At 46.3% G+C, this 144179-nt stretch overlaps 4 protein-coding genes across 6 annotated transcripts; 2 read left to right on the forward strand and 2 right to left on the reverse strand.

Annotated features, from left to right (window-relative positions):
* The first annotated feature begins 3849 nt into the window (after positions 1 to 3849).
* Positions 3850 to 63910, forward strand: LOC146026670 (uncharacterized). Its single transcript, XM_083157510.1, has 5 exons — positions 3850 to 4277; positions 48397 to 48801; positions 49109 to 49399; positions 60580 to 60743; positions 62407 to 63910. The coding sequence occupies exons 1-5, from the start codon at positions 4214 to 4216 to the stop codon at positions 62449 to 62451; spliced, it is 969 nt and encodes a 322-aa protein (XP_083013636.1). The 5' UTR covers positions 3850 to 4213; the 3' UTR covers positions 62452 to 63910.
* An 852-nt stretch (positions 63911 to 64762) lies between these two features.
* Positions 64763 to 81044, reverse strand: CCDC159 (coiled-coil domain containing 159). Of its 2 annotated transcripts, none has more exons than XM_083157509.1 (12): positions 80877 to 81044; positions 80680 to 80783; positions 79578 to 79608; positions 78454 to 78614; positions 77913 to 77994; positions 76991 to 77183; positions 76531 to 76598; positions 76310 to 76386; positions 70504 to 70604; positions 69051 to 69133; positions 67684 to 67827; positions 64763 to 65367 (listed from the first exon to the last, which is right to left on the reverse strand). In XM_083157509.1, the coding sequence occupies exons 2-12, from the start codon at positions 80743 to 80745 to the stop codon at positions 65240 to 65242; spliced, it is 1134 nt and encodes a 377-aa protein (XP_083013635.1). In that variant the 5' UTR covers positions 80746 to 80783; positions 80877 to 81044; the 3' UTR covers positions 64763 to 65239. The 2 variants fall into 2 exon arrangements, with proteins under 2 accessions (XP_083013635.1, XP_083013634.1); XM_083157508.1 differs by having other exon boundaries at positions 80680 to 80804.
* Positions 80964 to 87181, forward strand: MMACHC (metabolism of cobalamin associated C). Its single transcript, XM_083157511.1, has 4 exons — positions 80964 to 81266; positions 82431 to 82625; positions 83038 to 83190; positions 86124 to 87181. The coding sequence occupies exons 1-4, from the start codon at positions 81189 to 81191 to the stop codon at positions 86433 to 86435; spliced, it is 738 nt and encodes a 245-aa protein (XP_083013637.1). The 5' UTR covers positions 80964 to 81188; the 3' UTR covers positions 86436 to 87181.
* A 9001-nt stretch (positions 87182 to 96182) lies between these two features.
* LOC146026672 (aldo-keto reductase family 1 member A1-like) lies at positions 96183 to 116198 on the reverse strand. 2 transcript variants are annotated; one of them, XM_083157512.1, is made up of 8 exons: positions 116059 to 116198; positions 114035 to 114154; positions 111442 to 111593; positions 104412 to 104607; positions 103797 to 103996; positions 102772 to 102844; positions 99009 to 99095; positions 96183 to 96405 (listed from the first exon to the last, which is right to left on the reverse strand). In XM_083157512.1, exons 1-8 carry the CDS (start codon positions 116149 to 116151, stop codon positions 96340 to 96342), a joined length of 987 nt encoding a protein of 328 aa, XP_083013638.1. In that variant the 5' UTR covers positions 116152 to 116198; the 3' UTR covers positions 96183 to 96339. The 2 variants fall into 2 exon arrangements, with proteins under 2 accessions (XP_083013638.1, XP_083013639.1); XM_083157513.1 differs by lacking the exons at positions 114035 to 114154; positions 116059 to 116198 and adding an exon at positions 113527 to 113734.
* Between the last annotated feature and the right edge of the window lie 27981 nt (positions 116199 to 144179).

A 144179-nucleotide genomic window follows, 5' to 3' on the forward strand; every position in this document is an offset into this window, starting at 1 on the left:
TGGGAGGTCGGGACGTTCGCGCGGCGAAGCAGCGCGCGCTCCCGAAAAGGGGGCGTGACCTCAAGAAAAGGGGGCGTGGCCTCACGGGGTGACGCAAACTCTGGCCACGCCCCGTTTTCGCCGCTCGTCGGCGCTGAATAGACGCTGTGCACATGCGCACAGCATCTATTCTCGGCAAGCTGGGGGGGCTCCCAACTGTCCCCCCCACCGCGGGACAATGGCGGCCCCGGGCGGGACGCGGGAACGTCCCCGAATATCGGGACGTTCCCGCGGAAAGCGTGACAGTTGGGAGGTATGCGTTTGGTACCAATTTTCCTATTCCCAATGCTTATTCTGTGACATCATCATGACATCACATGCACCTGGGATGCTGAGTGGGTACTTGTGTATTTTGGCGGCGCCCATCGCATCGCATACCATAACGCATGCGATGGTATGCGATGCAACGCGATTTCGGTGGTTAGTGTACGATGGCATACAATTTTCAAATTGTATGCCATTGTACATGGCATACAATGCCATACGATGCGATGCGGTTAAACATTGTATAAGCACCCTAATGGGTGCTTATACAATGTTAAGCACCCTAATGGGTGCTTACAATGTTAAATGCACCCCCACGCAACCCCCCCACTATAAACGTGAACCCGAAGCGTGGCGAGCGCAGCGAGCCCGCGAGGGGCAGCGGTACGCGTCCTACGACCTTTTCATACCCCCACTATCCACGTCGGCGTGGAGTTGAGAATAGATTAGTGTGGCGAGCGCAGGGAGCCACCGAGCCCGAAGTGTGGCGAGCGCAGCGGATACCTGTGAAGCCCGCAAAGGGACGCGTTTACCTGTGAAGGTATCCGGGTCCCCTCGCGGGGCTCGCTGCGCTCGCCACGCTTCAGGCTTGGTGGCTCGCTGCGCTCGCCAAACTAATCTATTCTCAACTCCACGCCGACGTGGATAGTGAGGGTATGAAAAGGTCGTAGGACGCGCACCGCCGCCCCTCGCGGGCTCGCTGCGATCGCCACACTTCGGGTTCACGTTTATAGTGGGGGGGTGGCGTGGGGGTGCATTTAACATTGTAAGCACCCATTAGGGTGCTCAAAAGCACCCTTTAGGGTGCTTATACGATTTTTCATCGTATAGGGGGTCCAAATCGCGTCGCATCGCATGCCATCGGGTACATGGCATGAGATACGATGCTATACGATCATCGTACGATGCACAAATCAGGCGCCGCCAAAATACACAAGTACCGCTGAGTGCTTTGTCAGGGGGAAGTATTTGTCTTAGGGATTTGGTGGGTCTTTCCAAGGATTGCAATGGGGGTGCCAAGGGGCAGCAACAGTGCTCAGACTAATAGAAAACCTGCCACCATTTTAGACCAGCGCTCGTGTGGAACCTTTGTGTCCCTACCGGGGCCTGGAGTCTGCTGGAGGGGCCTGGGTTCAGCTCCAATCTCCCCTGTTGCAGGATGTCGGGAAGTGGGGAGAGAGAGGATAGCAAAGCCTCTCTCTCCATCTCAGCACACGCTAGGGATGGCCATCGACCATTTATGATTTGAATTCATCAATGGTTTATGGCCGATGTCAAATACTTTTGCCATCAGTGGGGAGAACCAGATGGTTTCCCTACATCAGTGGTGGGGAACCTCAGGCCCGGGGGCCATATGTGGCCCTCGTAGCCGGTCTGAGTGGCCCTCCTACCCACCCAGCAGCTTTGCCGGGAGTAAAGTACAGGGGAATTCTCGCAAGAGGTTGTTAGTTCTCGCGAGATTCCTCTTAATCAATAGAAGCCAGAGACTGTCAGTCCTATTCAGCGGCAGCCGCCGGAGCGTGCAGGACAATTTGTAAGAGAAATTTTTACATATGGCCCCCGAAGGATTTTTTCCCCATACAAATGGCCCTTGGCACAAAAAAGGTTCCCCACCCCTGCCCTACATGGATGGCAAAGGAGAACCAATGTTTTATTTTTTACTCTCAAGGTGCCGGGACACAGAGCATAGCTCCGGCACCCGACACCCAGAAGTCCCGCCCCTGAGTTCTGATTGGCCCACGACCATTCAGTCAGATATAATGGATGACCATCGATAGCTAAAACTATCGATGGTTATCCATCAAATAGTTTACCACTATCGATGGCTGGGTGCAGAATCACCATTGATGACGTCTGCACAGATGGCCATCCCTAGCACATGCTGCTCAGTGCTGTGTGCTCTGCTGAGCTGGGGGGGAGAGAGACCTACAGAGGCAGCCTGTCACCTCTCTCCCTCTAGTTTAAATTTTTTTTCACAAGTGCATAGTCACGCCCCCTCTATTTACCGGGGCCCAGCCAACCTATCAGCACCCCAACCCTAACCAATCTCAGGAATGTATTGCATCATGGAGCTTGATACATACGAGAATGCGACCAACGTCAGAAAACTGAATGTTTTGAAGTGTTGGCCTCATTATCAGCTTTGGTACATCCCACCCAGTGGCGTAACTAGAGAGGGTGCAGGGGATGCAATTGCTACAGGGCCCGGGGCGCCCGGCCCCCAGCCCTGCAAGCAATCCCCTGCACCCCCTTAACTTTTTTCCTCTCTCACATCCCCTCTCTCTCGTGTTCCCTCTCCCACACCTCCTCTCTCTCCCGTGTCCCCTCTCTCACACCCCCTCTCTTTCGTGTTCCCTCTCCCACACCTCCTCTCTCTCCCGTGTCCCCTCTCTCACACCCCCTCTTGCTTTCCATATCCCCTCTCCCACACCCCCTCTCTCTCCCGTGTCCCCTCTCCCACACCCCCTCTCTCTTTCCCATGTCCCCTCTCCCACACCCCCTCTAACCCCACACCCCCTGCCTCTCCTGTGACCTCTCTTCAACACCTCTTCTCTCTCCCCTGCCATCTCTGCTCTTTGTCTCCCCCTGCCAACTCTTTCTACCTCCTGGACCCTTCTCTCAACACTTTCTCCCTTCCCCTCTGTCTCACCTCTTTCTCCTCCCTCACAGCCTCTCTCTTACTCTCTCGCTCTCTACCTGACAATTTCTCTCTCTTTGACTCCCTGTCTCTCACCCTTCTCTCCCTGACACCCTGTCTCAGAACAGAATGTAATGAAGTCCTATTCCGGTGGCCGTGCGGGGTGCCGGACGAAGTCGGACGTTTTTATTTAAAGGGGCAATCTCTTACAAGGCAAAACCATGCCTTGCAAGTGATTGATTGCCCCTTTAAAATAAAATGTCAGAGTTTGTCTGACATTGATACCGACTCTCACTACATTTCAGTCCCTGTTTCTCCCTGACATTGTTTCTCACTCTGTCTCTCCCTCATACCCTCTCTCACTCACACCATCTCTTTCTCGTGACAATGCTAGGGGGGCCCCGTTCAAAATGTTGCTATGGGGCCTGCCAAGTTCTAGTTACGCTCCTGATCCCACCCTTCCTAAGCTGGTTACTTTAGTGAGAGTTTGTACTTTTCTGTTTTCTGTCTGTTTCTAAGGGGTTTAGTATACTACTACCTAAGGAGAACCTTCCTAAAATCTATTAAAGAAAGCAAATGGAAGTGTTGCCTATAGCAACCAAATTCTAGGACAGTCTATTAAACGATAGCTAGAATCTGATTGGTTGCTATGGGCAACACCTCCACACTGGTCTTGGATGGTTGGATAGATCTCCCCTTAGTAACTAGTACTGGGATCAGGAAGATCCTGCTGCTCTGACTGAGTCCTTGGGGAACCTCCACAGGTTCTCTCCCCCTCAGAACCACCCTCTCTCATTCCCTAGAATAAAGCCACCAATCATCAGCCGGGATGATGGAAGGGGTGGGGTCAGATCCGCGGCTCAGCCTATCAGGGCGGATGTAGGCGCAGCCAGCCCGCGGTGTCTTCAGCCAGGCGCACGAGTGCAGCAACAAAAGAGTCCAAACCACTGAAGCTGCGAGTGCCGCCGTGACGTCACGCCCCCGGGAGATCTGCCTCAGCAGCGCGACGTCACCACCACCGGGAACTCTGCCTCAGCGTGACGTCGGGCACAGCAGCTACACTACTATACTGCGCCGGGGGGTTTACTAGTGCGGAGCTCTCATTCCGCGCCTGACATGCACGGTGCGGTTACACGTGACGTCATTGTACAGGAGCTGCCGTGACGTCACGCGGGGCACCCCACCCTGAGAAAAAGAGAAAAAAAAAGACCCCGCCCGCAGTCACACGTGGCAGCTCCGTTCCTGCTGCCCGGGGACCCTGAAGCTGCCGAGATGGTGGGACAGATCATCGCTGTGCTGGGACTCTTCTCCTTGGTGTCAGGGGCTCTGCTGCCAGGTACCGGGGGCAAAGGGGGTGGCACGGCTGCGGGTATGGCTGCTCAGGTGGGCACAGATAGGTAGCGCTGCACAGAGGGCATTGCACTTTATTGGGACACTCAGATGTATGGCAGTGACAATACTCCACCCCACTGAGGCACACAGGGGTTACCTCTGACAGTGACAGCTCTCCACTAGGGGTCATAGAGGGTTAATTCTGTATGGCAGTGACAATTCTCCACCCCAGTGAGGGACATAGAGTGTTAATTCTGTAAGACTGTGTCAATTCACCCCAGCTGGAGTCACAGATAGTTAATTCTGTATGACAGTGAAAATTCTCCACCCCTCCGAGGCACACAGAGGGTTAACCCTGACAGTGACAGCTCACCTCCCCACTGGGGGTCATAGAGGGTTAATTCTGTATGGTAGTGACAATTCTCCACCCCAGTGGGGGAATAGAGGCTTCTTTATGTAAGACAATGACTGCTTTCCACCCCACTGAGGCAAACAGAGGGTTAACTCTGTATGACAGTGACAGCTCACCTCCCAACTGTGGATCATGGAGGGTTAATTCTGTAGGACAGTGACTGATCTTCTCCCCACTGGGGGTCATACAGGGTTAATTATGTATAAAAGTGGCAATCATCCAGCGCACTGAGGCACACAGAGGGTTAACTCTGACAGTGACAGCTCTCAATCTGACTGAGGGTCATAGAGGGTTTATTCTGTACGACAAAGACAATTCTCCAACCCACTGAGGCACACAATGGGTTAACTCTGTATGACAGTGACAGCTGTCCAAAACTTTGGGATACAAATGGTTAATTATGAATGACAATGACATCTGTCCATAGAGAGTTAATATTGCAGGACAGTCAAAGCTCTGTGACCCAATAGGACACAGGGGCTTATTTTTGTTTAACAGTGACAGCTCTCCAGTACACATTCCACAGGGACATAAGGAGTTAACGCTGTAGGACAGTGGCTTCACTCTATCCCACTGGGGCACAGGGGTAAACCTGTATGTCAGCAATGTCTATCACATAAGGAAATAGAATTAGGCCAGTGGGATAGACAACAACAGTTCCCCACTTCATTGTGACACAGGGGGTTAACATTATAACTGGTAAAGCTTTTTCGCCTTGCTGGTACACAAGGGGTTAAATCTGTATGGTAGCGGCATGTCTCCACCCCTCTGGGACAGGAGGGGTCAGCTGTATTATTACTTTATATTATTACATAGGCGCTGATGGTGGATGATCAGACTCCTGTCACTTGTGAGGCTCTGTGTTATGGGGATACAGAATGATGTCCAGTGATCACCATTATATAATCTATAGTATTGATGTGTGAATGTATACGTCTGAGGATAATGGTGAGTTATTAGGATCCAGCGAGAGCTCTGAGGTCCACCACTGCTCCTTCCCAGTCCTGTCCCAACGCTCCCGTGTGGCCGAGCTCTCACTCCAGAATATCAGCCTCCGTAGATGTCCCAGGACTTGGTCCCTGTGAATGCTCTGGTGTTACCCCCTCTCTGGGAAACTTGGGTGCTGTCTCTGACACCCCAGCTGGATATATATAAGATCTGGCAGCAGGGAGGGGGCCACAAGCCATGGACCAAAGTGTCCAGTTAGTGTCCCCCCCATTTCCATGTCATCTGGTGTCCCCCCCCCCCCCTTTTCCATGTCGTCTCGGACCTCAGATTGCTCGGGGGTTAACGTATAGCTGCCACTGCAGTTAGGCTTTGTGGGCCTGATCCTCAGCTGGACACGGGTGGAAATTCAGATTGATCTTGTAAAAGGAAATGTAGGATAAGCCAAGTTCCACGCTCATTTGGAGAGTGCGTACGCAGGTAGGACGCCTGGTTCCTATATATCATGGGTGGCCACACCAGTCCTATGGATCTGCCAACAGTTCATGTTTTCCAGGCCACCTGTGGATCTGTAGAATGTGTTGGTTAGGAATGAATGCAGCACGTTTGAAAATGTGACAGTAATGACTGCACCTGTGCACCAGCTAGGGGGTCTGGGAAATGTGACAGTAATGACTGCACCTGTGCACGAGCTAGGTGGTGTGGAATACGTGACAGTTAGTAATGATTGCACCTGTGCACCAGCTAGGGGGTCTGGGAAATGTGACAGTTAGTAATGACTGCACCTGTGCACCAGCTAGGTAATCTGGAAAACCTGAACTGTAGGTAGATCTCGAGGACAGGCTTGGCCACCCCTGCTATTTTATCTTTTTGCCCTCCGCATGGGATTGGTGCGAATCTGCATACCAATGGTGTGGAGGTAAATACAGTGTGCAGGATGGACTTCCAGAGGCAGATGGCATAGCGACCATGGGTCCAAATCAGGATCTGTGTGTGTGTATGCCCTAAGTGAGTACCTGCCATAACCCCCATTGGCTCATGTTTAATATAAATACATATAAATCCATGTTAGTGCTGGGCCACGCTTGGATGACCTACAGCAGGGGTGTCAAACTCAAATTCATCGGGGGCTGCATCAGCAGTTTGGTTACCCTCAAAGAGCCGGTTGTATCTGTAGGACTATGTGTCCACTCTTTATTATCATAAATTATTGTCACTGCATTCAATTATTACTGTTTTTTTGTAATAATGTAAGTAATAACTAGCAGGGAGATTGGCTGGGGGCCTGGGACAGGGCACAGTGACGTGACGTCAGATCGCCCAGCAGGTGACCTGGGCCTCTGGGTTTGCAGGACTCTCGCTAGAGTTCTGGACTGGTGGTGACAGTGGGACAGATAATGATAATGACCCTGGACACAGGCAGCTGCACTGCAGATTTGTGAGCTCAGGCTGCGGCTGTGTGCTGCTGGCCTGGCTCTCTGCCTGCCCGGCCACGGACTCTGGACTGGACAGACTGGTCTGGACAACAAGAGACAACACAACTGTGCCCACCCCACTGCCGAACTTACAGTAAATATACTGAACCAACTGATGCCACTGCTGCGCAGCGCGGCACCACAGGCAGGAGGCAGCTCACCGCCGGGCCGGCGTCCAAGTCCGACAGGCAGCCGCAGCAGCATGCACGTCACGGTGTCACTGGCACTGCTGTCAGGCGGGCGTGTGTCACACATGGCAGTGCCGTAGCCGCTGCCCGAAGGAGGAGCCGGGGAGGAGTCGGGCATGTCACACAGTGACACTAACAAGTCTGTGTCCACTGTCCTGCCTCCCTCCTCCTCCCAGCGAGCGCCGCGGCGGAGTGACTGTGTCACCCGGCTTCCTCACGTTGTTAGGTATCTCTCTCAGTCTCGAGTCGTCATGTAAGTGTCACTGAATGTGATGTGACACTCACACTGTGATTCCCGCAGTAATGTAATCGGCGCCAGGCGGGGGTGGGTGGTGGTGGCTGCGCGGGCCACATGACGAGGTCTGGCGGGCCGGATTTGGCCCGCGGGCCTTGTGTTTGACACCCGTGACCTACAGTATATAGTAATAAAGATTTCCTCCATATGTGTCTTACCAAACCACTTGTATCCCCTAACTCTTCATGTTGGTCCACTTATCTCACTGCAGAAACTGGGGGGAACATGCTGAGACTTGTAGTTGTACAAACGGGGTGACCCCAGTATCTTGGATGAACGTTCATATTTATCTGTGATATTTCTGAGTGTTAGAGACGAGATGATCTTTGTACATCTACTATAGAGTTGGGTCTCTTCCACTTTCTGTTTCCATAAGATTTATATTGGTATTGTCTGGTCTCCATTGCGAAGGGTTGCAGTGAACAGCAGATTCTCAATGCATCTTGCAGGGTGAAACACCTAAGCTGGTCATACACTTATGTGACTTCTCGGAGGGAGAAGTCGCAGCCGAATCCTCTTGAACCGCCGTTAGCTTCCCTGGTGGCACAGCCCTTTTTCATGCAACATATTGCATGCGATTCCTACAAGTGCTGCCAGAGGCTGTCCGGTCCGACAGATCCTACGTGCAGCACCCTGCGATCTAGGGGCTCCTATCTGATATGGACGGGACTGCTCATCGGATCGGATCTAGAACACTTGCTATTTGCCGTATGCAGTCATTAAGTCAACAGTCAAAAGGTCTACCACAATTGGTCGACAGACAAAAGGTCGATATAGTCGAAAGGTTGGCACAAGCAAAAGGTAAACATGTGTATTTTCACACCAGACTTTTTACTGTCAACCTTTTTACTGAGGAGCTATTGACCCATGCCCGGGATTTGCACGATTTCCCCCTATTTCTTAGCCCGATCAGGGCCTCAGAATAGGGTAAAATCAGGCAAATTCATGTGTCTATGGCCAGCTTTACTGTAATAAGTGTGTAATTATTTCATATCTATAGTGCACTGCTCCCTGGTAATGGTTTTGATCAGTATCTGTTTGTTTATACAGCACCAATTATATAACGCAGCGCTGAGCATATTGATCCTCACTGTGATGAGCTTAGGATCATTAGTCCCTTCCCAGTGGAGCTGACAGTCACACTTTAACAGTAGCCAATTAGCCTCCCAGTCAGGGGTGACTTAAAAATGGAGGGGGGCTATTGTGGGTCAGCCCCTCCTCTATTGCGGCGTATTTGAAGGTAGACTCTGGTACTGTGGCAAAGTCTAGTGCACCTGTGCAGGTCTTCGGAAACATGGAGCCTTTACCGTGTACTCAGGGATTTCTCTCCTGTGCATGCATAAATCTCCAGGAAAATGGCCGCAGCATCATTTTCCGAGTGATCTGATGCAGGACTCCTGAGAGGTGAGTATACTATATGGGTGAAGGGTGTCTCTATGTGGGCTTCCCTGGACCCGCACCATCTGCACCCATTACAGATAGACCACTGCTCCCAGGGGGCGGGATGTACTAAACAGAAAATGCGGTAAATCCCCCGTTATTGGGTTTTTACTGCATTTTCAGATGCACTAAAGCCCCACTTCACCATAGCAGCCTATGAGCTTCTTTTCACGTCCCATCCTGCCCTGCACGGGCCCCCGCACTACCGCAGTGCCGCCCCCCTCACCTGGTGTCTGGGCAGCCGCCTGCTGAGCTGCCCGGACCAGTGACCTCCGCCTCCCTAGAACCGGAGTATACCCCTTCCGGTGCAGGGAGGAGGAGCCTGGGAGTCTTTGCAGCTGTCTGAGCAGAAGGCTGTCGGGCACAGCAGGAGGGGGAGAACTGTGGGGTCCTGCTCCCCGCCCTCCCCCGGCTGCTTAGCAAAGGGCGGCTCTTATCGCAAGAGCTGCCCTTTGCGATACTAATCTCATATGTTAGTACATATGCTATTAGAACCGATTTGAATTGCGGCGGCATGTACAGCAAATGCTTGGTGCATCCCGCCCAGGATGTTTACAGACTGTTGTTGGCGATATCTTTTACTTTCTCATCTAGTGTGTATGGGGATTAAGTTGTTTAAGATATGGGGCAAAATTTAATAGGGTGTGAGCATAAGAAAGTGAGAGTTTTCTAATTTTTTTAAACCAGCAAACAATTAAAAAATAAGCAATGTACCCTGGTAATAGAAGAAAAAGAGAAAGTGGAAATATTCAATTCATTTTTTGCTTCGGTATTTACAAGGGAAGAATCTTCAGAGGTTTTCCCACAGATTAAATGCTTGACTCTTGGTTGCTCCCAAACTGTAAGGAAATAGTAACAAATCTCCCAAAACGGATGAAATACACCCTAGGATACTAAAAGATTTGAGTTCTGACATAGCACTACCGTTATATCTGATATTCAGTGAATCAATAACCTTGGGGATGGTACCAAGGGACTGGCGCATAGGTAACGCGATGCCAATATGGAATAAAGGTAGCAAAACTAACCCTGAAAGTTATAGACAGGTCAGCCTTACATCCATTGTGGGGAAAATATTAAAAGGTGAAGAAGGTGAAAAGTAAGGCTCAGCATGGGTTCATCAAAAATAGATCATATTGATCTATGATCGTCTTGATTTTGCTAAAGGTTTTGAGACTGTGCCTCATAAAAGATTATTAATAAAACTAGGTAACTTAGGGATAGGAGATAAGATTTGTAATTGTAATAAAAAATGGTTACACAATCGGGGACAGAGAGTGGTGCTAAATGCATACATTCCAGCTGGGATAAGGTCCACAGTGGAGTCCCGCAAGGTTCATTATTGGTACTCACCTTGTTTAATTTATTTATTAATGATATAGGTAGTGACATAGGGTGGGATGCACTAATATCCGCAGCCTCTCTCTGCCGCACATCGCCGGCAACTGCATAGATAATAATCGCGTATGAACTAACAGGTCTAAACTTAGGACACGCGGTCATGTACTGCACCATAAGAGCCGCTAAATTCTGGAACTCATTACCGGTGGGGGTGGTTACAGCAACTACTGTTAATGAATTTAAATCAAACTGGACACATTTTTGGCCACTAAGGGAATCCTACAGATATGACTTGCACGAGTCAGTAGTTACAAGTCACATAGGTTGAGCTCGATGGACTAACATATTTTTTCAACCTTAATTACTGTGTTACATGGCAAATCCATGGTAAATGATTGCCACTTGGGAAAACTCTCCCAAAATCTCTCACTTTCTGATTCTCACACCCTATTACATGTGGATCTTGCTATGGTAATTATCCTGCCTCTAGCTGCAGGCCTGTATGGGTAAATTGACTCAGCAGAGGTTTTGTAGATCAATGTCGCTGGCCATCTGTTTTGTGGCGGTTTTGTAGCTGAAATGAAATACAAACAGCCCCCCAAGCCCTATGTTGTGGAAATCCTCTGAACATCAGTGTACTTCTGAAGAGTATCTTATGCTGCATGTACTCTCAGTACCTGTGTCGGAGAATCAGTCCTGGATCTGATAAACCTCAGCTTGCTTCCAGATACTGGTATGCGCTTTCATCCTGTGATCGCCTAAATAGCCATCAGTTCTCCAGCTGTTCTGCAGATAACCCCAGTGTGAGGAGCCAGTAACATGCAGATCCTGAGGGGGAGAGGGAATCCAAGTGCCATAGGAGGGTAAAAGTTAGTTTGCCCTCGGCCCTCACTAATGTTAAGATGGCCCTTTGACATTTGGATAAAAAAAATGGGTCATCCTACTTCAGTGGTTGACCCAATGCATGTAAACCTAAATTGGGTTAACCCAATGACCATACCCCCTTGGAGTGGGGAAATAAACCATTTCCAGTTGATTCAGCAAGAGTAGCCTCCTGGCCAACATTGTGATCACCCAATAGTCTATCTTAGGTCAGCCGGTCCTAGTACCTTGTTCAGAATTTAAGCTGTGACCCGAGCACTGTGTGATAGGTGATTCAGTGTTTTTTTCCCTGCGGCTATCATTAGGCATGCAGGACAGAGCAATTCAATTGTTTAGACATCTGTTAGCCACAGGATTTTTGAGAAGAGATGTGTGCAAGGACCCTGGTTTAGGCACCCCAATGGGAGTTCTGGCAACCCTAACCAGAACTTAACCAGCACCGTTTGTGGCTAAATCCCATTTATTTGGGCCTGTACAAAGCAGTGGTCGCCCGATCAGACCAACAATTGAATTGCAGTGATGGACGCAATCTCAAATGTCAATCTCTAGGATAACTTTTTCATCTATTCATAAAGCAGTTAAAAAAAAAGCAGAGAAGTGAGCCAGTAAAGAAATGACCCATAGCAACCAATCGGCATTGAGGAAACGTTTATCAAGTGCATTCTATGACATTATATGAAGCCACTGATTGATTAATAGAACCCAGAGACAACATTTATTATAATAGGTTAAAAAAAAACAAAGAAAACTAATGTAGGGTACACACCAGAATGATTTGGCCCAAAATGACCCAATTTAGATACATTCTTGACCAATTGTATGTAAATTGGGCATGTTTTGCTGGGCGGCATACAGTGTTTACCTGCTCGCTACGCTACAAATATACGCAGCTTAGCGAACAAGTCCGAATCAGGCCCTTAATGCGTTTTTGCCATCAGCCTGGTTATATTATGAAGAGGAATAATTAAACACCGACCACAAAGCATCTTATTTCACCTCGTGCTGCAGTTGGTAAGTTTCCGCCACGCACGTAACAGTCACTGTGTATTGTTATAAAGTGTAATCTGATTATCCGCTTCCTGCGGTCGCTGCACTAATTCTGCAGACAGACTCTACTGAGAGCATAAAATAGGAAATCAGGTGCTATATATCTAAATATATCAGCCCATCGATCGTTCTATCCGAGGGGGTCATCCACTCGCTTATTCTGCTCCTTTCAACAAGTTTTGAGTGGAGTAATGAAATGTTTGTCATTTTGTCAGTATTTACCCTGCGTGCGAACAATTGTCTGTGATTACACCCAATGCCGCATTGTTTGTCCTGGTGCACAGGTGCAGTGCTGCTTTGTTCTCCGCTCAGAATCAGGCCTGACGTGAGGAGCGGTAGGGGGCCGCTAGGAAACTTTTTTATATAGAAACACAAGGACAGCCGGATCCAGCCTGACGTGGCGGCTCAGATGTGTTATGTGATAAAATAACTGTATTTTCCATCTCTAACTGTCACTAACGTCACAGGGTCGAATTCTGAATTGGAAGCAAACAACAACAGCAGCGAGTGACTCGGCACAAACCATTCGGTCCGGGGTACTTAATTGTCTGCGCTAATACGTCAGAGCGTCTCCTTTCCTTAAATACAGTAGATGTCGCTGTTTATGGAATTTTCCACCTTCGCTTGGGATTTATTGGTTGTACATGTTCATATACCACATATAGGGGCCCATTTATCTAGAATTGCGTTTGCAATGCACTCTGGGTGCCATGTTGTTCCCTCTGCTAGTGCACTCCTCCTCTCCTGCCTACCTCCTATCACAATCACCTCCAAGATTTTGCACGTGCTGCTCCATTTCTCTGGAATTCTTCACCTCTCCAAAACTTTACACGGGCTCTCCTGACCTACTTCTTCAAAGCCAGCCTCAAACATTTCTGCACATGGGCCCACCCGACTGCTAACGGCCGCGGCCAACTACACATTTATGGGCCGTTCGCAGCAGGGAGAGAGGGTCGGGGGGGGGGGGGTGTGCCAGCGCTGGGCCATGGGAAGGCCGGATACCCTGCGAGGGGATGTGTCTTCCTAACCCTTCCCCTTGCATGGTTGTATACGACGGCAGGGGGTGGGGGGAGGATATTCACCAGGGCGGCATCACAGGGACTCTGTGATTTCCAAAATAAATTTATAGTAAAAAAGAAAAGAGCAGATACTTGTACAAATAGCACACAATAACATTCTACATGAGTAACCACCCCTATCCCCCTCCGCCCACCCTTCCCCCAGCAGGAATATTTTCAGGATGTCTCAAGTTATTGAACGAAGTAAATAGGTAGTGCCCGCAAAAATGTTGAAGACATTTGTCTTAGTATCAATGTCCAATGAGTCAATATAGACGCCCCATTTACTATGAAAACGTTTAACCCCATTCTCAATTTCAGGCAGAGTTGCGCGTCTGTCAATGTAAAGCAGTTTCATCAGTTCTACCTTAACCGAATTAAAAACGGCGGTGAAGGTGAGGTCCAAGACCACAATATGATTATCTTGGCCACCGTAACCACTATGGTCAAAAAAGGACAAGTTCTGTCTTACGGCCTCTCGGGTTCCAAGTAGGAAAATGAGCAAATAGCATACTGTAGCTATTGGAACTTTTGTCAAGTGCAAGTTCCGTATTCCATTGATAAATCCCATCACTTTATCGCAGAATTGTCTTAATTTACCACAATCCCACATGCCATGATAGAATGATGAGTGGACACGTCTACATGCGAAGTGGTGCGATTTAATGAAGACGTGGGACCCGAGAGCCCGTGTACGGAGGTGGAGAGTCTGATAGGGAGGGGTAGACATTAGCATCACCATCGAGATCAAAGACTAGATCATGACTTATAAGGTGACACAAAGACGCTGTCTGCAGAGCCGTACATGGTAATAATAGAAAACCTTTCACAGTATCCGAGTATAAATGCAGAACACAACCGTACTATAGCCGGGGCTGCCTGTACAGCATTGCCAGCCCTGAGAATGCACAAAAACACCCCTAAAATTGGAGATGCGGTCGTATGGCGTACAGTAAAAAGGTTGACCATTAGGTCGACCACTGTTGGTCAACAGGCCAAAAGTCAACACACCAAAAGAGGGGATATAATCGTGTGCCCGAAGCTTAGCGAGCGAAGACGATACACTTATACGGTGTCCGTGTCAACATTTGTCAACATACACACACACAAAAAAAACACAATAAACTCATGTCGACCTTGTCTCATGTTGACATTTTGCTTGTGTCAACCTTTTGTCTAGGTCAGCCTAATGCATGTTGATCTATGTTGGTGTGTCGACAACTGGCTTGTCGAACAATAGTGGTCAACATAAAGAGTGTCGACCTATTTATTGTTGACGTCAGCCCATACCTGTGGGGCACTAGGCAGCTGCTCAGTGTGCCTATACAGAGCAGACTTAGCATTTGCCCCCACTGACTGGGTCGGAGTGATAACTGAAGCATGGGAAGGTAACTCGCTGAAGGTTGCGGGAATCGTGGGCAGGAGTCGATTCCGCAAGCAGGCAGAGTCATTGAAGGAGAGAAGAGACAAGTGAGAGGAGCCTGGTGACAGGGATTGGGCTAGGGAAGAACAAGACTAAGGAGGGCCCTGCCTGCAAGAGCTTACATTCCATGGTGATGTCATTGGGTGATGTCATGACAGAGATGGGTGGGGCGGGGTTTGTGTGTTATTTCTGTAGGTGGTCTGTAGCGTTAGAGACCGGCATACAGTGTTTTCGTTGTGTCTATGACCTGTCAGTTGTCAGCAGCTTTCTTCCCCCCTGTGACGGGAGATTAGTGAGGGCAGACACCTCAGCGACAGATTACCTAGATGGAAGGTGCGGATCTTGCATCTCTTTTGTCACGGAGCTGTGCATTAAGCTTGGGAGACGGAAATATAAATGAACAATGATCTGAGGATTAGGCTGATTGTAAAGTAAAAAATGATAGCACTAAGCAAAGCTAGGATTCGGAAACCTTTTGCAATATAGCTACAATAAGAACTACAAGCCCCAGTATGTCCTGCCGGCTGAAACATGCAGGCGAGATGGTACTTGTATATTCTATATGGCCATAAGGGATGTACCTCGGCAGTGATGTCATTAACCAGTGACATCACGTTAGATATATTACACGCAATTTCCTATACTTGGTGGAATTATGGAAACAGCCACAAAAGTATCAAAACCCCTTTATAATAAGTTATTAACTTTTTTTTTCACTTTTTTTTGTTACAATTTCTCAATAGGACAGAAAATTAATTCTAAGTTGCCAAAATAAATGATATGTCATATAGGACCTTATTCCAGTCTGTTCATATGGGGCAGATGTTTTCTATTTGCGCATTCACATTTCTGCGCATATGCATTTGCTGGGTGCTTGTAGCCACGGCGAACGCACCCATCCTTGCGGGGTGGGGGGCGTTGGGGTATCCCATTAGCATGGGAGTTCCCATGAGAACGCTGGGTGTTCTCATGCTAATTATTTTGGTACTTGTTTCCTAGCACGGCCACAATCTTCTTGGTCGTGTGCCTTAACTTTAAGGCACACGATGCCCACGATGGACCCGATTTTCTTTCAAATCAGGTCCATTTTACCGGCAAATGGAAAATCGGGTCCATCGCGTCGGTCGTGTGCCTTTAATAAGGCACGCGATGGACCCGATTCTCCATAGGCTTCAATGTTAAAAATATTTTAACACTGAAGCCTATGGAGAAATCGCGTCCATCGGGTCCATCGCGTCGGTCGCGTCGTGTGCCTTAACATGGCACACGACGCGACCGACGCGATGGACCCGATTTTCCATAGGCTTCAATGTTAAAATATTTTTAACATTGAAATTGCGTCGGTCGTGTCGGTCTTGGGCCATTATAATGGCACAAGATAAGATGGACTTGATTAAGTCCATCTTCACATAGTAATCAATGGGAAAGGGGCCAATATGGGCCATTTCTCATTGTTTATGGCCCCGTCATGCCCCCACATTGTAAACGCCACCCCACTATTGACGCCAACCCGAAGCGTGGCGAGCGCAGCGAGCCCGCGAGGGGCGGCGGTGCGCGTCCTCCGACCTTTTCATACCCCTACTATCCACGTCGGCGTGGAGTTGAGAATAGAATAGTGTGGCGAGCGCAGCGAGCCACCGAGCCCGAAGCGTGGCGAGCGGACGTGGATACCTTCACAGGTATCCGCGTCCCCTCGCGGGCTTCACAGGTATCCGCGTCCCCTCGCGGGCTTCACAGGTATCCGCGTCCCCTCGCGGGCTTCACAGGTATCCGCGTCCCCTCGCGGGCTTCACAGGTATCCGCGTCCCCTCGCGGGATTCACAGGTAACCGCGTCCCCTCGCGGGCTTCACAGGTATCCGCGTCCCCTCGCGGGCTTCACAGGTATCCGCGTCCCCTCGCGGGCTTCACAGGTATCCGCGTCCCCTCGCGGGCTTCACAGGTATCCGCGTCCCCTCGCGGGGCTCGCTGCGCTCGCCACGCTTCGGGCTCGGTGGCTCGCTGCGCTCGCCACACTATTCTATTCTCAACTCCACGCCGACGTGGATAGTAGGGGTATGAAAAGGTCGGAGGACGCGCACCGCCGCCCCTCGCGGGCTCGCTGCGCTCGCCACGCTTCGGGTTAGCGTCAATCGTGGGGTGGCGTTACCAATGAGGGGCCATTTCAACCATCAGGGGTGCTGAAATTGGGGTCTGGGTGCTATTTTACATTGAATCCTATGTAAAATCGGGTCCCAGGGACCATTTTACATTGGATCCAATGTAAAAATCGGATCGCATCGGTCGCATCGCATGCGACCAAATCGCATGCGATGCGACCGACGCGATTTTTCCGACACGACCATCCCGATGCTAATCGGTGTGGCCGTGCTAGGAAACAAGTACCATTATTTTATTTATTTATTACCAGTTACTTAGCGCACATATTCCGCAGTGCTTTACAGAGTATATTTGAGAATATGGTTAGCATTACTACCTCACAACACTGAGGTCATAGGTTCGATTCCCACCACGGCCCTAACTCTGTGGAGTTTGTATATTCTCCCCGTGCTTGCGTGGGCTTCCTCCGGGTACTCCGGTTTCCTCCCACAATCCAAAAATATACTGGTAGGTTAATTGGCTCCCAACAAAATTAACCCTAGAATGTCTGTATGTGTGTGTGTACATGTGGTAGGGAATATAGATTGTAAGCTCCACTGGGGCAGGGACTGAAGTGAGTGTTCAAATAATCTCTGTAAAGCGCTGCGGAATATGTGTGCGCTATATAAGAAACATTACTAAATAAATAAATAAAACATCCATAAGTTACACGTCGTACGAATGGTGGGCCTGGCTGACTCGCAAGGATGCGAATTCGCATCCGAGCGAATGAACCAGAGTAACCCCCATAGAGTAATACAGTCGGTGCTGGCTGTCTGGGGGGCAGGGGTGTAGAGGGGAACGTATTCCCCCTAGTTGGGGACACAGCGCCCATCCATGTGATTTGGCCAGGCACTCTAGAAGATAACGGATCCTGATGATCTCTCGGCTGATCACCCTCGTCCGCTGCCATCTGTTCTGATCAATATTTTATAGATTCCTGTTCAAGATCAATCAGGATTAGATGTCATTTTGGGCAAAGGGCAGACTGTGTGGCAAAGCTAACCACATTGGCCGGGGTATGAGACATTGGTTTGACCTGTATTAGATTATTGGGCATTGTGTCGACCACTGAAGTTTGACATGTTTTAGGTTGACACATGAAATAGGTCGACATGGCTAAGGTCAACATGGACACCCTCAAAGGTTCCCACCATGCTGTATTGGATGAAATACCACTTGTCTGCAAATAATAAAACCTGTGAAAAACTCATGTCGACCTTTTTGACTGTCGACCTAATGCTTGTGTCGACCTTCCAACCCTGTTGATCTTAGCCATGTCGACCTTCAGTGGTCAACCAATGCATGTCAACCTAAATAGCGTCTATCTAATAACGGCTGCGTATACGGCACACGGACTCGCCGGAGTAATATGGATTTATATTAGACACAGGTTACGGCTGCAGGCAGAATCCGCTTCACTTTGATCCCATTATAAACCTGCTGACTGCAATGAATGCGCATTGTTATATGAAGACAATTCATAATTTAAGAATGTATTTCTGTGGTCATTGTCTGCACCCCCGGCTGTGTTCTTTGTTCTGTATTCTGTAGAGACATATGACCTAACATATGGGATAACAAGGCTATAGGATATCCGCTCTGTGTCACCCTAGATTGAGTTTTGTATTCCGCCCCCTGCAGGCCTGTTCTTTGTGGTTGATCAGTCAGAACTATCATTAGAAACAGTATGGTTGACTTGTGGTCCCAGAGCAGCTGAGGGTTGTTCAATTGAATTACTATTGTTTAGGACATTATGGGGGTGATTCATTGTGGATTGAACGGTCCGATGGTGGTGGTGGTGGTTGTGGTGGGGATTTGCGCATGTGCAGGCCCCCTGTGTGAACGCATTTGGTGAGTATCACAATCGCTGAGGCATACAGTTGAGTGAGTTAAAGAACCAGCCAATCGGCATCTAGCTGCCATGTGATAGGCTGTGTTTGAAAAATGACAGGAGATGGTGGGTACAGTACATAACGGTCTGTACACACTAAGATATGCGGCACCGTTATGAATAATGTCGGTGTCGTGAAAACTAATGACACGCGGGTAAACATTGAACGGTATCGTTAACCATATCCTTCAGTACCGTCACCAGGACACCGCCGAACATTCAGTAACTGATGATATCGTCAGATTGGACGTTCATGATCCTCGGGATCGTGCAGCATTAACGATACAGTGGGTACACACTAAACAATATGCATGATGATTTAGTTATCGTGCATATCGTTCATTAACATTGGATAGTGTGTACCCAGCTTTAGCGTCGTACACACTATGGGCGTCGGTACACCCTGAACGATATGCACGATAATATCGATAACAATATCGTTATCGTCCCTATCATCTGCCTTTGGTAAATATGCCACAATGTCACACCTTAACAATAGCAAATATTATAGGACAGCACCCCTAGTGGTTTCATGATGCAATAGCAGGATGCTGCGCTTAATTCCTTGGAGCTTATTATTATCATATTTATTTGCACAAAGACTCTGTTGAACGTGGGAAATCCATACAGGTAGATAAGCACAAGGCAGGAATTGTATTATAATATGGATATCTGAGATAATAGGCCAGAATACTGGGGTGAGTTACTTAGGGGGTGAGAAGAGGCCTGGGATCTGTGGCGAACAGAGATTTCCTGGCCTGTGCGATCAGTAGTTTGTGTGGCACCGTAGGTCCTATGGTTTGATCCAATGATGCATCCTATACTGCAGCGGGAGGCGTCTACGTGCAATAGACATCTCCTGCTGCATCACCGTACAGTGCTGTCACTGCTATCTCCATGGAAGTGCAGTGATAGCAAATCCAGCCGTCCCTGAATGACTCCCCCCCCCAGGTGTGTGGTTGGTTGTGGCCCTTATGTAACCCTCCTGTAATACTTTAGTGAATTCCAGGGGGTGTAGTATAAAAAGTTACCATTCCTATTGCTTGACATGGAAAATCTAGAAGCTGTATTTTGGAATAATTATTATAATCAATACTTCCGCAAATTGAAACATCGCTGCCAGAAAATAACCAAACTCCCCGTGTGGAACACGCCTGAGTTTCCCCTGATAATCCAACATTCCTCTAAAGTGTGAGTCCTGCTCCTCCGAGCCCCAACCTGCCGCAGTAATTGTCTCTTCCCAGCCGCCGGGCGTATATTGTACATGTCGCCACAAGGAAGCTTTTTCTGCCTCCACGCCCCATCTCTCTGGGACTCTGATCTCCTGCCACTACGGCTGTGTAGACTCAGCTCTCGGGAAAAAATGTGAAGTCTGGAACTGTTTGAAGTCTTAGGCGAAGATGTACTAAGCCCTGACGAGTGATAAACTGGAGAGAGATAAAGTAACAGCCAATCGTCTCTCAAATGCCATGTTACAGACTGTTTGAAAAGTGACAGTTAGGAGCCCACATGTCCTCTCGGGCTCAAGATCTAGGAATGGAATACCACTTTCCCTAGTAAGGGACTTTTTTTTTTTTTTTAAATAATCCCTACATTTAGTGCCTGATTCGCTTGGCTGCTAATTTTCGGACAGTTGACTGTGGAATATCCAACAATGATGAAACTTCATTAACCATCTTATTACAAGGGTGGCATCCTATCACCGTACCACACAATGGTGGCATCCTACCACAGTACCACACAATGGTGGCATCCTACCACAGTACCACACAATGGTGGCATCCTATCACCGTACCAAACAATGGTGGCATCCTATCACCGTACCACACAATGGTGGCATCCTATCACCGTACCACACAATGGTGGCATCCTATCACAGTACCACACAATGGTGGCATCCTATCACAGTACCACACATTGGTGGCATCCTATCACTGTACCACACAATGGTGGCATCCTAGCACAGTACCACACAATGGTGGCATCCTATCACCGTACCACACAATGGTGGCATCCTATCACCGTACCACACAATGGTGGCATCCTATCACAGTACCACACAATGGTGGCATCCTATCACAGTACCACACATTGGTGGCATCCTATCACTGTACCACACAATGGTGGCATCCTAGCACAGTACCACACAATGGTGGCATCCTATCACCGTACCACACAATGGTGGCATCCTATCACTGTACCACACAATGGTGGCATCCTATCACCGTACCACACAATGGTGGCATCCTAGCACAGTACCACACAATGGTGGCATCCTATCACCGTACCACACAATGGTGGCATCCTATCACCGTACCACACAATGGTGGCATCCTATCACCGTACCACACAAAGGTGGCATCCTATCACAGTACAACAACCGTGGCATCCTATCACCGTACCACACAAAGGTGGCATCCTATCACAGTACCACATAAAGGTGGCATCCTATCACAGTACCACACAATGGTGGCATCCTATCACAGTACCACACAATGGTGGCTTCCTATCACAGTACCACACAATGGTGGCTTCCTATCACAGTACCATACAGAGGTGGCATCCTATCACAGTACCACACAGAGGTGACATCCTATCACAGTACCACACAATGGTGGCTTCCTTTCACAGTACCACACAATGGTGGCATCCTATCACAGTACCACACAATGATGGCATCCTATCACAGTACCACACATAGGTGGCATCCTATCACAGTACCACACAATGGTGGCTTCCTATCACCGTACCACACAATGGTGGCATCCTATCACCGTACCACACAATGGTGGCATCCTATCACCGTACCACACAATGGTGGCATCCTATCCCAGTACCACACAATGGTGGCATCCTATCACCGTACCACACAATGGTGGCATCCTATCACCGTACCACACAATGGTGGCATCCTATCACCGTACCACACAATGGTGGCATCCTATCACCGTACCACACAATGGTGGCATCCTATCACAGTACCACACAATGGTGGCATCCTATCACCGTACCACACAATGGTGGCATCCTATCACAGTACCACACAATGTTGGCATCCTATCACAGTACCACACAATGGTGGCATCCTATCACAGTACCACACAATGGTGGCATCCTATCACAGTACCACACAATGATGGCATCCTATCACAGTACCACACAATGGTGGCATCCTATCACAGTACCACACAATGATGGCATCCTATCACAGTACCACACATAGGTGGCATCCTATCACAGTACCACACAATGTTGGCATCCTATCACAGTACCACACAATGGTGGCATCCTATCACAGTACCACACAATGATGGCATCCTATCACAGTACCACACATAGGTGGCATCCTATCACAGTACCACACAATGTTGGCATCCTATCACAGTACCACACAATGGTGGCATCCTATCACAGTACCACACAATGGTGGCATCCTATCACAGTACCACACAATGGTGGCATCCTATCACAGTACCACACATAGGTGGCATCCTATCACAGTACCACACAATGGTGGCATCCTATCACAGTACCACACAATGGTGGCATCCTATCACCGTACCACACAATGGTGGCATCCTATCACCGTACCACACAATGGTGGCATCCTATCACCGTACCACACAATGGTGGCATCCTATCACCGTACCACACAATGTTGGCATCCTATCACAGTACCACACAATGGTGGCATCCTATCACAGTACCACACAATGGTGGCATCCTATCACAGTACCACACAATGATGGCATCCTATCACAGTACCACACATAGGTGGCATCCTATCACAGTACCACACAATGTTGGCATCCTATCACAGTACCACACAATGGTGGCATCCTATCACAGTACCACACAATGGTGGCATCCTATCACAGTACAACACAATGGTGGCATCCTATCACAGTACCACACAATGATGGCATCCTATCACAGTACCACACATAGGTGGCATCCTATCACAGTACCACACAATGTTGGCATCCTATCACAGTACCACACAATGTTGGCATCCTATCACAGTACCACACAATGGTGGCATCCTAACACAGTACCACACATAGGTGGCATCCTATCACAGTACCACACAATGGTGGCATCCTATCACCGTATCACACAATGGTGGCATCCTATCACCGTACCACACAATGGTGGCATCCTATCACCGTACCACACAATGGTGGCATCCTATCACCGTACCACACAATGTTGGCATCCTATCACAGTACCACACAATGGTGGCATCCTATCACAGTACCACACAATGGTGGCATCCTATCACAGTACCACACAATGATGGCATCCTATCACAGTACCACACAATGATGGCATCCTATCACAGTACCACACATAGGTGGCATCCTATCACATTACCACACAATGGTGGCATCCTATCACCGTACCACACAATGGTGGCATCCTATCACCGTACCACACAATGGTGGCATCCTATCACCGTACCACACAATGGTGGCATCCTATCACCGTACCACACAATGGTGGCATCCTATCACAGTACCACACAATGTTGGCATCCTATCACAGTACCACACAATGGTGGCATCCTATCACAGTACCACACAATGTTGGCATCCTATCACAGTACCACACAATGTTGGTATCCTAGCACAGTACCACACAATGGTGGCATCCTATCACAGTACCACACAATGTCGGCATCCTATCACAGTACCACACAATGGTGGCATCCTATCACCGTACCACACAATGGTGGCATCCTATCACAGTACCACACAATGGTGGCATCCTATCACAGTACCACACAATGGTGGCATCCTATCACCGTACCACACAATGGTGGCATCCTATCACCGTACCACACAATGGTGGCATCCTATCACCGTACCACACAATGGTGGCATCCTATCGCCGTACCACACAATGGTGGCATCCTATCACCGTACCACACAATGGTGGCATCCTATCACCGTACCACACAATGGTGGCATCCTATCACCGTACCACACAATGGTGGCATCCTATCGCCGTACCACACAGTGGTGGCCTCCTGTCACAGTACCACGTAAAGATGGCATCCTATCACAGTACCACACAAAGGTGGCATCCTATCACAGTACCACACAATGGTGGCTTCCTATCACATGGTGATGGTCGCCGACCATAGAAAGATGTGGTGCGTGCACGCATATATACCTCTTTCAGGTCACATATATACATATGCATGCACATTCGGAAAGGAAATGGGCGGGCAGCTGACAGCGGATGATATTAGCTGCCTGCCCCCGGCGATATCCATGGGAACGCCCAGCGTGTACATGGGAACACCCATGAAATGCTGGGCGCGACTATCCACCACCACCCCCCACCCGCAGTCTTGGGTGCATGCTCCCGGCGACAGTCTGTTCGCCCTGGCCGCACGCACCCGGCGTATGCACATGACCAGAAATGCAGCTGCGCATACGCCAAACATCGGTCCCCGTGCAAACGAACGCTGGCTGCTAACGGATCAGAATAAGGTCCATAGTGTATATATACAAGTGTGCACCCAGCCTTGGTTATTACACAATAGACAGCTGTGACTTGATATAAAATAGCTGCAACAATAGTGAATAAGTAGAGTCAACTGACGTGATCAGTACGCAGTAAGCCAATCAGAGACAGGACGCTAGGTCTGCTGACCATCTATAGTGCACATAGTAACAGCTGAGGATAAATAGAATTAGGACTGGTGCCACACACTGCTTCCATAATAAAGCTCTATAGCAACAAGCCAGCCTGATGCGGGGTAATGATCTATCGGTGCAGCCGAGCGGAATACTGTAGGGATTCCCTGAAGCCTTCTCAGTCATATGAAAAGAAAGGAGAGAAAGCTTTGGGTGTGTTCTTACTCTAGTGAGCGGTTCCAAACTTTTCTATTCAGGATATCGGGACGGTATTGTGCTATTGTGAGTTATTGACAAAGAGGATTACTGCCAACATACAAGAGGCTTGGAGGAAAGCTCAAGAAAAATATATCTGGTTTTATCCTGTAACTGCAGCTAATATCTTATATATTTAGCCAGATCTGTCAATCATCACCTGTGTGTATAACGCTGGGCGGAGTTACAAGAGTGATTGACAGCGTTATATACACAAAGGCTAGCCAGATTCTGCATTGGGATACCGCCCCCTGCCCAGCGTTATACACAAACCCGCCCCCCCTAGGGAAAAGACCAACGTTATACGCAGCACCACCCCCTTGGAATACACCGCCCCCCACCCAGCCAGGACTACAGCACACGCCAAGCATTATACACTACAGCCAGCCAGGGCCGGTGCCACCACTAGCCCCCCCCAGCGTGTAAACCCGCCCCCCCCTGAGGGGTGGAGCAGCAGGTCTCCCTGCACCACCCCCCCTTCTAGAGCAGGGGGTCTGCCCGCACCCCCGGTGCAGTGGGTCTACCCGTAGCAGCAGGTCTATCGCCGCCCGCTACCCAGTGTGCGCACCCGCCCACCTCCTGTCCTCCCTGCTGTTCCTCCTCCCCCAGCAGCATGTTGCAGCTGGGGATGTCCTTCCGGCTGCAGGGGAGAGGAGGAGATGCCGGGGATGCCGCAGAGCCCAGGAGGTGATGGAGACCCCACACCACATTACAGGTACGATGCCAGCCGCATATGTTAGTACATATGCATGGGTAGGCGGCAATATATTTTAATACATCCCGCCCATAGACTTTAAGCACATCCTTCACCAAATAACAAAGATACGTCACACTCAAATCTATTTCTACTTATAATGGGGTGGAGTCCCTTACAACGGTGTGAAGAGTGCCCGGAGGGCGCGATGAATCACCTAGCCAGCTAATATCAGGTGAACTGTAAGAAACTATAGGAGAAATAACCAATAAGTCTGATAACAATAAGACCACAGTGCTGCAGAAATGTGTGTCCCAACGGTATCCTGGATTAAAGGGGCACGTAGCATTACTGCCTCACAGCACTGAGGTCCCACCATGGCCCTGACTGTGCAGTTTGTATATTCTCCTCATGCTTGCGTGGGTTTCCTCCGGGTACTCTGGGTTTCCTCTCACAATCCATAAATATATCCCTAGAATGCCTATTAGGGCATCACGGATGGTGTAATGGTTAGCATTACTGCCTCACAGCGCTGAGACCATGGGTACGATCCCCACCATGGCCCTAACTGTGCAGAGTTTGTATATTCTCCCCGTACTTGCGTGGGTTTCCTCCGGGTACTCCGGTTTCCTCCCACAATCCAAAAATATACAGTAGGTCAATTGGCTTCTAACAAAATTCACCCTAGAATGTCTGTGTGTGCATGTATATGTGGTAGGGAATATAGATTGTAAGCTCCACTGGGGCAGGGACTGATGTGAGTGTTCAACTATTCTCTGTACAGCGCTGCGGAATACGGGGGTTACTCTGGTTCACTCGCAAAAGAAAATTCCGCAAATGGACAAAACCATGTGCACTGAAGGTGGGGCAGATGTAACTTGTGCAGAGATAATTAGTGAGATCTATATTGCAGTGTAAAAATAAAGCAGTCAGTATTTTCTCTGTACAGAAACAGAATAACTCACCCAAATCTAATTCTCTCTGCACTTGTTACATCTGCCCCACCTGCAGTGCAGCATGGTTTTGTCCATTTGAGAAGGAATTTGCCCATGCGAGTGAACCAGAATAAGGGCCTATGTGCACGCTATATAAATAACTGATGATAATAATATTATGGCAGCCTTTAATAATGATCTCGGTCCTGAGTATCTGGCAGTAAATAAACTCTGATTACAGGAAGCTAATTAACACTTCCAACGTCATGGTAACCTGTCAGGGGTTGGAGGTGTCAGTAAGGTGCCAACGTGCAGGTTCTCCTTCTCCTGCACACCTTCTGGCACCTACCGTCAGTCTAATCTCTTACATGATTTATGATGGTGTCTTATAGCAAAGCCTGTAGCCTGGCAGCGCACCAGATCCTGGGATTATCCGAGGCACCTAGAAATCCCTGCAGCAAACACAGGATCACAAGGACTTCCTGTGCCCCAGCTGCTCCCAGACCAGTTACCAGCGACCAAGCATTACTGATGGCGGATCAATAACAGCATAGAGATGTATGCTGGCTGGCGGACAGAATGAATATCGGGTGTGGTGAATGCTTCTTGGCTAATATCATGTCATAAATGTAAATTTGTTTGCTGTACACGCGGGATCCGGGTGATAGTTTGACATCGTCTATGTCAGGCATCGGCAACCTGTTGTTCTCCAGCTGTTGTGACTACCTATCCCAGCATGCCTTGCGGCAGTTTTATTATTCCCTAATAGTAAAGCAGCAGCAAAGCAGGCTGGGACTTGTAGTTTCACAACAGCTGGAGAGCCACAGGTTGCCTATACCTGGTCTAGTTCAACAGTTAATTGGTCAACACCATACTGTCGACCCAGGCAAATGTCAACATGAAAATGGTTGACACATGAAAAGGTAAACAGGAGTTTTTCATGATTTTTTTGAACTTTTTCATACTTTACCATCCATGTCAACTACGATTGGGAACGGTAAATGGTGCCGAGCGCTGCGCGGTACCTGGATGAAGCATGGCGGTAGAAGCAAGGGTAAGCGGTACACTAATTGGGGGGTGCACATGCTCCAGTGTCGACTAAAATCTAAAGTGCAAGTTGACCTTTAGCGTGTCACCTTTTTCCAATGTAGACCTTTTAGTGTCAACCTATTGAATGACACTGCCGACACAATGATCCATACCAGCATGCTCTCCTGCAACTTTTAATAGCATTTTCCATCAGTCTTCATTCCTGTTGTGGACATGTATTTATAGAATCATGGAGTTCCTTGTTGCCCTGGGATACGACGCTGGATGCAACACAGAGCACAGCGGTGCATCTGCTTATGCGTGGCAGCAAGAGAGAAATGACTGATGCTATAAACACATCAAACAGAAAGATAACGCAGTGTATGAGGTAAATCAGCATTGCCAGAAATCTGAAGCTGGAACCCTGGCATTAAATGGCAGAAAATTAGGGGTTTAAGAAACTAAATATATTTCATAGATTTCTATAAATCTTTATACGTTTGGCTTTTATAATAAGGTAAATAACCAAAATTTGTGATATCTATTGCTAATATATATATATATATATATATATATATATATATATCACCTTTAGGAGATGAAGTACCACCAGTCACCACTAGAGGCCATTGGACTCTCCTTAACAGAAAGTGAAAGCAAAATGATCTGTTTCACGCTTCCTGGATATGGACAGAAGGAGCGGTGAAGACAGTAGGGATGGCCATCATTGCCTTTGCCATCATGGCAAAAGTGCAACTGGCCATCGATAGTGTAGTACTATTCAATGGATGACCATCAATGTTTTTATATATTGATAGTCATTAATTTTCTTTGATTGATTGGTCTGTGGGCCAATCAAAATACGGGGGCGGGGCTTCGCAGGTGTCTGGGGCGGAGCACCTTGGGGAAAAAGCAAAAACAAAACTATTTATTTAAGCTTGACATAGATGGTGGGAAACCGACATTGGCCATAAACCATCGACGATTTCTAATCCCTAGAAGACAGGAGATTGGAGGCAGGAGCAGATATGGACTAAATCGTCATTTTGACGGGCTTTTAACTTGTACCAAATAAGAGTGTACTTCTACTATTTTACTGTGTTATTTGGCCACTTGGTGGCGATGTTCCATTTGTGGTTAGAGCTTGTTCCTGTTTACATTAGCCAATCAATAGGTTTGGCAGCTTCCACTGATACCTATTGCAAATGCGGATAGAAATGTGTGTACAGTGAGCTTTATGTAATCTACCCCCCCCCCCCCACTAAATCCATATATAAATATGATCCAGCCTTATATAGGTCAGACATGCAGATCTCTCCCCCAGTGTTCATGGGATCTTTTATTTATTTGCTGAGGTGAGATGGACACGAGGACAAACATTGGATGTGACAGTCAGTGCAGCCGGTGTGTGGTTCTTGTATGGCCCCAGGGAGAGCAAACGCACCTGCCTGGCAGAACAGCACTTCCCCGAGTTGCCTGGAGACCCTGATCCGCTTCCATTATCTGTACAATCTGCTCCGAAAGCACCTGCCCATCCTCTACAACGGGCTGATAACACACAGAATCCCAGGGAAACACATAGAAATCCTCTTCATAGGAAACTACATTTCATACGTTGCCAGGAGATGGGACTAAATGAAAGGGATAATCAATGTGTATGTCATTTTGTACGGTTAACCACATGTAAGCCAAATTAGTGGAAAGGTGTTACCCCCAAATGTCGAAATGATGGCTTTTGCAATGTAATTTTACTTTGAGCTGTGACCGTTTTACTTTCAATTTGAGCTGTGACAACAGACAAATCTCTGTCTTCACAGCATCCTCTGTCCATATCCGGCAAGTTTGAAACAGATCAGTGTCCCTGTAAAAATTGCTTTTACTTTCTGTTATGACATCTTTTAGCACACAAAGGAGTAATTTAGGGGTATATGTATGAAGTAGTGATCAGGGAGGAGAAGTGGCCCATGGCAACCAATCAGCAGCTCTGTATATTTTTATGCAAATTATATATGTTACTTCAGTGCTGATTGGTTGCCATACATCTACTGAGTGGCCACTAGTGGTCACTGGTGGTACTTTACATCATAAAGGGGAGGATTCGCTAGCCATAGATAGATAGATAGATAGATAGATAGATAGATAGATAGATAGATATAGATAGGGATGAATTTGCAAGTGCACCAGTGGAAATCCCCAACACAGTTGCTCTTTGTGACGACAGGCACCTCCTTTAAGAAAATGCTTTCATGCAAATTCACATCTGGATATGAAGGTCAAAGCGACACCCTCTGCTCTTCCGGATGGAGGAATTGGGTGGATCTGGGTGGAATAATGACATTTTGTTACACAAGCGGAATTATTGAAATCACCTGGCAGAGGCAGAAATGGCAAATTTAAGCCGACATTCCCAGCTCTCGGGGACCTCACAGCAATTTCCTCCCTGCAGATGGAGACGGGTAAATACCAACGCTCATTGCACGCCAATGGATCATATACAAACCATATACTTTTTGCTTAGCATTCGCCGTTTTCTCTGCATTCACCGTCTGCTCTCCTGCACAGTACACATGTGCATCTGACCACTAACTACCAGAGCTGTCTAGGGACAAAATGCCTCCCCCATAAAGTGCCCATACCTGGGTGAGTTATTTTGTTTCTGTGCGGGGTAAATACTGGCTGCTTTATTTTTACACTGCAATATAGATCTCACTTTGAAGTCAAATCCCACCCAAATCTAATTCTCTCTGCACAAGTTACATCTACCCCACCTGCAGTGCAGCATGGTTTTGTCCATTTGAGAAGGAATTTGCCTTTGCGAGTGAACCAGAATAAGGGCCAAAAAGGCACTTATGCAATAATAAGCACAGAGGGTCCCCAAACTTTTGCGGTTGCTCGTACTTACATGAGATTACAATGAGCAGAAGTTTAGTGGAAACGACAACTGGGGAACATAAAACTTTGGGCACCAATGTGAAATGTTTATGGTTTCTTTGCCCCATTTCCAGGTCATCCACAAAAGTAGACGCCCTTTTTTGGTGTGAATCTTGTGCTTGGTGGACAATTGAAAAGATTAAAAATAGAGAAAAAAAAAGTATTTTGACATTTGCATTCAATGTTTTATTTGCCCAAATGTCTACTATTTAAGTTGCCAATCCTCTATTATTTATGGGAACAACAGCGCCATCTAGTCTGCCAGAACTGCGAAATGCGCACTTTCCACAAGAAACAAGGGCTACATGAAATTCCCTTTCCTGAGCAATGTACGTGGGTCAGCCTAATGCTTGTGTCCCCCTTCGAACCCTGTCGACCTTAGCCATGTCAAACTATTTTAGGTGTTGACCTAGTATACCCCTGTAAGCCACTCTGCAGCCCCCTTCATATAAGGTGATTTCTGAGGTAACAGCCACCACTCAGCCGGAGGCTCATTCCTGGCCTCTCCCAGGAGCCCTCAGCCTTATAACAACATAAGTGCAGGAACGTGGGCGCTGACAATGTCCGCACTGTGCGGCTGGGTACAACATTTCCCCTGTGCTGTACACAGACCGGAGCCAGAGAATGAGGTCCGGTCTCCGGGACTGCACAGAAGCCAGGGAACAATGTTATTCTGTTCTGAAAATAAGAGACCGTTAATGACAGGTCCAGCGTTGTTTATTTTACAGCCTGGTGAAAAGGACGTTACTGTAACGGGTTTCGGATGAAGCTGGGGATTAGTTTGGCTGTAATGTGATTTTCTGGGCTGCTGTGTTATAGGCTGTCTCACCTCATGATTTATAGGAGTCAGGGCCAGTGTAGGCAAAACTTCAACCTACTGCGCCCCCATCCCCCTGTGGCCACTAATACCCACTTTCCAACCTTTTAAGGCATACTTGCCTAACATTCCGGCAAGTCTCCTGCTTTCTCTGGAGGCCTTCCTTTGCCACCCACAACAGAGCACAAGGAGGAGGGGGGCAGCAAAGTAGGGAAGTATGCCTCAAGGGAAAGTATGGAGGTGAGGTCTTAGAACAGGGGTAGGCCAGGGTTGCCGACTTTCAAATGCTCCTCTCCGGGAGAAGCCCGGAGAGGAGACTTTCATTACCCGTTTGACTGTGATGTCATTGAGCCCCGCCCCCATTACGGGTAATAGTCTAAATCACTGATCTCCATGGAGGGGGTGGGGCTAAAATGACATGAATGTGTCATTTTAGCTCCGCCCCCTCCTCTGACCCGCGGATTGCGGCATTTAAATGCCGTGATCGGGGGGGGGGGGGGGGGGGGCTCAGTGGGGGTGGTCGGGAGGGGGACCCGATTTTCGGGAGACTCCCGGTAATTCCGGGAGGGTCGGCAACCCTGGTGTAGGAAAGTAATTTCTTATGGAGTCCGTATATTTCAAAGTATTTTAATCAAGGTCCAGAAAATTATATATATATATATGTAAAGGAAAGGATAGTGGCCCCAATAATGCGCTGAAAGGAGCAGCACCTCTATAGTACCCTGCTGTCAGTGAAGGTACAGTGAGAGAAGAGATAGAAAAGAGAATAGGGGTGCGCTGCATATACCACTTTGTGGCTCAACATACAATGAATAAACAATAGTTGTAAAAACAGATAAACATTTATTGGTGGTTCATCCAGCAGTAAAAAGATTTCATGTGTTCAGGTTTTTTTCAGAAATATGCCACATAAATTGTAGATCCGCGGCCCAACGCGTTTCGTCCCTTAGGACTTCATCAGGGGCAAATGTATCAATCTATATGAGTGGTAAAACATGCCGTTACAAATTGATATTTAAAACATATTAAAAAGTTTTAAGAAAATTCATACATACAAAAAAAATTCATAAAATACAAGAAGCATTCCAGAAAGATGATGAGGAGGAAAAAAGGTAGGTCCGAGGAGGCGAGGAGGAGGAGATAACAATGGAGAAAGATGGGATGGTGAAGAGAATGGCAAAAAGAAGGAGAAATTACCAAGGAGTTCAACCAAGGAGTTCAATTACCAAGGAGTTCAACCTACCCAAATGGGGAGAAATCTCCTACACCCTTTTGATGGTGGGACTGTATGGTTTAATAGACTTTAATAAAGGTTGCCTATAGGGGCAAAAAGGATGAATATATTTTAACACAGTATAGTTTTTACATAAGGAGTATTGACCCTATAAGTGATGTGTACATACCAATAGTGGTGAGAAAAGTCTCTCAGGTAAGTATAATGTAGTCCGCCGTGAAAGGGCTTGAACTGCCTCTATGGGCTTGAACTGCCTCTATAGTAGACAGAAAGGTCTTACATTCAGTCTCAATTAACTCTGGGTGGAATTAATGTTGAAAAATGCAACCAAAGGCTTTTTACATACCAGAATGGGTGCGGTCTTTTAAGACAACGAGATGGACTGGAGAGATCTCCTATACAATTTGTGAGTGGAGCTGTATAGTTTAATGGAAGTTTTATTTGTAGTTACCTATTAGGGTAAAAGAATGAATACATTTAATATACTATAATTTTTATAAGTGGAATACCGGTCCTGTAGGCAATAGGTACATACCAGAAACGGTAAAAAGGTTTCTCAAATTAGAGCAGTGCTGTCCATTATGGAAGGTTTGAACCGTCTCTATAGGACACAAAGAAGGCCTTATGTTAAATCTTAGTTTAACAAAGGGTGGACTTAGCGTTGAAGAATATAACAGAAAAATGGTTAACATACCGGGATAGGTGTGGTCTTATAAGGCAAAAAGATGGATTTGCATAAAATCAAGTATGGTATTCTTCAGGTTCAGTGACTTTGTACAGCCTTTAAGGTGAGATCAAATTGAGATCTTAATGGTAATCCTTGTATCAAAAGGTTTAATCCCATAATAAAAAAAAAAATGACATACCCTTGGGATGGGAAGTAGATCTCCAATACCAATGGTAAATTCACAGAAAACCTGAAGTATCTCTCAGTACAATTAAAACAGTTCTTCTAGTCTGTTCACAACAAATGAAGTTTCTGTGATGTAATCAGAATACAAAATTACAATAATAAACAGAGTCTCTCAAATATGGAGTCTTAGGGAGTGCAACCTTACCTCAATAGCATGTAAGCCCAGTATCACAGGGTCTCCAGGAGCCAGTGTACTGATGGTTAGAAGTGGCACCTTAATATACCATTATACCAGTGACCTCACTTCCTGTGGGAGGGGAAAAAGTCTGAATCCATAATTAGCCTAAAATAGGACTAATAAAGGCCAAATATACCAGTGGTGTCAATATGTGTCAGTGGGTGTGACGGCGCTGGGTATATATAGTGGATTATATATCCAAAACCTCATAAACGGCCGTGTTAGATAGGAAAAAATAGATAGATATGATAGGCACTTCCGGGACGCCAGTGCGTTCCAATGTGCGTTTCAATGACCACTTCCGGTCAACGTTAATAGAACCATATGTATCTAGGTGAAAAACAGGAAAAAAAGGGGGTAAGGGGTGGGCTTGTATGACTAAATAAACACCCCTCAGAATATAGAAGTGAAAGATCGTGGAAGTGCAAGTGCGAGTTTTATTTTTCGCTACACGCGTCCGCTTCTGGTGACAACTGACGTACATCCGGTTAAGCGGAATCGTGAGAGTGCAAGCTAGAGGGCGTAGTGCACCCTAAAGGCGTCCCCTGGGAACAGAGTAACCACTATAGGGTTCCTCATGTGATATCCGTCACCGGAAATATCGGTGCTGGGTGTCTATTGTGAAAAAAGCGATGTGTAAATAAATAACAAAGTGTGGTGTGTGGATAAAGATCTTAGCGCCCCCGGACCCTACCAGAGGGTTCTAATACGGGGGTATGGAGTAGTTACAGAAGTGTCCCCGGGATTTAACTTCCGCCGGGACGGAGTGCACTGTGTACAAGTCCCCGGAAACAAGTCCGCTAAAGGGAAGTTCCGACATTAGATAGAGTGCTTGAATGGGTGACAGGTCCCTGGAAACAAGTGAACTAATGAAAGGTTCCAATGGGACTAATGGAAGGTTCCGATAATGGGATAAGACATAGGGGAGCTAGTGGGTAAACAAGTGAGGTGCTACTACCAGCTATGTACCCGGAAAATAACTAAACAAACACTAATATAAATGGAAAATGTATTTAGTATATATATATATGGATAAAAAAAAATGATAATAATGAAATTATATAAAAAATAAATAAAAATAAAAATAAGAATAAAAATAAATAAAAGAGTAATAAATAAATTTGATAAAAAATAAATAAATAAAAATAAAATAAAAATGAAATTAAATTAAAAATAAAAATAAATAAAAATAAATATAAAAATAAAAATAAATATAAAAATAAATAAATAAAAATAAAAATAAAAAATATAAAAATAAAAAATAAATAATAAATAAAAAGAAATAGATGTGACTGACTATAATAGAGCTACAGTTAGGGGTGGTTGCAATATGAAGTGTAAATGTTACACTATCTGTGGAGGGTGATCATTTATACCCGAAATCATGCAAGATCCTGAATCAACATGACCAAACTCCACTTTTTTTAAACAGGTTTATAACTCCCCAGACTCCATATGTACAGTCGTATGAACATATGTCATATAATAACAAAATATGGCCTAGATGTATGCCAAGATGAAAGGGGTATTATTCAGATGGGAATAGAAAGAAGGAGGAGAGGGAAGTAGCCAGAGATGAAACAATGAATGAGAATATTTTAAAGGAATGATGCTATATCGATATCCCACTGGGCCTTAATGAGAATATCGATATAGCATCATTCCTTTAAAATATTCTCATTCATTGTTTCATCTCTGGCTACTTCCCTCTCCTCCTTCTTTCTATTCCCATCTGAATAATACCCCTTTCATCTTGGCATACATCTAGGCCATATTTTGTTATTATATGACATATGTTCATACGACTGTACATATGGAGTCTGGGGAGTTATAAACCTGTTTAAAAAAAGTGGAGTTTGGTCATGTTGACATATGACATATGTTCATACGACATATGACATATGTTCATACGACTGTACATATGGAGTCTGGGGAGTTATAAACCTGTTTAAAAAAAGTGGAGTTTGGTCATGTTGACTCAGGATCTTGCATGATTTCGGGTATAAATGATCACCCTCCACAGATAGTGTAACATTTACACTTCATATTGCAACCACCCCTAACTGTAGCTCTATTATAGTCAGTCACATCTATTTCTTTTTATTTATTTTATATTTTTTATTTTTATTTTTATTTATTTTTCTATTTATTTTTATATTTATTTTTATTTTTATTTATTTTTATTTTTAATTTCATTTTTATTTTTATTTTATTTTTATTTATTTATTTTTTATCAAATTTATTTATTACTCTTATTTATTTTTATTCTTATTTTTATTTTTATTTAATTTTTATATAATTTCATTATTATCATTTTTTTTTTTTTTTTTTTTATCCATATATATATATATATACTAAATACATTTTCCATTTATATTAGTGTTTGTTTAGTTATTTTCCGGGTACATAGCTGGTAGTAGCACCTCACTTGTTTACCCACTAGCTCCCCTATGTCTTATCCCATTATCGGAACCTTCCATTAGTCCCATTGGAACCTTTCATTAGTTCACTTGTTTCCAGGGACCTGTCACCCATTCAAGCACTCTATCTAATGTCGGAACTTCCCTTTAGCGGACTTGTTTCCGGGGACTTGTACACAGTGCACTCCGTCCCGGCGGAAGTTAAATCCCGGGGACACTTCTGTAACTACTCCATACCCCCGTATTAGAACCCTCTGGTAGGGTCCGGGGGCGCTAAGATCTTTATCCACACACCACACTTTGTTATTTATTTACACATCGCTTTTTTCACAATAGACACCCAGCACCGATATTTCCGGTGACGGATATCACATGAGGAACCCTATAGTGGTTACTCTGTTCCCAGGGGACGCCTTTAGGGTGCACTACGCCCTCTAGCTTGCACTCTCACGATTCCGCTTAACCGGATGTACGTCAGTTGTCACCGGAAGCGGACGCGTGTAGCGAAAAATAAAACTCGCACTTGCACTTCCACGATCTTTCACTTCTATATTCTGAGGGGTGTTTATTTAGTCATACAAGCCCACCCCTTACCCCCTTTTTTTCCTGTTTTTCACCTAGATACATATGGTTCTATTAACGTTGACCGGAAGTGGTCATTGAAACGCACATTGGAACGCACTGGCGTCCCGGAAGTGCCTATCATATCTATCTATTTTTTCCTATCTAACACGGCCGTTTATGAGGTTTTGGATATATAATCCACTATATATACCCAGCGCCGTCACACCCACTGACACATATTGACACCACTGGTATATTTGGCCTTTATTAGTCCTATTTTAGGCTAATTATGGATTCAGACTTTTTCCCCTCCCACAGGAAGTGAGGTCACTGGTATAATGGTATATTAAGGTGCCACTTCTAACCATCAGTACACTGGCTCCTGGAGACCCTGTGATACTGGGCTTACATGCTATTGAGGTAAGGTTGCACTCCCTAAGACTCCATATTTGAGAGACTCTGTTTATTATTGTAATTTTGTATTCTGATTACATCACAGAAACTTCATTTGTTGTGAACAGACTAGAAGAACTGTTTTAATTGTACTGAGAGATACTTCAGGTTTTCTGTGAATTTACCATTGGTATTGGAGATCTACTTCCCATCCCAAGGGTATGTCATTTTTTTTTTTATTATGGGATTAAACCTTTTGATACAAGGATTACCATTAAGATCTCAATTTGATCTCACCTTAAAGGCTGTACAAAGTCACTGAACCTGAAGAATACCATACTTGATTTTATGCAAATCCATCTTTTTGCCTTATAAGACCACACCTATCCCGGTATGTTAACCATTTTTCTGTTATATTCTTCAACGCTAAGTCCACCCTTTGTTAAACTAAGATTTAACATAAGGCCTTCTTTGTGTCCTATAGAGACGGTTCAAACCTTCCATAATGGACAACACTGCTCTAATTTGAGAAACCTTTTTACCGTTTCTGGTATGTACCTATTGCCTACAGGACCGGTATTCCACTTATAAAAATTATAGTATATTAAATGTATTCATTCTTTTACCCTAATAGGTAACTACAAATAAAACTTCCATTAAACTATACAGCTCCACTCACAAATTGTATAGGAGATCTCTCCAGTCCATCTCGTTGTCTTAAAAGACCGCACCCATTCTGGTATGTAAAAAGCCTTCGGTTGCATTTTTCAACATTAATTCCACCCAGAGTTAATTGAGACTGAATGTAAGACCTTTCTGTCTACTATAGAAGCAGTTCAAGCCCATAGAGGCAGTTCAAGCCCTTTCACGGCGGACTACATTATACTTACCTGAGAGACTTTTCTCACCACTATTGGTATGTACACATCACTTATAGGGTCAATACCCCTTATGTAAAAACTATACTGTGTTAAAATATATTCATCCTTTTTGCCCCTATAGGCAACCTTTATTAAAGTCTATTAAACCATACAGTCCCACCATCAAAAGGGTGTAGGAGATTTCTCCCCATTTGGGTAGGTTGAACTCCTTGGTAATTGAACTCTCTGGTTGAACTCCTTGGTAATTTCTCCTTCTTTTTGCCATTCTCTTCACCATCCCATCTTTCTCCATTGTTATCTCCTCCTCCTCGCCTCCTCGGACCTACCTTTTTTCCTCCTCATCATCTTTCTGGAATGCTTCTTGTATTTTATGAATTTTTTTTTGTATGTATGAATTTTCTTAAAACTTTTTAATATGTTTTAAATATCAATTTGTAACGGCATGTTTTACCACTCATATAGATTGATACATTTGCCCCTGATGAAGTCCTAAGGGACGAAACGCGTTGGGCCGCGGATCTACAATTTATGTGGCATATTTCTGAAAAAAACCTGAACACATGAAATCTTTTTACTGCTGGATGAACCACCAATAAATGTTTATCTGTTTTTACAACTATTGTTTATTCATTGTATGTTGAGCCACAAAGTGGTATATGCAGCGCACCCCTATTCTCTTTTCGGTACTTGTTTCCTAGCACGGCCACACCGATTAAGATCGGGGTGGTCGTGCTGAAAAAAATCGAGTCGATCGCATCGCATGCGATTTGGTCGCATGCGATGCGATCGACGAGACCGACCGATTTTTGACCCGATTTTTTTCATTCAATCCAATGTAAATTGGGTCCCTGGGACCCAATTTTACATTGTATTCAATGAAAAAAATTCCCAACCCCCCCAAATTGAAGCGCGTAAACAGCAGCCCACGATAGACGCATACCCGAAGCGTGGCGAGCGCAGCGAGCCCGCGAGGGGCGGCGGTACGCGTCCTCCGACCTTTTCATGCCCTACTATCCACTAGGGCGTGGAGTGAGAATAGAATAGTGTGGCGAGCGCAGCGAGCCACCGAGCCCGAAGCGTGGCGAGCGCAGCGAGCCCCGCGAGGGGACGCGGATACCTTCACAGGTAAACGCGTCCCTTCGCGGGCTTCACAGGTGTCCGCGTCGCCACGGACACCTGTGAAGCCCGCAAGGGGACGCGTATAACTGTGAAGGTATCCGCGTCCCCTCGCGGGGCGCGCTGCGCTCGCCACGCTTCGGGCTCGGTGGCTCGCTGCGCTCGCCACACTATTCTATTCTCACTCCACGCCCTAGTGGATAGTAGGGCATGAAAAGGTCGGAGGACGCGTACCGCCGCCCCTCGCGGGCTCGCTGCGCTCGCCACGCTTCGGGTTGGCGTCTATCGTGGGGCGACGACGGGGACATCTATAATGTGAAATGGGTCATATGGACCCATTTCACATTTTTTGACATTTTTACACCATTTCAATGTTAAAATTTTTTTTAACATTGAATCCTATGCAAAAATCGGGGACATCGCGTCGCATCGCGTCGGGACCAATGTTAATGGTCCCGACCGACGCGATGCCCCCGATATTTTACCTTCCCGACAAGATTTCAATGTTAAAATATTTTTTAACATTGAAGTCTATGGAAATATCGGGGGCATCGCGTCGGTCGCGTCGGGACCAATGTTAATGGTCCCGACCGACGCGATGCCCCCGATATTTTATCCTAGCCGGCAAAATGGACCTGATTTCAAAAGAAATCGGGTCCATCGTGGGTAATCGTGTCCCTTAAGTAAGGGACACGATTACTCACGATTGTGGCCGTGCTAGGAAACAAGTACCCTCTTTTCTATATATATATATATATATATATATATATATATATATATATATTTTCTGGACCTTGATTAAAATACTTTTAAATACTAAGTAGTAGTACTACAAAGTAGTACTCAGTACTATATATATATATATATATGTCACATACGCTCGGCACTCCGGACAAAACGATGCAAGTTACCGTGGTGCCTTCACAGTCATTGATACACACTGGTATCCCCTCGAGCTTGTAGTAGAGCCTTGGAGATAAAGAGCGGCACTCACGGGTTTGTAAAAGTACAATTTATGTCATCTTAGTGCATTACATCATGGTCTCAATCAAGCGACGTTTCAAGGCAGGATGCCTTTTCATCAGGAGAGACAAAAAAGTGCTGGTAGTGCTGGTGAAGGGGATGCACTTTTTTGTCTCTCCTGATGAAAAGGCATCCTGCCTTGAAACGTCGCTTGATTGAGACCATGATGTAATGCACTAAGATGACATAAATTGTACTTTTACAAACCCGTGAGTGCCGCTCTTTATCTCCAAGGCTCTACTACAAGCTCGAGGGGATACCAGTGTGTATATATATATATATATATATATATATATATATATATATATATATATATATATATATATATATATATATATATATATATATATATATAGACATTGTAGGGGCTCTGCACACACTAAATGAACTGATAATAAATAGTGGAGATTTGGTTCATGAATTGATCAATGCATTTAAGCCTGCAGCCCCCTTCACGGGACCCCACTTTTCTGCAGGTCCTAGCACTATCGCTCAATATGGCTACAATACACATAGCTATCACATGTTTGATTCCAGGCATGCTATCTGGTCTAAAGCTCACAGCAGACTGTGCTTTTATAGGTGAGCAGTTACCAACACACCTGTCACTGAGTGCCGATGTTTAGTGTATATATTGTTTATTAGATATTTTTTTTTAAATTAGTCTTATTGTGGTCACATTCTCTCATTCGTATTTTTTGGGTGCAGCAAGGGAGAAGGAGGGATCCCAGGAGTGGAGACCTTCATGGGTGAGGGTGTAATGGGGGTGTGCGGGGCTTAGCAGTGCCAGGTCAGAATACTGCTGCTCAACGTGGTCTACATGTTGACTGACTGAAGGGTGACTAGGGGGACTATAGCTGCGTCTAGATTTAGACAGATATGGGGGGACTTAGGGGTGGTGCAGCGTTGAAAGAGTGCCGATGTGGTGTATTGAGGGTGGCAGGGTGTCATTACAGTCATGAATGGGTGCTACAAGATGTCAACCTATTAACGGTGGACCTTGAGTAAGGAGAGCGATATGCGCTCTGATTAAAAACAGTCGACCTTGCGTTTGCCGACCTAATAGCTGTCGTCCTATTAATTTTCGACCTTGTGCTTGTAGATCTATATATGCGGTCGACCAATAAAGGTTCGATCTTGTACTTTTCGACCTTGAACCGGTCAACCTATTTACAGGCCAACCTAATAGTGGTCTACCTTTCTACCGTTCGACCTTGTACTTGTAGATCTATTAGGGGTCGACCTATTGATAGTTTGACCTAATACTGTTCAACCTATTTACAGGCCAACCTATTAGCGGTCAACCTTTCTACCGTTTGACCTTGTATATTTCGACCTAACTATGATCGACCATATGCTACTGTCTATCTATAAACTTTCGGTAAACCCGTACAGTCTGACTAACGGCTTCGACCTAAATAACGTCGATATAATACGCGTCGACCGTATAATCCCATTCCCTCAACTGCTTTTTAATTAAACAAAACAATACACCCCCCCTTCCACATCATATGCTCTCTATTTAACACATTTCACCTATAACTCAAGTTGCAATACAGGCATCTTTCATACAATTCTAACCATATTTCTCATATACAAATGTTCACAAATTAAGGGGGCGCAGCCCCTTACGACGGTGTGAAGAGCGCCCGTAGGGCGCGATGAATCACCTAGTGTTATAATACTGTGCTAACATGATGTTAGTGTCTATCTGGGGTTACACGTCTGATTGAACAGCTGACTGTCTTTTCTGCTATCTTTCCATATAACTCCAGAAGAGTGAAAGGGGTGAAATGAATGAATTATACAAGTCTCGCCCCCCCCCCCAGCACTTGGTTCTTATACGGTGGGATGCGCTAACATGTGCATGGTTCTGTCTGGTTACTTGAGGCTGAGAGATCTGCAAATATTTATAATATTCTGGGCATCTGCGTCAGTGAGAAGCTCAGAACTCTTCCTAATAGGGTCTGCCAGAGTGTCTGTAACACCCCACGTCACAGCCAGCAAGGGGCCTGGGGTCCTGGGAGTCTGCCTCAGTCTATGAGTCACGGCAGCCTCCAGCTCCCTCAGCAGTTGCACTGTTACCAAGGTGTAAATGATATAAAGGCTTGTGTGAAAGTCTCAGCTCCGAACATTCATTTCACATCATTTGCTTCAGCAGGAGCCTTTTCACACCTCCGATGTTTGTGTTTTGGGGGCTCTTAGAAGCAGGTTATATAAATTCCTACTTCTGGAAGAGTTTGCACTTCAGCTAATACACAGTTTAGATTTATCCACTTATTACATATGGACGGAAATCTGCTAATGTTAGTGCAATAGGCGCTAAACGTCATTCATTCTGTGCTGTTGGAGGACCCTGCTCCTTTTAATCCATAATTCTCAGTCTATGGCTTCCTGCTGCCTTCATCATAGGATAGACAAGCATTAGGTCGGCATGCATGAAGATCGACACAGACATTAGGTTGACATGAGGAAGGTCGACGGGGTTTTTCACTTATTATTTTAACTTGAATGTCGACACAGTCGACATGTACAATAAAAAGGTTCACTGCGTCCCCTCGCATGGCTTGCTGCGATCGCCGTGCTTCAGGCACACTACTTTTTTTTCCCATTTCGACTTAATGCTTGTGTCAAACTAATGACCCTGTCGACCTATCCCCATCTCGACCTTCAGTCATGTCGACCTTCCCCTTGTCAACCTAGTGACCAGATCTCCCTTCATCCCCCTCCTCACATCATGTCACTGTCCCTGTCACATGCAGCCCTGTCCTCACTAATTCGATACGGACGCTAGGTCGACACTATGAAAGTTGACATACATTAAGTCGACCACTAAAGTTCGACATGGCTAAGGTCAACACAAGCATTAGTTCGACAATGGAGAGTCGACAGTCAATAACGTCGACATTAGTTTTTCACATTTGTTTGAGCCGACTTGTGTCGACAGGTGGTATTTCGCACCCTACCATCCACTTGGGCATGGAGGAAGAGTATAATAGCCCGACGCATGGCGAGCACAGTGGTACACTGATACGGTGTTCATGTCCACATACTTCGATATTTGGGTGAAAAAAACGTGAAAAACTCATGCCAACCATATGACTGTTGACCTTCTCATTGTCGACCTTCCAACCCTATATTGTGCAGGAGCCACGCATGGGGATCGGGTGCGGCATAACACAGTGGGATTGTGCTATTCGATTTTGACCATATAGTAAGAATTGATAGTGCAAATTACACGTGCGGACACCAATAGATTTGCATTGTAGTATGCAATCATACCGGCCAGTATGAGCACCGGCAGAGGCAGGGTCTCCTGAAGGTGCCTGTCCCTTCGTTGTGCTCTGAGTGGAAGCGGGACTACTGCTAACGCGCGGTTCCACTGACTACGCACGCATTTTGGCCATTGCCAGAGAGGGTTCTGGGAATCTTTCTCCTGGGGATTCTGGTGAAGTGTAGCCTGTAGGCTGCAGCGGGCTAACACCATCATGTGATCTATAAATGTCCCTTTACCAGGTGACCTGTCACTTCGTATACAGAGCTTCTGCCTGGTGTGTAAGTAATCTCCCCTCTACATACCGGGAATTCTACACATGTGTGAAAAGCAGATTCCTCATCAGGTTAATAAATTCACCTCAATTTCTTGCTTCTAGTTTGTGTTAATCCTCTGATAACAAACTGAGTCACGTCAGCCGCAGGTCTGTAATTAGTGATAATTTATGGGCTGTGAGCTTCAGCTTACTCACACTGCAGATCTTTACCTCATCTACCTGGGAACAATCAGACGTTCTGACAGATCTCTATAAGTATATTATTTGGGGCATTGCAGCTTTCATTGCTCAGTGATCAAATTGCTCTGTGGGGTTTATTCTGGTTCACTCGTAAAGGCAAATTCCTTCTCAAATGGACAAAACCATGTGCACTGCAGGTGGGGCAGATGTAACAAGTGCAGAGAGAATTAGATTTGGGTGGGGTTTTACTTCAGAGTGAGTTCTATATTGCAGTGTAAAAATAAAGCAGTCAGTATTTTCCCTGCACAGAAACAAAATAACTCACCCAAATCAAACTCTCTCTGCACATGTTACATCTGTCCCCCCTGCTGTGCACATGGTTTGTCCATTTGAGAAGGAATTTGCCTTTGCGAGTGAACCAGAATAAGGGCCCATGTGTACATACCCTCCAACATGACCCATTCCATTAGGTACAAAAAGCTCTCTTTCTGGACTTCCCTGCCAGTGGCAGTTACAGAAGTGGGGCTGCAGCACAGTCCACTATTAAAAAAGGGGAGCCACACCTAATGCCACTCCAAACATCACTGTCCTGGACTCACTGGCAGTTGATGTGACCCCCCTCTTTGAATTTTGGTCTGTGCTGGAGCCCCACCTCTGTAACTGCCACTGGCAGGGAAGTCCAGGAACAGAGCATGAGTTTGAAGAAACTCAGGGAGCCCGAGGTGTGCTCCCACCACCACCAGTGCTGTGCCTAAACACGTGCAAAGGGGGCAGCCGTACGAACGTGTGGGCCCTCTCCCAAAGGAGAAAGGCCCCATGGTTCCCCTAACCCCCCTCAACCATAAGGCCGAGGAAGGGAAAAAAGGGATCGGTGGGTCCTCTTCGCCGAAGCTCAGAGAGACCCGCGTTTCCTCCACCCCCGGAAGGGTTTTGGACGGTGGGTCCTCCGCACCCGAAGGTTTGGAGAGACCCGCTTAGGCTTCCCTCCGCCTTGCGGCTCGGGGTTGCCCTCGAGGGGACCGGGACTCTCCCCAAAAGGTGAAGAGTCCCAGCCACGTTTGGGGAACGGAAGGCCTGTTAGGGACAGCCGCACTACCCAAATCAAAAAAACGTGACAAACTAACAAAAACGTGAAGTGCTCAAAAGTGCAAATCAAAGAAAGAAATAAAAAGAGGCCCTAGCCAGAAGGCCGGGGTGGGGGTGTAAAAAAAATTGTCCTACCCCATCCAAAAGGACGAGGTAAGGACGTGTAGCCTAACCTAGAGGGAAGTGCGCGGTGCAAGTGCCATTCAGTGCATGGTGCTGGACATCACCAGTGCAAATCAGGCACCCCCGAGTTACCCCGGGGGCACAGTGCAGCCTCGGGCTCCAGGCAGCCGACCAATCAGCGTCCGACCAAGTTGGCATTTTGTACCTAATGGAATGGGTCATGTTGGAGGGTATGCATACCTCCCAACTTATGGACTGAATAAATAGGGACACTCCGCGCGAGCGTCCGAAAAGGGGGCGGGGCGTATGCAAATGAGGGCGCGGCTTATGCTAATTAGCCGCAACCTCATTTTCATACGAGAATAGACGCTGTGCGCATGCGCACAGCGTCTATTCTACTAGATTGGGGGGTCTCCCAACTGCCACCCCCCGCAGCGGGACAATGCCTGCCGCGGGTGGGACAGCGGGACAGGACCCGAAAATCGGGACTGTCCCTCTAAAATCGTGACAGTTGGGAGGTATGGGTATGTGTGTACAGAGCTTAAGGGCGGGATGTACAGCCTTAGCTGATGGGTGTGGACAAAAACTAATTAGAGGTGTGTCCATGCGAAGTAGATTCAGAAATCCTTTGGTTGCCATAGTGACAGCGATAGGATGATGGACAGTTGATAAATGCTACTGAGCCCCATTACCCGCACAACCCCAGGACTTGGTATAACACTCAGAAGGACAGGGAGGAGACCTAGGGCTCGCCGCTGGCACAGGGCACAGCTGAAAGGGTGCAGTGTTTTGTGGACGAGGGCCGGATACGTTGCTGTGCTCAGCCTGCCTCTGATGAATGAGCCAGTGTGTTTATTATTAACATACTACCATTTAGTGACCCCCTGAACAGGGTATGGTGGATCCTTACAGAGACCCTGCTGAGTGTGCACACAGGCTGCTCAGTGAGTGTAATTGGGGGACAGGGGTTGGGTGTGCAGGTTGTAAATCTGTGCACAATTACAGTTCTGTTTCTATAAGAGCGTATACATACACAACACCCACCCCTGCTAGATACACATCCTAGTACAAGGTTACCCTGACAACGTGTCAGGCCGGGCCAGCCTGGTATCACGGCCCAGGAAGGGTCATGTTATCGGGATGCGGTCATTTGATCTACAGCATGATGGTCGACACCATTAGGTCGACATATGAAAATGTCGATATGGTTCTAGGTCGAGAGATCATTAGGTCAAAAGGTCATTAGTTCGACAGGTCATTTGTTCGACAATGTCCAGGTCGACAGTCAAAAGGTCGACATGGGGTTTTTCACTGTTCCTTTACTAGATACAGTTTGGAAAAGGTAGACATGGAAAAGGTTGACGTGAGTTTTTAATGTTTTTTTGGTGTCTATGTCGACATAGGTCAGTATGGACACCGTCTAAGTGTACCGCATCCCCTCGCATGGCTCACCAGGCTTCGCGCTCGGTGCCTCACTGCGCTAGGAACACTATTCTATTCCCCTCCACGCCGTAGTAGATGGTAGGGTATGAAATACCGCCTGTTGGCACATGTCAGCTCATCATTTTGTAAATAAAAGCAATGTCGACCTTTTTCATGTCCACCTTTTTCTTGTCGACTTTTTGATCCTTTTCGACCTTTGGACCCTGTCGACCAATAGGGTTCGACCTTATGACTATCAACCTAGAGTCAATCTATCATGAGTCCGGATACCAATATACGCTAGGTCGACGTGAACAAAAGATCGACAAGAAAACGGTTGACACGCGTTTTCCACGGGTTTTCGTCGTCTATGTCGACATGGATCCCCAATTAGTGTAACGCAGGCATGTCCAAACTACTCATCCCAGCATGCCTTGCCATAGTTTTAACATTCCCTAATAGCAAAACTGTGGCAAGGCATGATGGGACTGGTAGTTTCACAACAGCTGAAGGGGCATAGTTTGGACATGCCTAGTGTAACATGTCCACTGGCATGGTTCGCTTTGCGTGTCATGCTTCAGTATGCTCAGACGCTATTATGTTCTCCCTCCAGGCCAACATGAATGTTGAAGTAAGAACAAGCCCGGGGGAAATAAAAATCTCCTGTAGCCCTTTTATGTGTCGACTATTGGCATGTCAACATTTTGTTTTTGTCGATCTTTTTCATGTGTCGATCTATTGACTGTCTAGACACTGCAGAAATGTGGTATTTCATGCCCTTCCATCCACTATGGCGTGGTGGGAGAATAAAATAGTGTGCCTGAAGCATGGCGATCGCAGTCGACATTTGGGACAAAAAAACTTGAAAAACTCATGTCGACATTTTGACCTTCCCAATGTCGACCCAATGGCTTGTGTAGATCTTCTGACCCTGTCGACCTTAGCCATGACGACCTATTTCAGGTTTCAGCTTGTGTTAAGTAACTAATGAGGCTGCTACCTGTAACATGTGAGGAATGGCGCAGCCATCTGTATACTGTAGGTGCCGCCCGATGCTACTAACTTAGGGCCTTATACTGGTTCAGTTGGTCCTCCATGCATTCACACGGAGGGCCGATGTTTTTGTCTGCACATGTTCAGGCGCATTCACAGGGCGAGTGGGGGGTGGAGAAGGGCGGGGGGCGCCGGAAAGCCTCATTACCATCTGGAAACGCCCAGCATTTCATGGGTGCTCCCATGACAACGCTGGGCGTTCTCGTGGTAATGAAGCCATGACGAAGGGTACGGGGGGCTGCTAAACATCCATTCACAGCCTGTGCGTGGGGACACACGCTGTGAGGGGGTGGGAGGCCGGACATTTGTCGGGCAGGGTTTGCAAGGCTGCACATTCAATGTGTTGTCAATGTCAACACCTGTCGACATGGACCCCCAATTAGTGTAGCCCATACCCAGGGTCCACTACCGCTGCTCTCGGCACATTTTACCATTGCCAGGTGGAGTTCTCATCTCATCTTAAAGTATGAAAAGATCCAGAAAATGAAGAAGAGAAAAATAACTGTGAAAAACTCACGTCGACCTCTTCATGTGGAGTCAACATTTTTTCATGTCAATCTTTTTGCAGGTCGGCATTTTTTTAATGTCAACCTATTGACTATGGAGACCTGTATACCTATCGGCCGGATACCATTGTGGACACGCTCCTAGAGGTGTTGGTTGAAGGGCCTTCTCTGTAATTGCAGCTTATCCACTATCTTAAGTCCTAAACTAAAGGTGGCCATACATCTACAGATCGATTGTCAGATTGAGCTGGTTGAAACAAAATCCTGGTAATGGATGAGAGCAAATGACAGTTGACCATTTGCTTTGAATTGCTGGAAAACTGCCAAAAACTGTCATTCAGATATTTTTGTTCCAACCAGCCCAATCTGACAATCTATCTGTAGATGTATGGCCACCTTAGACTCATCAGTTCATTGAGCGCCATCTAGTGTATATTGATAGAACTCCACTAGATGTTACAGCATTTACACAGGGCATAAAGTAAAAGGTTAACAGCTGTATTTCGGCATTAGTCCATCATTTTGAAACATCGCTAGCAAGAGAGAGAATGAAAATGATTCGTTCCTTGTCCCCACAGGTTCTTCATTCCATATAACTCACCAGATCTCACACATTCTATGTTTTCTTCTATATTAGGAGTGAACAAGGAAGAAACCACCAATCAGATTGCAGATCTTCTAACCAACATGTCCGGGGCCACCACCAGCCCATCCTTTGTGACTTCAGGAGATTTACATGACTTGAGCATAAGCTCCAACCTCTCCAAACCTTTAGACCCTACACCTGAAACTCTAGTTAATGACCCCATCACAAAGTCTGAGCGACCAGCATCCGAGGAGTTGTCCACAGTGGATGTGCTGGAATCTAGCACCAGTACTGTAGCACCAGAGGAGGCGGTCACTGAGAGTGGAGGGGCTGCACCCAGTCCTAGCAGAACATTTCCTGTTCCAGTCACCAGGGAGGTGACCACTGCTAACCCCACAACAGCTCCTCCACCAGTCCATCCAGCGGCCACCACTGCAGAAGAGGAAGTCAAGACAGGTAGGTGAGACCCTAACTAGTCTAGACCACACAGTAGTTGTCTTATGGCCTATGACCCTTAATTAAGCCTAAACACCTATAGTAGTTTTAGAAATGCTAATTAATAGAGTGTTGCGCTCTAGCAGTTGCCAAAGTCCTCATGGTAGATTTGTTATATAGAACAATAAAATTCAGAAGCAGCGAAACATATGTAGACGTCCCTCAAGACACCATTGACCTCCACCCTGCATGGCACAGACCATGTCTGCTAACTGAGGTTCCAGCTATTTGCCACATTCCTAGTATAACCCATCTTGTCTATTTCTAGAGACCCCAAAGAGCGTCACTGAGACCCCAACACTGGTCACCACAGTCAGGATACCGACCACCCAGACAGAGCCCAGTAACCAGTCTCCAGTAGACACCACTGCACCCCCCAGGACTACCACTGCCTTCTACACCACCTGGATGTCTGCCATCACCACCAGCCTGTTTATAACAACCACAGTGACCACCACAGATCCTACCAGCCCAGCCACGCAGAGCACCACAACCTCTCATACATCCAGGCCGGAGGTACAGAGGGGGCCGTCTGTCCTGGAAGTCGGGGAGGAGAAAGGTAAATCCCGGGTTTTATCTTGAATATCTTTATGCGTTGATGGATATACCAGGGAGAAAAAGTAGTTCTTATGCTGTAATAAGGATTTAGGCAGCCGGAATACTTTTTTTTAACTAAACAGTTTTTAACTACATTTTATTGAGTTCAATTATAATCCAATTTCTGTTTATATACCCACCTGAAATGTTTTTAGGTACTTGCTTAGTGGGCTATTCTGCGTAGTGAATTCGCATCACACATCGCATGGCATGGCTTTTTGTGCCTTTGATGCATGCGATGCGATCTCAGTAGTTAATTTATTCACTGCACCCTGAGTGAAATCACATTGCGCATCGCATGGCCCTTTTTTGTGGTGTGAGATGTGAGATGCGATCTCAGTAGTTCATATAGTAAAACACCACCACTCTCCACATCACCCCGAAGCGTGGCGAGCGGAGCGGCGGAACGCGTCCTCCGACCTTTTCATACCCCCACTATCCACGTCGGCGTGGAGTTGATTTTGTATAGTGTGGCGAGCGTACGCTGATTACTTTACATGTATTCCACATCCGCTTGCCACGCTTTGGGCTCGGTGGCTCGCCACACTATATAAAATCAACTCCACGCCGACGTGGATAGTGGGGGTATGAAAAGGTCGAAGGACGCGTTCCGTCACCCCACGCGGGGCTCGGTGCGCTTGCCACGCATCGGGGTGATGTGGAGAGTGGTGGTGTTTTAGGTTTTACCATATTAACTACTGAGATCGCATCTCACATCTCACGCCACAAAAAAGGGCCATGCGATGTGCGATGCGATTCAATGTTAGCGTACATAGGAAATCTGGTCGCCCTGTTAGGAAACAAGTACCTGTTTATTTATACAAGCGTGTCCTGTTCTTTTGTACTCGGCGTGGATTATTAATTATTCATATATTTCTCATTATTCTTAGCAGCGCAGAGTATTTTGTTTTGTGTATCTTAGTTTTTCTTGTTTCTTGGCGCCTAGCAAGCTCCTCTGTGTGAAGAGCAGCAGTTTAGTTTAATTGGTACTTGTGTATTATCATGGCGCCCACTAAGCTATTTGCTTAGTGGGCTATTCTGCGTAGGAAAATCGCATCGCATCTCATGGGCCATTGTAAGTGCCGATGCGATGCGATTTTCCTATGCAATTTATTCAGTGCTCTTTTATTTATATGGTATAGGGTGTACAATGCCATTAGGTATACAATAATGACATACAATGAGGTTTTAGGCACCCCCCCATTATCCACGCCACCCCAAAGCGTGGCGAGTGCAGCGAGCCCTGCAAGGGGCGGCGGAACGTGTCATCCGACCTTTTCATACCCCTACTATCCACGTCGGCGTGGAGTTGTTTTTATATAGTGCAGCGAGGGGACGCGGAATACATGTAAAGTAATCCGCGTCCCCTCGCGGGGCTCGCCATGCTTCGGGCTCGGTGGCTCGCTGCGCTCGCCACACTATATAAAGTCAACTCCACGCCGACGTGGATAGTAGGGGTATGAAAAGGTCGGAGGACGCGTTCCGCCGCCCCTCGGGATAGTGGGGGGTGCCTAAAACCTCATTGTATGTCGTTATTGTATACCTAATGGCATTGTACAGATGCGATGCTAAGCAATGCAATGCGATTCCCCGGGGCTAAGAGAGCAGTGAATAAATTACATAGGAAAATCGCATCGCACAGCCGTTATAATGGCCCATGCGATGTGATTTTCCTATGGTGCCTTACGTAAGAAACTTGGGCGCCGTGATAATACACAAGTACCATTTAACCCCTTCCTGACAGAGCCAGTTTTTGCGTTCCTGACAGAGCCCTTTTTTTCAAATCTGACATGTATCACTTAAGTGGGGATAACTTTTTTTTGCTTTTACTTATCCCAGTGATTTTGAGATTGTTTTTTCGTGACACATTGTACTTCAAATTAGTGGTAAATTTGGGTCGATACAGTCTGTGTTTTTTTGTGAAAAATACCAAAATGTCGTGAAAAAATGGAAAATTTTGCAATTTGCAAAATGTTAAATTTTCTGCTTGTGAGACAAATAATCATACCACTCAAAATAGTTAATAACTAACATAGACCATATGTCTACTTTATGTTTCCATCATAATTTCAACTTCCTTTTAATTTTTTTGGACACTAGGAGGCTTACAATATGAATAGCAAATTCTCAAATTTTCAAGAAAATTTCAAACACTGATTTTTTTAGGGACCAGTTCAGTTCTGATGTGACTTTGAGGGACTTGTATGTGAGACACCCCCATAAATGATACCATTTCAAAAACTGCACCCCTCACAGTATTCAAAACAGCATTTTGGAAGTTTGTTAACCCTTTAGGTGTTTCACAGGAATTAAAACAAAGTGTAGGTGAAATTTCAAAATTTCATTTTTTTTGCAGATTTGCAATTTTAATACATTTTTCTAAGGAACACAGTACATTTTACTAGAGAAATGTGACTAAAAATTGATTCCCCCAATTCTTTTGTTTTCATAAATATCCTATATGTGGCCCTAGTGTGCACGTTGACCAAACCACAGGCTTCATAATAGAAGGAGCACCTACTTGATTTTGGAGCCTCCTTTTTATGAGATTATTTTTTAGGCACCATGTAGGTTTCTAGGCACCATAAGATGCTAAAATTTAGGAACCCCCCCACAAGTGACCCCATTTTGCAAACTACACCCCTCAGGGAATTCATCTAGGGGTATAGTGTACATTTCAAACCCCCAGGGGTTTCACCAATTGTGGTACAACTGGGCAGTGAAAATGAAAAATTAAATTTTTTACACAAAAATGCAGTTCTGGCTCAAAATTTTTCATTTTCAGAAGGTATGAAGGAGACAAAGCACCCCAAAATCTGTGCCCCAATTTCTCCCGAGTACGGCAATGCCTCACATGTGACCAAAAAATACCATTTGGGTGCATGGCAGGACTCAGAAAGGAAGGAGTGATTTTTGGATTTTGCAGCTCAGATTCTGGTGGAATGTTGGTGGGTGCTATGTTGCATTAGCAAGACCCCCCAAGCACCAATACAGTGGAACCCCCCCACAAGTGACCCCATTTTGCAAACTACACCCCTCAGGGAATTCATCTAGGGGTATAGTGTACATTTCAAACCCCCAGGGGTTTCACCAATTTTGATACAACTGGGCAGTGAAAATGAAAAATTACATTTTTTTACACAAAAATGCAGTTCTGGCTCAAAATTTTTCATTTTCACAAGGAATGAAGGAGACAAAGCACCCCAAAATCTGTGCCCCAATTTCTCCCAAATATGGCAATGCCTCATATGTGACCAAAAAATACCAGTTGGGTGCATGGCAGGACTCAGAAGGGAAGGAGTGATTTTTGGTGGTGGAATGTTGGTGGGTGCTATGTCGCATTAGCAAGACCCCCAAAGCACCAATACAGTGGAACCCCCCCACAAGTGACCCCATTTTGCAAACTACACCCCTCAGGGAATTCATCTAGGGGTATAGTGTACATTTCAAACCCCCAGGGGTTTCACCAATTTTGATACAACTGGGCAGTGAAAATGAAAAATTACATTTTTTTACACAAAAATGCAGTTCTGGCTCAAAATTTTTCATTTTCAGAAGGTATGAAGGAGAAAAGGCACCCCAAAATCTGTGCCCCAATTTCTCCCGAGTACGGCAATGCCTCAGATGTGACCAAAAAATACCATTTGGGCGCATGGCAGGACTCAGAAGGGAAGGAGTGATTTTTGGATTTTGCAGCTCAGATTCTGGTGGAATTTTGGTGGGTGCTATGTCGCATTAGCAAGACCCCCCAAGCACCAATACAGTGGAACCCCCCCACAAGTGACCCCATTTTGCAAACTACACCCCTCAGGGAATTCATCTAGGGGTATAGTGTACATTTCAAACCCCCAGGGGTTTCACCAATTTTGATACAACTGGGCTGTGCAAATGCAAAATTACATTTTTTACACAAAAATGCAGTTCTGGCTCAAAATTTTTCATTTTCACAAGGAATGAAGGAGACAAAGCACCCCAAAATCTGTGCCCCAATTTCTCCCGAGTACGGCAATGCCTCACATGTGACCAAAAAATACCATTTGGGTGCATGGCAGGACTCAGAAAGGAAGGAGTGATTTTTGGATTTTGCAGCTCAGATTCTGGTGGAATGTTGGTGGGTGCTATGTTGCATTAGCAAGACCCCCCAAGCACCAATACAGTGGAACCCCCCCACAAGTGACCCCATTTTGCAAACTACACCCCTCAGGGAATTCATCTAGGGGTATAGTGTACATTTCAAACCCCCAGGGGTTTCACCAATTTTGATACAACTGGGCAGTGAAAATGAAAAATTACATTTTTTTACACAAAAATGCAGTTCTGGCTCAAAATTTTTCATTTTCACAAGGAATGAAGGAGACAAAGCACCCCAAAATCGGTGCCCCAATTTCTCCCGAGTATGGCAATGCCTCATATGTGACCAAAAAATACCAGTTGGGTGCATGGCAGGACTCAGAAGGGAAGGAGTGATTTTTGGTGGTGGAATGTTGGTGGGTGCTATGTCGCATTAGCAAGACCCCCAAAGCACCAATACAGTGGAACCCCCCCACAAGTGACCCCATTTTGCAAACTACACCCCTCAGGGAATTCATCTAGGGGTATAGTGTACATTTCAAACCCCCAGGGGTTTCACCAATTTTGATACAACTGGGCAGTGAAAATGAAAAATTACATTTTTTTACACAAAAATGCAGTTCTGGCTCAAAATTTTTCATTTTCAGAAGGTATGAAGGAGAAAAAGCACCCCAAAATCTGTGCCCCAATTTCTCCCGAGTACGGCAATGCCTCACATGTGACCAAAAAATACCATTTGGGCGCATGGCAGGACTCAGAAGGGAAGGAGTGATTTTTGGATTTTGCAGCTCAGATTCTGGTGGAATTTTGGTGGGTGCTATGTCGCATTAGCAAGACCCCCCAAGCACCAATACAGTGGAACCCCCCCACAAGTGACCCCATTTTGCAAACTACACCCCTCAGGGAATTCATCTAGGGGTATAGTGTACATTTCAAACCCCCAGGGGTTTCACCAATTTTGATACAACTGGGCTGTGCAAATGCAAAATTACATTTTTTACACAAAAATGCAGTTCTGGCTCAAAATTTTTCATTTTCACAAGGAATGAAGGAGACAAAGCACCCCAAAATCTGTGCCCCAATTTCTCCCGAGTACGGCAATGCCTCACATGTGACCAAAAAATACCATTTGGGTGCATGGCAGGACTCAGAAAGGAAGGAGTGATTTTTGGATTTTGCAGCTCAGATTCTGGTGGAATGTTGGTGGGTGCTATGTTGCATTAGCAAGACCCCCCAAGCACAAATACAGTGGAACCCCCCCACAAGTGACCCCATTTTGCAAACTACACCCCTCAGGGAATTCATCTAGGGGTATAGTGTACATTTCAAACCCCCAGGGGTTTCACCAATTTTGATACAACTGGGCAGTGAAAATGAAAAATTACATTGTTTTACACAAAAATGCAGTTCTGGCTCAAAATTTTTCATTTTCAGAAGGTATGAAGGAGAAAAAGCACCCCAAAATCTGTGCCCCAATTTCTCCCGAGTACGGCAATGCCTCACATGTGACCAAAAAATACCATTTGGATGCATGGCAGGACTCAGAAGGGAAGGAGTGATTTTTGGTGGTGGAATGTTGGTGGGTGCTATGTCGCATTAGCAAGACCCCCAAAGCACCAATACAGTGGAACCCCCCCACAAGTGACCCCATTTTGCAAACTACACCCCTCAGGGAATTCATCTAGGGGTATAGTGTACATTTCAAACCCCCAGGGGTTTCACCAATTTTGATACAACTGGGCAGTGAAAATGAAAAATTACATTTTTTTACACAAAAATGCAGTTCTGGCTCAAAATTTTTCATTTTCAGAAGGTATGAAGGAGAAAAAGCACCCCAAAATCTGTGCCCCAATTTCTCCCGAGTACGGCAATGCCTCATGTGTGACCAAAAAGTGTCAGGACTCAGAAGGGAAGGAGTGATATTTGGATTTTGCAGCACAAATTCTGGTGGAATGTTGGTGGGTGCTATGTCGCATTAGCAAGACCCCCAAAGCACCAATACAGTGGAACCCCCCCACAAGTGACCCCATTTTGCAAACTACACCCCTCAGGGAATTCATCTAGGGGTATAGTGTACATTTCAAACCCCCAGGGGTTTCACCAATTTTGATACAACTGGGCAGTGAAAATGAAAAATTACATTTTTTTACACAAAAATGCAGTTCTGGCTCAAAATTTTTCATTTTCAGAAGGTATGAAGGAGAAAAAGCACCCCAAAATCTGTGCCCCAATTTCTCCCGAGTACGGCAATGCCTCATGTGTGACCAAAAAGTGGCAGGACTCAGAAGGGAAGGAGTGATATTTGGATTTTGCAGCACAAATTCTGGTGGAATGTTGGTGGGTGCTATGTCGCATTAGCAAGACCCCCAAAGCACCAATACAGTGGAACCCCCCCACAAGTGACCCCATTTTGCAAACTACACCCCTCAGGGAATTCATCTAGGGGTATAGTGTACATTTCAAACCCCCAGGGGTTTCACCAATTTTGATACAACTGGGCAGTGAAAATGAAAAATTACATTTTTTTACACAAAAATGCAGTTCTGGCTCAAAATTTTTCATTTTCAGAAGGTATGAAGGAGAAAAAGCACCCCAAAATCTGTGCCCCAATTTCTCCCGAGTACGGCAATGCCTCACATGTGACCAAAAAATACCAGTTGGGTGCATGGCAGGACTCAGAAGGGAAGGAGTGATTTTTGGATTTTGCGGCTCAGATTCTGGTGGAATGAATGGTGGGTGCTATGTGGCATTAGCAAGACCCCCGAAGCACGGTGAAATGATGAACCTAAAAATCCATAGATGTGTGGTATATTTTAAAACACTCCTTTATACATAGGCCGGGTTTGTCGGGGCAAGTGTCACACTGGAAAATAGTTTGCTTTCTTATTCCCTTTTTATAGCAAACTTTGCACCTTTTTTGTGTCCTGCCCTTTTTTCCAGTGGAGGGGATTTCATCAGGAAAATGCTGCCCTGGTACAATACGGGGGCCAGTACTAGAAGTACTGGGGCCCTCTGCCTGCTGGTTCCCAAATACTAGGCCCTTTATGACTTCCTCTTGAAAGTGCATAAATGTCCCCCTCTGGCCGGTAGAACGGAATAGCACGTAAGCGTTATACAGTGCCATCTGGATGATATACACGGCCAGCTTCTTGTACCAGATTTTTGTTTTCCGCAGGGCACTGTACGGCTTCAGTACCTGATCTGAAAGATCCACTCCGCCCATGTACCTATTGTAATCCAGGATACAATTAGGTTTGGAGGTGTGGGTACTGGTACCTCGTACAGGGACGGAGGTGGTACTGTCTCCGTGAATTGTTGTCAGTATAAGGACATCCCTCTTGTCCTTATATTTGACCAACAACATATTTTCGGTGCATATTCCCCTGCTTTCACCCCTTCTCATTACTTGGGCAATGTGCGTTTTTGGGAGGCCTCTTTGGTTCTTGCGCACAGTACCGCAAGCTGCTGTACCTCTTGAACCAAGGGCCTTAAACAGGGGGATGCTGGTGTAAAAGTTATCCACATAGAGGTGATAACCTTTATCCAGGAAGGGGTGCACTAAATCCCAGACAATTTTTCCACTAACACCTACGAGGGAGGGGGGGCATTCTGGCGGTTCAATTCTTGAATCCTTCCCTTCATATACCCTAAACCTGTGAGTGTACCCTGAGGTGCTTTCACACAGCTTATACATTTTTATGCCATACCTTGCCCTCTTACTGGGAAGGTACTGGCGGAATTTAACCCTTCCTTTAAAATGTATAAGGGACTCGTCTATGCAAATGAATTTATCTGGGATGTACATCTCTTCAAATTTGGCACTGAAATGATCAATGACCGGCCTGACTTTGAATAGCCGGTCAAAGGTGGGATCATCTCTGGGTGGGCACTGTGCATTATCGTTGTAATGCAAAAATTTAAGGATCGTCTCAAATCGAGCCCGGGGCATGGCCATACGGTAAAATGGGGTGCTGTACAGAACATCTGTACTCCAATATTGCCTAATTTCTGGCTTTTTTACTATGCCCATATGAAACACCAGACCCCAAAACGTCATCATCTTTACTGCATCTACAGGGGTCCACCTAGCAAATGATGACGTGGGGTTTTGAGCAATAAACTGCTGGGCATATAAATTAGTTTGGTCCACAATTAAATTGATAAAATCATCAGAGAAAAATAATTTGAAAAAGTCAATTTCTCTGAGACCTGTGGAATCAAATTGGATTCCTGGCATGGCCAAAAACTCAGGAACCTGGGGCTCAAAATTGTCTGGTGGTGGGGTCCATACGAGATCAATTATTGGGGGGGGGGTCTCAGCTGCTCTACGGGGGCGTCTTTGAGGGGGTCCCTCATCACTAGAGGAGGAAGAGGAGCTTAAGATGAATCCTTCAAATTCCCCGCTTGCCTCACTGGCTGTGTCAGAATCAGAGGCAAGCATGGCATATGCCTCCTCCGCTGAATACATTCTTCTGGATGACTGGGAAGACATTTGGGATGACATTTGGGATGACATTTGGGATGCCATTTTTATTTTTGTGTTACTGGTAGTGAAATGTTTCAACACGTGTATAGTGTAGGGGGGGGGGTACAAACTTTATTTCAACCCGGGGGGTATGTAGTGTGTAGTGTGTATGTAGTGCAGAAAAAAAAAATACTTTATACAGGAATTTGATCCCAATTAAAAAAAAAAAAAATTGAAGGGGTTAAAAAAAAAAAAGCTCCTGCGCCAAAAATTGAGCACAGATGTTGGTCAGTAACGTCCGTCACTGAACAGCGCTCAAAGGCAACAGGAATTTGATCAAAAAAAAAAAAAATAGATCAACCCTGTGCCGAAAAAGCTGATCAGTGATGTACGTCACTGATCAGCGCACAGTGGCCACAGGACACCCACAAAATCACAGTGTGTGTAAAAAAAAAATTAAAAAAAGACCCACAGCAGCCTCAAAAAAAAAAAAGGTGATCAGTGATGCAACACTGATTACCAGTGAGGGGCAGCAGGTGCACAACCTTTGGTGCAACTGACAGTGCAACTGGCAGCAACTGACAGGTATATATATAAAAAAAAAAAAACCCTGCGCCCCCAAAAAGTTGCTGATCAGCACAGATATACTGATCAGCACAAAAGGGGGGGTAGCAGACACAAAATATACACTCTCTATCACTCTCTGTCACTATCTCTCTCTATCTCTCACTATCTATCACTATCTATCACTATCTATCACTCTAGGACACTGCAGCAGCACCACTGACAGTTATATGTATAAAAAAAAACCTGCACCCCCAAAAAGGGGGGGTAGCAGACACAAAATATACACTCTCTATCACTCTCTGTCACTATCTCTCTCTATCTCTCACTATCTATCACTATCTATCACTCTATGACACTGCAGCAGCAGCACTGACAGTTATATATATAAAAAAAAACCTGCACCCCCAAAAAGGGGGGGTAGCAGACACAAATCTCTCTATCTCTCACTATCTATCACTATCTATCACTATCTATCACTCTGACACTGCAGCAGCAGCACTGACAGTTATTTATATATAAAAAACCCCTGCACCCCCAAAAAGGGGGGGTAGCAGACACAAAATATAGCTCTCTCTGTCACTATCTCTCTATCTCTCTCTATCTCTCTCTCTATCTCTCTATCACACTGCAGCAGCAGCAGGAAGTCCCAAGAAGTCAGATCCAGGAAGCGTCCAGCACGCTACAAGCAGTGATCAGGTAATCAGGTAAGGTATTTGCAAGGATCAGGTAAGTATTAGCAAGGATCAGGTCAGTATCACGGCAGATAGGCACGGTGACCGCTCTGCACGCTATTCCAGACCGGAATGGCGTCTTCAGCGCAGTCACCGTTAGTTTAAATGTCGCGCCTTGGCTGTGATTGGTCCGTGGGTCCCACGGACCAATCACAGCCTTGGGGGCAGGTGGGGTGAGGGTGGGGTGAGGTGTCATCGTCACCGATGACCCCCTCATGCCCCCTGACGCCCGGCGGTGATTGACACCTGTGTTACCGAGCGTCTGATTCGCTGGTAACACAGGAAAACACTGTGAATGGCTGTTCACACTGAACAGACAATCACAGCGATCGCCGACGGGGGGGGGCGGCATCGCAGCCCCCCCTGGGCATGCAGGGACATGTCTGCTGTCAGGGACAGCAGACATCGTCCCTCTGTCACTGCGTCTCGAGATGCAGTGACAGTTTAAAGTCATGACGTACATTTATGCCATGTGTCGGGAAGTACATCCCGGCCATGACGTAAATGTACGTCAAATGTCGGGAAGGGGTTAATTTATTCGATTATTTATTTAAACAGCACCAGAGTTTCTTTGGTGAGGGTTTCCCCACACTCTTCAAGAGAAAAATCCCTTTTTAGTGCTGTAATTGGCTCATTTGTTAACAATTTATGGGGTTAGTCCTTGCTGGATAGCTATGGAGTTACCAGTATCATCCAAGACTATAGTGGAAAAGGGGTTACCTGCCCGTCCCCGAATCCTCCTCACCATGTTGTAGTCCCAGGGACCTTCACTTTTCATTTGCTGCTAATTTGGAGTCCTAAACTAGACTTATTGGTTCATTGAGCACCATCTAGTGTATATTGATAGAACTCCACTAGAGGACAGCATTTACACAGGGCAGAAAGTAAAAGGTTAACAGCTAATAATATTCTAAAAAAGTAGAATATTATAGGTTGCTACCGGCAACATCCCATCTTCAATAAAACTCCCATCTTCTTAAATTTTAAAAATATGCTGCAGCTGCGGGATTTGTACAGAGAAGCCCACTGGCGGGGGGATGGGTCAGTACAATGCATCGAGGATGGAATTCTCTTTCTCCGCAATATTTAAATTACGTTTAAAGGTGTATATGGATGCATGCTAAATGGATGCGTCACATCCCAATGGCTGAGAGAGGCTTTGTTCACAATCAATACAATAACGTCATATGGCCCCGCAAGCTCCGGTTGTAGAATACAGTTGAGCTCCTCTGTACACATTACAGGACGAGCACCAGACCATAATGCAGAATACATTAAGGGATCTCAGAGCCTTTCCTTCTCCCACAGAGCTGCCAAGTTACCACTCCCGAAACAGCTCCAACCCTCTGTTTGTCATGATTGTCTCCATCTTCACCGTCATGGTGGTCATGGTCGTAGTGGTGGTGGGCTTCCATCGATACAAGAAAAGGAACAGTCGCACGGAATTCAGACGCTTGCAGGACCTTCCAATGGTGAGAAACGCTCAGGGGCTATACGTGGGAGATTGTAGATTCTTATTGCATCAAGGGGGTGATTCTGGTTGATTCGCTCGGATGCTAATTCGCACCCTTATGAGTCAACCAGATCCCGCCTTGCTAATGGTGGTACGCCGGCCCACCATTTGCACGGCGCGTACTTCGCACTGGCTGCGATTGGATGTTTTACATAATCATCCATTCGCAGCCTACGGGGGAACACCCACGTCATTCAGTGGTGTCTGACCATCGAATGATGGGGAACGTACACGCAGATGTAAGGTTGCTCAGAGCCATCTTACATCTGCGCGCATATTCTTGATGGGTGTGGGGGGGCGGCAGTTTGCTCGCTGTGGCTGCACGCACCCAGAAATACGCACGCACCCAGAAATACACATGCGCAAAGTGAAAACATCGGCCCCGTGCGAACAGACTTGAATAAGGTTCCAAGTCCGTTCTGAGCAGAGCTTTAGTATGACATAAGGATTTGATTGGTTAAGTGGACACACAACGGAGGCAGATATTATGTGGGCTGAACCAGATTGCATAGAAATAAGGTTCTACTGCCTCAATACTCTATACTAGGGCAGGTGGGTGAGAGCTGCGGTAACTAGAGGTGTTTGGCCTATGGGGATACAGTGTGGAGGAGCGGTTACAGCACTACACCTCTGTGGTTGGCGGGTTACAGTGTGGAGGAGCGGTTACAGCACTACACCTCTGTGGTTGGCGGGTTACAGTGTGGAGGAGCGGTTACAGCACTACACCTCTGTGGTTGGCGGGTTACAGTGCGGAGGAGCGGTTACAGCACTACACCTCTGTGGTTGACGGGTTACAGTGTGTATGTTATGTGGCAGCATTTTGTGGAGTGAAAGAACAAGTTGTTGATACAAATGCTATACTTGTGTCACCTAAGAAGTGTTGGGTGTGGGTTACATGGGAGGCGGAGGGTGTGAATTGCAGGTGGTGTGCAGTGGGATAACGAGGAGGGCACATAAGTTGTGTTCAGGACTGTGTAGAATGTCCTCAGGGACCGTGATGTTGATAAGGATTGTCAGGATGTGCTGTCTAGTTCAGTGGTTCTCAAGCTCGGTCCTCAGGACCCCACATAGTGCATGTTTTCCAGATCTCCTCCCAGAATCACAGGTGAAATAATTAGCTCCACCTGTGGATCTTTTAAAATGTGTCAGTGAGTAATGAGTGCACCTGCTGGGTGACCTGGAAAACGTGCACTGTTGGGGGAATTGCAGACCGAGGTTGAGAACCACTGGTCTAGTTCATGTGCTGAATATTCCCTAAAGCTGAAGGAATATATTTACTAAGATGGGAGTTCTGTGGAAGATGGCACGTTGCTATAGGCAACCAATCAGATTATATCTATTATCTTCTAGAGCAGGCATTCCCAACCACGGTCCTCAAGGCACAGTGTCCCTCAGGTACTAATTAAGTCACCTGTGCTCAAGCCTGGACATCTACAAAACCTGCACTGTTGGTGTGCCTTGAGGACCGTGGTTGGGAATGCCTGTTCTAGAAACTGTGGCAAGGCATGATGGGACATGTAGTTTCATAACAGCTGGAGGGCCATAGTTTTGACATGCCTGCTATAGGGTGTTTATTTAGCTGTAGAATAGATGATGAAGCTGTCATTCTTCTCCTCCCGCAGGATGACATGATGGAAGACACCCCATTGTCTCTGTACAGCTACTAGAGCCCATGGCGTCCCAGTCTGCCTTATTTTGCACAAGACTTTAAATCTCTTAGTTATTGTGAGCACCAGGATGGAACAGATTTTCTCGTCTCCTCGGTTCCCGCTGTGCCTTCAGTCAGTGCGGTGTAAGATGAGGGGCTTGCGACGGAGTTTGGGCTATGTCGCCCATTATTGCCCAACTGTGCCAATCAGAACAAGGCACAGGATCTACTACTGAAGAGCCTTTTCCTTGCCGAGGTATCTCCATCTGTCCCGTGATGGGTTTAGACCCTCTGTTGTTTGAGGCACCCGCAGTGTGGTGGTGATCGTCCCACAGTGACCAGGATTTAATCCTCATTGTTTCGTGGTAACCCGCCTTTATGTAGTGACATCATTTTAGCGACTTTGTACATTTCCAAGCGATTTGTTGAACGTTTAACCTTTAGACCCCAGTGTGACCTCACTTCCCTTCCCCCCCTCCCCCCCCCAATGTGTGCCTTTCGCTCTGACGGTTCCTGGACCAGAAAGCTTTGCAGAGAAGAAATCTTGAATATTGAATCCAAAAAAAAAAGAATCAGGACTCACGGAGGTACTGTAAATTTAGATCTGGTCTGCAATATAGTTAAATAGCAATAAGACTAGAACAAGGCGATTGTTATCCCCAAACGTTCATGCAATAAATTCCGTACAACATACAGCAGAATACAGGACAGGCACATAGGAAATACATCAATGTAAGAGGCACATGTGTATCTGCCTCACCAAACCCGCTGGAATCATTTACCGCCAATATAGATATAAACCAAATGGCGCCTACAACAAAAGAAAATAATTGTTTAAGCCTCACTTATTCACCCACAGGTTTGTTAATGTTGTTACAGCTATCTAACATAACATTCATTTATATTTCAGGCACCATGGTCCTTGAATTTTTCAGTAGCAGACCGTAGAGGGCATATTGTGGTTCGCAGGACAACAAGAAGGCCACAAATGTTTCTAGAACCCACAGTAACCAATCAGCTGCTTTTGTTTAAGCTGCACTTAAAAAAACTTATAATAATAACAGCAAGGAAGCTGGGTGGTTGCTATCGGTTACAGCGCCTGAATAATCCTATGATATGAAGGTTATTTGGGTCTGCATAGGTGGAGACAAATCTTATTGTGGCCAGAAATTAGCACAGAGCAAAGGAGAACAGGAGGTACCCGAATGTAACACTCCGCATTGTGATTTCCTCTTGCTGCACTCGCCATAGATCGGACGGCTGGTATCACGTAGGTCCCCTTCATGCACAGCACTGCCTCCGTCACTGCAAATGCCGCCAGATCGCTTCTTGGTTTGTTATATTAGAACTTACAGGAAATGTTGCCATATCTGCAAACATGTTCAAATTGCACCTCGGTCTTAATTACATGTGGGAGTTGTATTGAAATTGTGTTCTCTAGTTTTATTACTTGTTGAAATAAAATTTATTTTTCCCCAGTTCTGTCTTGTATTGGTTGAATCTCACAGCTCTGAAACAGTATTTTATAGTGGTTCACCAGGGGTGGCCAAACCGGACCTCAAGATCTACCAGCAGGTCATGTTTTTCAGACCACCTAGCTGGTGCACAGGTGCAGTCATTACTGTCACATGCCCACAATCCCCTAGCTGGTGCAGAGGCGCTATCAATACTAACTGTCTCAGTTCCATGATCCCCTAGTGCACAGGTATAGGCACTTCTCCCAGACCACTTAGCTGGTGCACAGGTGCAGTCATTTCTCCCAGATTACCTAGCTGGTGCAGTCATTACTTTCACATGTCCACAATCCCCTAGCTGGTGCACAGGCGCTTTCATTGGTGCATACACACTACAATTTCTTTTGACCAATTTTGTGGAAAGACATTTCCATTGAACCCAGTGTCCTGGATAAAAGATGTTGATGAAATATTGACGACAGACGAATGATGATGTGCATACGCACCAGTTGTTCATCAAGATTGTTCGTCAACTGTGCAAGCAGCACAATTTGGATATCTTTCAAAAAGAGCCTATAAACTGTAGCTAGATCTTTCATCAACATCTTTCGTCCAGGACTCTGGGTTCAAGGGTAAGGTCTTTTAACAAAATTGGTCAAAAAAAAAAAATGTTTGTACAGTGTGTATGCACCTTTACTGTCACATTTCCATGATCCCCTAGCTGGTGCACAGGTATAGCAATTACAGTCACCTCTCCCAAACCACCTAGCTGGTGCACAGGTGCAGTCATTAAAACTAGACAGCTGGTGCTATACAAGACCCTGTTACAACCACCCACACTCCACACATTGGCCATTGACACTACACACTGCCATATAAACCAGAAAGTCCTGACACGGGTTTATTGTCCTTTTGATGTAAAAGTTCCATTGTATAGAAAATATATTAAAAAAATGTTTAGCCATTATAAAATCAACACGTCGTAAAGTCTCTAAGCACAAAATACATAGCAGCATAGGGTTTATCCGGTGACCCAATGATTCACAACCGTCATTCAGTTATAGAGCAACACAGATTAATTCCTCCTGGCTGCAGTACACCCTTTATTGGGGAACGAATTGAGTGGATACCCCAAAATAAAATAATTGTGGAGTTCCTACAGTATGTGTCACAGATGATCCTCCCGTACCAGATTATTGTACATATTGTTCAGCATTCCGCCTTGTAAGCAGGATCGATTGTAAAACTCTCTTCTGCAGCAGAAATGGTCATAATGGGGATTATAAATAAAATAAAGTCACTTGTGGTTGGAGCTGGAGGTAGCTGCGCTAAGGTAAAACCAAAGTGTGGGGTTCAGAGGTCACTGAAATTCAGCTCTGGGGCGCTGTCTGAAAGTCCGTCCAGGTCATCGCTGAAGTGGAGGTCGCTCAGGCTGCTCTTGGTCTTCCGCTCTTTGCTCGAGTTGGACTTCTCTCTAGATCCTGCAGGCCACAAACAGTGAGAGGCTATGTGAGTATGTGAGCTCCATCTCTGAGGTATTAAAATTAATTGTATTCACGGAGGCTATTGTGCTGGCTAGGATAACAGACATTTGTTAACCCTTTACGGGGGTTATTCAATCCGGCATCACGACTGTCGGGCTAGTCCGACAACCGTGACCCGGGCCTGTTCTCGGCCAGCTCGACGTCAGCTCGGCAGGCGGGATTCAATGTCCCGCCTGCCGGGTGCCGAAAAGGGGGCGTGGCCACGAGAACCAGCAGGAAATAGTCGAGCTGTCAATTCAATGCAGAGATCTCTGTTCAATGCTGTTGGAAAAAAAGCATTGAATAGGATTGAATACCCCCCTTTATGCCAACATCTATGAGAGATGTGCAAAATATCTGCTAAAATGCCAGTGTCGCTCACATTTGTTATATAAATTTAAATAATAATAAAAAAAAAGGGTACTTGTTTCCTAGCACGGCCACACCGATCAGAATCGCGGTCATCGGGGGTAAAATCGGGGCCATCGCGGGCGCTAAAAAAATCGGGTGCGATGGCCAGACGCGATGCCCGCGATTTCCCCATAGAGAACAATGTTAAATGCCTCAATTTACCCGCGATGACCACGATTTCCCATAGGAAACAATGTGAAATGGCTCAATTTAGCCAAATTATCATAGGGAACAATGGTAAATGGCCCAAAAACACCCCTGAACATTGAAATGTCCCCCCAAAAGTTATTGACGCCACCCCGCCATCAACGTGAACCCGAAGCGTGGCGAGCGGCGGCGGTACGCGTCCTCCAACCTTTTCATGCCCTACTATCCACTAGGGCGTGGAGTGAGAATAGAATAGTGTGGCGAGCGCAGCGAGCCCGAAGCATGGCGAGCCCCGCGAGGGGACGCGGATACCTTCACAGTTATACGCGTCCCCTCGCGGGCTTCCCAGGTGTCCATGGCGACGCGGACACCTGGGAAGCCCGCGAAGGGATGTGTTTACCTGTGAAGGTATCCGCGTCCGCTCGCCACGCTTCGGGCTCGCTGCGCTCACCACACTATTCTATTCTCACTCCACGCCCTAGTGGATAGTAGGGCATGAAAAGGTCGGAGGACGCGTACCGCCGCCCCTCGCGGGCTCGCTGCGCTCGCTACACTTCGGGTTCACGTTGATGGCGGGGTGGCGTCAACTACTTTTGGGGGGACATTTCAATGTTCAGGGGTGTTTTTGGCCCATTTACTATTGTTCCTATGCTGATTTGGGTAAATTGATCCATTTAACATTGTTTCCTATGGGAAACCGTGGTCATCGCGGGTTAATTGAGGCATTTAACATTGTTCCCTATGGGGAAATCGGGGGCATCGCGTCTGGACCATTTAAGCATTTTTAGGTGCACACGACGCGACCGACCCGATTTTTCACTGTTTTCAATGCATTTCAATGGAAAAATCGGGGGCATCGCATCGGTCGCAGGCCACTCAAATTACCCCCGATGGCCAAGATATGTGGCCGTGCTAGGAAACAAGTACCAAAAAAAGTATTTCATATATAAAGTAAACCTTACAGGTCATATTGTAATGAATAAAAAATGTTTGCTTGGCAGTTTTCACACCTATTTTGACAAATTCACTTAGAAAGTGAATGTTTAGGATTAGCGCCCTCTATGGGCCACCACTGTAATATGCATGTTATACATTAAATCACTTGGGGGTTCATTTATCATGAAATAGTTGAATCTTACTTCTTAAAAACACCCAGGGTGGGCGGTAACCTAAAATATTTAGTATCCCCTTAATGTAGGACAGAGGGACCCCAATAGAGCTCTCTGGTAACGGCTATGATCCCTCTATTGCTGCCTGCAGTCACAATCTCCATAGCTTCCAATGGAGCATGTGATGCTGCTAGGTTTACCAAGCTTCAAATGCAAAGCTAGTTCCTCGCAGCTGCTGCCATGTGAAGATAGCGTTAGCCCATTGTAGCCTATGGACAACCTGTTGCATAAATAAATAATTAGCTGGCATTGTTTTCCCAGAACCCAAACCAGCAATGCCTGCCGTGCATGTGTGATCAATGAGACCATCCATTCCCAGGAGCCCAGCTGCCCCTCTACACATCAGAGGGACGGGCCTGTAATACATATGCCCACTACAGACACTTACTGCAATTCTGGGTGCCCAGATCGCATGGAGTTTATGATTAAGGATACATAGACCCCTAATTGTACTTTACTAAGAATGCAATTTGCATTAAATTCCTTAAACAAAAGAAACTGGAGATCATTGGACAGTCATTGTGTAGAATGGGCGAGGGGCTGATACCTGCAGAGACATCAGGGCCCCCGAGGCTGGACGACGTGTCTGCAGAACTGATGTCGCCTAAGCTGATCTGTGAGCGGGCGTCATCTGCGGAGGAAGAGGACGGCGATTTGCTGACTTTCCGTCTTCTTGCAGATCTCCTTGGTTCTGGACGTAATACACAGAGAACGGTTCCATCAATGACAATACTGATAGGCATATTACATTACTGCAGCATATATCATAGGTCTTCATAGGATTGGGGATGAGCACTACGTACGTAGAATAGAATTGGCTGAAACTTCCGCTATTATTACTGATATTATATACAGACCTTTTACCATCCCATTAAAATGACAAATAATAACAGCAATGTTATAGCCAACGGCTGGGCACGCCTGATTGGAGCAACTCCGTCGGCTGCCATGTAGTTGCTGTCGGCACATAAAACATTTGAATTTCCCACATAGAGGTGAGGAGCAGCCATAGCCTTTCGTTATATAGGATTGGTTATAAAATGTACTTCCTGCTGTAACAGAGATATAAGTCACCGGGATGCGGTCATTTGGTCTACAGCATGATGGTCGACAGTCATTAGGTCGACATGGAAAAGGGCGACATGGTTCTAGGTCGAAAGGTCATTAGTTCGACATTGTCTATGTCGACAGTCAAAAGGTCGACATGGGGTCTTTCACTGTTTTTTGAGCCGACATGTGCTGACAGGCGGTATTTTATGCCGTACTATCCACTAGGGCATGGAGGGAGAACAAAATAGTGTGCCGAGCGCAGCGAGCGATGCGGTGCACTTTAAACTGTGTCCATGTCGACTGTGTTGACATTCAGGTATATACAAAAAACAGTGAAAAACCCCATGTCGAACTTTTGACTGTCGACCTAAATATTGTCGAACTAACGACCTTTCGACCTAGAACCATGTCGACCTAATGACTGTCGACCATCATGCTGTAGACCAAATGATCCCAACCCAAGTCATCACCTGGAGGCAGTGACCACCAAGGGGAAAACACCTGGACTCAAGGCCACGTCTATCCCTGTGTATTGTACGGCATTTCCTCTAATACACAAGTTCCTACTGGAAGAGACACATTTTTTAGGTCTAACCATCATCTCACATGTGATGTATTTATGTATGATATAGGACAGTGGTTCTCAACCTTGGTCCTCAAGGACCCGCAACATTTCGCCCTGCAGGGGCACATGTGTGCTCATTATTTGCCGACACATTTTAAAGGATCCACAGGGGGAGCGAATCACTTGTGATTCTGTGTAGAGACCTGGAATCTGTGATCTGTTGGGGGTCCTGAGGACGGAGGAATGAGAACCACGGATATAAGACCCCTTTAACTTACGACCCAATACTCATCACTAACCAGATCTGTCGCTCTTGACTTTTTGGGCAGAAATTTTCCCCTCCACAATCCTCACGTCTTCCTTCAGGTCGCTAATTGCAGATCTGGACAATAGACGAATAAAACATTTCTATAAATTGCTTTGCAAAGTAAGATCGTTACTTACTGGGCACACACTTGATATCAGCATAACCATTGATGTACAGATATATCTCTAGGCAGAACGCACAGCGTGTTATGCCTGCACACGGTCAGATCGGGCGTAACTGACATCACAACTGGGTGGGCACTTGCACGCACCATCTCAGTTGCAGTGTCGATTACCATCGGTCTGTGTAGTGAGTATATGGTCAGTCGGTGGATCGCCCGAACCCCCGCGGCACAATGCACCGATATCTCAGGCATCGGCTGTTTTGCGCAGCCACTGCAATATGTCTGAATGACGTTGATGCTCAATTAAACGCCCGATATAATCTGCTACTGTGCATCCAGCATTAAAAAACGTATCGCAAAGTGTTTCCTCTAATTAAAGCTAAAGTTTACATATAGAGGTTACAATGCACAGAATTACCACTGAAATCAGAAAATTTAATGGCATTACTGTAAATGGTATTGGGTCCGGGCTTATCATTAATGGTAATGAGACAAACATTAATAAGAGAGGGCGGGGGGTATTAGCAGCAGCAATTGGAGAGGGCGGGGCGTATTAGCAGCAAATGGGAGAGGGTGGAGTGTATTAGCAGCAATGGGAGAGGGTGGAGTGTATTAGCAGCAATGGGAGAGGGTGGGGCATATTAGCAGCAATGGGAGAGGGTGGAGCGTATTAGCAGCAATGGGAGAGGGTGGAGCGTATTAGCAGCAATGGGAGAGGACGGAGCGTATTAGCAGCAATGGGAGAGGACGGAGCGTATTAGCAGCAATGGGAGAGGGTGGAGCGTATTCGCAGCAATGGGAGAGGGTGGAGCGTATTAGCAGCAATGGGAGAGGGCGGAGCGTATTAGCAGCAATGGGAGAGGGCGGAGCGTATTAGCAGCAATGGGAGAGGGCGGGGCATATTAGCAGCAATGGGAGAGGGCGGGGCATATTAGCAGCAATGGGAGAGGGCGGGGCATATTAGCAGCAGTGGGAGAGGGGGGGGCATATTAGCAGCAATGAGAGAGGGTGGACCTTATTGACAGTGGGATAGAATGGAACTTATTGTTAGCGGTAGTCAGAGGGCGGGGCTTAATGGTAATGGAATAGGGTGGAGCTTATGACTTACAATAATGGGAGAGGTGGGTTTATCATTCGTTGCAGTGGGATAGAGTATTGGTAATATCGGATATGGGGAAGAGAATGGGGGTACTGTGGGGTGATCAGCAGTACAGGTATCAGAGTTACCCTAATAGGCAATCTGATCCAGCTGCATGTTCTGTGCACATCTAGCAGAATATTGGTTATATAACACACACACACACACACACAGCAGCAGTACCTGATCTGCAACACATCTCGCTGCACTCCCTGTGTGTTTGACGTGACCCTGTCCAGCTCCTGTGTGTGCATCTGATGGTTGCTCAGCAACCGCTCCAGCGCCTACAGAAACGAACAGGCATCTGTATATTATACACATCTCATCACAGAGTAATACCCAGTAAGAATAGAACCTGGGTCTCCAGTATGGAGCGCGGCACACTTATCCACTAGGCTACGGCAGCTGGTGATGCCCAGTAACCACATTCACCCCTAATCTACATAACAGACCAGCACATACGCCACACACGTGGTACCAGCAGCATATACACCATCATGTACATACAGTGACGAGGCAGACCGGTGGGAGACGCGATTCCCGTCATGCCATCCGCTGGGGAAACCCGAGACGTGACCGGTTTCAAGAGCAGCAAAAGGGATACGGTCACCAGGTCGACTCTGAGGGTTGACATACGTCAGTGATGGCTAACCTTGACACTCCAGCTGTTGTTGAACTACACATCCCAGCATGCCCGGCTACAGTTTTGCTATTTGGCCATGCTAAAACTGATGCAGGGCATGCTGGGATGTGTAGTTCAACAACAGCTGGAGTATCAAGGTCACTGCATTAGGTCAACACCTGAAATATGTTAACATGGCTAAGGTCGACAATGGGAAGGTCAACAGTGAAAAGGTTGACATGTTTTTCCTAGGTTTTTTTTCTTGTTTTTCCTGGGATTTTTTTTTTTTTTTATGTGCCGAAAATGTCATACCCTACCATCCACTACGGTGCAATGGGAGAATATATGGCGAGCGCAGCGAACCAACGCGGGACAATTAGTTGGTGTCCATGTCGACTATATAGACCAGAGGTCCTCAAACTACGGCCCGCGGGCCAGATGCGGCCCGCTGAGGACTTTCATGCGGCCCACCTGGTTTGCCGCTGCCCAAGGGCTAGTACGGCAATCAATCTCACTTGCCTCACTAGCCGGGACAGGGAGGACGGACGGGCAGGCTGGCTGGCGAATGGACGGGCGGGGGCGTGGACATCAGGTGGAAGCAGCAGTGTCTGCTGGTCCGACCCGTCTCCCTGCTTCAGCTTCTCCTATGCGTGTGACGTCATCACGTCACACGCTGTGGCTGAGGAGAAATCGGGAGAGGAGCCGGACGCGAAGCAAGCAGCGAGGGACCAGTGCATATTATCTTTTGGGTGAGTAGAGGCCGTGACTGGTTGGGGGTGCTTGACCCCCCTTGTCCCCCTCCTGACTGTCAGAGCCGGAGTTGCCCTTCCACCATCTCCCCTCTCTCTTGGTGTGTCGGAACTAGCATGCTCCTTCCCTCCTCCCCAGGCAGCTATGTTACCTAGGGTTACCACATCACTGCAGCGCTGCCACTGCCCGGCCTGCTGACTCCTGCAGACAAGGTCCGTTTCGCGGCGGGGGGGGTCATCGGGCGAGAGGGGGTAGGTTATCCTGCTTTCTCTCTCTGCTGAGCCCTGTTCTGTACCTGGCAGCCTGGCTGTAGCGTGCGGCACTGGCGCGCATGAGTTCCTTCAATCAATTGCACTGACTGGACATTCTGACAGCCGCTGCGGAGCACAGACAAAAATGTTGTGCATCCTGACCCCTAAATCCGGCACTGCTGACTGTCCAGCAGCAGCACTGCCCGCTCCCCCCTCCCCCTTAATCCTGTGTTCACCCCAGCTCCTTGGTGACTGTCTGACATAATTATGCTGCCTTCGCAAGGACAGCATGAGGAGCATGATCTGCAGATCCACAGGACAGCTGCTGGAACTGACTACTGGTACCCTCCCCATCAATGAGACAGCTAATGCACACTGACAGCACCATGCATCATAAAACAGGCATAGGGTAATATTTACTAATATGCTGTTCTAATTACATTTCTACCCCCTCAAACCCCCCACTCTCTCACCCTCTGTCTATTATTCCTTCTGCCTCCTTCCATCACACCCACTATCTCTCAACCCTCCCCATGTCTCCCTCCTGCTTAAAACTCTGTATATGGATACATTAAATTACATAATTTAACTCTGCCATTTTTCACTAGACCTATTTCCCTTATTTTAAAATACTGATCTATTAATTAATTTATTTATAGCTCTGCTTCCTATATTATATTTGTGAATTAGGTGCAGTACTGTACAACAGAATGTGTATAAAGGGCATTGCTGTGTGCTTCATTTGAATAAGGAGCAATACTGTGTGGTGTAATGGACACTACAGTGTGGTGTAACGTCAATAAAAGGCACTACTGTGTGGCTTAACAATAAAGGACACATGCATGATGGAATGTGAATATGGGGACTATGTGTGGTTTGATGTAAATCGGGTTGCACTGCTTTATGGCATAATTTGAATTTGGGGTGCAGGACCTGTAATGGCAGCTCTGTGGAGAGCAGGGCTCCTGGCAAAGGATCATTATTGGTCTGATCTCTGATCATTTCCTGCAGCCTCCATGTGTACTGGTTTCCCAGCAGCACAGATATATCAGGATTTGAGTGATGTATAATAATTATTTAATACAGGGGTGCATGTGATGGGTCAGTGACATGATTGTAGGAGGAGTAGAGAGGCACAGACAGTTCTCTATAGGCCCATTTATATTAAATCGCTTGTTTGCTGGGAATGATCCTACTGCTCTCCCCCTCCTGACATATCAGCGACAACGCGGGCAGTGGTGGCCAACCTTCCGCTAGCTTTTTTTGTGGATTATTTATGGTGCCCATACATGATACATTTTGTACAGTGAGAGGCAATGCACATACCTCACAGGGTACAAAATATATGTGCAGCATGTACTCCCCCAGAAGCCCCAATGTACGATTTGTCACTGAAGCTCATTCTGCACATACAATATATCGCGCAGTTATATACATATATGCACAGCCTTGCCTGCGATTATGATAAATTACGAGGGGAAGTTGGGCATTGCAGTCTGTATGTCTCTGTGTGGGCAAAGTTATTGCTGGTATATTGTTTTTGTAGTGCTGTATATATATACTGGCAGTTTACTAATAGCAATTTGGAATCCCTAGGTCCCTAGGAAATAATGATGTCAAGAAAAAGAAAAATTGACTCGGAGTGTAGGATATTCAAAGAACAGTGGACTTATGATTATTTTTTCATGCAGTACAAGGAAAAAGCTGTATGTCTGATATGCCAGAATATAGTGTCTGTGTTCAAAGAATATAATTTGCGTCGACACTATGAAACTCAACATAAAGATAAATATGATTGTTTGGTTGGAGAAGTAAGAAAAGATAAAATCTTAAAACTGAAAAATACATTGACAACTCAGCAAAATATTTTTGTGAAGCAGAAGCAGCTAAATATTTCATCACTGCGAGCGAGTTTTCAAGTTGCCAAGCTAATAGCACACACCGGCAGACCATTCGTGGAGGGAGAATTGGTTAAAGAATGCCTTCTTTCTGTTGCCAAAGAGATGTGTCCAGAGAAGGCCGATTTAATTAGTACAGTGAGTCTTTCAGGACCTACAATTACATGGAGGATTGAAGAAATGGGAGACAATCTGCATCAGCATTTGCAAAACTCTACAAAAAAAAAAGGTCATATTTTTCCTTGGCACTCGACGAAAGCAATGACGGTCGTGATTTTGCACAACTTCTAATTTTTATTTGTGGAACGAACGATTATTTTGAAGTCATAGAAGAGCTTGCTGCACAGCAAAGCATCAAAGGAACAACTACAGGAGCGGATATCTATGAAAAGGTTTGCCAAACTATGAAGCTGGACTGGGCTAAACTAGCCAGCGTGACAACTGATGGTGCTCCTAGCATGGTGGGGTCTAAGAAAGGAGTAATTGGTCGCATTAACCAAGAGATGGACAAACAGAACCATTCTCATCCAATAGCCATACACTGCCTCATCCACCAACAAGCGCTGTGTAGTAAATCACTAAAGTGGGACTCTGTTATGAAAATTGTGGTATCTTGTGTTAACTTCATTAGAGCTAATGCACTAAATCACAGACAATTTCAGGAACTTCTGTCTGAGCTAAATGCTGAGTATGAAGGTGTTCTGTATCACACAGAAGTCCGTTGGCTGAGTCGAGGGAGAGTTTTGAAACGTTTCTATGACTTACTTCCACAGATCACAACTTTTCTGCTGTCAAAAAACAAACAAGTACCAGAACTCAATGATGCAGAATGGAAATGGCACCTTGCCTTTCTGACAGATGTAACAGAGCTACTCAACAATTTCAATATTCAACTTCAAGGAAAGGGGAAGCTCATATGTGATATGCAATCACGTCAAAGCATTTGAAGTAAAATTAGGCCTCCTCATCAAACAAGTGAAGGAGGAAAACTTCTGCCATCTCCCCACAACTCAAAATCTGTTAGCGGAAAAACCGCCGATTGCATTCCCAAACAAAACATGTGTGGATTCGCTGGAAAAATTGCAAAAGGAGTTCCAATTTAGATTTAAAGAGCTTCATCTCCATGAACAGGACATACAGCTTTTCCGTAAACCCATTTTCTATTGACATTGAAAATGTTGATACAATTTACCAAATGGAACTGGCTGAACTGCAGAATTGCGACTCTCTGAAAGAAGCATTCAAGTCAAGCAGCCTTCTGAATTTCTATGTATCTCTCCCCTCTGAGACATATCCGAATCTCAGGAACCATGCACTCAAAATGGCAACCATCTTTGGCAGCACTTATGTCTGTGAACAGACTTTTTCTAGAATGAAACATTTGAAATCTCCAACCAGATCAAGACTAACGGAAGCACACTTGCATCAGTTGTTGCGACTAGCAGTGACAAATATGGAACCAGACATTGACCATCTCATTAGCCAAAAGCAGGCCCATAGTTCCCATTGAAATACTAGTAAGTTTGTTGATTTAACTTTACTTCATTTTAAATGTTGTATTTGTTCCCGTTTTGTTTCTTCACTAAGATATATGCAGTATGCATAGGAATTTGTTCATAGTTTTTGTTTTTACTATAGTCCGGCCCTCCAATGGTCTGAGGTACAGTGAACTGGCCCCCGATTTAAAAAGTTTGAGGACCCCTGATAAAGACAAATCGGCACATAAAAAAAAAAAATACAAAAAAACTCATGTTGAACTTTTGACTGTCAACCTAATGCTTGTGTTGGCATTATCCATGTCGACCAATTTCAGGCGTTGCCCTTCATTGAGTCCACCCTATGACCCATATCCCTGCAAAACCCTTTCCATATTCCAATGAAGCAGTCTGCATGCTGTTGGGTTTAAGGACAGTGGCATCACTTTGTGTTCTGTGATTATCCCTAGTGTTTATCTTTATGTAACGTTCCTTTGCGTCGCACGTGTCCTTCTCTTTCAAACATGATTTTTTTTTAGGTTTCTAGCGCTTTACCAGGGGCAACACATTTAGGTATAAAGGAGACTGGGGATGAACAGACAATAGGAGGGCGCTGCTGGAAAGCTTCCAATCTGAAGGACAATAAGGCACATGGTACGTGTCACCAATCAGATGGGGCCAGAGAGACGGCGATATGTGACAACAGTTCTGCTTTGGGGGTTAGGAAGTTCAGAACAGAAAGAGAATAATGGTGAGCGGTGCTTCGCATGGGCACGGTCTTATGGGTTTATCACCAGAAGCTCCAATATATCATATTTATAATGTGATGTCCCTGACGCAACCGCCAATGGCAGAATATGCTCCAGGGATTCATTTTTTGCGATTGCCTAGTACAATGAAGGGTGGTGAAACTATTACAGTAACAATTATAGCATGGCATTAGCCTTTATGCTGTAACGTAAATGTGTCCCGCTAGCTTCCCGTTACACGTACCATTGTGTTTTTGTCTTGTGCCCGTTTCAGATCCTGTCCCTCCGACAGCTGCCGCAGCAAATCGTCCTCTTGCCGGCCTGCGGGGAGACAAAGCTCTGTAAGTGTGGTCTGTGCTTAGTATAGCGTTCGTGATTACGGACAGGAGCGACCAGACCGAACCTGGCCGCCTACAAGCCACTTGTCCCCGCTCACGTCTGAATGATTGCTCACAGAACACTCACGTAGTCTTTGGTGCAGGTAATCGGTATCTCTCCGCAGGCTCTCGTACTCTTTCCAAATCAGCCTTTTACTGCAATACACAAACATGTTACAGTAACAAGGATGGGAAAGAACACACATTAAAGTACAGGCACAAACTGCAGTTATAACAAAGGTGGATATAAGGTGGCCATACACTAGGGCAGTGATGGTAAGCCTTGGCACTCACCCAGCATGCCCTGCAACAGTTTTAGCATGGCCAAATATCACAACTGTTGCAAGGTATGCTGGGATCAGATGTGCAGTTCAACAACAGCTGGGGTTCCAAGGTTCCCTACCAATGCACTAGGGTGAAGTCTCCCGGGGAGAAGTCGATTGCTATCCCCCTGAACCGTCCGGGCAGGGACTGCATACGATACACCGTATGCATTTGCACCATATACACAGTAGCATTTGGGAGAGGAGTGGGTCCGAGTCACTTACTTCTCATTCACCTCCTGTAAGACACTGGCAGTGGAACGCAATGATGGACTTGATGCTCTCACCGGAGAGTCCCTTACTCTGTCCTGCAGGTGGCGCAGTTCACTGGACAACTCTTGTCTAAGACCTTCCACCTTTCTCTCCAGCAGAGACTCGGACACATCCCCCCGGACAGCTCCCATGCGCCGCACCTCATCTGCAGATGGTAATAAGCTCAGTATATTATTGGGCCTTATTCTGAATTGGACACATCTCCAGCCTGCTTAATCTCTCATGCGAGCAATTTGGGCTGGGTTCAAAATATCCATCAGAACCAGGAGTCTGCATAAACATCGGTCTATACGCCCACACCCATTATGACAGATTTGCTGCCACCCAGAAATGCTGATCTCAGACAAAGCAGCAGGGACAAATCAATCCGTCTTCAATTTCTGTTCGAGTGCGTAGGTATGGCATGACGAATGCGCAGTCTGTGGTTACCGTTAGCAACGCCTGAGCGGTTTGCACATATCCACAAGATCCGTATGGATTAACATTTCATTCCATGGGGAAAATATTCCTGAACAAGCACAAAGGACATTGCTACAAATCATTATGTATTCACAGTTACCGAGACGTGTTATAATGGACCATACATAATTCAGCACAATTACTTTCAGTATAAAGCCACAATCGTTACATTACTGATAGATCAGAGTTCTAGTAATCACACCGCAAGTGATGTGTACACCAGGGTATTCAACATTCAGCCCTCCAGCTGCTGTGGAACTACACATCCCAGCATGCCCCAAACCTTTGTCAGGGAGTGCTGGGATGTGTAGTTCCACAGCAACTGAAAGGCTGCATGCTGAATACACCTGGTGCAAGTCTATGGCATCAGACTTGTGAAAGCACAGGGGAGCACGGTGCAGTGCTGGTGCCGTACCTTCCAGACTTTGTATTCTCTGGAGCTGAAGGTCTCGATCACGCTCCAGACGCCCAATGGCCTGGTGCAGGGAAGTAATCATCTGCGGGAGAGGAGTCAGTTTAACCAATTAGTAACACAGAGGAAGAATCTTGTGTGTGCACAGGGAATGCCACATAAGGGAGGCCTCAGGTGTCAGTGGCTGACATGATGCAATATTGTGGACTATGCTTATTCCCTGCTCGGTGGAAAATACTAACCATCTGAAAGAGTCATTGTTCCGCACTGGAGCCACAACAACAACTGCACTGTGTGTTATCTCATGGGGGACAAACACCTGTCACTGCAGACTGGTAAATCTATACCAGGGTCTCTCTATATAGGCACAAACATTAACTACGTACTGTCTGTGGGTAAATCACAGTACAATAGCTGTTCTCAGTTTGCCGGCCAATCAAAAGCCAGTGCCCAACTGGGTTACAGAAACCGCCAAATAGGTGCCAGCGTTTAAATGGACAGCTACATGTATTGTAACAGTAGACCCCGCAGAAACCGCACTCACCTTGGCCTGGGACAGCAGCTGACTGCTCAGGTTCACCATATCTTCAGAAGTCACTGCCTGGGTCACGCCATAGCTGGGCTGGGAGTATGGCGGAGCAGGTTTAGGGGGCCCGTCCTCATACACAGTTCTTCTTACTTGTGCCAAGTCAAAGCGACAATCTCCTGGGAATTGGAAGTAAAAGTATCAAAATTAGAAAAAAACTGAAAAATATTAAACTAAAGAATTATTTTCAAGCTAACAATATAACCCAGCTAATATGAAACTCAACATTAAATAAATATATTACATACAGATTATATACCTAAGGCTTAGAACTTACATATAATTTGTGTTAAATAAAACCTTAGCATTATAAATGTTTAGTGATATACAGCAGGGTGAATAGTCCATATCATGGGTCCTCAAACTGCGGCCCTCCAGATGTTGTGAAACTACAATTCCCAGCATGCCTTGCCACAGTTTTGCTATAAGGGAGTGTTAAAACTGTGGCAAGGCATGCTGGGATTTGTAGTTTCACAACATCTGGAGGGCCGCAGTTTGAGGACCCATGGTCCATATACTATGCTCCATAGGTTTGGTTGGGAGAGACTCAGAGTTCCATATAGGGATGGCTATTGACCATCGATGATTCAAAATCATCGATGGTTTATGACAGAGGTCAAATACTTTAGTTATCGATGGGGGAGAACCAGATGGTTTCCCTCCATCAATGGCACAACAAAACCAATGTTTTTCTTTCAAGGTGCCTAGACACGGAGAATAGCTCCGCCCCTGACAGCTGCAAAGCCCCACCCCCATGATTTGATTGGTCCACAGGCCAATCAGTCAAGCAAAATGGATGACCATCAATAGGTAACAATATCGATGGTCATCCATTGCATATTTTAACACTATCGATGGCCTGGTGCACTATTGCCATCGATGGCAACCATCGATAGCAATGGCAACGATGGCCATCCCTATTTCCATATGATTTTTTTGATTAAGATGAGGAATTATGCCCTTTTAAGTCCCAGGACTAGTTTATTGAATTCAATCTGTACACTACCATCCCCCCTTCTCTGCGATTATTTATTTATAAATGAAAAAAACCTTAAAAAGAATATTTGGCAAACAAAATGTACCTTTGGTCTCCCCTCGGCTGTACAGTCTCTCCTGAAAGACATAGGACAAAATATATATCAAACAGGAAGCCAAGTGTGCAGACAAAAAACGCTTCCCTCGCAGAACAGCACTCCCAAAAATGGTCGATATACCGTAGGTTGGTATTGACAGAAGGTCGACATGGTTGACACAAGTTTTTCAAACTTTAATATCCAAGCGGGCATAGGGGTGGAACCTATTAGCCGCGGATGATTCGCGAGTGTGATTCATCATTACCCCAGACTCACTTTACAGCGGACTGAATTTGCTAAAAAGCGCTCGCTGCTCCATAGGGTTGCGAGCAATATTTAGTGAATTCGGGCCTGCGAAATCGGGTGAGTAGATGCAGTACACTTATATGGTGTCCTCATGTTGACCTTATGAGCGTCGACCATGGCCATGTTGACCATAAGCTTGTGTCGACCTTCTGGCAATGTAGACCTTTGGTATGTCGACCTAGTCACTTTTGACCATTAGTGGTAGACGTAGTGACTGTTGACCTACAGACATTATCTATCCACTATACAGTAAAGGAGTGTACACACGGGGGAGATATTGGCTAATGAGCGCGCATCTCATAGCACACATCGCACCCGGAAAATCGGTGCATGTATGGGCACCTTATGATCTAGTCAAAATTGCCTTGCCTGCACAGTCAGTCAATCTATGCTAGACAATATTGATCCCGGCGGTGCGATGCTATGAGGTGTGCGCTCCCACGGCACCTCATCGCACAGTACAAAAAGTATGTGCTGCACATACTTTTTGTACTAGCTTTTTATCGCATCGCATGCACAAGGCATACAATGCAATGCTTGCTAGTTAAGCACAGAACGCACGCCGGGATCGATGCGTCTGTGGGCACCTTAAGCAGGAAAAAAATAGGGAGATATTTGGCGAACCTTCTAGGAGACTTTGACTATCTAGTCAAAATCTCTTGTCAAAATCTCACCGTGTATACGCCAGGTAACTCTCATAACATATTCAGGTGTTTATGGATGTGACCTGTATATGGTCTATGTGATGTATCTGCCAGCATGTAATCCCTGTGATACTTATACAGGGTCCTCGCAGGTCTCCCACCTTTATTTTTGTCATGTTGCTGTCGGTGGCGGTCAGAATGGAGTCCAGCTGACTGTCCCAGTTCATGGCGCTGATCGTCCTTCACCGACAAAATATGGAAATCCCTAAACAAGGAAACACATACCCTGAACAGATCATACCTCACCCACACCCTCCTCCTCCCTTCATCACCTCTAACCCCATCTCCGACACTTTACCTCCTCTCTGTTCTCGGATTATTTAAACCGGCGTCTCCCGGGTATCAGCGTCCAGACTCCAGCAGCTTTGCGCACCCATAACGACCAGAACTTCGCGGTGGATGCCGGGAGATGTAGTCCTCACACCTGCACCGGAATTGGAAAGCGCTGCAGCGTGAACTACGACTCCCAGACTTCCCCACAGCGGCCTCACTGTCAGTACACACCCCCTCTCGCCGTCCTTACTACAATTCCCATGAAGCAGCGCGGCGATTGGGAAAGTCAAGCTCTTGTAGGGACGTTACAACCCGGGGTCACCAGCCAGGGGGTGTTATGGACACACACGTGGAGATACAGGGGCAGCTGCAGGGGGCGCTGCAACCTTATGGTTTCGAGATTTACCCCTTCCAGGTGAGTTCAGGGCTTCTAGTGGACCACATGCATGTCTGGTAGGGTGGGAGATACCTGGACGTAGGTGCCCTGCCATGTGGCAGGCTGACCTGGCTCAGTGAGTAAGTGTATTAGGTAACATAGTAATTGGCTCAGTGAGTACGGTCAGTGTATAGGGAATAGAAGAACTGGCTCAGTGAGTAAGTGTATTAGGTAACATAGTAATTGGCTCAGTGAGTACGATCAGTGTATAGGGAATAGCAGAACTGGCTCAGTGAGTAAGTGTATTAGGTAACATAGTAATTGGCTCAGTGAGTATGATCAGTGTATAGGGAATAGAAGAACTGGCTCAGTGAGTACGATATTTGGCAGCATGGGCTGAGGCTGGAAGTTAGGGACTATGAAGGCGATTATGTTGGCTCAGTGAGTAAATGGTATTATATGAATGTAGAGTAAAAGGAACGGTCAGCATGGAGAGCGCAGCGGTACACTTAGATGGTGACAATGTCGACATTTGGGATAGAAAACTGTGAAAAACTCATGTCGACCTTCCCATTGTTGACCTAATGCTTGAATTGACATGTCAGCCTTAGCCACGTTGACCTATTTCAGGAGTCGACCCCATGGCCCATACACGATGAGGAATTGTCTTAGTAAGGTACAGTAATAACCATTCAGTAGGTTCCTCTGGCTCAGTGAGTAAAAGCTTATACCAGAATGTCTCGGTGAGTATGAAATGGGACAGCATGCATGTTTGATAGAGAAGGAGCTGTGTACTCAGTAAATGGCCATGCAGGATGATCTGCCATACTACACAATCTCATCTCTGTATACTGTGACACCCATGAATAACGCAGGTTCCATGGCTAAGTAAAACCAGGTGAAATGTAGAGATCAGCCAGTCTCCGAACCTGTATAATTCATGATTGTCCCAGTGTTAAGGTGTAAGTATGGTAAGCCTAGACCAACTTTCATCCAGCTGGTTGGAATGAATGGTACTGTAGCAGCATGCATCCTGTTGATAAATGTAATACCTGCTGATGGGGTGAAGCTATTATTTGACAGTACCGCATTACATCTACCTCCACCTCATTTAGCGGCTATACGTCTCAAAAGACTAATGTTATAATTGTTTGTTCACTTGTCAGTGCCTCCCTCTTACTGATCGTTTCTGTCTCATTGCAGGTCAGTCGGTACAATGCCGTTCTGGATCCCACGTTTCATTTGCCCTACCCTGGGGACACTTTGGCATTCGTTGTGCTTAGTGCCCCCTCCATGTTTGAGAAGGCGTTTAGACCGTTTCTGAATCAGCAGAAGCTACAGATTCTCAGAGACCCCATAGACCAGTGTGTGTCGTATCACATGGCGCTGGCAAAGGAGGTAAGATGTTGTAATGTTCTAATCAGACCTAATAATAAAGCTGGTTGCATGGTGTAGACCCTTGGCCTTAACCCAAGAAGTAAGTGGTTGTATGTGTGAACCCGTGGTCCTAACCCTAGATGTGAGTGGTTGTATGTGTGGACCCGTGGTCCTAACCCTAGATGTGAGTGGTTGTATGTGTGGACACATGGTCCTAACCCAAGAAGTGAGTGGTTGTATGTGTGGACACATGGTCCTAACCCAAGAAGTGAGTGGTTGTATGTGTGGACCCTTGGCTCTAACTCAAGAAGTGACTGGTTGTATGGTGTGGACCCATCACCCCAGAAGTGAGTGGTTGTATGGTGTGGACCCATGGCCATAACCCTAGAAGTAAGTGGTTGTATGGTGTCTAAACCATGATTGTTCTCCACAGCGGCTCCCCTCTCACAAGGTGGATGTGATGTATGACTATGAGCTTCATCCCAACCGGCGTCCCAAGGTACTCATGCAGACAGCAGCCCATGTGTCCGGAGCAGCCTATTACTATCAGCGGACAGATGTGCCAGATGATCCCTGGGGGAAGAGGGTAAGGAGCAGTCTCATAATGGGGGAATCAGCCAGGTCTGTTATATACATTATTAGGGGCAGGTTCAAGCATCTGCAGCCAGTTATGGTCTGAGGGAAACGGTGATCTACTTGGGCGTTAAAGCCATAGAGTAGTGTTCATTGTAGCACCCGCTATCTTTGAAAACTCATGCAGTTCCTCTTCCCTGCCTGGGGTGTCGGTGTCTGCTGTTGTGTTGTGGGTATATAATAAAACAATCTTTGTGTGACACGGTGCGTAACATCTTGTACAGTTCATCAGCGTCTTACTGATGCCTGTCCTATAAAACTCTCACTGAGCACTAATCTTGTGTTTGGGTGCAAAGTCCGCTGCGGCTTTCTCTCCTTAATCCTTAGCTGGGCCCTTTGTTATCTAGTTTACTACACTCTCCGTACCTGTCCTTCGCCGACACATGACTTAGTAGGAACCGGTTATTCCATTCTTATGTTATGAGAACTTGGATGTATCTGCAAGTGTTACAAGTTATTGTAGTTTACGTTCTACTCGCTGTGCAATAGCAATGCAGCAGCTGTAATGCATATGGCGCCTGTATGAGGTCTGTAATATAAGGGAGCAGCTATGTGCTGTAGTAGTCTTTGTGAGCCGACATGTGGTCACTAGGTCGACATGCAGGTTAGGTCGATAGCCAAAAGGTCGACATGGGGTTTTTCACTTTTTTTTTTTGTTGAGCTGCCAGGCGGTATTTCATGTCCTACCATGAAGGGTGTGGAGGGAGAATAGAACAGTGTGCCCAATCATAGCGAGGCACCATGCCCAAAGCATGGTGAGCCATGTGAGGGGACGCGGTACACTTTGACGGTAACTATATCGACATTCATGACAAATAAAAAGCGTGAAAAACACGTCGACCTTTTTGACTGTCGACAGCGCCATTGTCAAAATAATGAGTCAACCCTTTTGACTTATTTTGTGTGTTGACCTAAGCCATGTTGACCTTCAGTGGTCGATGTAATGCATGTTGACCTAACATAGGTCGACCTAATGACCCATATCTGGGTGCGAGTAGGATGACCATCGCTCCTCACCAGACCAATTTCACATTGACCACTTAAATCTTATTTTGATACTTTTTGTCTCTTCCCTCCGGTGGTCGGTTCATGTTCTCTGAGTGCGGCCGGGGCTCCTGTGCAAATGCAGTCCTGCTGCGGTATCCATTGCCCGTGAGAATGTCAGGGGTGCCCTCTGCTGGCTAACTATGCAAACTGCAACCCATAGGCTAAAACTGGCTACTGTCACCTTCAGATGGTGGTAGCTGCAGGGGCCAAGCTTGGTAATACGTTCTCTTTCTGGAAGTTTGTACATCTGGCAGCATCACATCCTCCATAGAAAACTATGGGAGATGCGGCTGCGTGCGGGAATGAAAGGATCGCAGCAGGTTTGGGGGATACTACATTTCTGCAGCTAATTCCGGAAAATGGTAGTCTAACTCCACGACAAGCCGACACCATGCAAAAATGGGGGTGGCAATATAGATAGATAGATATAATTTTAATTTTTTTTTTTTTTTTTCAAATAGTGGACACTCTCCATTAATGTTTGGCAGCTGTGGTGTACAAAATACAAATAGTCCACCTGAAAAATGTTAAAGTTTAAATGTTTTAATTTGCAGCTGCTTACCAGGGCCTGGGCGCGCAGGTAGGAGGGCTCAGTAGAAGGCACTGGCAGGAGCAAAGGGTTATTAAATTAAATTGGAGTTGGAGACTCTTCTGTCAGTGTCCTCCAATGGCGACAGCGCATGCACCACCCACCAGGTAATGCCGAGGAAAGATCCCGGCTCGGACTCCTTAGGAGCCTGTGTGCATCTCCTTCCAGTGCCGCTGCACATGACTTGCTTCACCGCTATCTGTAGTCCCACCCTGCAGCCGCTTCCCAGTGATGGGGGAGTGATCTTGGGAGCCCAGTTCATTGACAGAAGAGCTGCATGCAGCTCAAGAGCCGCAGGTTGGCCACCCCTGCGCATTTGGCAGGCCACTTGCCTCTTGGCCTATGCCCCCTCTCCCCCACCCAGCGTCTTCTTTCACCCATTTCTATTATATTAGACTGTTGCAATGTTATTATTTTTAGTTATCAGTTTTCCTCACATTGGGGTTTATTCTAGTTCATTCTTTCTGACAATATCCTTCTTAGATGGACAAAACCATGTGCACTGCAGGGGGCAGATGTAACATGTGCAGAGAGAATTAGATTTGGGTGAGTTATTTTGTTTCTGTGCAGGGAAAATACTGACTGCATGATTTTACACTTCAATATAGATCTCACTTTGAAGAAAAACCCCACCCAAATCTAATTCTCTCTGCACAAGTTACATCTGCCCCACCCGCAGTGCACATGGGGGTTTATTCTAGTTCATTCTTTCTGACAAAATCCTTCTTAGATGGACAAAACCATGTGCACTGCAGGGGGGCAGATGTAACATGTGCAGAGAGAATTAGATTTGGGTGAGTTATTTTGTTTCTGTGCAGGGAAAATACTGACTGCATGATTTTACACTTCAATATAGATCTCACTTTGAAGAAAAACCCCACCCAAATCTAATTCTCTCTGCACAAGTTACATCTGACCCACCCGCAGTGCACATGGTTTTGTCCATCTAAGAAGGATTTTGTCAGAAAGAATGGACTAGAATAACCCCCATGGTTTTGTCCATCTAAGAAGGATTTTGTCAGAAAGAATGGACTAGAATAACCCCCATTGTTATTTTTTCTCCTATTATTCACCTTTGCTGCTGATTTTATTGCTCTGTATTGTTCCACTGTATGAGTATAAATAAAGCAATTTAAGAACACTAGCCGGCCAGTAGTCCCCTCCTGCTCCTGTCAGAAAGCCAAAACAAATGACCTTTTTCTGCAGGGATGAGAAGAGTTACGTGGTTCGTTCTTGTTTTGTTGTTTCAGAAGATGTACGGAGTCTGCGTTCACCCCCGGTTTGGTGGCTGGTTTGCCATTCGCGCTGTGCTGGTATTTACTGAAGTGCTGGTTCCTGAGTTGGAGCAGATCCTGCCCCTGGACTGCCTGCCCAGCAGAGAGGACCGTATCCGCCTACTGGAGAATTTCAACTTTAACTGGCGGGATGGGAAGTACCGGGATGTGCTGCCGGCAGAGGAAAAGTACTCGGGGGATCAGACGCTATACTTCTCAACTCCACCTGCGGAGCGGCTGAAGCTGCTGGAACTCTGGGGTCACCCGCACCCCATCCCACCCTGCTGAAACTGACCCTCATAATGAGGTCTAAATCTCTATAATAATATCCCCTGCTGTCTGTATAATAATCCTGTGTATCACAGGTGCTTCAGCCTTTGTCTGGATTATGACGGTCAATTGTAGCCAAGACCTGCCATCACCGGTGCTTTTGTTGGCTTGGCCCCATGTTACAGCCAAAAATTTGCAGGGGCCAAGCAGCTTTTTGGAATTACTTAAGAAGTTCAGCTTTGTAGGCTTACAGGTACATTTTTATATTTATTTTGTAAACTGAGGTGTAATATGGATACATGATGACCATATGGTTAATACGGTAAGGTTGGCAGACCTAGCACATGCACACGGGTCGTAGTTTGGTGTCTGAGTGGGATTGGGCCCAATTTACCTTTAAATAATTGTCAAACTTTCATTATATATTAGGCCTGGAAAACCAGTGACTCACCAGCTGTTGTGAAACTACAATTCCCATCATGCCCTGCCACAGCGTTAACATTACTTAAAACTGTGGCCAGGAATGCTGGGACTTGTAGTTTCACAACTGGAGAAGCCACAGGTTGTCAAGGCCTTTTCTAGAATAATGGGGTTTTGTATGGTTTGCTGCAAGAGATGATTTCAGGGAGATGCTGATGACTGTATGTTTGTTGAGCCGGCCTTTAGTGTAGCTATAGAGCTTTCAGGTTTTAAATTATTGTGCGGGTTTAAATTATTCATTAGTTGAAGAAATTCTGTATTTTTATAAATTTTAGTAATATTTTATTTTTGCAAAAAGTTGGATATTTTTTTTCCCCTAATTTGATGCTAATAAAAGCTGTTTAATAAATCAACAAATCTTTATTGTATGGTGTAATTTGGGGGGCGCTGTGAAACGGATGAAATGGAGGGAATAATTATTAATGAACTATGTAATATTTGGCTTTTTGCAGCAGCAAAAGTCCATGGTTTTAATAAAAAAAATTTAGACTTTCATTCTAGTAGGTAAATTTCATACCAAATTTTTATTTTATTTTAGATTTCTTTCCATGTCCAATAAATAATGTAATTGTAATCGCCAACAGCAGAGTTCTGGTGCGGGAAGGAAACTTGTATTGTATTGCTGAACTTGTATTTTAGTCTTATGTTCCTAGGCTTTGATGTACCCCTTGGTAGGTGGCTAAAATACCGGGGATGTGGTTAAAATCCCGGCAGTTGGAATCCCGGAGGTACAGAAAATTCTGGGATTAGGGTTAGGCACTAGTGGGAGGGATATGGGGTGGGGAAGGTCAGGATTAGCCCGGTGAGGGGCAGATAGTGTTGGTCTGCTGCTTTATTAATTTCATCATTTCTGTTGACATTTTTCTTTGTATGGGGTTAAGGAAATTGTTTTATTTCTTCTACGATCCCCATGGCAGCCATACTTAGGGATATTTCCCCTTTCCTCAGCTTAGACAGGGTGAATTTTTCCCACATAGGCTCCGCCCACCTCAGGTACATAAGCCTACTCCTCCCCTTCCTCTATGTCTTTTTTCCTGTCTCCTATTAGTTTAGACAGGGCAGGGTGTTATTTTATTTTCAGGGCTCACCTAAGCAGGGGGGAAGAAGAAGATGCAGGGGGACCTGTTTCAGCTCTACCCTGCACTTATGGATATACATCAGAACGGCGTATAAGGAGAAGTCACCTGTCAGCGGCGATGTCTCCCTGTCTGTTGGGGTAAGGTCTGGTTCTGCAGGACGGCGTGTCACATCCCCGTTCCAGCATCCAGCTCGATACAGCTTCTGGCGCGTCTCCTCTGTCTTAGCTCACAGGGAGACAGCGGTAAATGCCGGCAGCGTTACACGCCGGAGCGCGTGTACCGGAAGTGAGGTCTCGGATATTGCGCCCAGAGGGCGGCTCAATGAGGGGCAATTTAACAGGTCTAGTGACCTGTGGGAGAGAGTACTTCCGGGTAAACAGCTGGGGATATAAATCTGGCAGTCCATGCTGGTTCATTCAGTTGTTTGCGGTCTCAGTGTGTACTGGAGTGTCTGTTGTTTCTGCGCATCATGGATCCTTCCCCCCGTAAGCCTGATACTGATATACTGATACTGATATATACTGATATATATATATATTGCAGTGTGCCTTCTTCTCCAAGCAAGAAATGTTCTTCCAAGAAGAAGCATACTACAATCAATTGTGTCACCTGTGATAAAGTGTTACCTGGTTCCTATAAAGGCAGTAAATGTGGAGAATGTACAAAATCTCTAACACAAGACAATCAGTCAGAAATGTTATCTCAGCTGATGGAATGGATGAAAAAATCCTTTGTGACTAAGGAGGAGCTTACTCAGTTACAGTCTTCTAAGAGGTCTAGGTCTCAAACAAGTCTAGATTATGATAATAGATCTGAAGATAAACAAGAGGATGTTTGTTTCTTCAGGTGAAGAATCTGGAGAAATTAAAGAGGAGAGCTCTTCTAATCTGGAGTTAGTTCAAAGCGTGTTGAAATACATACATAAAGCTATTGACTATAAGGAGCCTGATAAGCCTGTGGATAGCCAGGATATTCTGTTTGAAGATCGTACTAAGTCTGGCAGATTCTTTCCATTTCATTGAGTGATGAAGGAGCTGATTTCTAAAGGCCCCCATACACTAGCCGATTTTGGTCAGATTTCAGCCAGATCAGTCGGATCTGGCAGAAATCGGACCAAAATCGGCTAGTTTGGATGTCCCCTCAGATCCGATGCGCGGTCCCGTGCGCATCGGATCTGCGTCGGGTGGTCGGACCTGCTGCACGTCCGACCACCCGACTTGGGACCTAGTGGGGCGGCGCGGCGGTGGAGGGAGGAGGGGGGGCTGGGGACGCTGCGGGGGACACAGGCGGCATAGAGCCGGGCAGGGGGAGCCGGCGGGAGCTGTCAGTATTGAATAAGAAAAAAAAAAAGCCCATACAATGCATGGGCGGCCTGTGATTGGCTGAGCGCTCTCTCAGCCAGTCAGCAATTGGCTGAGAGAGCGCTCAGCCAATCACAGGCAGCCCATTCATTGTATAGGCTTTTTTTTTCTTGCACTGACAGCTCCCGCCGGCTCTATGCCGCCTGTGTCCCCCGCAGCTTCCCCAGCCCCCCCTGCTCCCTCTACCGCCTTGCCGCACAGACGCTGGGGGACAGCGTCCCCAGCAGCGGGGGACACAGACGCTGTCCCCCGCAACTCTTGTCCGTGATGGAATGCGTGTCTCATGGAGGCCGTGTTGGCAGCGATCGGAAGGTGAGCGCAGGTCCTGTGCGTGTGCGAGGGACAGGTGGCTGGTCACTGGCGTCCTGTAATCTCACTTCTCCAGTTTCTGGGTATGTCTGAGGACACGCTGCATTTCCATCCACGCACATATTAACCTACTTGCAGCCCCGGCCCAGGAATTCATTTACAGGGACTTGTAAACAGTTTAATCTTTATCTCTCTGTAACATAAATATTCACTTTCTGTTTAGAAGATGTCACATGTCCCCGCAGCTCCCTCTGTAGCCCCCACCCCCCTGCTCCCCGGGTTTTTTACATGTGATAAATCGAGACGATTTATCACATGTAAAAAATGGCACATCAAGTGCCAGTCTAATCAAGCTCCCCCGGGGAGCAGCCGGGGAAGCTCAGGGGGAAGTCGGGGGCGACTTGTCCTAAGGACAAGTCGCCCTAGTGTATGGGGGCCTTTAGGAATGGTTGTCAGTGGATAGAAGATTGGGTAAGATACCCAGGATAGAAAAGATGTATCCATTTAAAGATGAGCAATTGTTAAGCTGGTGCGAAGTTCCTAAAGTAGATGCTGCGGTTGCGGAAGTTTAAGACCACAATTCCTTTAGAGGATGGTGCTTCCTTTAAGGATACCATGGAGAAAAGAATTGAGAATTCATTGAAGAAAACACACATGGCATCAGCCATTTCTATGAGAGCAGGCATAGCAGTGGCTTCGTCAGCTAGAGCGCTCAGGTTGTGGAGTACTGAAATGCACAAAGATATAGAGGATAAAATATCAAGACCGTACTTGTTGAAAAATCTGGAGATTATGCAAAAGACTATACAATATATATGTGAAGCTTCTCTAGACATAGTTGCTTTCTCTGCTAAATCTGTGGGAGCAGGGGTAGTGGCGAGAAGAGCTCTCTGGTTGAAGAATTGGAGTGCGGATGCAAATTCAAAGAATCGACTAGCGTCACTACCCTTTGAGGGAAATTTTTTGTTCGGGGCGAAATTGGATGCTATGATCCAAAGAATAACTGGAGGAAAATCCGTTCGGCTGCCCCAGGATAAGAAAAATAAATTTCCTATTCCTACTTCATCTAGACAACAATTCAGAGACGCCAGAAGTTACCGACCGGGGCGCCAGTATAACAGAAGAGGAGGTGCTCTGTCACGTAGTTCCTTTCGAGGTGCGAACAGAGGAAATCCAAGACAATGACTATCGTCAATCGGTTCAGGTGGGGGCGAGACTCCTAGACTTCGCAAGCATATGGGAAGAATCTATCCATGACAAGTGGGTGATCACAGTCGTGAAACAAGGTTATCATTTAGAATTCCAAAGTTATCAACCAGCAAACAAGTTTATGAAGTCTCGTCCTCCAGAGAACAGGATGGAGAGAGTAGCTCTAAGGAAGATAGTGGATCAATTGATACAATCAAGAGCAATAGAAATTGTACCAAAGGCACAGTGGAAGAAAGGGTTTTACTCAAATCTCTTTTTAGTAAAAAAGCACTCAGGCGATTTCAGATCTATCCTAGATCTAAGAAAGCTAAATATGTATCTGAAGAAGACAAGATTCAAGATGGAAACTCTAACATCCATACTGGCAGGGATCAAGAAGAACGATTTCTTAGTCTCTCTGGACTTGAAAGACGCCTACTACCACGTACCCATATATCAGTTAGACCGAAGGTTTCTCAGATTCTACCTGTTGGGTCACCATTTTCAATTCAGATGCCTCCCTTTTGGCCTCACCTCGTCGCCCAGAGTGTTCACAAAGATGCTGATTGTTCTAGTGGCACAATTGAGACTAAAAGGAATACAGATATGGCCCTATCTGGACGACCTCTTGATTGCAGGAAGTTCTGCCAACCAAGCAAGACAAAGTTTATCGATGGTGATACACTACTTGGAGAAACACGGCTGGGTTATAAACATCAAGAAGAGTCAGCTACAGCCGTCACAGAAGATACAGTTCCTGGGAGTATTAATCGATACTGTTCAATTTCAAATCTCATTGTCCAAAGAAAGGTGTGTGTAAAGATACAAACTCTGGCAGCAGAACTTCGGCACAAGAAATCTATCAATCTAGGCCTAGGTCTCCAACTATTGGGAATGATGACTTCGGCAATAGGAACAGTGCCTTGGGCACAATGGAACATGCGTCCTCTTCAGTGGAAGCTCCTGCCTTATGTGAGGCTGTTAAAGAGCAATCAAGAAAGAATTGTCCTGGGAAAGGAGGTAAAGAACTCTCTAAGGTGGTGGACACGAGATCTTCAACTACCTCGGTTCATCAATCTTACTACAGATGCAAGCCTTGTGGGTTGGGGAGCGCATATTGCAGAACACAACATTCAAGGAAGATGGTCTCGAGAAGAATCAGAACTGACATCAAACATGAGAGAAGCCCTAGCAGTATGGCGAGCTATTTGCCATTTCAAGACCCTGATAGAAGGCAAGCATCTCAAGATCTTTTCGGACAACATATCGGTGGTAGCACACCTCAATCATCAAGGGGGTACGAGAAGCAGAGATTTGATGAACATTATGCAGAAGATAGTACCTTGGGCGAGGAAGAACTTGATATCTCTGTCAGCACTGTATGTGCCAGGGAAGGAGAACATAGTGGCAGACTATCTAAGCAGAAAAGAAGTTCTACCTGGAGAATGGGCGCTGAAAACATCAGTCTTCCAGAAGGTTGTGAAGAGGTTTGGGAAACCAGACATAGACCTCATGGCCTCTCATATGAATCACAAGGTAGAGAGATTCTACTCAAGGTTCTATCTTCCAACAGCGACAGATGCATTCTCAGTCAAATGGGATTGTCAACTGGGCTATGTATTTCCTCCGGTCCAGATGATAGGTCGAGTATTGAAGAAGGTGCAGGAGGACGGAGTATCAGTAATAGCAATATTACCATTCTGGCCGAGAAGACCTTGGTTTCCTGCAATACTCAAACTAGCGATACAGGAATCAGTGATCCTCCCAATATCTTCAGATCTCTTGAACCAGGGACCTTTACATCATTCCAATCCAGGGATATTCTGTCTCAGGGCTTGGAAGCTGAGAGGCAATTCCTGAAGCGAAATGGCATGTCTGATCAAGTTGCTGAAGTTCTGTTGAGGGCTAGGAAGGAAGTTTCTTCCTTAGCATATTATAGAGTTTGGCATAGATTCCTGCTATGGAAGAATGACTCTACTCTTATTTCACAGACTTCTACAGCTCGGATTCTTCAGTTTCTCTATGAGGGGTTCCAGATGGGCCTAGCAGTATCTACATTAAAGTGTCAGATATCAGCCTTGAGTATATTGCTAGATCGCAAATTGGCAAAAGGAGAGATAGTGATCAGATTCTGTAGGGCCATAAAGAAAATGTGGCCTCCCAGAAAATCTATGGTAGTACCTTGGCATCTCAACATTGTACTAAATGCTCTGATGCAAGCTCCCTTTGAACCCCTGTCACAAGCAGAGCTTAAATATCTGTCCTGGAAAGTCGTATTCCTTGTAGCGATAACATCGGCCAGAAGGATTAGTGAAATCCAAGCCTTATGGGCAGAGGAACCTTACCTGAGTATGTTTCCGAATAAGGTGGTGTTAAGAACACACCCAGACTTTCTTCCTAAAGTTGTATCCAAATTCCATTTGAATCAAGAGATTATATTACCAACATTCTATGATGATCCTACTAACCCTGAGGAAGAGGAATTACACTCTCTAGATTTAGTACGAGCTATTTCGCTTTATCTACTAAGAGTTGAAGGAATTAGGAAAACAAAACATTTGTTTATCGTTACGGAAGGAACAAACAAGGGGTTTGTGCCTTCTAAACAAACCTTGGCAAGGTGGATTCGAAGTCTCATCATCTTTGCTTACGAGCAAGAAGGAAGAACTGTTCCACAGATTATAAGAGCACACTCAACAAGAGCTATGGCTGTCTCATGGGCTAGGAAGGCTCAAGCTTCCCTCGCCGACATCTGCCAAGCTGCGACCTGGTCGTCTGTGCATACCTTCACTAGGCATTATGCCTTACACATTCCTTCCGCCCACTTTGGGGGAAATGTGCTGAAAAGTGCCTTAAATAAATAATATTGCATTAATATGGTCTCCCTCCCTTTTTTGCTTTGGTATGTCCCTAAGTATGGCTGCCATGGGGATCGTAGAAGAAAACATCGAATTATACTCACCGATAATTCCTTTTCTTCCTAGAGATCCTATGGCAGCCACAAAAAAGATCCCTTCCTATGTACTGGATGATTTATTTCCAAAGTTAAGAGACATTCAAAAGATAGGGCGGTATTCAATGTGAATACCTGCGAGGTGCAGCGAATCCTTTTATGGATTCGCTGCACATTCGCCACGTTCCGGAGCCGGCGGGCTCCGGTATTTAACGAGTCAGGGGCAGCGAGCCCCTGACTGGCGAATATGAGCTCCTGCGGCAATTGCCGCAGGGAGCCTGAGGACGGTGCCAGGCAGAGAGATGGTAGTCTCTCTGCCTAGCCCAGACCTTTGTGGGGGGTTAGGTGGGCTCCCCGGGTGCCAGGCAGCACAGGCTGCCCCCCCGGGGGTGCCAGCAGGGGAGCGTATATTCACTACACACGATCGTAATGATCGTGCAGTGAATATATGAATATGTAATGAGCGGCTCGGCTCCGGCGCCCCCTGCTGGCTGCTGTGTAAAAAAAAATAATATTATTTTTAAAATTAAATATATATTCATGTGCTTACAGCACATGAATAAAAATAGCATGCCCCTGCTCAGAATAAAATTCCTGATTTTTTGACACCAAATGTAAAAAACAAAACACTTTATTTTAAAAGTTCACCTTCCACTTCGCCATAAAAAGATAGCGATTGCTACTCGGTGAATCATGGCGAAAAAAACCTTCAAATGTATTCGCCATGTGGTCATTGAATAGGGTGATTCACCGTTTTTGACAGAAATTCGCCAAACAGCACAAATTCGCCATAAAAACCTGGCGAATCAGGCTAATTGAATACCGCCCTTAGAGGAAGGGGAGGAGTAGGCTTATGTACCTGAGGTGGGCGGAGCCTATGTGGAAAAAAATCACCCTGTCTAAGCTGAGGAAAGGGGAATTATCCCTAAGTATGGCTGCCATGGGATCTCTAGGAAGAAAAGGAATTATCGGTGAGTATAATTCGATGTTTTGTCTTTGCAAGTGGTTCTCAAAGTCAGTCCTCGGGATCCCACACAGGTCACATTTTCCAGGTCACCCAACAGGTGCACTCATTACTGACTGACACATTTTAAAAGATCCACAGGTGGAGCTAAATATTTCACTTGATTTTGTGAGGAGACCTGCAAAACATGCATTGTGTGGGGTCCTGAGGACCGAGTTTGAGAACCTGTGGTCTATGCACATGCTGTATGTGAACCAATCTGTTGGGCCTCCTAGCAGCATCACCATGTACCCTCCATAGGTACACCACTGGCTGCCAGCCATCGGATCCTCTTCTGCTACAGCCCCCAGTGCTGTAAAGTGAGCCCCTGCTTTTGCAGCATCAGTTTACTTCACCAGGGGTCCCGTAGCAGCACAGAAGGACCCAATGACTGGCAGCCTTCACTGGAGCACCGGTCACTGGTCCCTTTACAGAGATAAGCTTGTGTGTCCATCAGACACACACAGCTGATCACACGGGCCAAGTTCTTGCACCGCATTCTCTGCAGACTGTCAGACAAAGCTGTGCAGCGGCAGGCATGTCACAATGAGCACTATGATTACACTATCTCAGGAGAGCGTAGCAACACTTCTCTGTTTTTTCAGCTTTTTTTTCCAGTCAATTTGGTCAGAATGAATTTGCCAGTATAAATATCTGGTTACTTTAAAATGTAAAAAGTGCTCCAAAAGCCCCTTTAACCCTTTGAGGTCCGCACCAAAAAAAAAGTTGATTATAAACTGATTTCTCAACCGTTTGGTAGAGGCCTATATCTCAAAAACTGTGGGGTCTCATTTAAAAAAAAAAAAACTGTTGGTTGTTCTTAATATTATCCTCAGTGAATAAAAAATGTGAAGAAATTTTTTTTCCTTTGCTTTTTTTGTGGTGCGGACCTAAAAGGGTTAATACATTTAGGTCAGACATGACCAAACTATGGCCCTCCAGCTGTTGTGAAACTACAAGTCCCATCAGGCCTTGCCACAGTTTTGCTATTAGGGAATGCTAAAACTATTGCAAGGCATGCTGGGATGTGTAGTTTCACAACAGCTGGAGGGCCATAGTCTGGACATGCCTGATTTAGGTGATGCTTAAAAAATGTGAAAACGCCGTCTTCACATTAAAGTAAACGCTAATAAATCCCAATAGTTCATGCACTTTGAGGTTATGTACTAATGTTCTGCATAGCCTTTATTTGTTTACCTTTAAAATCTGGGAGTTTTTTGTTTTTTTTGCCTCACCCTGTATCTATGAGGTGTACTCTTGTGTCTGTAATTATACACAGACAAAGGATTGGTGTTTAATACCCGAATTTGCCATTATGATGCTCTGTTCTTTCATGAAAACATTTCAGCCAGAAAACGACTTTGGAAAAAGGATCATTTATTGCATAGTGTGGAAGCCGGGTCCTGGTCTGAAAAAAATATGGTGCTGGGAACGTTACACGGTAGAAAGCGGTGACTGCGCGTAGGCAGGACGGGCTGTATGGGAGTACACTGATGCTGTATCGGGGAATAGATCTGGCATCTTAGGAGCGATTTGCTTCGGAAGAACCTTAGTAGGGATCGTTGAATGGATACATGGGGTATTTGGGGTCCATAGTAACAGTCTTTCCATCCACCTGTAAATAGAAAAAGGAATTAAATGGACAGAATGTGTAATCTTATTGTTCCCCAGATATCACACTGTCATGACCCGGTGGTGTGAGAATGGCCTATCATTCCCTTGTGATAAGTAGATGACATACAGAGATACAGTTAGAAGTGCTATTACCATGTACACAGGCCAAGGGGTCTAAACAGGACAGGCCCCCCAACACCATACAACAGGTGACCCCAAACCAGTGGTGGCTGCAGTGCAGTCCAAAATTCAAATAGTGTAGCCACACCAACTGCCAGTCAGACCCAGGCGGTGATGTTTGGCCATGTTGGGGGCGGCAATTAGTTGGTGCCACAGTAGCTGCAGCGCTGGCTGAATGGATAAAGCTGCAGCCACATGATTAGCAACGCCGGCTGAATGGATAAAGCTGCAGCCACATGAGCATCAGTGCTGGCTGAATGAATAAAGCTGCAGTCACATGAGCGCTGGCTGAATGGATAAAGCTGCAGCCACATGAGCATCAGTGCTGGCTGAATGGATAAAGCTGCAGCCACATGAGCAGCAGCGCTGGCTGAATGGATAAAGCTGCAGCCACATGAGCAGCAGTGCTGGCTGAATGGATAAAGCTGCAGCCACATGATTAGCAACGCCGGCTGAATGGATAAAGCTGCAGCCACATGAGCATCAGTGCTGGCTGAATGAATAAAGCTGCAGTCACATGAGCGCTGGCTGAATGGAAAAAGCTGCAGCCACATGAGCATCAGTGCTGGCTGAATGGATAAATCTGCAGCCACATGAGCAGCAGTGCTGGCTGAATGGATAAAGCTGCAGCCACATGATTAGCAACGCCGGCTGAATGGATAAAGCTGCAGCCACATGAGCATCAGTGCTGGCTGAATGAATAAAGCTGCAGTCACATGAGCGCTGGCTGAATGGATAAAGCTGCAGCCACATGAGCAGCAGCGCTGGCTGAATGGATAAAGCTGCAGCCACATGAGCAGCAGCGCTGGCTGAATGGATAAAGCTGCAGCCGCATGAGCAGTAGCGCTGGCTGAATGGATAAAGCTGCAGCCACATCCGCAGCACTGGCTGAATGGATAAAGCTGCAGCCACATGATTAGCAACGCTGGCTGAATGGATAAAGCTGCAGCCACATGAGCACTGGCTGAATGGATAAAGCTGCAGCCATTGAGCAGCATCGTTGGCTGATTGAATAAATCTGCAGCCACATGAGCGTCAGTGCTGGCTGAATGAATAAAGCTGCAGTCACATGAGCACTGGCTGAATGGATAAAGCTGCAGCCACATGAGCAGCATCGTTGGCTGATTGAATAAAGCTGCAGCCACATGAGCGCTGACTGAATGGATAAAGCTGCAGCATCGTTGGCTGATTGAATAAAGCTGCAGCCACATAAGCGCTGGCTGAATGGATAGGTCATTAGGAAAATGTGATGGGGAGTAACATACACCCTACTGTAACATTTATTTATTATCAGTTTCTTATATAGCGCACACATATTCTGCAGTGCTTTGCAGTATAGTTGAACAATCACATCAGTCCCTGCCCCAGTGGAGCTTACAATCTATATTCCCTACCATATGTACACACACACACGGACATTCTAGGGTTAATTTGTAGGGAGCCAATGAACCTACCAGTATAATTTTGGGACTTGGGAGGAAACCGGAGTACCCATAGGAAACCCACGCAAGCACGGGGAAACTCTGCACAGATATAGCCATGGTGGGAATAGAACCCAAGATCTCAGTGCTGTGAGGCAGTAATGCTAACCATTACACCATCCGTGCTGCCCTAACATATTCCACATACTATAGGTCACACAGGATTCCTGAAACTTATATAGAAGGCTATCATCTAAATATATGACTAGTGTCTGTTTGTGTGTCTCTGAAACACTGCCATCTGTTGGCAGGGAGTGAAACTACATCTACTAGCTCTGGAAGCATTTGCTTTGAGCGGGCTTACTACATTATATATATATATATATATATATATATATATATATATAGATTGGGGGCGGACCGGCACTCGGTTCCTTGCTGTGTATATGCTGCGGTGCCTTCCGATACATACAATAGCTATAGAAAAAACAGTAGCGGCACTCGTAGGCTTGGTGAGAAAATCAATTTATCGAATCATCACTCGTGCAGATAACCGACGTTTCGGGGATGTACCCCGTTTTCAAGGTGCAGAAAAACAACAACGTTGTTGTTTTTCTGCACCTTGAAAACTGGGTACATCCCCCGAAACGTCGGTTATCTGCACGAGTGATGATTCGATAAATTGATTTTCTCACCAAGCCTACGAGTGCCGCTACTGTTTTTTCTATAGCTATATATATATATATATATATATATATATATATATATATATATATAATCTACTGTATATGTCTAGTGTCTGATTGTTGTGTGTCTCCGAAACACTAATCTGTTGGCAGCGAGTGAAATTACATCTCTTTCTCTCTTACACATGCGCAAACACAGAGGCAATCACAAGGTAGCTTTCAAAGCATTTGCTACGAGAGGACTTACTAGTGGACATATATGCCTTTAGATGACCTCTTATAGTATTTGGGATTCCGTTTCCCATATGGAAAATTACCTGAAATTCTGGAATCATGTATCGCGTGTTCCTGTTAAGGCCACCGATCTTTTTCATCTCCTCCTCGGACAGACAGAAATCGAACACCTGCCCAATTAGAACAGAGAGTTATGTTTCCTGTAATTCACAAATACTGCATTAGTCGGGTCAGGATAAATGTGACCACAGTAGTAAGGAAACATGCAATGATGTTCATCTCAAATGCTACCATAGAGAACTGGAGATCCCCCACCCAAAAAAAAAAAAAGTGGTCATCCTGGGTTCCTGAGATGCTAACTTGACATATGATCTGGGTCACTGCACTGGATAACAAATATTTATGATGGGAGGGAGATATTGAAGATGGAGGGACCAGGACTATAAACTAAGGGGTGGTTTGGGGACAGAGGAGGGTGAGGAATGATGAGATGGGTGCATGTTCTATGAAAATTCCGTGTGGTCTGGCCATCCCATTGGAATCTGCTGAAAATAGCCTTCCAAAAATGTCTGCCACCTTGGAGGAGACTGATGCTTTAGGTCCTACTGGACCAGCGAAGCCCAACGTGTATAGTGTAACCCACAAGTGCTGGTTTCCAGCAACACTGGCGTGTGTGCGAGCATGTAACCCCTGGCAACAGTCATGAAAAGTCTGGCAATGAGCATGTAGGTAAAAAAATTATATATCATGTATTAAGCCACTGAAAGGAATGATGATGAAGAGAGGGAATGATGGGGGGGAGCAACGAAGAGGTGAAGCAATATGAAAGAGGAGGAATGACAATGAAGAGGAGGAGAGGGAGGAATGGTGATGTTGGTGTGGAGGAGAAATTATAGGAAGGGCTCCACTCTGGCGTAATGTGTATAAAGAGTACTACTATGTGGTGTAATGTGTGTAAAGGGTACTACTCTGTGGCGTAAGTGTGACCTTACGTTGTTTTGGTAAGTATTGACTTCAATATTATGGAACGGCCCAGGTAGATGTAGGGTTCTCCTAGGATAGGTAGGTATAGACTCCGGAGCCCTCTTCCTTAGCACAGTAACAATGTATTAACTTATCGTAACCACTTTAATAAATTATAAATTAAAACCAAGCAGTTACTTCAATAAATTACTTTAAAACTGAATTCACTCATACCACTGTTTTGCTTAGCTTATGATTACTATATTATTGCGCAATAGTTTACTACTTAAACAACTAAATAGCTCTTTTACTTTATGTGGCCACTGTCCTTCAAGTTACTCAGTTCCCCTACAACAATCCGGGCTACGACTACAGGTGAGTCAGAAGTTAAGCTCAGTAATGCTGAACTGCCTCTTATAAGGACAAAATAATTTTGTATCCGTTCGGTAGATACTATTGGGTTAGCTGAAATGTATCTTTTATTCACACAGAAGCTAATGGATGGTTATAGCAATCAAATATCCTGCAGACTCCGATAATAGTTTATACTTCTATCTGGGCACAGATTTATTCCCTCCTTACATGCAATCCTCTTACTAAAATGACTGCTGCTGCTGCTGCTGCTGTTGTATAACAAGCTGTCGCTCTCACCGCCCAATGTTAGCCTTTTTCCTGCGGAGCTCACGGAGTCTTCTCTATTCTTGGCGCTTGCCTGATATATATATATATATATATATATATATATATATATATATATATATATATATATATATATGCAGCACTGAATCTGAGCGTCCCCAGGCGTTTTCACCGGGTTTAGCTGATTACTGCGGCACTTCGGTATTTCTAATTATAGCGCTAGGGTATTTGTAATCCACTCTGAAAGTATGTACTCTTATCTCCAAGTAATTATAGCAGAAACAATGTATCCTTCCACTCTGCTCTTTCTGAAGTAAGCTGTCGCCATATCTTCTCCTGTAACTGTGCTAATATATTATGTTGCCCAAGATGCTGATTATCCTTCTCAGGGTGATTACTAAAGGGAACTTTCTGTCAGTCAGTACTTTTATGTGAGGGCAGCCTGAACGGCTGTCATTAGCAGGGGCTTGTCGTGAGGCTGTACTACGCTGCTCTGGGGGCGGGTTCCTTACTCACCACACCCCTTGCCGCCTTTTAAGGACTAGCATCGACCTGCTCTCTGCCTCAGTGACACCCTCTGGATGACGCGGTTGCCACCTACCACGATGATGCGGCCTCCCCACGTCTGGCTGCGGCTGCGCACTCCGGGTCCTCCTATCCAAGCTGAATGTGTGCCGGCTCCCGCTATCACCGCCGACCTACCCCGACTGTCACCGGGACTGCAGGGGGTCGTTTCAGATTTTTCTCCCACTCCGGTAAACTTCTTTCTCCACCCAGCACCGCGGGATGCGGTCATTCGTCAGACTGCATTTAGGTCTACATTCATTAGGTCGACCCCACTAGGTCGAATGGCAGGAAGGTCGACCTGACTTAAGGTCGACATGGGCCAAGGTCGACATGACTTAAGGTCGAATTTGCATAAAGGTCGACATGAGGAAGGTCGACTGGTCATAAGGTCGACATGGGTTTTTCACTGTTTTTTGAGCCGACATGTGCCGACAGGCGGTATTTCATGCCCTACCATCCACTAGGGCGTGGTGGGAGAATAAAATAGTGTGCCGAGCGCAGCGAGGCACCGTGCCCGAAGCATCGCGAGCGCTTCGGGCACGGTGCCTCGCTGCGCTCGGCACACTATTTTATTCTCCCACCACGCCCTAGTGGATGGTAGGGCATGAAATACCGCCTGTCGGCACATGTCGGCTCAAAAAACAGTGAAAAACCCATGTCGACCTTATGACCAGTCGACCTTCCTCATGTCGACCTTTATGCAAATTCCACCTTAAGTCATGTCGACCTTGGCCCATGTCGACCTTAAGTGAGGTCGACCTTCCTGCCAGTCGACCTAGTGGGGTCGACCTAATGACTGTAGACCTAAATGCAGTCTGACGAATGATCCCATTCCCAGCACCGCTTCCTTTAATATCCAGCTGCGTAGCTCTGCTCCTCATCACTCTCCCTGTCCCTGAGGTAACTGCCCAACCGTTGTTACCGGCTGTTTCCTGATATCACTTTCTCCTCACGCTCCATTCTGCCCCCGAGCCAGAAAACTTTATTGACTGGGGTTTTGTTTATGTCTGTCCTCACGCCCCTCTGCACAGGTCACTTGAGTTGGTCTGGCATTTAGCCTCTCTGGGTGGCACAGTCCATCAAACTGGTACACCACAAGCCAATAATAAAAATCATGTTTTCTAGGAGAGTTTCTATCGCCTTCTGTGAAGGCACAGTATATACAGTATATACATTGCATTCTTGAGTTACCCTATTGGGATGGCACATATGACCACAGTTTACTATATCCATATTTACATCATAACATTACATCTCTACTATGTATGGAGTCATCACATAATGTGTATAAAGGGTACTACTTTGGGGTGTAATGTGAATAATGAACCCTACTTTGGGACAGACTACCTTTATTTAAATATGAGGGGGGGGGGGGGGGAGTGGGCACATCAATTCCCTTTCTGGCACATTTTGGAGTACCAAAATGTCTATTACCGCCACCCGCAAATGTAAGTGCATCTCCTCCTTTATGACTTCCTACCACAAATCACCGGCTATTACCTGAGGCGTGGAGGGATTAACAGCCACGAATGTAAGTGCAGGAGACATTGCAGAAATCATTTCATTCACTGCACAAAACGTCTACATTATAAAACCGCTTTCCCCAGATTTCTGTACAAGGTACAGTATACAGATCACACACATGACTGTGGGATATTATACGTCATAGACACGTACCTCGATATTCTGCAGGATCCGAGACGGGGTGACGCTTTTTGGGATGACAACGACCTTACGCTGCACCTGCCACCTGGTAGATCACAGTGAAATGTTAAGTGGATTCCAAAGAAATCTGCTGAAACACAAGGTACGGCTTCCTAATCTCCTGTCTACTAGTACATCCTATCAAAAGGCTGGATTTACAGTAGCCACTTACCTGACACGGTCATATAGGAGGGTGTGTGGTCTGCTATGTCTCCCTGGGGCTGGTAATGAGGAAATCTGTGTTCTCCTTTTGAGCCAGCCCCTTGGCAGTGATATAGAGGTAGGATGCAGTCAGCATCCCAGCAGTCAGGATGCCAGCGCTCTGTATACCGGCGCCGTAACATCCAATGGTTCAGGATGCCGGAATACCAACAGTCAGCACCCTGATCAGTAAGTATGCAGGGAGCCAGCGGTGGCGGGGGTTCGGTTTAGGCAGTAGTGGGGGGACTTAGGGAAGGTTAGGGTTAGGCTGCGGGGAGGGAGGTTAGGGTTAGACACTTAGAAGGGGGGTTTAGGATTAGGCTGCAGGGTGGGGGGTTATGTTTATGTTGCGTTAGGGGGCTAGGCACTAGCAGGGAGTTTTAGGGTCAACCTGCAGAGGAGGGAGGGTTACGGTTAGGCTGCTGGGTTGGAGGGAAGGGGGGGGGAATCTCTCCTTCAGGATGATGGCATTCCCCTCCTTCAGGATGACGGCATTGGTACTGACCCCCGACATACTGACCACCTGCCATCCGTATGTGTCCCAGAGATACTTCACCACTGCACCTCAGGATAACATGTGCATTGTAAATCTGCACAGGAAGTGTGGGGGGGGGGGGTGCGCACTGGGAACTATTGCTACAGAAAGGTGCAAAATAATCACCTAGGGGTGTGTGGCACAGTTGCCTGGTTGGTTGACATCGAGCACCCTGTAATTCAGACCCCTAGTTGCATCATAATGTGTGATCATGGAACAATGAACACGTCCAGTAGCAATGAGAGAGGGGTCATACATGTACCTGAGAACGATCTGGGCTGGAGATTTCCCATGTTTTTTGGCTATCTCCATAATGATCGGTTCCTCCAGCACATTAGGTTCCCCTTCCTTTTTCCAAGTGCGGGCTGGAGAAACCAGCGGACTGTACGCAGTGACAACAAGTCCTTTGGCATGACAGTGAGCGATCAGCTCGTTCTGAGCCAGGTACGGGTGGCACTCCACCTGCAAGAGACGTCTGTGTGTTACACCGGCATGCACTGTTTTTTTTTTTAACTAAGATGGGAGTTCTATCTCAGATGAAATTTTGCTATAGGCAACCAATCAAAGTCTTCTTCTTATTTATACTTCTAGAAGATAATAGATAGAATCTGATTGGTTGCCCATAGCAACATCCCATCTGAAATAGACCTACCATCTTGGTACATAAACCCCTCTGAGTCAGAGGGCCGGAGAGGTCACCTGCAATGACCTTCTAGATTATTTCCCTATGGGCCCTGTTCTGTTATATATGGCCATATATTGCAGCACCCATAATGATGGGGGATGGGCCTTATTGTTAGTCGCGGGCCCAGAGACGCCCTGTATGAGACAGGTGTATGCATTGCAGCAGATGTGGGATGGTCGGAGAGATTCCTACCTGTAGTACGACTGGCTTTATGGTGGCGATGCTGAGAACATCATCAATTTGCCTTTTGTTAAAGTTGGCCAGGCCGATGGACTTTGCCAGCCCCTTCTCTACCAGCTTCTCCATGGCTTTCCATGTATACTTGTAGTCGGTGTATTCGTACTGCATTGAACCATCTGGGTTGGTTGGGAAGATGACATCCCCTTTCCTGTAACAAAGAAATAGCTTCAGCTGCTTGTACCAGATCCCACTTATGCTAGTCAAACCTGATGGAACTTTACTGCCAACACGGGACATCTGGCTCCATATCGCAGTGTGTGTGTGTGGCCCATGTAAACAGACATCAGTATTATGGATAGCTTGAAGTATGTCTAAGTTCTGATTGGCACCATTGAATGTGGCTGAGGTCTGACTGCTACCACCAAGCTTGGATGAGGTCTGACTGCTACCGGTACCATCAAACATGGCTGAGTTCTGACTGCTACCACCAAGCTTGGCTAAGGTCTGACTGGTACCATCAAACGTGACCGAGGTCTGACTGCTACCACCAAGCTTGGATAAGGTCTGACTGCTACCGGTACCATCAAACATGGCTGAGTTCTGACTGCTACCACCAAGCTTGGCTAAGGTCTGACTGGTACCATCAAACGTGACCGAGGTCTGACTGCTACCACCAAGCTTGGCTGAGGTCTGACTGGTACCATCAAACGTGACTGAGGTCTGACTGGTACCACCAAGCTTGGATGAGGTCTGAATGATACCATCAAATGTACCCGAGGTCTGACTGGTACCACCAAGCTTGGCTGAGGTCTGACTGGTACCATCAAACGTAGCTGAGGTCTGACTGATACCATGATGTTTGAAAAAGGTCTGACTAGTGTTCAGTGTTCCAAACTTGGCTGAGTTCTGATCTTTACCTTCAAGCTTGGTAGGGAGACAGGGGGCTATATGTACTAAGCCTTGCAAAATTGAGATTGATAAACCACTAGCCAATTTGCCCCAACTGGCATTTCTCACAGTCTGCAACATGGCAGTTAGGAGCAAATTACCTGGCACTTTATCATTCAGTTTTATCATTTTGCAAGCTTATAACTTCTGTCCCAAGGACACTAATTACAGTGTGCACAATTGTATGCAGCCAAAAATTCACTGTAATATTAAATAAGGGGATTTTGTACTTACTGTTAAATCCTTTTCTCAGACTCCATAGGTGACACTGGAGAGTTACAGTGGGGAATAGAAGGCGACCACAGGGAGCTTGGGCACTTTAGAATAAATTAACAGTGACTAACTCCTCCCCTTCTACTTCCTCTCCTAGGCAGTCTAGGTATGTGCCCGGAGGGAGCTGGAAGAAAGGAAAACAACACACTTCCGAGAGGAGGTCAAACATAACATAACAAGTCACACACACACTCACATAGAGTGAAAATATAGTTCAAAGAACAGCAGTCATAACAGAATGAACTCATTCATGAAAACTTGGTAAAACTTAGAGCTTAGACTAAGTATAACAGTCTCTTTTAACAGCAGGTAATTAACCCAACCTGAAAGCAAACAGTAACCAGGAGAGACAGCGTCGGGTGGGCGTCCAGTGTCACCTATGGAGTCTGAGAAAAGGATTTAACAGTAAGTACAAAATCCCCTTTTCTCTTTCCTCCACTAGGTGACACTGGAGTGTTACAGTGGGGACGTCCCAGAGCTCCCAACACGGGTGGGATGACGCTGAGAGCCCCTTAACACAGAACGGCCAAACCGCGAAGCAGCTGCCGCAAAAGTGTCAAACTTGTAAAAGCGGACAAAGGTCTTCTGACCAGACCACGTAGCTGCTCTACATAGATCCTGTATAGAAACTCCACGGGCAGCCGCCCAGGAGGTACCCACCGACCTTGTGGAATGGGTGGAAATAGAAGAAGGTGGCACCCTAGAGGAGGCCACATAAGCTTGACGAATTGTCAATCTGATCCACCTGGCCAGGGCCTGCTTGGAGGCGGGCCAACCAGGACGCAAGGAGTCATAGAGGACAAACAAGGCATCCGACTTACGTACAGACTCTGTTCTGGCCACGTAAATATGCAAGGCCCGGACCACGTCCAACGCCCTAGACTCCTGTGAGTCCTCCTGAAAGGCCGGCACCACAATAGGTTGGTTAATGTGGAATGCCGAGACCACCTTTGGGAGAAAAACACTAGAGGTGCGCAGCTCCGCTCTATCCTCGTGGAAACGTAAGAAGGGTGCCTTACAAGAAAGAGCACTGAGCTCCGACACCCTTCTAGCTGAAGCCAAAGCCAACAATAGGACAGTCTTCCAAGTGACATATTTCAGTTCCACCTCCTCCATAGGCTCAAATACAGAGGACTGGAGAAAAGCCAGTACCACATCCAGGTCCCATGGAGCGGTAGGAGGTCTGAAGGGAGGTTGCAGCCGCAACACCCCCTGGAAGAAGGTCTGTACCTGAGGAAGAAGAGCTAGCTTCTTCTGGAAAAAAATGGAGAGGGCGGATACTTGAACCTTCAAGGACCTCAGCCGGAGTCCTGAGGCCAAGCCCTTTTGCAAGAACAGCAGCAATCTGGCCAACTTGAAGTTCACAGGAGAGACCCTCCTGGATTCGCACCAGGCCACATAGGCCCTCCAGATGCGGTGGTAATGCACCAAGGTAACCTGCTTTCTGGCTCCTATCATGGTTGGAATCACCGCCTGTGGGATCCCTGCCTTCCTCAGGATGGACCTCTCAACAGCCATGCCGTCAAATGAAGATGCTGTAAGTTGGGACAGGCGAACGGACCCTGTGTTAGCAGGTCTTCGCAGAGAGGCAGAGGCCATGGCTCGTCTACTAACAGGCCTGTTAGGACCGTGTACCACGACCGGCGAGGCCAGTCTGGGGCGATGAACAGCACTGTCACCGACTCCCGTCGGATTCTCTGCAGAACCCGAGGGATGAGAGGCACTGGAGGAAAGATGTAAAGAAACTGATCCGTCCAGGGTGCCGTGAGAGCGCCCACTGCCACTGCCTGAGGATCTCTTGTCCGGGCGCAGTACCGGGGCAACTGGTGGTTGTGTCTGGAGGCCATCATGTCTATCTGCGGACAACCCCACCGACGGGTCAAGGTCTGGAAGACCTGAGGGTTCAGACACCACTCTCCGTGGTGGACGTCTCGGCGGCTGAGGTAGTCTGCCTCCCAGTTTTCCACGCCTGGAATGAAAATGGCAGACACGGCCCCTGCGTGCTCCTGCACCCAGCACAGAATCCTCTTCACCTCTCTCATCGCTGCACGGCTGCGGGTGCCTCCCTGCTTGTTTATGTAAGCCACAGCCGTGGCATTGTCCGACTGCACCCTGATGTCCTTGTTCCGGAGGACCACTTCCGCCTGAAGCAGGGCATAATACACTGCTCGCAGTTCCAGCACATTGATGGACATCTGTGCTTCCTCCGGGGTCCACAGTCCCTGGAAGTGGAGGCCCAGCGTGACCGCTCCCCAGCCCCTGAGGCTGGCGTCCGTGGTGAGGAGCGTCCAATTGTGTATGGCGAACCTCCGCCCCTCCTGCAGGTTGCTGGAGTTGAGCCACCACGCCAGTGATGCTCGAGCCTGATGGGAGAGAGAGATCCGCTGCTGTAGAAACAGGTGTGAGCCTGTCCACTGGCGGAGCAGACACAGGTGGAAGGGGCGAGATCGAAACCGCCCGTACTGCACCGCCTCGAACGAGGCCACCATCCTTCCCAGCAGCCTTGTGCAAAGGAGAACTGTGACTGTTCGATGCTGCAGCACCAGTCGAACCGCTTCCTGCAGGGACAAGATCTTGTCCATGGGGAGGAACACCCTTCTCTGGACCGTGTCCAGAGTCATCCCTAGGAACAGAATCCTCTGCGATGGGGTCAGCTGTGACTTCTGGATGTTGAGCATCCAACCATGGGACTCCAGAGTCCGACGTGTCAGGTGGATGTTGTGCAGAAAAACCTCCTTGGACGGAGCCTTTAACAGAAGGTCGTCCAAGTAAGGGACAATTGTAACTCCTTGAGCCCTGAGTATTTCCAACATGACAGCCATCACTTTGGTAAACACCCGGGGCGCAGAGGAGAGGCCGAATGGGAGGGCTCGGAACTGCAGGTGACAGTTCTGGACAGCAAACCGCAAGTATGCCTGGTGAGGGGGCCAGATGGGGATATGCAGGTATGCATCTTTGATATCGATGGATACAAGAAACTCCCCTGGTTCCAGGCCTGCAATGACTGACTGCAGTGACTCCATCTTGAAGCGAGTGAACCGCAAGAAGGGATTGAGCTGCTTCAAGTTCAAGATGGGTCTTACTGAGCCGTCCGGCTTGGGAACCAGAAAAAGGCTGGAATAGAATCCCTTTGTCTTTTCCTGTTCCGGGACCGGGATAACCACCCCTAGGTCCCTGAGCTTTTGAATGGCGGCCTGCAAAGCCCTGCCTTTCTCCTGTGAAGCTGGCAAACCTGTGGGAAAAAAACGTTGAGGAGGAGGCAACAAGAAATCTATCTTGTAGCCTACTGCTACCAGGTCCTTTACCCATGCATCCTGGCATGAACCGGCCCATACCTGATGGTAAAACAGCAGCCGGCCTCCCACCCTGTGCTCTGGACAGGAGCTGGGGGAGTCATGCCGAGGGCTTTGAGGTAACCTTTGCATCCAGGATTGGAGCACTGGCTGAACCTCTGCCTCTTCCTCGGAAGCCTCTGGAGCTAGTAGCCGCTCCCCTAGACCTACCCCTGAATCTGGGGGTGGGCCGAAATGACCGAAAGGACTGCCCTCCAGTAGTAGGAAATGACCTACGTGGGGGAGGGGCTGCAGTGGGCAGGAACTGAGACTTACCCCCTGTAGCCTGTGAAATCATTTTGTCCAGCTCAGGACCAAAGAGGGCCTCACCGGCAAAGGGTAATGCTTCCACCGCCTTCTTGGAGTCGGCATCTGCATTCCACTGTCTCAACCAAAGAGTACGGCGAGCAGAAACTGAGAGGGCAGAGATACGAGCCGCAAGCATACAAACATCTGAAGAGGCTTCAACCAAATAACCTGCAGCCTCCCGTATGTGTTCCACTAAGAGCAACATATCACTTGCCCCTGGGTCTAGAGAGGAGGCCACCTGGGATGCCCATACCTCCATGGCCCTATTGACCCAACAACCCACTTGTGCTGGACGTTGTAAAAGACCAGCGGCTGTATAAATATTCTTCAGAGCACTCTCTAACCGCCTATCAGACACATCCTTAAGGGTAGAGGCTCCTGGAATGGGCAACACTGTCTTTTTGGACAAGCGTGATACCGAAGAATCAACAGCAGGTGGCGTCTCACAAGACTTTCTAGCATCCTTAGGAAAAGGATAGGCAGTGAAAAATCTCTGGGACACCTGAAACTTTTTGTCTGGGTGTAACCAGGCTTTCTGCAAGTGTTCATCCAGCTCCTCTGAGGCTGGGAAATATGCAGACTGTTTCTGCTTTTTAGCAAACACTGAGGGACGCGCAGCCGGTCTCACCTCCTCTGTGACATTGAGGGTTAACCGGACTGCTTGTATTAAGTCCTCTAAACCCTGAGAAGGGACATCAGTGTCCTGTATAAGCGGAGCATCAGGCTCAGCATCAGGCTGAGCATCAGGGTCATGAAATTCACCCTCCTCTAGAGCTGGCATGTCATCATCTGTATCGTCTAACAGAGGGACCTGAGGAAACATCCTACTAGCAGAAGCCAGTCTAGGGGGAGGGGGTGTAGAGGTGTCTGCATGTAACGCTCTAGACAAACTCTCCACAGCAGAGGTTAACTCTGCCTGCTGATCCCTGGCTGCATCCCTATCTTGTCTGGCCGAAGATAACTCAGAAGCTAGCTGAGAAATCACTACAGACAACTGGGAAGCCCATACAGGCGTATCCTGCCCCGATGTTGATGGATTGGGGGCTGGGGATGCAGCACATGAGGGACATAAAATGGCGCCCTCCGCGTGTGGCGCGAACTTATTGCTGCACTTTTGGCACGCAATCTTTTTACCAGCCATCATACACTCAGCAATCTTTCACAGAGAGGAGAGAAAGATGGAAATACCAGACAGGAGAGGAGGTATAGAAAAAAGGCAGAGTCTGCCACCAGCCCGATACGCGCACTGTATATAAATATAACTTGCGCCGGCTAAGGGACCTCTTTGGACACAGTCCAAGCCGCCCTGACCTCCTATGTCCCGCTGTGACTCACTGCACCAGGGTCACCGGCACTTCAGACGCCTCGAGGGAGCCGCGGATCACGCTGCTGCTTCAATGGCTGCCGCTCCTACAAAGAAGGAGGAAGCGGAAGTACCCAGCATGCCGCGCTCTCGCTCCTCAGGAATGGCGCTGTATTTAAAAAGTGCGCTGCCGCGGCTTTTTACACTAAATCCCCCGCTAACGGGAGATCAGCGCTATACTTACCCCTGCCATGGCTGTCGGGTGCGGCGTGCTGACTGGTCCTCGAGGCGCGCTGCAAGCAGCGGCGACGGGACCTCAGGATCTGTGGATCCTGCAGCCGGGTACCGGAGGCAAGCTGCATGCAGCTGCGACCGGACCCGCCGACAGCGCCCTCGTCGCAGGCAGGTAGGGACAGGGAGCTACCTGCCTGTCCTCTTGCTGATTGTAGCATCATTTTACAATAAAAATATATAAAGCTCAGGAGTGAGCCTTGAACGCACCCAGCTCCCGCAGGGCACATGCTAAGACTGGCTAGGAGAGGAAGTAGAAGGGGAGGAGTTAGTCACTGTTAATTTATTCTAAAGTGCCCAAGCTCCCTGTGGTCGCCTTCTATTCCCCACTGTAACTCTCCAGTGTCACCTAGTGGAGGAAAGAGAAAATATAATTATTAGTAAACCCCAACATGGTTCTCACTGGCATTGTATATACCATTCTTGAACCTGCCCGCTGTCCACCACTCTATACAACCCAGCCCCTTCTAGCCGCTCCTCCACCCTGTCCTACTGATATATCCCCTCCCCCTTTCACATGCATGTTGAAGACAGGACAAATCTTATCAGACTATTCTACAGACTGGACTCTAGAGCTCACACTCACTTGAATGCAATTGGGAAGTGCATGAGATACAGGTCCACATAGTCCAGCTTCAGGTCTTTCAGCGACGTCTTCAAGGCGCATTCCACGTCTGCGGGGTGGTGTTGGGTGTTCCACAATTTAGTGGTGACAAATAGATCCTCTCGTTTTAAACCCTGCATATAAAGCCAGGATAATGTGTTATATATAACCGGGCCGAGTAATACAGGTTCTGGGGCCGTAGGAGAGATCTACCCTAGGAGGTGATGCTATGGATTGATAAATCAGACTGAGTTGACTGGTACCCATACGTATATCAGGTATGGGTCATAGCGTCAACATAACTATGGTTGACAGTCACTAGGTTGACCACTAAAGGTCGATAGTTACTAAGTCGACACATGAAATAGGTCGACATGCAAAAGGTCGACATGCAAAAGGTCGACAAAAAGGTCAACGTGAGTGTTTCATGTTTTTGTTGACGTAAGTCGTCATGGACACCGTGTATGTGTACTGTGTCCCCTGACATGGCTGGGCACACTATTATGTTCTCACCCACTTGAATAGTACAGTATGAAAAACACCTTTAAAAAAGAAGACACATGTCGACATAATTCTTGTGTGGACCTATTTCATTTGTTGAGTGCTGACCTAGCGACTGTGACCGCATCTCCGTATATCATACATTCCTTATGTGACAAATGAGTTCCTGGTTAGGCGGGTTATCTTCAACAGAAGTAGAACTCCCATTATACTCTCCCAGCCTGCATCAAGCACACCTGGTAGCTCTTTCATGTGAGCAGTGCAATGTTGGTGGAAAGGTTAGTGCACAGACACTGGCTTGCAGCAGAGTTATAGGGGCTGGTTCTGAATCTCATGTATCTGCAGTCTCTTTTCCATCTGGCTGTAGCTGCCCGCTCATTAAATGATAGGAACATGAGAATAGGACTTTGTAATGTAAAATTGTAATGTATGGGGCAGCCTGTCCATGCCACCTGTCCTTACATCCGCACCCATGATCACTATTAGTCTGCCCGTGTACACACTACGGTTATATTATGTCAGGAGACAATAAACCTACCAATATATTTTTGGAGTGTGGAAGGAACCCATAGGAAACCCACACAAGCACACGGAGAACATACAATCTTTACACAGTTAGGGCCATGGTGGTAATCGAACCCATGATCTCAGTGCTGTGAGGCAGTAATGCTAACCATTACACCATCCGTGATGCCCCGTCTATATAACACATGGTGGGAATAGAACCCATGACCTCAGCGCTGTGAGGCAGTAATGCTAACCATTACACCATCCGTGATGCCCCGTATACTTTATATAACACATGGTTGGAATAGAACCCATGACATCAGCGCTGTGAGGCAGTAATGCTAACCATTACACCATCCGTGATGCCCCGTATACTTTATATAACACATGGTTGGAATAGAACCCATGACATCAGCGCTGTGAGGCAGTAATGCTAACCATTACACCGTCCGTACTGCCCCGTATATATAACCAGAGGCGGAACTACCATTGGTGCAGCTAAGGGGCCCACTACTGCTCAAACCAGCAATTAATTATTGTAAACTTTGGTTGGGGTGGAGGAGGGGGCCACAAATTATATGTTTGCACCTGAGCCCACAACCCACAAGTTCCGCGACTGTATATAACACATGGTGGGGATAGAACCCATGATCTCAGTGCTGTGAGGCAGTAATGCTAACCATTACACCATCCGTCCTGCCCCGTATATATAACACATGGTGGGGATAGAACCCATGACCTCAGCACTGTGAGGCAGTAATGCTAACCATTACACCGTCCTTACTGCCCCGTATATATAACACATGGTGGGGATAGAACCCATGGCCTCAGCGCTGTAAGGCAGTAATGTAACCATTACACCATCCGTGCTGCCCCGTATATATAACACATGGTGGGGATAGAACCCATGACCTCAGCGCTGTGAGGCAGTAATGTAACCATTACACCATCCGTGCTGCTTACCTTATAAATGATTGCCCCTTTAAAAACATGAACAGATTCCCTGGAAATCAGGCAGCTTGCAATCAATTACATTAGCCCTGTAGTCTGACAACTCACATTTTCAATCATCCCATTCAGATGTAGTTTTGGGATATAGAGCCACAGAACACAGAAGCATGGATCCTTCTTACATCGATATCACTTGCATTTATTTTGGTTCACTCACTTAGATTTGGGTGAGTTCTTTTGTTCCTGTGCAGGGAAAATACTGACTGCTTTATTTTTACACTGCAATATAGATCTCACTTTGTAGCAAAACCCCACCCAAATCTAATTCTCTCTGCAAAAGTTACATATGCCCCACCTGCAGTGCACATGGTTTGTCCATTTGAGAAGGAATTTGCCTTTGCGAGTGAACCAGAATAAGGGCCTATAAGTAGATGCCATGTCCAGAAGATTTCCAGGCGTATTAAGGGCAAAAGGTGATGGAAAGAAGGGCCTGATTCTGATTTGGGGATAAGGTAATAACAGCGATAACAATACACACAAATAACGATCATTAGTAATTATACTCCCATGAGTCTCATAGAATTGGGTAAAAGCGATTCTGCATTAGACATTTTACCTTGAGAGATGAGAGTCCTTGTTGAATACCTTCTCCCACCTCAGGTTGATTTTGGTAAACCAAGGAGCAGTCTATGTGGCGATAACCAACTTTGAGAGCGTATTTCACGGCATCTTGCACCTATCACCAGAGACGACACAATTAGTCAGACCTTTTACTACATGCATACACTGGGAGCAATAATTACTAGACAAATGCTGAATATCACATTATTGCTCCAATAAACCACTGACGCAACTGAGGATACCTTGTAGATTTGAAATGTTCCTTAATTTCCTCCAATTCTAATAATGCGATGACAGGCGGCAACTCATCTGCCCGTCTGAAGTTACATAATTCTGAAATATTATTCTAAAAGGAGATATCAGTCATGAGTTTGAGTTGAATAGTTAATAGAATATTAATGTTATTATATACAAAGTACTTCTCCACTATTGTATTCAACTGTAAGTCATTGTTTTGATTATTTGTTTATGTATTCTGTAATTGGGCGCTGCGGATCCCTTGTGGCGCCATATAAGGATAATAATAATAATAGTAATAATTCAATGCAATAGCAGCACAGTTAGAGAGGTGCAGTTTGACATCTGACCACAAGATGTCACTATTGTGTTGGAACTCAATTCTGTATTCACATTAGGATATTTACCACTTTTGTGGTTTGCAAACATATTTTCCTGTGATAAAACCAGAATCAGTGCTAAATATATTTCTACAGGTGGGGGGGGGGGTTTACGCTCCAAGCGCTGCCTCCTGTATGAATGGGATACTAGTGGAGAAACGCGTCTTTTCGACTGGATCAATATAAAGCTGAACTATATAGAAAGCATTGATGGGATCTCGAGATATGGCTTCTTAACCTGAGCAATGGGCAGCCTGGAGCATATCAACCAATAATACTGAAACACAGAGGGAAGTTGTAGTAAATATATTTATATCATTTCATCATGGCCATGGTAAAATGCGTTAGCTTAACAATTTGCTGCAGCTTTTTTATAACAACCATATGCAATAGTGAAATGATAGACACAATTTCATTGGTTGCTGTTGGCAACATCACCTCTTTTCATTTGACACTTTAGTAAATTTTCTTAGTGTTTTTCTTAGTTTATGTATTGTGCACCATGGTTTTAATGCTAAAATGAATAGATGATTAAAACTATAAACTATGACATTGACAACAGTGACAAGCAGTATATAGAAGACTCACTGACCGTGACCTCCGGCCTGCTGGGGCAAATAGTAATAATCCCTTCTTCTGCGGGGCAAATATGAGTTACACCCACAGCAGTGACATAGGGGTTTATTCTAGTTCATTCTTTCTGACAAAATCCTTCTTAGATGGACAAAACCATGTGCACTGCAGGGGGGCAGATGTAACATGTGCAGATAGAATTAGATTTGGGTTAGTTATTTTGTTTCTGTGCAGGGAAAATACTGACTGCATGATTTTACACTTCAATATAGATCTCACTTTGAAGAAAAACCCCACCCAAATCTAATTCTCTCTGCACAAGTTACATCTGCCCCACCCGCAGTGCACATGGTTTTGTCCATCTAAGAAGGATTTTGTCAGAAAGAATGGACTAGAATAACCCCCATAGTCAGGGCCAGATGCACTAAGCTTCAAAGGTGATAAATTAGAGAGTGTTAAACAACCAATCAGCTCCTGCCTGACATTTTTCAAACACAGCCTGTGACATGACAGACAGGAGCTGATTGGCTGGCTATTTATCACTCTCCATTTTATCACTTTTGAGGCTTAGGGGCAGATTTATTAAGCTTGGAGAAGAGATAACCTGGAGATAAAGCGGAGAAAAGGTAAAAGGAGATAAAGCACCAGCCAATCAGCTGTGTTTGAAAAAGACAGTTGGGAGTTGATTGGCTGGTGCTTTATCTCCTTTTACCTTTTCTCCGCATTATCTCCAGTTTATCTCTTCTCCAAGCTTAATAAATCTGGCCCTCAGTCTCTCTCTACATTCTCCTCCTGCGCAGAGGATTTCTTGCATGACGGGGAGACTTACCTGTCCCGGTGCGCTCTGCCAGGTGCCAAGTCCTACCATTGGGATCTTGTGCCCGTCGTTCAATGGCTGGAACATCTGAGCAGGTTTCGCCATGTTTGCTTTAGATGGAAAAGATTATTCAAAGATTATCGATAAATCCTCATCAGCAGTAATAGAAACATTGCACGTTTACAGATCAGTTATAAAGGTAACAAGGCTTTGGCTTAGGGCGGTGCCATGTGTTTGTACAGCAGACGTGTCTTGGGCACCGTTTTCTTTGCTTAATTAATGAGTAAAGAATCAATTTATGTTGATTACGGCAAATGGCAAAGTCCCGATCATTTGGTCAGCAGCAGAAATAGGTGACGACAGAATATTTTGTTACTTGTAGGCTGCCTTTTTGTTTAAATGAGGCCTCATACAGGCCAAATATGTAGTAAGGAGGGCTCGTGCCCAACTTCCCTGTGGGGGGTGTGTCCGGTGTCTCTAAATCTTCATCTGCGCCACATTGTAAGCTCTCACGAGCAGGGCCCTCTCGCCTCTTGTGCTTTTCTTACAATATATCTCTGCCACCCTGATACTTGCAGCAGTGTCCTGTCCCCTGATGGAACTGTCTTTATTTACCATTAGGGTGGCCAATCCCGGGAATCCTGGGAATCCCGGGATTGGGCATTTTTCAATCCCGGATCCCGGGATTGAAAAAATGCCCCGGGATTGGCATCCCTATTTACCATGTACTATCTATATATTGTCTTGCGCAGCGGAACCCTTGTGGCGTCATATAAATTAATAATAATAATTTTCATGTAGAACCTAAAAAAGGAAGAATAGGAAACATCCCATCTACGAGCGATCACGTCACTTTGCATTACACAATCTCCCACAATGCCCTGCAGGATCCGCCTGCCACCACTGCTCTTGTGATTGGGATAATAAAGACAATTTACAATAATGTGTCAGCTGGGATTGTCCTGGTATACACAGGGTCGGTGGCTGGTGAAATGGAGGTTTGAAGTCAGCCAGCCACAGAACCTGTATAATTCATTAGTGTCCCTTTTTAAAAAAATATAGTATGGTAAGTCTATAATATGATATAGGACACACAGGGCCAAATGTATCAAGCTTCAAAAAGTAACAAAACGGATAGTATCAGCTATCAGCTCCTGCCTGTCATGTTACAGGCTGGATTTGAAAAATGACAGCTAGGAGCTGATTGGTTGCTTGTTTATCACTCTCCACTTTATCACTTTTTTAAGCTTGATACATCTGGCCAATAGTGTCAGGAATGGTGAGTGGTGAAAGTAACGAGCATTCCTCCTAACTGCCCAGTTTTTTGCGGGACTGCCCCCCTTTTTGGGGGATCGTTCCACCCTGAGCCGGCAGTGTCCCGCTGCGGGTGGGCAGTTGGAAGTTCCCCGAGCCTGAAGGGAATAGATGCTGTGCCCATGGCTGGGGGGACAACAGCAATGCAAAGGGTGAAACAGGGGTCATGGCCTGAGGCCGCAGCATCCCCGTGAGGCCCCGTCCCTTTTCTTAGTCCATGCCCCTTTTTGTTCCGCGACTCCTCCGAGTCACCAGAAGTTGGGAGGTATGCAAGAGTGCGGCAACTCCAGTCAGTTTGGAGCATACACTTGTCTCAGGAGCTTTACAATGGTAAGTAGCAGCGTCTGTATAGAGCAGGAGCAGACGCAGGATTTCTAGATGGGGGGGGGGGGGGGGTGCACAATTATCATGTAACAAGATATAGTCTTCCCCAAACAAAGTGCAGTGAATGTAATACAGAACGTCAGACATGTGCAGGCCCAATGATGACAGTAATCCACTTACCAGATGATTGAGCGCTCAGATCCACTCCACACACACGGCAGACTTTGTAGGAAAATCTACCACCACTCTGGCACTCTGCTATATTCTGCCCTTTATACTGCCTGTAGTGGCTGCTGGGGGGGGGGGGGGTTCTGGGCAACTGTAAACCCTCCCTGCATTTGCCTATGTATAGTGTGGTAGTGTGTTGTGCAAAGAGACATAAGTCCAGTCTTGCCAGATACCAACGTTTGGATGTGAGCGTAGGATACACACTGTAACACAACCAGGTGTGTCAGGTGAAGTAGGATTATCAGTGTTATACACAAAAGGGGATTGAGATGTTATCAGGACACTCCTATTAGAGAATGATTCATTTGGCTACTGCTGATATTTGTACCAATACGGGAACAATAGTGCCCCATTATACTTTTACACCAACAGGAGGAGCCTGAATTCTGGGCACTGACTGTCTATAGATTCAGGAGCCTGTAATAATGGAACAGTCCAGGAGATACGGACACACAATACACCTGAACTTGGCTCACACTACAATAGACGAGTACAGTGCAGTGAAAGGTATACTAGGGGTAAATTTACTAAGATGGGAGTTCTATTGAAGATGGGCTGTTGCCCTTAGCAACCAATCAGATGCTATGGGAACATCCCATCTTCAATAAAACTCCCCTTTTTCGTAAATTTATCCCATAGATTAAGGGGCCCATTTAAAATGGAATTTTTGCGGCTAATTCCCTGAAAACGCCCGTTTTCGGGGGTTTACTGCAAATATTAAGTATCCCCCGAATGTATCTAGGAGGGACCGCAGCAGAAATCTCAGATACCTATAAATATAAATTCATGCGCAACTGTATAGTTAAAAACAGGATAGATGTAAAACATCTCCAAAGTTCTGCTTCTCCCAGTCTCTGTAGCAGAGATATTCAATTAATACAAATAATGAATAGAGCGCAATTGGTAGAATAATCTCCTTAAAATGTAATTAGTATAAAGACACTTAATATTTATATTAAAAACCTATAATTTCATCATTCAATTTATATACAAGCTTGTTTGCGAAGCGTACGCAGACCATTGTACCCACAGTGTGTGCATCCCCCCTGCTCCCCTCCCCCCATGAATGTATTTTGATTTCTGTTTAGCTTAAAACGGTAGCGCTACCCACGGACGCCAGTCGACACTGGGCCCGTGTTGACAGAGCAGCGGTGTGTGGCGCCTATCACCGTCTGATCTCTGGTACCTGAGCGGCAAGGTGTCGGAGGTGTTATACGTGTACACCACGATCCCTGCTTAACACTGCATAGCGGTCGCTGCTGACGATCTCCCACTGAGCGGCAGGTGATCAGCATCGGAAACACAGTCCGTATGCTGCACTCGGGGAAGTAGTCTGAGCCGGTACACATCCCTCGCCCACAAATTGGGGCTGTGGAACAGTACACACCACCAGATATTGTACCAATCCATTGTGCCTGCTCACGTCACTGCAAACCCCTCATTAAGGTCCTTATTCAGATCTGATTGCAGTACAAATTTGTTCCCAAAATGGGCAAAACCATGTGCACTGCAGGTGTGGCAAATGTAACATGTGCAGAGAGAGTTAGATTTGTGTGAGTTATTTTGTTTCTGTGCAGGGTAAATATTGGCTGCATTATTTTTACACTGCAATTTGGATTTCAGTTTCAACACACCTTATCCAACGTTAACTCTCTCTGCACATGTTGCATCTGCCCCACCTGCAGTGCACATGGTTTTGCCCATTTTGAGAACAAAGTATGCACCTCCCTCCCCCCCCTCCCCTTTAAGGGATCCCCACGATTAAATGGCACAAGCAAAACACTGACATGGCTATGGTCGACAATGAAAAAGGTTGACAAGATTTATTTTTCACTTTTTCAATGTTTTCATATTCATTCTCATGTGTCGACATGGACACCAATGAAGTGCCACACTTATGTCAACATTTACATGTGTTGACCTTTCTGTGTTGATTTTTTCTTGTGGCGATTCGCGGCACCCCCCGCGACCCCCCTCCCGCGATTTGCAGCACACCCCCCGCAATTCGTGGCACCCCCGGTGACTCCCGCGATTCGCGGCCCCACCCCGTGACACCCCCCCCTCCTGCGATTCGCGGCACCCCGCTACCCCCCCCCCACGATTCACACCAACCCCCCCGTGCCCCCCCTCCCGCAGTTCACGGTGCCCCCCACGACCCCCCCTACCGCGATTCCCCACCCCTGACCCCCCCTCCTGTCATTGCGGCAACCCCCCGCCCCCGCGACCCACCCTCCCGCGATTCACTGCAACCCCCCGCGCCCCCCCCACGATTCGCGGCACCCACACCCCCCCCCCCGCGACCCCCCCTCCTGCAATTCAAGGCATCCACCCACGACCCCTCCTCCCGTGATTCACGGACAACCCTCACCTCCTCCCTCCCACCCCCGCGCGTGATTCACGGCAACCCCAGGATTAAATGGCACATGCAAAACACTGGCACGGCTATGGTCGACAATGAAAAAGGTTGACATGAGTTTTTGAAGATTTATTTTTCTTTTTTTTGAATGTTTTCATATTCATTCTCATGTGTCGACATGGACACCGATGAAGTGCCACACTTATGTCAACATTTACATGTGTGAACTTTCTGTGTTGATTTTTTCTTGTAGCAATTTTTTTCCAGTGACAACTATGTGCATGTCAACCTACACATCATCAACCAATTCTTTGTATAATATATAACACCTGTTCTGTTTTACTGTAGGTGTTTTAAGTCAGACCTTTTACTGCTACTATTACTGTTTATGTAAATGCTTCTGAATGACAGCAACATCCTACCATCCTTCTACAAGAATATATAACCAACTAGGTGATTCATTGCTCCCCGTGCCCCCCCCCCCCTCCCGCAATTCACGGACCCCCCGCGCACCCCCCTCCCGCGATTCGCAACCCCCCCTCGCGCAATTCACGCCCCCTCCCACGCTTTGCGGACCCCCGCCCTCTCCCGTGATTCGCGACACCTGCGCCCCCCCTGCCTTGATTCACGGCACGCCCCTCCCGCAATTCACGGCACCCCTAAGCCCCTCTTTAGTCCCCTGTATACTCACACACCCCTATCACTACCCAGCTTCCTGCTCTCCTGAACCGTAACTTCCACCACTGGGGAGTCGCTGACGCTGTTTTGCCCACATGCCCCTATCATGCCTCATAGCCCAGCCTCCTGCTCTCATGCACCAGAACTCCCACCCAGTAGGAGAAGACACTGACTAAGGGCCACCATCCTGTACTGCCACGCTGGACCCTCACCCACTGGCAGAAGCTGCACAGTATCTCCCACCCTCCTCTTTAGTCCCCCTTATGCCCACACACACTGTGGAAGTCGAGTTGCACACACGCCATTTTAGGATAGTATGGCCGCCATTTTGGTTCGCAGAGTTGCGCTAATAAAGTTTCCATACCCGATTCTGTGTGACAAAGTGGACCAGAAAAGTAGCCATACTATCACACATAAATTCATAAATACATACTGACACTAAGTAAAATGTAGTTAAAGGTTTAGAACGCCACACATAGCTTAGTTAGCCCTGCATACATCTGTCTGTATCATGTTTAGTACCGTTCTGTTCCGTTTCTTATGCATAGTATTCCGGTCATTGCGAATATTTCGCAATAGACACGGCCCGATAGTTATGGACATAATTCCATATTCCCAAGACAGTTTCGGTTGAAAGTATATAACAAAGGAATCTAGATGTAACCGGTTTCTACAGCTGTTTACAATCCCTGCCGACGATACTAACGAACAAAGGACTCCTAAAGTTCACTCCCCTGCACCTAGTCTAACCAGGTGTATCATCTTACCCCCCAATCACAGCGGACCTGACATACGATCTCTGACCAATGGGAATGGCCTTTGACCTCCCCTTTCTGACCCTATAAGATAGGCGACCCAGAGCATTCACGGTCACTTCGGCACATCTTCCTTTCCCTGACCTTCGACCGGGCTATCGTTCAATCCTGAACGATAGCGAGCTCTGACCGGACTGCGCTGCGCATATTTGATGAGGAGACGGTAAACGGTTGCATTCACGGTACTTATACTTATTGTATTGTTGGCTGATTGTATCCTGTATCTGTTTTTCTTCCCCGAGTAGAGCCTGATTATTAACTTGTATTGTTAGTCTATTGTATAACTTGTTATACCTGTATTTTCTATTTCTGTAACCCCCTTTTGTCCATTAGGGACTTAAATACAACCTTTTACGGAGTTCTTATCTCCTTATTTCTATACAGTGGTTTGTGTCTGTTATTCGCACTTAGCGATAAAGGTATATTACGGACACAGTCCTATAAAGGTATATTCGCAGATTAGAGTCAAAGTACTGCGAAAGGATCTCTTATTAAGGTATTGGTTCTTTGGTGTATAATACACGATAAAGGTGCCACGTGCGATAAAGTTCGCACACGTGGAAACAAAGGCCTGTGTTTTATTATAGTACATAGAGGATCCCTTCTGTGCAAAACTATAACTTTTATTGTTAGTTACTGCAGGGCCAGGAACTCCGCCACGTGGCGACAAGTTCTGGGCCTTTTACAGTAACGTAAAGCGTCTATTGTGTATTACGCAAGGTGCGCGCGCACGTGCCCATATCGGGAAATTTTCGCATCTTTGTACGTGATTTACGGATTAAGTGCGGGATTTATTTCGCATCTTGATACGTAACTTTCGGACGAAGTTAAGGGATTTATTCCACATTTAGGCGCAATTACTGCGTATAGCGAAACTCGAGCGCAACCTTGCAAATACACTATAGAACACGTGGGTGGCCGATTCATCGGCGGCCTGTGAACAACGCACGTATACACGTGGGTGTTCATTGGCACTGCGCATGCAGCACACATAGGAACTCAAAGGTGAACAGTATTAAACCATTAGCTTTATTTAAACAGTATAGTAATATACTGTGAATAGGGCGGTGATTAATAAAAGAAAATAAGTTTTTTTTCTTTTTGTTCATTTTCCAAAAGCAAGCAACTCAAGCATTATTTTAATAGATTCCTATAGCCTTTTATAAGGGATTTATACCTGAATAAGTATCTAGTGAGAAGCTACCAGCCTGGGAAGATTTTCTGTACAGAAATATTTCAAGTATAAGCATAAGACCTAGGTGTAACTAGCGCCCAGTGTGAAAAAAAACTGAGGCGAACGGGTGTGTGACGGCACGACTCAAGCGCAGTGTAGTCCAGTGTAGGACAGTCCAGGGTAGGACAGGGTGCACGTGAAGACGTGCCCATAGGAACTGCCCCTTCAGTGGAACTACCTATTTTGATCCACTAGGAGGGTACAAGAAGATACATCGGAACCCAGTGATCCGATTAGCTACTTTAGAAAATCCAGTTTTTGGGGGTACAGGAAAACAAGTTTGTTGTACCCTGGAAAAATTAGGCCGCACCTTGTAGGTCAACTAGACGTGCGCGGCTAGTTGAGAGCTTGGTGATTGAGTAACATTACCTCGCACGGTGGGCTTCATGCTTGATTGCGGAATAGTGCCATTGTGTGGAGAAGTGAGTGGTTGGGGGCTCTCAGACAAGTAATAACCCACCGGTATCTACTAAGTGTGAACGTTTATTCCTGTAATTATGGGTAATAACGGGTCACACAGTGATAACGTGCAAGTTAGGGAGGAAGCGGGCCGACCCAAAGGATCGGCGGCTTTTATTATGTGCTGTAAGCACGGTGAACGAGCAGTTGTTTACCAAAATAAATGGAGAAAAATGACACAAGGCAGCAGGTTAGAATTTCCCAGTGTTGGTAGCTTCGATCCAGAAATCTTATCAGCAGTAAAAGATGAAATATGTCTACTCTCCAGTCGTAAGGAGAGAATGAAGCACATAGATATTCTTAAATTGTGGCAGAAGGAAGGGCAGGAACAATGGGGAATCAGATGTATGGCAGTGCCAGATACAATCAGCCACAATAAAAATGCAACCGCTGCCGCAATAGAATCAGCTCCCCCACCCCCATATGTGCCGAAGGGGTTAATGACTCATAAGAAAGACATGAGTAATAATGTATCCGTTGCTAACTTGTACCCTGTCTTATCCCCTTATAAGGAAACCCGAGAGGAAAACGAGCAGCTGTTGGCACTGGCCGTCTCCCATGCACTTAACGTGCTTGAGGGAAAAGCTCAACCCGCTGTTGGGGCTCCAGCACAGGAGGAGGAGACGGCTGATGTCAACAGCATAGTATTAGACACAGGTAAGTACACACAACACAGCACAGAGATAGTTGTTCCTGGGATGTTGTCCAATGGTGCAGGGGGGATACAGATCCACCCTCTGCACACAGTGGAACCTCCTTGTGGACGGGGAGACGGGGATGAGGTAATGCCTGTAAAGGATAGTGACATGCACAATACATGGACACGATTGGAACGTCATTCAATCATCAAAAATTTCCCTGATCCCAGCAAAGATCTGGCAAAGTGTCAGAAATTTGTAAGGGAGCGAGGAAATTCAGATGAGCCCACCAATAAGGATTGGCGATACATGTTGAGAGCTTGCCTCCCTTCACACATAGATGTCCAGAAGTTCATTCGAGACAGTGGTGTGGAGGGCGATAAGATTTTAACTGAACAGGGCAACCAGGAAAATATACGCCTAATAAATATACAATTGGGTGTATATTTCCCAGCGATGGTTGAAAATACCCTAGGGTTCACCATCACACAGAAAGATGGTGAGTCCACCAGCGGATATTTCAACCGTGCCTTACAGGCGTTGCCAAAACACTCTGGTATCCCCAGCCCCAGGGACAACATTCATCTTAAGGGAGGGATTGTCTCTGTGCTGATACAAGGTCTTAGGGAAAATCTGAGAACCAACATAGAAACCATTCACCCCAACTGCAGACAGATGTCAATACACACTTTAAAGAAATCTGCTGTTGATCTGGACAAACGATTTATGACAGAAAGACAAAACCAAATGGTATGTTTCAAATGTGGAAACAAAGGACACATAGCCAGACATTGCAGGGTAAGTAACCATAGGAAACATAACACATATGTAAGTAACTGGGAGACACAATGGGAGAAGACAGGTAGGTCTCAACACATAGCCATAGCCCCACCTAGTAGCCAACGCCGCCCTAAGCATGACACATATATGCAAACAGGGAGTAGGACACACATACACCCCACATCCAGGTAACATAAGACAATATCTGAGGGAGGAGCCTCAGATATGGGTAAGTGGAATAGTTTAAATATAAAGTTTTTGTATCAAACCCGTTAACAACATTCCCTCCTGGTCTAGGTTGTGCCAAGCAATTAGTAGCAGCAATTGGGGTAACAGGAAAAATACAGCATTACCCACTGACGAAACCAGCAGGTGTTACAAGCGGGCCTCTGCATACCAAACACTCTTTTCTGTTGGCTGCAGCGGCCCCGACTAACCTCCTGGGTAGAGATTTACTATGTAAAATGGGATGTGTCATCTATTGCACCCCTGATGGGGTATTTCTGGACACTCCTAGAAATCTTACACAAGAAGTGCAAGATATGCTGGACAGTCCTCAGAGGCTAATGTTGTATTCCACTGTTATAGAGTCAAATCCATCTAAGGTAGCTAAAAACTACAGCACAAATACCGAGTTCCCTTTGAACTAAAGATGGGAAGGACACAGGATCAATGGCAACCATAGCTTCAATAGAAACCCTGTTAAAAACAGAAAGTATAGCGCCCCAAAGTACAGCTTCACCATTTGAAATCTGAGGTTGAGCTGGAAAAATACCCAGTGAAATAACAAGGTTCCCAAAAGAGAACTTTTAGCTAAATACCCCTAGACACAGCCCATAGTCACAACCACACTGGGAAACAGAAAGAAAGGGAGGGCTTACAAATCAGAACAGGAGTTGAAAAGGGTAAGAACCAAATAGTTGAGAGCCAATTCCCCCATAGTGCTAAATCCTGGTGTCATAAAAATAAAAGAAAAATTTCCTGTTGAAAATAAATGTACAAATTTTCTACTTTTTTTTTTTTTTTAGTTTCTCTCTCTCTTTCCAATTTTTTTCTCCTTCCCCTACTCTTCTGTTCCAGAAACCTCAGAGAGCCACCAAGCCCCTCCCCCGGGTCTTGCAAGATCGCACACTGTCCTTACGGCCCACAAATGGGTAAATACCAATACAATGGGTTAATGATCTATTGTTATGTCCTTTCCTCATCCACAGCACCAGCAGTTGGCGATAGACAACTTCTGGTGTATCCTCCTGAGGCAGGACATAAGGTATCTCAGGACAGATTGCGGTTGCGCCTGAACAAAAAGGGGAGGGGGGGGGGGAAATCTGGGACACATTAGTAACCATAAACCCACAAATCATAGAAAAATAGTTTGAAAGATCTGTCGCACTCCCAGCAGAGAAATACCCATTGTGAATATGCGGTACCCCATAAAGCGAGTAGTCAATATACATATTTTTCAGTAAATCTTGAACAAAGTCCCAGTAACTTTAAGCATTGCTCCTAATGTTACCCAGGGCAACCACAGCCACCATCTTGTGAAAAGCAGTCCAAGTAATGCACAAAGCATCCCCCTTCTACAAAAAATGAAAAGGGTTGTAAAACGCATTTACATATAAATAGGTACAATCGCAAAACCCATGTCTTCACAGACAAATGTGGATAGTAAAGAAGAAGAAACAGGCCTGATTACAGCCTTTTGCCATGGGTAAAACTGACACAAGAGACCATGTGATTTAGAATATTAGACCTGCTGAGGGGGCGACAGATATAGTGACGTAAGAAACCTGGTGATGCCAGCCTGACCAATGTCGTACTGCAGTGTGCAATTAAACCCTATTACTTGAGCACTTCATACTTGTCTACACAGTGTAGTTGCCATAGCACTACTGGTAAACAAAACTGAGAATGTGGTGTTGGGGTGTGTTTTAACTGTTTATGCTCCTCATATAGTCTGGACACTCCTAAAATTCTGCCTAAACATGTGAAAAATATTCATCAGCCAAGTTCACTAAATGGGAACTTGCATTGATGAATTCTATAAATGTTACCAGTAAAATGGGTAATATTGTAAACCCAGCAACACTCTTACCAGTTGTGCCCTCCAAGGCACAAAGGGTGGATTGGTGCTGAGGTTGCTGGAATGGTGGAGTTTAGTGGGAGCCAAGACGAATATGATTGCATGACATGTTTGAATCAGACCTTTGCAGCATGCCTCCAAAGGGTGGTAACAACCCATTGGAAGAGGTAATTCATTTTTTTTTTCTCTCCCTCGTTCTTTCCACAACACCGAGAGGGGAAAATTGTACACTGACTATACCGTAATAGATGGAAAAGGCATAGTAGAGGCTGAACCCATTGGACGTCTCACTCAGCAACAGCAGTCTCATTAGTAGTACTGCGGGCTGAGAGAAAAACAGCCAATATTCATGCCGACTCCAAGTATGTTTGTTGGGGTAATACAGAAGATCTTAGGCCCTATGGCGCCTCAGATGTTTTGTTTCAGTAGCTGGCACTCCAGTGGCGCAAGCGTTGTAAGTTTAAAAGATTCCTGACAGTCACACAGCTGCCGGACAGAGTGGCTGTTATCAAGTGTAAAGCCCACATCTTCGATGAGGATTCAGTGTCACTTGATAATGAACATGCTGGCAAGGCAGCTGGGTGAGCCATGCGCTCTGCGGATAATGTTTGTGTTCCCCCTGTAAATGTCAGTATATTCACATAGAAATACAAGATTTGTGTCCCCTGCAGGAGAAGCTGTCTGGAAGCCGAAGGGATGTGGACAGGAATAGAAAGATGGACAAGGAAAACCAGTGACTCTGAGAACATGCCAAACTGTCAGGACAGAGATAGCCCATGGCCTGACGTGTCTTGACAGGGAAGGTATGGGGAAAATTAGTCCGAAATTACTGGTGTGCCCACAGACAGGTAAGACGACAGGATAATGCCTTACTTGTCTGGGGGAAAGAAACTGCAACGGCTGTTCCCACAGAGCCATCTCCACATCCCTCCTCCAGCAGGATCCTCTGCAGGTAATACAAAATTGGCTTTGTACAGTCCACTCTAGAAGCATTCTAGTTATTTTTTTTTTTTTATATATATATATATGTGTGTTGACGTTTGTGTGTATAGATATGGCAGCCCAGAAGCACCCTTGAGTATGCAAATATATATATATATATATATGAAAGGTTTAAGTCATGTGTGAACCTTTAGGGACTGATGGTACACCCCATAATCTCTTTTTATAGTAGTAGAATCACTCTCAGAACTCCACCTCATTTGTCCCCATCGAAACATTGCTTGGCGGGCAGCCACAGGTTATGGTAATCCCACAAGGAGATCCTAGACCACAAATGCAAGTGATGTATCCACACCTGGAAAACTGCAGCAAAAGGACTTTGTTGACACCTGTTGTGAACTGTCATAACCATGAACCAGGAGATGTTGTTGTTTCCCCTGCTTTGCCATATACAGGTTGCTTGATAGACCTTTGGAAAGAACCACCCCAAATCTTGTTGACCAGCACTACCTCAATAACAAAGTCGCAGAGAGATTCGGGTACGTTCGTCCTACTGCCAAAGGAACAGAAAGCCAGAAGGTCCTTACACTCGAGGGCGAAAGAAAGAAATCGCTAAGAGGCACCATTTTGGGAGGACTGGAGAGCAGCTAAGGTCAAGCAACCTGTACAAGCTACAAAAGGGACTGTGACACACCCCACTGGTAACAGGTTGGAAGGATCACTAACAATTTTTTTTCCTTTCTCAGTTTTTTTTTCTATTGTTGTGGGTCCTATTCTTGTCTCCCCCCCCCACTATCCGTTCTCATCTTCAAAATCAAGGACACCGCCGCCGCACTGCTGCCAGGCATTGGACGGACGATACAGAGTTCTGAGAGTGTGTTACCCGTCCCAGTTTAGGTCAAGGTAGAATCTATAAACTTGACACATTACCCAGGACCGGATGTTTGATAGTGATAATACCATCATACTTAAAAGCATACCAAAAAGAGAGACAACAAAGAGTTCAAGGGTCTGTTGTCACAAACAATACCTACCAAAGGATGCCATATCTGAAAAACAATTGTATATAGTGTAACCACCCCTGTTTTTATTTTTATCCCAAAATTGTACATTATCCTTCGTGACCCTGAGTAGATTGTTCGATAAATGCGGCCCATCGTTTATCCATGATCCTGGATCGGCCAAGAGCAGATGGTTTACTCCCCTTATATGTTTATTTCATGGATCCCAATTTCTCTGTTAGGTTTATGAATTTCTGTATTGTCGTGTAAAATGTTTTGTACTGTAACAGTTTTATATTTACTGTTAAAGGGTGGACTGTGGAAGTCGAGTTGCACACACGCCATTTTAGGATAGTATGGCCGCCATTTTGGTTCGCAGAGTTGCGCTAATAAAGTTTCCATACCCGATTCTGTGTGACAAAGTGGACCAGAAGAGTAGCCATACTATCACACATAAATTCATAAATACATACTGACACTAAGTAAAATGTAGTTAAAGGTTTAGAACGCCACACATAGCTTAGTTAGCCCTGCATACATCTGTCTGTATCATGTTTAGTACTGTTCTGTTCCGTTTCTTATGCGTAGTATTCCGGTCATTGCGAATATTTCGCAATAGACACGGCCCGATAGTTATGGACATAATTCCATATTCCCAAGACAGTTTCGGTTGAAAGTATATAACAAAGGAATCTAGATGTAACCGGTTTCTACAGCTGTTTACAATCCCTGCCGACGATACTAACGAACAAAGGACTCCTAAAGTTCACTCCCCTGCACCTAGTCTAACCAGGTGTATCATCTTACCCCCCAATCACAGCGGACCTGACATACGATCTCTGACCAATGGGAATGGCCTTTTACCTCCCCTTTCTGACCCTATAAGATAGGCGACCCAGAGCATTCACGGTCACTTCGGCACATCTTCCTTTCCCTGACCTTCGACCTGGCTATAGTTCAATCCTGAACGATAGCGAGCTCTGACCGGACTGCGCTGCGCATATTTGATGAGGAGATGGTAAACGGTTGCATTCACGGTACTTATACTTATTGTATTGTTGGCTGATTGTATCCTGTATCTGTTTTTCTTCCCCGAGTAGAGCCTGATTATTAACTTGTATTGTTAGTCTATTGTATAAGTTGTTATACCTGTATTTTCTATTTCTGTAACCCCCTTTTGTCCATTAGGGACTTAAATACAACCTTTTACGGAGTTCTTATCTCCTTATTTCTATACAGTGGTTTGTGTCTGTTATTCGCACTTAGCGATAAAGGTATATTACATACACAGTCCTATAAAGGTATATTCGCAGATTAGAGTCAAAGTACTGCGAAAGGATCTCTTATTAAGGTATTGGTTCTTTGGTGTATAATACACGATAAAGGTACGCTACGCTGCGCTACGTTTTGTTCGCACGTAGCTAGGCATAAAGGGTACGCTGGTTACGGACATAATACGTAACCTGCGCTTTTCACTTATTGTTTCTTTGGTCATAATTCATCGACATTAATACCCCTATCACTACCCAGCCTCCTGTTTTCCTGTGTCGTGACCTCCGCCAGTGGGGAGCCGCTGACTCAGAAACACCCTACTATACTATTGCACACACACACCTAAACAACATGCACACACAGCCCCCCCCCCCCCCCCACCCACAAATGTCACTGTACCATCCACACTATCAATGTACATCTTACTCTGTAACCGCTTTTTAATTAAACAAAACAATATACACCCCCTTCCACATCATATGCTCTCTATTTAACACATTTCACCTATAACTCAAGTTGCAATACAGGCATCTTTCATACAATTCTAACCATCTTTCTCATATACAAATGTTCACAAATTAAGGGGGCGCAGCCCCTTACGACGGTGTGAAGAGCGCCCGTAGGGAATGGGAATGGCCTTTTACCTCCCCTTTCTGACCCTATAAGATAGGCGACCCAGAGCATTCACGGTCACTTCGGCACATCTTCCTTTCCCTGACCTTCGACCTGGCTATAGTTCAATCCTGAACGATAGCGAGCTCTGAACGGACTGCGCTGCGCATATTTGATGAGGAGATGGTAAACGGTTGCATTCACGGTACTTATACTTATTGTATTGTTGGCTGATTGTATCCTGTATCTGTTTTTCTTCCCCGAGTAGAGCCTGATTATTAACTTGTATTGTTAGTCTATTGTATAAGTTGTTATACCTGTATTTTCTATTTCTGTAACCCCCTTTTGTCCATTAGGGACTTAAATACAACCTTTTACGGAGTTCTTATCTCCTTATTTCTATACAGTGGTTTGTGTCTGTTATTCGCACTTAGCGATAAAGGTATATTACATACACAGTCCTATAAAGGTATATTCGCAGATTAGAGTCAAAGTACTGCGAAAGGATCTCTTATTAAGGTATTGGTTCTTTGGTGTATAATACACGATAAAGGTACGCTACGCTGCGCTACGTTTTGTTCGCACGTAGCTAGGCATAAAGGGTACGCTGGTTACGGACATAATACGTAACCTGCGCTTTTCACTTATTGTTTCTTTGGTCATAATTCATCGACATTAATACCCCTATCACTACCCAGCCTCCTGTTTTCCTGTGTCGTGACCTCCGCCAGTGGGGAGCCGCTGACTCAGAAACACCCTACTATACTATTGCACACACACACCTAAACAACATGCACACACAGCCCCCCCACACCCACAAATGTCACTGTACCATCCACACTATCAATGTACATCTTACTCTGTAACCGCTTTTTAATTAAACAAAACAATACACACCCCCTTCCACATCATATGCTCTCTATTTAACACATTTCACCTATAACTCAAGTTGCAATACAGGCATCTGTCATACAATTCTAACCATCTTTCTCATATACAAATGTTCACAAATTAAGGGGGCGCAGCCCCTTACGACGGTGTGAAGAGCGCCCGTAGGGCGCGATGAATCACCTAGTGTGTGTGTGTGTGTATATATATATATATATATATATATAATGTGTGTGTTTTAGAGACTTTGAGTAGCGTGTGCTGTTCAAGAAGAACCTACTTATTTCAGGGAGATAGTGCAGCAGGGGAACCCCTGTGTGAGGATCGAGTATCCTTTTTAATACGTTTGTCCGTGTCAATTTGTGTATATTTTATGTCAATATTTTGCAACATTTTTTACAGAAATCAATAAAGGTTACATTTTATGTGAAATTCACCTCCTGTGCACCACACAGTGACACCCTTTCCTTTTTTCTCTTTAATTGCCTTGTATTGTGTCCGTGGTAGCACCCCCTTCCGTAATTAATTACAGTGATTATCCTATTAGAGGGGTTTCCTATCATATTTAATCAATACACCTTCAGTGCGACTGGCACATCTCCATTTTTTGTGTGTACCGATGTAGAATAGTTTTGCCATCGATGGGGGAGAACCAGATAGTTTCCCTCCATTGATGTCAAAACATAACCGAATATTTTTTTTTTTCTTAGCCAAGGGGCCAGGACACTGTAAAGCCCCGCCCTCATGTTCTGATTGGCTCACGGCCAATCACTCAAATAAAAGGGATGTCTATCAAACAGGTAAATCCATCCCTACTGGAAAATGCCATTACATACAGAAGGATTTGAATTTAGGGCTTGGTCAGCCAGCATTGAGTTATTATTATTAACGGAGAGATAACACCTTTGAGAGATAAAGTTTCCCATAGAAACCAATCCACTTCTCTCATTAACTAGACCAGGCCTAACCAACCTGTGGCTCTCCAGCTGTTGTGGAAGTACAAGTCCCAGCATGCCTTGCTATAATTTTGTTTATAAGCAGGGATGGCGATTGTTGTCATTGCCATCGATGGTTGCCATCGATGGCAATTCTGCAACTGGCCATCGATAGTGCTAAACTATGCAATGGCTGACCATTGATATTTTTACATATCGATGGTCATCCATTGTGTTTGATTGATTGGCCTGTGGGCCAATCGAAACATGGGGGGAGGGGCTATGCTCCGTGTCCCAGCACTTTGAAAAAAAAAAAGCAAAACATCGTTTTGCTGTTCCATCGATGGAGGGAAACCATCTGGTTCTCGCCCATAGATGGCAAAAGTATTCCACATCGGCCATGAACTATCGATGATTTTGAATCATCGATGGTCGATGGCCATTCCTAATCTTAAGTAAAGCAAAACATGTGGCAGGGTATGCTGGGACGTGTAGTTTTACTTCAGCTGGAGAGCCACAGCTTGGCCAGACCTGTACTAGACTGTTCTAGGTAAATGATAGGTAGACATGGATTGGTTTCTAGGGGAAACGTCTCCACTTTATCGATCTTGAAGATTTCAAACATCTCCCCTGTATTGTCCTGATGAGGAATGTCTGCAACATGGTGGTCCCTGTGATATACATAGTGGGACATGTCTGATATTGAGTTTATAAACCTCCTTGGCAGGCGGAAGGAGGCTGCCGGGGAAGCACTGCAAGATCCCAGCCCCCAGAGAGAGTCGGCAAATCTCCTGCATCCGGCACCCCCCCTCATGGAGAGTTTGCTAGTATGTACAAGTAATGTAAGGTGACCAGTGTTATACACAATAAGGGCTGGAGCTGTAATTAGGACACTCCTATTTACAGAATAAGAAATTTGGCTACCGGGTTTGTAGACCAGACCGGCCCTTTGGGCTATTGACCCTTCTGGAATTTGCCAGAAGTGCCAAATGGGCAGTCCAGGCCAGATAGCAGCACCTGAAAAGGGTGTGGTTGTGTGTTGTGCGCAAGACCAGTCTTGCCAGATACCAATGTCTGGATGTGAGCATAGGACACTGTAACACAACCAGGTGTGTCAGGTAAAGTAAGGTAATCAGTGTTATAGACAATAGGGGCTTAGCTAGTATCAGGACACTCCTAGTAGAGAATGATTGATTTGGCTACTGCTGGCATTTTTATCAGCAGTGAACAATAGTGCCCCATTATAACCAACAGGTGGAGCCCAATTTCCAGGCTATGATCATTGCAAGTTATATCTTGATTTTAAATCCAGGAGATACGGACACACATTAACAGACACTCAGGCCTTGACAAAGTTATTGAGACATCGAAACGCGTTCGTTGAGCGACATTCATCGTGGACAGGTTCCGGTGGGACTCACTGAAAGTTCTGGAGACATCTGGGATTTAGAACTTTAAGCTTTGGAAAAACCCACCATTGATATATTTGGTTGTATTTTACGTTGCTGTTTAATAAAATGTATTACCGGATTGGAAGCCTTATCACCTCATTATTACAGGGTGACGGCTGTCCAAAGTTGGGTCGATATAAATGAGAATCACATTTCTTCTGTATAGAAATCTTGTTATATCTTTTCTGTTTTCAGAAAGACTGCAAAGGATATACCACTGAAGTAAAGTGACTACAACATCCAGGGGAAATCCCTCAGGAGAACATCCTCACCGTTGCAACTGTGATAGGTTTCTATGGGGGATGCAAAGCTGCCTACATACATACAGACATACAGCCCGGCTTCGCATCCCTGGTTTATCGGCAGCCCATTGTAGCATATGGGCTACGGGATCTGCAGTGCCGTCAGTGGTGTCGGCGGGCGGGACTAACCGTGTCAGCGCTAACCGTGCATGCGCAGACAGCCCTAGTTTCCGGCTGAGCACATCGCAGGGTCGGAGCCCCTGTCCCTATGGTTGTGGGATGATACATCCCAGCACTAATATCGCAATACTCCGCCCAGATTGCATTGTAAATGCAATAATTGATAAATGGGCCCCTGAGATTGGTTGATAGAAGCACCCAGTGACCCATTTGATATACCGAGTGATACAGGTTTCTTTGCTACATTTGCTCCACAACCCATAGAGGTGCACTGGACAATAAGCAAACAATGTCTATTATAATATACATCCCAACTGTCACGGTTTTTGCAGGACAGACCCATTCTTTGGACACTGTCCATGCGAGGGGGGGACCCTCTGTCCCAGCAAGGGGGGGCACTGTCACTTGCTGCTCCACCTAGCAGAGCAGCGGTGAATAGATACTTAGGGACTTGCGCACAACTTATTTACATTTTAGTTTTTGGGTGTTTATAGAGCTGTCCAACCCCTGTAAGCTGCATCTAATCATCATGTTTATGTGCGTGACTCACACTGTTAACTGTTCAGAATCCCAGCGTTTGGGTCATATTAGGCAACAACAAGTATATCAGTACAGAAGATGTTCACGGTCATAGTTATCAAAATTATTTTTACTATAATAATGTGCAATGGGATGTTTTCCTTTTCATATTATTTTAGTATCTCCTGAATTTACTATTGGGCAACAGGAGAAGAATTTTGCAAAATCCAAGCCCTTAAATTCGCATTTATTTAGTAACCAGATCACATTTCCCATACTTGTAATAGGAAATGCGATCTGCCTGAATTTATTAAAAATAAATGGCAAAAAATACTGGATGGAGCCTTGTTATAACAATGCCATCTTCACATAGCGTTATCCAGGCTTTCATTTGATTTCCTACTATTGCTTTCCCTGCCTGCCTGTAAGTATATCTTAGTAATATTCACCTGCAGGTCCAGTGTTCGGTGATCTCAGCCGGTCAGCTGATTGCTGTGTTCCTGCTATGAGCTCCGGTGCTGTGAAGTTGGAATCTATTCAACCGGTTCTGAAGTATCAATCTGAGAACTCGGGTGAAAAGTGTCCAAATCGCATGGGTTTGATATCAGATTTGATACGATGTGCGGTCCTGTGCATTGGATCAGAGCGGGAGATCGGACCTGCATGCAGGTCCGACCTCTGATTGGACAGCCTCCCGGGAGCAGAGAATGGGATCACATGCGATATAAATTATGCAACATAATGCATGCGATCCTGGCGCCTGGGAAGGTCCCGGGCGGCTTAAGGGGAAACGGCTGCGGGTATGGATCACTGGATAGACAGCAACTAGGTCGACACTACTAGGTCGACCTGCATGAAGGTCGACATGACTGAAGGTCGACATGCAGGAATGTCCACATGGGTTAGGTCAATAGGGTCATTAAGTGGACACAAGGATTAGGTCGACATGGGGAAGGTCGACAGTCAAAAGGTCGACATGGGGGTTTTCCCGTTTTTGACCCGAATGTCGACACAGCAGACATACTGAAACCTAGCACCACGTCTACTCACATGGCTCACTGCCCTTGCCATGCTTCGGGCTCGGTGCCATGCTACGCTCGGCACACTATTTTATTCTCCCACCACGCCCTAGTGGATGGTAAGGCATGAAATACCGCCTGACGGCACGTCAGTTCCCCAAAAAAAGGCGAAAAACCCCATGTCGACCTTTTGACTGTAGATCTTCCCCATGTCAACCTAATGCTTATGTCACCTAATGACCCTGTCAAACTAACCCACCTTCAGTCATGTTGACCTTCTTGCATTTTGACCTTTAGTCATGTCGACCTAATGCTTGTAGACCTACGAACTCTCCCCTTGGTGAAGGCCCTCATCCATTACTGGGCCTTTAGAGTAGTATTACGTGCAAGTCAGTCCACATACATGTAAATGCTGATTCGGGATCGCTGTATAATCAAGGCTTCTCAATTTACACCAATTAACATTAATTAATTCATGATTAATTCTAGACATAAACAACTGTGTTAGTTGGCATGAACAATTAGATCACTGTCACACCCATCGCTGTAGCGGTGGATAACATTTTGTAGAGGGTGCCATAATAAGTGATTGGCAGCTTCCTCCAGGCTGCTGAAGAACCTTTTGGTTATTAGGAATTATTCACTTTTACAGACTCCTGAGTGGACATCGATTCAGAACCACAGAGACTGTCAGTGATGGATGGATAACTAGCTGGTGACTCACGGCTACAGGATGATGGTGAATGACAGACTGACAGCTGCAGACAGATTATTACAGTGATACTGACAGTGACAGCTATGCTCACAGTGATTTATAGTGCTGGGTAGTGATTGGATGCTACAGACAGAAGACAGACATAGATATACTGGCATTGATTGATAGGCTGACAGCATATAACAGATTGTCAGTTCCCACTTTTATCTGCATACAAATGTGTAGATAGTCTGCAAAGGATTTTAAAGTTGCATACCATTTTCCCAGATGTTCCTGCTAGCTGATCTGAATGTTACATCTCATAAACTTGGGTATAGATATAGAATTTTGTTTTTGACCGCGCTCTTGAAAAAGTACCAGCAAGGTACGAAACGCGTTGGTGCAACTAGGAGACACATTGCCATCTACCGCCATCGATATCCTGTGCATTTGGGACGCTGTCCAACCATCCCCCACGCCGCATCCACCCAGCGGTGGGAGCCGCAGGGCCGGCGCCACCACTAGGCAAATCTAGGCATTTGCCTAGGGCGCCGGCCACTGGAGGTACCTGTCCTGCGGCTGTGTATATAAAGCTTGCGGCGGCGGCAGCGGGGGGTCCCTGCAGTCAAGAAATAATGAGCGCTATCCGCCTGGCTACGTGGAAGCGCTTCTGTTGTGGAAACACTGGCCGCACGCTGATTGGCTGAGATTCAGCCAATCAGCGTGCGCCGTGCGGCCAGTGTTTTCTCAACGGAAGCGCTTCCGCGTAGCCAGGCGGATAGCGCTCGTTATTTCTTGACTGCAGGGACCCCCCGCTGCCGCCGCCGCAAGCTTTATATACACAGCCGCAGGACAGGTATACCCCCCCCCGGCACCGGGGCGCCCCCACCGCGACTCGCCTGGGGAGCTCCGGTGCCTTGCACCGACCCTGGGGAGCCGCGACAGAATCCGAACAGCCGCATATACAGCATCCCAGCACTGAAGCCCGACGGTCCCCCGCTGTCAATCTCCAGGCTTGGAGACTGCAAAGGTAACATCAGCCGCGTAGTAAGGGAGAGATAGGGAATCTGGACTCCACAATACTCCAAAGGAGTGTAAACATTATCTAATGTTTTTTTCTTACAGGTCACGCTTGATCATTTAAATCTTACTTACTGCCTTTACCAAATCCTTTATCCTTACCTAATTAATATTTATATTTATTTATATTTATTTTTTATTTTTATTTATTTTTATTTATACATATTTTTCTATTTTTTTCACATTTTTCACTCTTTTTCATTTTTATCATATAATATAAATTGCACGGCACGCATCTAATTCCCAACCCTTAGCGCTCCTTGCATCAAATCTACCACATAAACTTGGGAACTGATGGTTCATAAAATAAACTACTACTATGGGGCATGATATTAACTAGGGCACTACTATGGGGTATAATATTAACTAGGGCACTACTATGGGGCATGATATTAACTAGGGGGTACTCTTTACCTAGAAGGGCGCCCGTCGTGGTGATCGCGGGTACATTTATGTCTGGCCGCGACGCGACCGACGCGATGCCCGCGATTTCCCATTGAAACCCATGTTAAACATGGAAATCGCGTCGGTCGCGTCGCGGCCGTCCATAAATGTACCCGCGATGCCCGCGACGCGATGCACCCGATTTCCCATAGGAATCAATGTTAAATGCCCCGACCAACGCGATGTTACTGTTAAATGCCTCAATGGACCCGATTTGGCCATAGGAATCAATGTTAAATGGGCCACAGAGCCCAAATAGGCACAATTAACCCTTAAATGTCCCCCCAAATTTTTAACGCCACCCCACCATCCACGCCAACCCGAAGCGTGGCGAGCGCAGCGAGCCCGCGAGGGGCGGCGGTACGCGTCCTCCGACCTTTTCATGCCCTACTATCCACTAGGGCGTGGAGTGAGAATAGAATAGTGTGGCAAGCGCAGCGAGGCGAGCGCAGCGAGCCCCGCGAGGGGATGCGGATACCTTCACAGGTAAACGCGTCCCCTCGCGGGCTTCACAGGTGTCCGCGTCGCCACAGACACCTGTGAAGCCCGCGAGGGGACGCGTATAACTGTGAAGGTATCCGCGTCCGCTCGCCACGCTTCGGGCTCGGTGGCTCGCTGCGCTCACCACACTATTCTATTCTCACTCCACGCCCTAGTGGATAGTAGGGCATGAAAAGGTCGGAGGACGCGTACTAGGGCACTACTAGCACTATTAACTAGGGGCCCCTTCGATATGTTGCTAAATGGGGCCCACAAAATTCTGGATACGCCCCTGACAGAGACTTTCCTACCTCTAAAACATTGCAGCAGCGGTACCGCCACCCATCTGTGTATATAACTTGGAGTATAGACCGGTCTTGCACCCCCCCCCCCCCCCCCCAGCCTGCCTCAGGACCCCTGCACAGCAGAACACTCACCTGTGTATTATGCAGCCCAAAGCTCAAACACAGAATGCGCCCACAGCACCAAAGAGGGTGTATTTTGGGCACAGTGAGTGTAGGGAGTGGAGAAAGCTGGGAGGGCTGTTCCTGCTTCCAGATCCCTCACAATATTAACCCATACAGTGCTTGCCTACTTTTGCAAAGTATTTCAGAGAGTATGTAAAAGCAACAGTTACTTTATGTGTGTGTGGTGTTACTGCTCTGCCTGTATGTGTGTGGTGTTACTGCTCTGCCTGTATGTGCGTGGTGTTACTGCTCTGCCTGTATGTGTGTGTGGTGTTACTGCTCTGCCTGTATGTGCGTGGTGTTACTGCTCTGCCTGAGTGTGCGTGGTGTTACTGCTCTGCCTGTATGTGTGTGTGGTGTTACTGCTCTGCCTGAGTGTGTGTGGTGTTACTGCTCTGCCTGTATGTGCGTGGTGTTACTGCTCTGCCTGTATGTGCGTGGTGTTACTGCTCTGCCTGTATGTGTGTGTGGTGTTACTGCTCTGCCTGAGTGTGCGTGGTGTTACTGCTCTGCCTGTATGTGTGTGTGGTGTTACTGCTCTGCCTGAGTGTGCGTGGTGTTACTGCTCTGCCTGTATGTGTGTGGTGTTACTGCTCTGCTTGTATGTGTGTGTGGTGTTACTGCTCTGCTTGTATGTGTGTGGTGTTACTGCTCTGCCTGTATGTGTGTGATGTTACTGCTCTGCCTGTATGTGTGTGGTGTTACTGCTCTGCCTGTATGTGTGTGTGGTGTTACTGCTCTGCCTGAGTGTGCGTGGTGTTACTGCTCTGCCTGAGTGTGCGTGGTGTTACTGCTCTGCCTGTGTGTGTGTGGTGTTACTGCTCTGCTTGTATGTGTGTGTGGTGTTACTGCTCTGCATGTATGTGTGTGGTGTTACTGCTCTGCCTGTATGTGTGTGGTGTTACTGCTCTGCCTGTATGTGTGTGTGGTGTTACTGCTCTGCTTGTATGTGTGTGGTGTTACTGCTCTGCCTGTATGTGCGTGGTGTTACTGCTCTGCCTGTATGTGTGTGTGGTGTTACTGCTCTGCCTGTATGTGTGTGGTGTTACTGCTCTGCCTGTATGTGCGTGGTGTTACTGCTCTGCCTGTATGTGTGTGTGGTGTTACTGCTCTGCTTGTATGTGTGTGGTGTTATGCTCTGCCTGTATGTGCGGGGTGTTACTGCTCTGCCTGAGTGTGTGTGGTGTTACTGCTCTGCCTGTATGTGTGTGGTGTTAGTGCTCTGCCTGTATGTGTATGGTGTTACTGCTCTGCCTGTATGTGTGTGGTGTTACTGCTCTGCCTGTATGTGTGTGGTGTTACTGCTCTGCCTGTACGTGTGTGGTGCTACTGCTCTGCCTGTATGTGTGTGGTGTTACCGCCCTACCTGAGTGTGCGTGATGTTACTGCTCTGACTGAGTGTGTGGGGTGTTACCGCCCTACCTGAGTGTGTGGTGTTACTGCTCTGCCTGTATATGTGTGGTGTTACCGCGCTACATGAGTGTGCGTGATGTTACTGCTCTCACTGAGTGTGCCTGAGAGTGTGTGGTGTTACCGCCCTACCTGAGTGTGCGTGATGTTACTGCTCTGCCTGTATGTGAGTGGTGCTACTGCTCTGCCTGTATGTGTGTGGTGCTACTGCTCTGCCTGTATGTTTGTGGTGCTACTGCTCTGCCTGTATGTGTGTGGTGTTACCGCCCTACCTGAGTGTGCGTGATGTTACTGCTATGACTGAGTGTGTGTGGTGTTACCGTCCTACCTGAGTGTGTGTGGTGTTACCGCCCTACCTGAGTGTGGGCGGGATGTATGAAAATACATCGCCGCCCTTCGCGGCCCCCCCGCCACGATGCCGCCGCATATGTACTAACATATGCGGCTGGCATCGCGATGCGGTGACGGAGGTCCCCCGCGATACCTGGAATGTGGTGCGCGGGGGGTCTCCGTCACCTCCCAGCCGGCTCCTGCATCCCTCACGCCGGGGACAGCTAAGCAAGCTGTCCCCGGTGCCTCCTCCTCCCCCCTGCAGCCGGCGTCACTAGGTAGAGGAAGGTGTTACCTTCCGGGTCCAAGAGGACCTGGACCAGGTAACAGAGGGAGGGGGAGAGGGGGGTCGGCGGGTTTTACTGCGGAGGCGTCGGGCGGCGAAAAGAAGCCCATAGGCTTCTATAGGGTATCGCCACCCAAAGGTGGCGATACCCTACACTGCGGTGACGTGGCGGTCGGGTAATAGTACATAGGAAAATGCGGTAAAACGGGGGTTTTACCGCATTTTCCCTTTAGTACATCTCGCCCTGTGTGTGGTGTTACTGCTCTGACTGAGTGGGTGTGGTGTTACCGCCCTACCTGAGTGTGTGTGGTGTTACTGCTCTGCCTGAGTGTGCATGGTGTTACTGCTCTGCCTGTATGTGTGTGGTGTTACCGCCCTACCTGAGTGTGCGTGATGTTACTGCTCTGACTGAGTGTGCGTGGTGTTACCGCCCTACCTGCGTATGTGTGGTGTTATCGCCCTACCTGCGGATGTGTGGTGCTCTGACTGAGTGTGCCTGAGAGTGCGTGGTGTTACCGCCCTACCTGAGTGTGTGTGGTGTTACTGCTCTGACTGAGTGTGCGTGGTGTTACCGCCCTACCTGCGTATGTGTGGTGTTATCGCCCTACCTGCGGATGTGTGGTGTTACCGCCCTACCTGCGTATGTGTGGTGTTACTGCTCTGCCTGTATGTGTGTGGTGTTAACGCCCTACCTGAGTGTGTGGTGTTACTGCTCTGACTGAGTGTGCGTGGTGTTACTGCTCTGCCTAGAAGGATAGGGGGTTAGGGAACCATATAACTCAGGCGCTTGGAGTAAGATGTTGCAAAAGCCACTATCTCAATGGTAGAAATTTATTAAAAAATACATGTATAAAAAGATTGAAAAAAGAAGAAAAATTTGTTTCACTCACATAAAAATTCAAGTAGATTGTACCAAGTCAGAATTGTCCCGTGTGTATGCAGGGAGTGGAGGATGTTTTTAAAACCTCCTTCTATCCGGGCTTGTTTGTAATCCAAAGTGTCTGTGTAGACAGAAGCGTCTGTGTAGACAGAAGTGTTATCAGGCTCCCCGACAATTGCTGCAGCCGTGGGACCGGCTTCCAGTGTGAAGGGGGATCTGTGCACTGATGTGAATTTGGCAGATAAAGATCTTGCAGCTCCGTCCCGGTCCAGGATATTTGCGGAGAGGGATTTTTGATGCTGCTGTTAACTGATATGAATTTCTGTAGCTCTGTCCAAGAATAAGATTCTGCGGAGATATTTGTAATTCCGTCCCGGCAAAAGTATAGGTGTTTAATAGAGACCACGTCCACCTGCCGCCAACATGTTTCGATCCGCAGCGGGATCTTTGTCAAGGCTAAGGTGGTAGTGGTCACGTGGTCACTTTTATTTCCGTCTGTTGAATTCATTCATGTTCCCACCTGGGTTTGTTTCTATCCATGTTACCTGGTATACTTAAAGATATCATGCACTGTTTTGTGCTAAGACCCTATTTCTAACATTTTTAACATTTAGTATGATTTATTTTATCATTATTCAGTATATTATTTCTTAACCAATTATTACATCAGTTATTATCAGAATTGTTGCCTCATATAATTTTGTGCACACAATAAAAAGGGGTTTGATTTGTTTTATTTAAAAAAGATTTTTTTTTATTTTTTTATTCTGGCATACATGTTAAAAATCCCTTTAAGCAATTTTGACATATTTATTTTTAATTTTGCCCAAGAGAAATGTTGTCTCCTTGTTTTTTATGGGGTAGTGCTCCTGTTTGGCTTTTGCAACATCTTACTCCAAGCGCCTGAGTTATATGGTTCCCTAACCCCCTATCCTTCTATACACACACTGTGTCGGCTGATTGAACTGACTGGGAACCCTTTCTTGGGCTGCTGGTATAGAGGCGCACTAGATAAATCACACACCACCTTTTTGCATATACTTACTGCTCTGCCTGTATGTGCGTGGTGTTACTGCTCTGCCTGTATGTGTGTGGTGTTACCGCCCTACCTGAGTGTGTGGTGTTACTGCCCTGACTGAGAGTGGGCCTTATTCTGGTTGGAGCGGCCGGGCCGTACGCGTACGTCCCGGGGTTTTTCATGATCTGCGCATGTGCAGATACGCTAATGCGCCGGCGCGAACACTCCACAACGCTTACGGCCGGGGTCTCAACGTGCGAAAAAACCTGTACGCGAGTGTACGGGTAATGGGGCGGCATAGGGGCGTGTTGATGGGAGCGGCCGAAATAATGAGGGAAAATGGGCGTAAATATGGGCGTACACGGGGGTGTGCACCAAAAATGAGCGGTGCTACTACCGCACGATCGACTAAGGCACCGTTCATTTCGGACACCAAACAGGCGGCCGCCAACCGCCAGCTCAAACCACCCCTACAGATACCGCATGCCAGCGTGTGCCTGAGTTGGCTAATTAACGCTGATTACTACTCAAACACATACACCTGAATGTAATAAGCAATGCTGCAGTCTATTAAGTCCAAACCATGATTTCACTGCCTGCAAGCCACACATACAGCACGCAAACACATTGGAAGCTTATGTTTCTATACTTCTCCACATTTAAAGGTTTGTTTAATTTAAGGTAAGAATCTTTTTATACGCTAAGGTAGGTATTTGCTAAACAGTTAGACACATTCACTACGTGCTTTCATAGACTTTACGCAGTAGCACACTCAATCTACACAAGTCGACATGTGTCAACGTGTTCACTCTAATACTAACATAGGTTTTGTATTTAGGATACAATAACATAAACCACATCTAACACCTACAAAGGATGTTTCAGCAATGTTTTAAGCCCATGACCACTATTTTGCACATAATTAATTCAATCAATTAATTAATTTTCATAATTATAGTTGAAAGGCAAGATTTGCAGGTCCATATATATGAAGGGTATGTCAGCGTACACGGACGTACGCTCACTCTCACGAGCGGTGACATAAGCTGACTTTTCTATTTAAAACAATAGGGACCC

This window comes from Crinia signifera, chromosome 8, assembly GCF_055691185.1.
Source record: "Crinia signifera chromosome 8, ASM5569118v1, whole genome shotgun sequence".
Classification (NCBI taxonomy): Eukaryota; Metazoa; Chordata; class Amphibia; order Anura; family Myobatrachidae; genus Crinia; species Crinia signifera.

Excerpts from the sequence above, each read along its gene's own strand:
- LOC146026670 (XM_083157510.1), top strand. The coding sequence starts at position 4,214 with ATGGTGGGACAGATCATCGCTGTGCTGGGACTCTTCTCCTTGGTGTCA. Across the intron at positions 48,802-49,108 it reads AGAAGAGGAAGTCAAGACAG|AGACCCCAAAGAGCGTCACT; the intron begins GTAGGTGAGACC and ends GTCTATTTCTAG. Across the intron at positions 60,744-62,406 it reads GCTTGCAGGACCTTCCAATG|GATGACATGATGGAAGACAC; the intron begins GTGAGAAACGCT and ends CTCCTCCCGCAG.
- CCDC159 (XM_083157509.1), bottom strand. The coding sequence starts at position 80,745 with ATGAACTGGGACAGTCAGCTGGACTCCATTCTGACCGCCACCGACAGC. Across the intron at positions 76,387-76,530 it reads TTACCTGCACCAAAGACTAC|GCCGGCAAGAGGACGATTTG; the intron begins GTGAGTGTTCTG and ends GTCTCCCCGCAG. Across the intron at positions 69,134-70,503 it reads CGAGATGTGTTGCAGATCAG|ATCTGCAATTAGCGACCTGA; the intron begins GTACTGCTGCTG and ends TCTATTGTCCAG.
- MMACHC (XM_083157511.1), top strand. The coding sequence starts at position 81,189 with ATGGACACACACGTGGAGATACAGGGGCAGCTGCAGGGGGCGCTGCAA. Across the intron at positions 81,267-82,430 it reads TCGAGATTTACCCCTTCCAG|GTCAGTCGGTACAATGCCGT; the intron begins GTGAGTTCAGGG and ends GTCTCATTGCAG. Across the intron at positions 82,626-83,037 it reads ACATGGCGCTGGCAAAGGAG|CGGCTCCCCTCTCACAAGGT; the intron begins GTAAGATGTTGT and ends TGTTCTCCACAG.
- LOC146026672 (XM_083157512.1), bottom strand. The coding sequence starts at position 116,151 with ATGGCGAAACCTGCTCAGATGTTCCAGCCATTGAACGACGGGCACAAG. Across the intron at positions 114,155-116,058 it reads GGCAGAGCGCACCGGGACAG|GTGCAAGATGCCGTGAAATA; the intron begins GTAAGTCTCCCC and ends CTCTGGTGATAG. Across the intron at positions 99,096-102,771 it reads GGATCCTGCAGAATATCGAG|GTGTTCGATTTCTGTCTGTC; the intron begins GTACGTGTCTAT and ends CTAATTGGGCAG.